A 124,339-nucleotide genomic window follows, 5' to 3' on the forward strand; every position below is an offset into this window, starting at 1 on the left:
GAAGAGTTAAAGAGATAATGACATATATACAGTCGACATGACTGACCTGACACTCCAAAACTATAAGTCAAATAATGATGTGAACTGGTAAGATTTTCAACCACATTTCTCAAAAATAACACAATATACATCAAATTACAAAAACATTATGCTATAACATCAGACCAAATAGACTGACTCATTCCCAACTGCATGTTTTCATTTATAAATGACTGGCGGTAAAGTTTAATTATTGTTCTTTCTAGCAGTTTGAGAACTTTTCTGTTCACATAAGGACTTATTTTGTTGAACAACCTCACTGATGTTTCCAAGTGCCCAATTCACACATAACTAAAGTCTTTACTTGCTAAAACATTTCCAAAGTTTTAATGGTGCAACTTGATTTTGTAAGCTAGCTAGTAGTTACTAAGAACTTAGATAAACATTGTAATAGCTTTAGGGCTAGCTGCAGCAACCAATCTAGACTGGTTTGTTCAAATATTCCAAAGTGTTTGCAAACTGTGCAATTAGTTTTTGGGCTGCAGGGAATATTTCAAAGCCTCATTCATAATGTTGACATTTTAACATCTTTGTTTGTTTTGCATGTGCATTCACCCTATTTAAACCCTTTAATTTATAAAGGCTTTTAGTGAAGTCCTATTAGTTTGTGATAAAATGATTGATGATGCAAAAAGCATGCTCGATTAAAAGTGCCCTTGAGTCCATGTCTTGTGAAGGTTAAAGAAAAGTCTGTTTTAGTACTTAAATATTTCAATTGATATTATATGTACAGAGTGCATATATCCATAAATGTATTTGAATTTAATCAAATTATAACCAAACTAAGGGGTTCTCAGGGGGACACAGTCCATTTATACCCCAGGCCCCTTTGTAGGTTGATCCGGCCCTAAGTGCAGGGGGAAAGCCCACATTTATTTCTCAGAAATACAATTCATATCAGATTGCAAATCCAATTAGCACCTCGATTGTGGTCAACAATGGAAGAGAAACAAAATGAACATCAGCGATAATATCTCAATTCACGGTTATCTCACATGCCGATTGTTGTGCGGTATCAAGTTTTACAGAATGCCAGGAAAGAACTAAATCTAAACAAATTATACCAGCTATGGAAGTGTATCAGGTTCTTTTATTTACTGAATTCATGCATTAAAAAGCTTGTTTGCTCTACTCTCACTTGAGCCTTTCTGCTTTAGTTTCTGATCTCTCCTACTCTCTTGGCTCTGCTCCTCTCCTCCTCTCAGACCTGCTGTATCTGCCCAGAGTGGGAGAGACTGCTGCAGCCAAAGGGATTACAACAACAGCTCCTTTATCCAGCAGCACCCCAAGAAGCGTGAGATAACAACCTGTATGTGTGTATCCCTGTGAGTTAATCACACCTCATCCATTAGCTCCTGGCAGATTGGAATAACGTGGACATTATGGCATAATCCTGTATCACTCTGTAATTCATGCTGAGTGGTCCAGTCATGATTTGGCTTAATATATGCAGAGAGATCTGACAAGAGACGCAACAAAAGAGCCATAAATATGGAGAGCGTAAGAGAAGGTGACAGACTGAGGGAGAGTTGTTGTAGAGGACCTGAGTCCTTTAGGCCTTCACATTCCTAAGTACTCTTGGAGTGTGCGTTTGTGACCGTGTGTGTGTGTGTGTGTGTGTGTGTGTGTGAGTGTGTGTGAAATACACTCGTCCACAGGTGCTTGCTGTAAGGGGCTTTGAACGGAGGCTTGAGTTTCCAAAACATGGGCTTACACCAATACACAAGGGAGTGTATGCATGTGTTTCTGCCAGCCATTCATCAACTTGTAAGAGTTTTACACCAGAAAAGATGTATACAGTGAGCGTGTGTGGGTGTGTGTGTGTGTGTGTGTGTGTGTGTGTGTGTGTGTGTCTGTATTTCTGTCCAAATAAAGTCAGACAAGATGGCCTTGACAGAGTGATAATATTCGGTTGAGAAGAGAAATCGTTCCAGGTTTGCTCAGCAGGCAGCAGCCACTACACACACACACACACACACACACACACACAGGTATAATACGCACACACCCACTGGGTAAACACCTCTGAGGAATTATGACTGACATCGTAAAGTGTGCCACTCTGAGAGCAAACACTCCAACTTCTCTATAATGTCTGTACATCTAATTAAAACGCTCCATTGTTGTGTTCAAAGGGTGTAATTGTTGTGACAGGATCAAGACTCGTCATCTAATGTTTCACACTGTTATCATAATGACAGACCTCTATTAGAAGACTTGAAGGTGAAAGTGGTTTGGATCAGTCATCAAACAAGTATTTGCTGTACACACAACAGTTCTTCAAGTGCAAATCTCTCTCTGTTAAATTACATTACAGAAAGGAAAAGTTACCAAGATGGAAGAAATCAACAGTTGATAAAATTGCCTGCATCATATACAGCCAGCCTGGATGAGTTACCCGCTTCCACAAACCTTACATAGGAATCAAAAAACATTTGCCGGAAAAAATGAGAGGAACTAAACTCAAGTTAAATGGACAATGCATATGAGACAGGATGGACAACATGGCCTGTCTACTGGTAAGGTTTTGGCAGGAAAAAAATGTTAAACTATTTTATAATTTATAAAAAGTTAAAGCATTTTATAATGCAGAAAATGCTGTTTTTTAGCCTCTCAAAGATGGAGATTTTCTGCTTTTCTCTGTTTTATTTCATAATAAATTGAACATCTTTGGGGGTTTGGACTGACAGCACAAAACATTTAAAGACATAATCTGCGGATTATTTGATAATAAAAATAACTGTCAGTTGCAGCCCTATAATCTATGCACTATACAAGCCTGAAACATTATTAAAACCAAACACAGGAGACATTTTGACCACTAATAATGGGAAAAAGCACCTGTGTTACTGATTCATTACATGAATGATGGCTCGGTTCCAATGAAGTATCCAGCCAACTTAACTCTGGAACTGGCACACTTAAATGGAAAACAGCCATTTTTATGTTTATAATTACATCCTGCGTTGACATGTCAAAACTTCTATGAGAACTAATGACAGCAGAAACAAACAAATGTGCTGGCATTCATCTGCCAAGTGAGGAAGCACTTTTAATCTGAGCAGCACAAAGGAGTGACAGCCAACCAACGCACAATAAACTGTCACATAACTGCCTTGACATCAAGCAAAATAAAGGGATTGTTCAGAGAAAGGCTATACTACACCTGACTGTTCAACACCGAGTCCAATAACTGTGCGAAACACTAGATTGCTTAAATGGCAAAGACTCTTGGAAAAAGACTGCAGTCTGTGAACATCAGATTTAAAACCAGTCACATCATTGGGTACAGGTCAAACTCATAGAACAGGAGTCTGTGGGCAAGGAAGCCCAGTGCAACTACATCTGACACCACAAAGCATTCGTGATCTATACAACCACATGACCCAAGTTCCACACTTAGGTCCAATAATGACACCTGAGCTAGCTCCATTAGCTGAGGAAGACAGTGAGATGAGGTTAAAAACTCCAGATAAGACAGGTGGAACTTTGAGTTGAGATTATTTTGTCATACATTTATTTCAACTTGTGGACCTTTTGAGGAACACATTTTGTTTAATGTCTAGTGACAAGAAGCCCATATTATTTCCATTCAGAGAAGAGAAAGCCAATATAACAGACGTCAAACTACTACATGCCCTCCTTATCTTCACTGAAGTGCATCCTGAGCCCCTTTGGAGATACCAGCAACACCAAAAGGAGCCTGAATATTGCTTTTATTTACCAATATTTCTACCAGGTCATGAGCACAGACTTAGTAGCCTATGTTCTAGTATGCAATTGGTTGGCAACTGTGATAAGAGATATACAGACCTAAATAATGTTTTAAAAAGCCACACCATTAAGCAGTTTACCGCTTCACATGTCCGTGTACAAGCAGATTAATTTACCTGCCTTAAATGCAAAGCTAACAAAAAGACAAACAATAACAATCTCAGACTGCATATTCATTATGAATGACCACAGTAGTTATTGTCATGCCAGAGCCACGGAGGGCATATAAATAATAGCTTTATCCTACCATGAGTGTCTTGTGGAGGAGACGCTGGTGGAGGCCCCTCGGCTTGAAGTTGAACAGATGATTTAATCCAGTGATGACAATAAAAATCCAGTTGTTCGCGTTTTGATCCATTTGTTGTAGAAAACAGCCTTTTTCTACTGCAGTTAGGCATTGAAAGTTTGGCAATGTCCCTTAGAAGTGAATTTATATTCGGGAAAACAACTTGAGGGCGAAGTAACGTTACATGCACGATAGAGGAGCAGCCATTTAGCTTATGTTTTAGCTGCTTTAGCTAGCTTCATTTAAACCAATCTTAGTTAGCCAAATTGTTGCTTATTCATGCACTTCATCCACATCCTCCACATCTTAATATACTGCTGTGGACATCTGCTTTGACATGTAAATGATGTAAATATGTTTTTATTTTATCGTAAAGTCTGAATATTTCTGAACCGGCTCCTCTAAACAGCTCATAATATGGCAAACAAATTTTTTCAAACAAACGCCTGTCAAAGGTCAGCCCCGCCCACATGGACATTCCAGACTTTTAATTGGCTGGCGACATCTCCAGAAAACCAATCATATTCACAATCGTTTAAAAAAATACAAATGTAGAAATAGCGGTGTAATCTATTTTATACAGTCTAAAGGTGGAATGTAATTTTTTTTTAAAAACTTTCTTTATTTAAAGAGGTACCCATACAATCTATGGGTATAACAGAAAATGTCATACAAAAAATAAATAAAAAGCAACTTTGAATGAGCAAGAAGAATCTAAAGGCCATTCATTTTGAATACTTTTAGAGTAAAATAAATTAATTTAAAATATTCAGTCTTAACTCTATATATAGGTCTACATCTTTGTAACTTATTTGTTTGAATTCAACTTTTAAGCAATGAAAGCAGGGTTTGGAGTCAGATCACCAATAGGTTGTAAGTATTGGGCAGAAGCCTAACTAAGTAAATTTACTCAGGTAGGCTGCAGCACTAAATTACTTTAATTAACCCCGAGGGGAAATTCAGTTAGTCTGTTAGCTCTGGAAGAATGAGTAGCAAAGGATCTTTTGAATCTCTCCGTCCTGCAACGGAGAGAGAGGAGCCGTCCACTGCTGTTTTTCGGTCCATAAAGGTTTTGTGTCGTGGATGATCTGGGTATTTCAAGACGGCCTCGAACATCTTGACAGTGCATCTCTCCACCACCTCCTCCAGTGTGTCCAACCTGGCTCCAACCACAGAACCAGCTCTTTTGACTGGTCTATCCATCCGCCTTGCATCTCTGTGTCTGATGCTGCCTCAAATACAAATTTAAAGTATCTTACAGTATCTGATAACATCAGTTACTTGACACATTCAGATTATTGTCACACAATATAAAAATTACAAATTATGATGTCATATTATGGACTGAGGTCCCTGGTAGTATATAAATAATTAAAATTAGCTCCAGCTTTACTACCTGCAACATTAAAGTGATGTACACGGTAATGCATCAATAATTAAAATCACATATATTAGTTCCAAAATGGGCCAATTATTACTTTTACTTTTGGTGCCAATACCTTTCTATTTTTACCAAATTTGGAATGCAGGATTTTTACTTGTAACAAAGTATTTCTACACTGTGGTATTTGCACCACTGAATAAAATAAATCCTTATTTGATTTGATAGGCCTGGCCAAGAATGGAGCCACGGCCTACCCTTGACTACATGTCTGACACATGCAGACACTCTTATACAAACAGAGGCACAAATGACCAGACTAAATAGTTTACTCCTCTCAGACTGCTGAGATTTGGAGCAGGCATGCTCAGTCTCCCACACACGGAGACAGACAGAAACAAAAGTGCAGATGAAACCATAAAATGAAACTCGCCAGTTTGACATCATGTGACATCCAGTTTTCACTGGTTGTGTCTCTGTATCTGTGTCACAGCATTTCTACGCACCTGCCTTTTCAACCCATACCTTCATATAAAGTCTCTCATGATGAGTTTTATTACTGGAAACACAATGGGCATGCTGTAGCGAGCTGAGCATCAGCAGAGGAAAGAGAGAAAGACACACAAATACACCATTCTAACAACATGTGATTATGACAGGCCACACATACTGTACACATGCATGCAGGAGAGTGACGAAGCGAGAGGCAGAGACGCTTCATTAACACTCCCTGTTTGAACAGGTGTCTGTCTGACAAGAATGGGTGTGTGTGTCTGTTTCTGTGTCTGATATGTGTGTGTATAGGCTGTATAGAGGCTGAGGCAGTGGAACTGTCACTCTTTACCAGGATTTGTAAAAGTGTTGCTCTGAAACTGATGCATCCACAGATTCTAACTGAAGGATGTTGGTGTCTGTTTCCAGTCTATTTATTGAAAAACCTTCAAGGCAGCCAAACTTGATAAGAAATTCATAAACCAGTAATTTACTCAGTTTAAAGCCTCTGCCTGGAGCAGTTGCCCAAACATGCTAACAGGCAGTTGACATTTCCAGACATCATTACAGAAGTCCTGTTGTATAATTTAATTTTGTACACAGATGAAAGTGATAATTCAAAAGCATTTTACTTGTTTTGGCCACAAGATATTAAAACAAGTCATTGTTATGATCATAACAGTAAGGAGTTCTTACAGTGTTTGTAAGGAAAATGTATGACTCAAACTCTTTATCCCCATAAATGTTTGCCTCTGATGCTTCCCTAATCTCACCAATCTTTCATGCTTAGTAAGTCTCAAAGCTCCTCTTTCCACTGGAGAAAGAGGTTCTCCTGATGACATGATCACTTGTCCCAAAGCTAGAAGCCTGTTAGCTCTAGATGTCATGGCAGAAAAGCATAAGTGTATTTGTTTAACTTACCTACAACCCCAATTCCAAAAAGTTGGGATGTTATTCATAATAAGCAAAAATGAATTTGTTAATCCTTGTTTCACATGTAGTCAATTGAAAACTGTACAAAGACAATATATCTTATGTTCAAAGTGACAAGTAGTCAGTTTTTTCTGCCTGTCGTTATCAAATTTAACTCTGCTGCATTCCAAAGCTTCGCTCTGCTGGATGTTTGTACGCAGGCTGTGTGTCCACAAGTTCAAGTTGTGTTTTCAGTCTTGAGGGTCAAAGTTGAAATCTGCACCTGTGTTCAAGACTAAACAACTGTACCTGCCTCAAACTAAAAATAAATACCTGAAAACACAAACTCACTGTGAGCATCAGGCAGTACAGATGTGACTTACTCCATTCTTTGGTTTTCTATTCACCAGCTACAAAGATCTTCTATACAGACCCAGACTATAATGACAATATGGACTTGTTTTTACAATGACCGGTGAATAGACAAGAACAGTGAGATCTTCACATATAAAAGTAGTCAGATACTTTCAAAGAAATCAAGAGAGCTCCCATCATTAATGAGCAGCGAGTAGATCCCCGCTGCCAAGTCTTTATTCAACGAGTGCAATTCAGTGTCAGAAATAATCAGACAACAATCAATAAGAATGACAGCTTCCATTGATGTGTACTCACTGGGGGTACAGGTACATAATGTTGTAGGATACTGAACTCCTTTTGGCCCAGTATAATGTACACAGCCTCTGCTGTCAAGCACAGATATTGAAATTCAGTAGTTCCTAAGCTGAAAACAGGCTGATCGCTACAGTTAATGCACAGAAATTAATGCTGCCCTGGTCTGCTCTGCCAAACACGTACACAAGGCATTAATGGTGTATTTGGATTATCCAATGGTGAATTAAACACATAAATGGGGGAAAAAATAAGGGAGAAAATGTAAATTGATATTTGTGTTTTCAAAATCATTAAAAATAAATTAAACAGTCATCAGAAACCACAGAGATAATGAACATTTGTATTTTCTGTCATGTTATATCATAGAGAACATTCTTGGACTTTGAAAAAGAAAAAAATATTTAATTATTCCATAATGGCAATGGCAAGAGAAAACCGAACCCCCACATCTGGTCTTTGGTCTTTCTGTTAATCTGTGAAACAATCAAACACTATTGAACTGCACTTCAAATGATACAGTTCAGTTAATCAAAATCAAACCAAAGATTGTTTTGACTTTTGCTCTCAACTTTGTGGGTTGCCAGGGTTCCATTTCATTTCTGCTTTGGATTCTAACTGGGTGAAATGCAATTAAATCGGATCAAAACAAAGCTATTTTTGATAAAGGTCTGTATGCCTGTGTGTAGCCCAGACAAGAATGTGTCTTGTCTGGGATTACTCTGTTTGTTAGGGGATGTTTTAAAAGAAGAGTGAATCATGAATCCTGAAAGGGGTCTGGATAAGAAGTCAGTTATAATTTTGATTCGCAAACTCAAGGCTTGGATGGGTGAAAATAAAATTCTGGTCCTAGGACAGCAAAGCTTATGACACTACAGAGTTAAAGTAACACTACTGCCCCCTGCTGACTACCTTTCCGATTCAAAACTTGTGCGTTCATGACATTTTTCCTCAGCTTGAAGAGACGTAGTGGTCACTAGAATGGCTTTAAAAAAAACTTGAGAATAACTAGTTCTATAATACTGTGTAAATGTCTTCTAGAGGAGAGAAAAACATAACTCAAACCATACCTAGCGTAGCAAAAATATAACTCAAACTGGCTTGAAGAGATCTTTCTTATCTGCTACGTCTGTAATGATTGGGCCACTGAGGTGGATTTCAGCCAGATTCTATGTGCGCTTTGACTTTGTCTTCTCCTCTCAGGGAAGACAGAACAATATTAGATGAGAACAAATCAAGGAAGATATTTAGATCTCTGTCTCCATGTGCTGAGCTCTCCTCTTGTTGTGCTGGTGCTTGGTGAGTCCATACTTGAAGAACTCATAGACCGACCAGCTGATGGCTGTGGAGGGCATCTGGTAGATGACCCTCGCCTGGACTCCCTTGAAGAAGCCCTTCAGGCCGCCCAGCCTGTAAACTGTCTGGAAAGCATGGGCAAGGCCTGTGATGCGTCTGTGGGCCCCTTGGCCTTGGCCCTGGCCAGGGCCTTGGCAGGAAGACAGGGAGCTGAGGGTTAGACACTCCTGGGTGTTGAGCAGGGTCTTGCAGACATCCAGGGGCGTGGTGGCCGCCGCAGCGATGGCTCCGGCCAAAGCTCCGGACAACATGTGTGATGAGGGGTTGTACTGTCTGTGAGGGTTAAGCAGCTCCTGAAGGTACTCATAGGTCATGAAGTGGAGCGCCTGGAAGGGCACGTTCATGGTGAGCTGGGTGGTGTAGCTGCGGTAGAATGCAGCAGGGCCCTCTTTGTGCCATATGGCGCGTATACAGTCCATCACGCCGCGGTATGGCGAATTATACATCTGCATGCGCTGCTTCACAACTATGGACACACGGGTAGATTTAAAGATGGAGGAGAGGGCCAAATGTCCAGGGTTGGCAGTACGGAGATGGCAAAAACAGAAAAACAAAATAATTAATTAGCCAGCTATTAACTAATGCTGTTAATCTGTTCTTAAAGCACATTGGGTTTCAATAAACACACAAAAAGATGTAGTGTGTCTCTTTAACAGTGTTTGCTCAGACAGCTGCATCCCGTCCAACAGCTGCACATGAGGACTCCGACCAGTGTCCTTCTACTAACATGTTTGGGCAGGTGGACTAGAGGCAGCTGTGAAAGGCAATATGTGAGACTGCAGGGTTAAGGCCAATGTGAAGATGGTTGGCCCGGGTGTGGCACCTGTAAGTTTCTCCACTGACATTGCTGTCTGGCAAACTTTTGTTTGAGGGAAAAAATGTCAAAGAGGGTTGGTTCAACTTTTTAAAAGATTTTTTAAGAACCCTGATCCTAAATCTAAGGTGAAAGGCAAATGGTATTGTACTTTAAATGTTGTCCTTACCTTCAGCTGGGTTCATGACTGCATCGTGAAGCAGTGTGGCCACACACCCAGCGGTTCCTGAAACAAACGCACCTCAAAAATTAGCATTGAAATAATCGTGAAGAATACAGAAGGAAATACAGGAGACTGTGGTACAGAGGCGGAAAGGAAGGAAAAGGAATTCTCACTTCAACAGTAAGAATCCTTTTGATCATGTCAGAGCCTTTAATCCCTTATTCCAAAATAAAAGGTGCAAATGTCATGCTCAAAACATTATTTCCTCATAGCACAATTAGTGCATATTCAGCAAATTACACAGGTGTAAACGAGACATCACTGGCTGACTGAATTCAGGAGGCCAAACTTGAGCAAAGAGAGGCACCTAGTGGACAAGGCAGCTCATTGCTCTTTTGAGAGATTTAAAAACCCAAAAGCTTAAAAAGACAGGACCAACAGAGAGCAGATGAGATGGGAGAAAGACGACTTACCCAGCCTCCCACTAAACTGGAAAAGGAGGAAGACAGAGAGAGTAGGGAGAACAAGGAATAAGGAAATGGTTGACATCCAGAGCAAGGTTTTCAAAATTAAATCTCAATCTTGAACTTCTGAGGTGACGTTTCTAAACTTGACCCACATAAGACAAATTGTTTAACAGCTGACCCTGGCACTTCCTTACAGCCTACAACTGGAGCTATGAAAAGACTCTATCCAATTTGATCGCTTGCCAGGGGTTTTTAGAACTGGTCAGGCCTTGTCTGCGCTACACACGGATTAAGCCGAGTCAGCGGATTCATAGAGCTCACACTGATGGTACTTGTAATTACGGTTGGAGTGCTACATGTGAACCTATCTTATAGTGATTTCAAAGTTAGGGCAGCCAAATATGTTCTATACAACTGTGGTACATGTTACTGTTAATGTGTGTATATAAGTATGTTTTGTGGTACCATTAGCCAAATGGCTGTTAGCCCCTGGATGAATGACATCACTTAGAGTCTTTTTGAGTTTCTCATAGCTGGCAAAATAGAGGGCATGGGCAGGTCCCGCCCCAACTGCTGTTGCATTCAGCCCTCTCATTGGCCGCCAGACTCCCTCTGTGGCTACAATTCGCCGAAGAGCATCCATCACGTTCCTGTAGCGGGCTGCAGGGTCGGGCTGGAGGCTCTGCATGCGCGTCTGGAAAAGAGGAAAGGTGTAATGTAGCAACGTTCAAAGTCAACACTATGCTCCCTTCCCACCCAGCACGGCTACGTATTAAGTTTACTCATATGTTCACTGAATCGGATATAAAAATAGAATGGAATTCATAATTTATGTCTCATAATATGTATGCCAAATGTTGCAAAGAATAGCACGGCAATGAAAAGGCTTCAGAGTGAATAAGGGGTCAAATGAGGGAAATGAGGTGCTCGACATTGTGTGTGGTGTACATGCATAATGAATAGAAGGAAGTATGGAGTTACAAGCTCCAAGGTCACAAGGGGACATAAGCTGACTTCCTGTAAGCCTCTTTTGCCACTGACCCTGAAGCACACCTTTCTCCCTTCCTCTTTAACACACACATGCACACCAAGATAAATGATAAGATTATCAAAACATTACCTAAATGACAAGTGCAAAGGATCAGGGTTTCAGTCATGCGCTGTTTGGTATTTCGAGAGGGTTGCCTGGGGTCGCACTTGGTGAGTGTGTCTGTCTCTGAGGAACGAGCAGCGGCATAATCTCTGAATACCAAACTTCCAGCTGAATGGACAAACTTCCACCCCACTGTGTATGTCCATGTAGTGCTCTAGCAGAGCATAAACATGGACTCATATCAGTCTATACTACAGCTGCGACTCAAACAAAGCAAGTTAACATTGACACAAGTACTGTATGTGCATCAAGCTATTTCATGAGCTCATAAACTGTTGCACATCTCTTTGCATGATGGTAAAAAAAAGAGACTGGTTTGATTACTGGCTTCCTCATTCATTTCTGCCACATACAGACCCATGCACGGCTGTCTGGCATGTAACAGCTTTAGGTCTGGTGTGTTTACCTATGGTATGTTTGCACGTCTAGAAAGCAGCGACCTTTGTGCTAAATGCAAACAAAACATCAACCACTAGAGCAAACGCTAAAGACTTCCTCTTTCCTGTCAATGAAAAATCCTAAAACAATTGAAATTCCAGTCACACGCACTGAGCAGTTTACACTCTACCTACAGATGCAGCACACTTTTTAAAATCCACAACCAATTACTGGGAGCCTATTCTAAACTATAATTACACAATCTCTTAAGTGAGAGGCTTATTGCACTGAAGGAAAAGTCTTTATTTGGTGTAGGGGGAAACCTCCAAATGGGAATCTCCTAATAAAACAAAAGAATATGTGAGCTGCAGCACAAATACGTTTTTCCTGCATATTTCTCTGCATAAATATGTGGCTGTTTATGTGCAGTTCATTTTGCTGAGTCACAATGCCCCTAATCTCTCATGGCTTGCTTGGAAGTATGCTGAGAAACAGTCTAGTGGGACACACAGTAGAATACAGGTGGAAGAGACATGTATGGAGCATGGACATATGCACAGCTATTCAGTCTGACATGGACAGCTGACGATACTAACTCATTACCACTTGCTCCATCTCTCTAACCCTGTGCCTGTGTTATACAATGACCACAGCAGCTTGCCCCCATCTAGCTGACCTCTTGGGACAAAAGGTCATGCCTCAGAGTTATGTTTGAGTTAAAAACAAAATAAACTAATGTATAACAATGAAGGCCACATGATAAGAAATCTCTTGCATGAGTCACGTGATCACAAGACTGGTGCAAACAATTAGTTAAGGGCTGTTGAGCAGGAGGACTGCTGCCACACTGTATAAAACTACTAAACTGTGTGATGGTAAAGTAGCAACAGATGTTTTACTGTGGACTGGAAGGGCAGACTGGGTAACAAACAGGGCCATGTGATCTCAAATAGGGCTGGGTGATATGGAGAAAATCATTTTTGACCAAAAATGTTGATATTGATATTGCAATGATATTGTAGAGTTGATTACAAGTGCTTTACGCAGTGAAAGTACTGATAAGAAAGCATCAGTAATGTGTGAATATAATGTTTAAAAGTGGGTAAATAAGGTTAATAATGGAACATCTAATCTCTTGAAGTCATAATATGATATATATATATATATATATATATATATATATATATATATATATGACGATATATAGTTTCATTTCACGATATAATATCTTTATATTGCCCATCCCCAGCAAAACTGCAATGCCATTCATTAATGTGTGTCTTATAATAATTATCGTGGTGTAAGAAACAACAACATTCAGTCCCTGGCTTATGTAAACAAGAGTATATCTTTGGTCACCAGAACTACTGTTGCAGCTGAAATAAATAACTTGTTCCTCTTATTAACGCTACTTAATTGCATAATGAAGTTAACCAACTTCCCATTCGCTTGCATGACATTGCATTAATTAATTACGTACTAATATATCCGTTGAGGCTTTGATAGCAGATTGATTTGGTGGTTTTTAATCGCAGTGACCAAAAGGGCTGCTGAATGTGACCCTGGTACACGCCGTCATAACTACTAGCAAGCAGCTAACGACAGTCGCACTAAGTTAATGTATTTTACATGCTAACAAGTTAGCTTGTGTGGATGTGAAACGCTCACTGAGCCGACTGACCTTGTCCTCACAGCCGTCAGCACTGCAGCGTGTTTATGTTAGCAAGCAAGCTAATGAGCTATGCTAACAAACACGCTGGCTACAAGGTAAACATACGCAGAACATAACAGGGACCAGGTTGTGAAAGCACTGAACATTCAGAAAAAGTTGTGGGTCGGCTGGTTAACCAATGAGCTATGCTACCTTGACACAGTCGATGGGGAACATGAGGCAGTGCTCCATGATCCCGGCCACAGCTCCAGCAAACATGTGGGTGCTGGTGGAGGCTCCCTGTGGCAAACCCTCATAGTCCTCTGAGTCCTCTGTTTGTGCATCTTGTGCACTACGGATAAAATCAACAGTCTGTATCTCCGATTCCCCCCCGATCCGGGGCGTCAGGCTTCCCACGATACTTTCCGAAACTCCCCAGAATCTGCCCCCCAGCCATCGAACTTCTGCCCCGGCAGATGCACCAGCAACCCCGGGATCATTGCCCGTAGTCTCCGCTGTCATCCGACGCCTCCTCACAAATCCATCTGCTTCCATGAGAAACCAGGTAAAATGTCAAGTCTTTAGGGCACGCAGACACGGCTTCTTGTGGGTGATCTCAGTCCCTAAAGTTTTACATTCCCGTGGGCTGCTATCACAGCTTCTCGCCTGCTAGCCTACACCATTCCCTCCCCGCCTCTTCACTCCCCAGCTAGAGCCAAGCAAGAAGAGAGGCCGCGGCGGACACACACACACACACACACCGAGCCCCACCACAGGCCGAGACGAGGAAATGCTCTCTGATTGGTTGCCAGGGCCATTCCTAATCACGCTATTGGCTTATAGACATGTCACTCATGATTGGATTTTGGTGAAGACTTCAAATCCTGTCATGTGGCTGTTGACATGGGATATTACCGTTACTAAACATTGGTGCATCTGTGAAAGCAATCACACCCGAAGGTCATTGCAGGTCATTCTACAACACATTTCTTTCAGGTATTCAGATCCTCTTCTTGATTAAAAGTTGCAATACCAGGCTGAAAATACTTAATTACAAGTAAAAACCTGCATTAAAAATTGTACTTAAGTAGAAGTGCACATCCAGTGTTATCTGCAAAATGTAGGCCTGCTCAAAGTATTAGAAGTGAACAAGTCAAGTCAAGTCAAGTCAAGTATAGTTTTTTTGTCCCAACTTGGGCAATTTGTTTGCAGTCTAGGTGTATAAAATACATTAAAAAAACCAATACATTCCGACACACATACATACAAAAGATCACAGCTTCATTATATGTATATTTAAAAATAAAACAAACAAAAACAATGAAGTGAATCCAGGTGAAGTGTCAACCACATAAGTCCCCAACCTCAACATCAACAACATCATCCTCATCGTCAATATCAAACTCATCGTCATCATCATCATCACCATCAACATCACCATCATCGTTCAACCAGGTTCAGTTCCCTAATGGAAGTGGGGATGAATGAATATCTGTACCTGTTCTTTTTCACCCTAGGGGCACATAAGCGCACACCAGATGGTAGCCAGACATACTCAGAGCTGAGAGGATGGGTACCGTCTGAACAGATACTCCTAGCTTCCCTCAGTACTTGCCTTTTAAATAAACAATTCAAATCAACAAACTGAGTCCCCACATTCTTGCTAGCAACCTTCACATACTCATTAAGCAAAACATGGCCTGTGTGAGTTTTTACTATAATAGATTATTATTACTGAATCAGTAATGTTTAATTTACATTTTACTGCAGTAGTTTAAAAAAAAGATGAATTTATGATGGATTATTATGATATTTTATACATTCATCATATATATTGTGCATAAAAAAAGTCTGCAAAGTAAATTAAGTTGTAGAGGAGTAAAAAGTCGCCAACAATATTTCCTCCTGCAATGTAGTATAAGTATAGTATAGTATAATTAGCCTAAAATGGAAATAGTTAAGTACAAAAGCCTCAAATTTATACTTCAATGTAGTAGTTGAGTAAATGTAGAATACAGTTACACCACATTCCTGCAGTTGCATATCTCTGATAAGTTACTTAATTTTTTGTTTACATTACTGAGTCAAAACCCAAACTCTCTCCACAAGGAAAGTGTTTTTTTTATCAGCATATTTAACTTAATTATTTAGAAATTTGAATGACCACAGACCACTGTATTATTTGCTATTGTTCTTAGCCAATTCTACAGATCACAGCCTCTTGATCAGTTGTTTGATCAAGGAATTCTTTAGCTGAGTAATGTGTAGAGCATCAAAAATAACAGCTACTGCATTGCTTCTGAAACGTATTTAATTTTCAACCTATGATTCAGCCCAATGGGTTTCACACCAAATATATCATTCTGTTTTTCTTTTTCAGTTATTTAGGGCCTAGCTTACGGCCCTACAAAACTTTAAATGTGCAGTATTTACAGACATTGGTTATAGTGGTAATAATGTGTTCAAAATAAGAAAAATGCAGTTATTGAGCTTGCACCAAAAAGTATTTTATTTACTTTACATTTTATTAAAAGATAACATTTTCTTGAGTATTTTCCCATTGGTAAAGTATAATATAATGTGGGAATAACTGACAATTATCGACACCACAATGAAAAGTAGACATTTAACCAAGTGTTTAGTTATTTGTGCTGCAAGCAAATACATTTTGTATTAAGACTTCCTAGTATTTAACATAGACACACTTTTCTTACCAGCACACTGCAGGTAAAATCAATTGTCTTTTTCGGCTCCTCAGGAAACATGACACAGTAAATTCTTTTTAAAAAATTGATTTCCCCTAGAGTTAAATGACACTCTCCCTTGACTAACATCATGGATACTAACTAAACTAACTACAGTTGACCTCCTCATTGCACTTGTGTTGTTTTTCTGCACAGTAAAAAACTTTTATGATCTTGCAATGAGACAGTCGCTTACATTTAGGCTTAATAATTAGGAATGCCTGAAGCTGCCAGATATGTCTCCAGGCTGAACATCTTCACCAGTGAACCTCTCCGCCTGGAGGATATCGGAGCAATTTTTTTCTCCAGAAAATGAGGTAATTGTGTTTTGGTGCGGCACTGTTATAACATAATTGCATTTTCTTCTTTATTGCCTGGGAGAGCCTTCAAGGGCCGTAGTGTTGAATTTCTGCCGACAAAGGGGAATGAAGTGTTAATTTCTGCTTACAAGAACAAAATCTCCTGCTTCTAAACTAGTTATGGTTGATTGGCTGTTGTCCGCAGACGTTCCTTAAAGGAAAACCAAGCAGACAGCCTATCAGGATCATTTCTCTTCCCTGAAACTAATGCTGCTCTAATACACCAAGGGAGAGGCATGTTAGGTCTAGCGGGAAACTCTAGATCACCATAACACCTCATTTCATTCCCTCCACCGAGAGAGTGCACAATCTATACAAGCCACAGGAATTATTTTACACTGTCTAAGCAAAACATAGTCAAAAATCCACATTATATAGACAAGATGAGAACATAACTTGATTCTGTTCTGCTGTGTTTGGTTGTTTTTGTACCAATTAACACCATCCCTTCCTTATAGATCTCAGGCTCTGTCTACTCCCTGGACTGCTGCTTGGGCCCTAAGATGATCTATGGCCTCTTATCTTATTAATGCACCCTAAGTGAACCACTAGGCCAATATGACATCTTCAACAGCAGCACTAAGAAACCATTCTTGTTTAAGAGCTCATCTTAAAACTCTTAAGGTAGGCCCTTACTGTGAGATGACTGTAGCCCAACCCCAAATCAGCTGAGAGAAGACATCTTGAGCTGCACTTCTTGGTTATTGTTATTATTTTTAAAATAATATATTTTGTGTGTGTATTATGTGATAAAATAACACCTTCATAGACATGCCACATATGCTCTGTGGAGCAAATTCAACATTTTGTTCACATCTTATTCTGACATCCTGTGGACATTTTTACATTGTGCATTTGTATATTCCAAAGATTCCAAAGATTCCAAATCTCCGTAGCTGTATTTTACACTCACTTTTACACTCACACACACAAATGCAAATATAATGTGACATACATTAATAAAATTTGGCTGAGCTTAATGTTGATAATACAGCTTTGAGGTTGTTGTATGAGCTGTTTGTGGAAAACCATCAAAAGGGGCTTTGGAGCTGGATTAAATGGAACAACTCTGCCACCAGGTGGACAATTGAATAATGACAAACAGACAGATGACATGTTGCATGCTACACATTATACTTATATAACTATATAGCAAGTCTGACTGTTACTTTTACCTTATTCATTTTTTTTCTTTTACAATTAATTTACTGCCTCTATAAGGTAAAAAAAATACATATTCATGTGTTGTTTTTTGTAAGGACAGCAGCAACAACAATATAGTGATAAAGTAATGTATTATATGATGTACTTGTTTCTAAAAAAGAAAAGGGAAACTGTCCCTCTAAAAATTAAACAGAAGACAGAAGTTAGAGATACACAGGACGGATATAACATAGAAAAGTGGATAGATAGATAGATAGATAGATAGATAGATAGATAGATAGATAGATAGATAGATAGATAGATAGATGCGACAAGGAAGTCTAAAAAGCTCATAATGAGCTCCAAAATTCCTTATCAGGACCTTCATATACACGGTTGCCCATAAAGTTGGAATAATTTTGTTTTCAGACACACTCCTCTGTTAATTGTGGTTTTATTTTCATTGTGATATGTTTTGAAGATATTGATTAATATTGATCTGTTACAATCATTTCATATAAAGAGGTAAACAATATTTTATTCAAACTTTATTAGCAACCGTGTATTTCACTCACCTATACGTTAACCATAAACATAATCTCCCATAACTACGATCCACTACCCGCCCCCAGACCAGCAAAGGAATGTGGGCCGATGTGGACCCCTGATCTCACAGGAAACCCGGATCTACTTCAGCTGCAGGAGAAAAGGGGAGGGATTAACGTATCCTGGCTCAGACTCCTACAGATATCTATGCAGACTCCGACCATGGCTGCAGCAGTGTGGACTGATCGAGGACGCAGGGCTGTGACGGTTGTGGGGACAGTGACGAGATCCAGGTCCAGTCACACCGCTCTAAAATCCCAGTATGACGCACTGGTCATCGGCGGAGGTGAGATCTGCAGACTGTCCGAGAAAAAAGTGCAGAAAACACTGGAACTATGTTACAGTTCAACAGCAGCTTGCGCTACACAATGCAACATTGATACAACGTTTCAGCTAAGTTTGCAAAAGTAATAAGTAAGAATTTATTTCACCCTTCTGACAGATGCTGCTCGGCTCTGTCACTTGTTATGTATTTAAGTGTATTGCAAGGTCCTATTGTGATCTAAATTATTCAACTTTGGACCATTGGACTCATTAAAGTTGACTGTAAAATACTGGAGAGCACCCTGCACAAAGTGTCTGCAACAATACTGCTTGCAGAAAGCTGAAGTGAAGCTGTTAATTAAAAAATAAATAAATAAGTATCCTTATTTTGGGGAGCATTTACATTTTTTAGAAAAATACTCTAACATCTGTTATATTTTATTGCAGGACACAATGGACTGGTGGCAGTGAGTTAAGGCTTTTGTTTCCCAACACCTATACAGCAATACATCATGGTCCAGCAACAGGGTAAAAGGTGATGTGTGTGTGTGTGTGTGTGTGTGTGTGTGTGTGTGTGTGTGTGTGTGTGTGTGTGTGCAGGCTGCCTATCTTCAGAAGGGGGGACTAAAGACAGCGGTTCTGGAGCGCAGACATGTCCTGGGAGGAGCAGCGGTTTCAGAGGAAATTTTTCCTGGTACGGTGGCCTCAGTTCTGGCTTGATGAGTCGGTTCATCCACATTTAACTATGTGAAGAAATATGGGTTTTACAACTTTATAACTTAATACACTGTGTATTAAGTGTTGTATCAAGTCATATCGTCAAAAAAGTACTTGTCCTTGTTAGAGCAATATTATTGTGTGCAGGTTTCCACTTCTCCAGATGTTCCTATTTGCTCAGTTTATTAAGACCCCACATTACAGCAGACTTGGAGCTCAAGGTAAGCAAAGCAAAGGTGTAAAATGTAATACTTCAGCTTTATTTTAGAAAGTGGTTGTCTTGTCTTGTTTCCTGCTGCTCATTACTGTGCATGTATCTTTAGAAACATGGGCTGAAGGTGTATATGAGGGACCCACATGCTTTCACCCCCATGTTGGAGGACGGGGTGAACGGTGCCCCACCGAGGTCTCTCATCCTGGGCGCAGATCTGGCCATGAATCTGAAGGAGATTGGCAAGTTCTCACAGAAGGATGCTAAGGTGATTTTAGCATTAAGATAGTAAATGGTACGGGTTTTTTTTTAGATCTTGTCAATGCAGTATGAACTGAAAAGGTTTCCCACTATCTTTCTTAACCTATTTTCTCCACCAGTATGAAGTTATTCTGGCTTTCTTCTCAAACAATCAAACATCTCTACGCTCAGTCTCATCTTCACCAATTCTTGGACATGTCCCCAGGCCTTTCCAGAATTTGTTGCACACCTTGAGAAGCTAGCAGCAGCTATCCACCCTCTTCTGGATGCTCCTCCTGTAGATGTTCCAGGTGTAACTACTGGGTCACTGAGGAAGAGGCTGGCTGCAGCTAAAACACTGATGCCTATCGTCAAATGTGGTACGTAAATTTTCAGTGCCAGAATAAGAAATTATTCAACACATCCTTCATTTGTTTTGTAGTTACTGAATTATGATATGTTTTTGAATTTTCAGGACTAAAACTGGGTAGAAACATTCCAGACTTTTATGAAATTGTAACTGCACCAATAATGAAGGTTTGCTATGGCTAACATTAAGTTCAACATTAAACGCTGTTTTCTGTTAACTGCATTGTAACTTACTTGTGTTTTATGTTGTAGATCCTCAATCGGTGGTTTGAGTCAGAGCCGCTGAGAGCAACACTGGCTACTGATGCTGTGATAGGAGCCATGACCAGCCCAAGTAATCCTGGTAGTGGGTGAGACACATAGAGTAGATACCAAAACTCATAATTAAAGGTTTAACTGCATTTAAAGGTGCTCTACAGGATACTGACAACATAAGCATAGCAGTAAACAATATTTGCTGTGTAAAGATATAGTGGACTAATGGTGTCCTGCAAAGTGAATTAAGTCATGCTCATTGTGGGTGTGTCGTAATCTGAGTTTCTCTGATCTTTGTTTTGGCTATTTAAAACTTTTGGCCTGGTCTGTGCTTGTGTCTCACTGGCTAGCTAGCTGTGCCATCCTGACCCACGGTGGCAGGACAGGTCACCCCGGTGAGTGTGAGTTAACCTCCTGTTAATACTGTGTTAACACTGTTAACACTGTTAGCTCTGTTGCCGTGGCTAGCACTGTTAGCACCGTTAGCACCACTGATTACACTGCCATCCTGATCCACGGTGACAGGTCGGTGTTTTTAGCTAGGTCACCCCGATGAGTGAGAGTTAACCCTTATTAACACTACTAGCTCTGATTTTTAGCGTTGTAAGCAAAGGATCCATGGCACTGCTCACTGCTGCAATTTTGGCTCAGCCACCTCCATGTTTGCTTGTGACATCAGAAGTGACAGCCGCGTGGAGGCGATCCCAGCTCAGATTGAATTTCGTTCTCAAAGTCACATACAGCACCTTTAAACTAATGAAACACCGACTTTGCCTTGAAGGTATGTGCTCTTGCACCACGTGATGGGAGAGCTGGAGAAGGAGAAGGGAGCATGGGGTTATGTGGAGGGAGGCATGGGAGGCGTGTCTCAGGCTATTGCTAGCTCTGCTCGGTCCTATGGCGTAGACATTTTCACTGAGAAGGTAATATGGTTTTGATTTATTCTACTGATTGTGATGGAGTTTATTTTGTGTAAATTATATTCTTGTATCTGTATTTTTGTTTATATGTATATAACATGTATCCTTGGCAGGATGTAGGGCAGGTCCTGGTTGGTTCAGATGGTGCTGCCAAGGGAGTGGTGCTAAAAGATGGTACAGAGATCCACAGTAAAGTTGTTCTATCAAATGCTACCCCATATGTTACCTTCAAGAACCTCATGCCACAGGTAATGAAAATAGTAAAGAAATAAATGCAGCATGTAACCATGATGGCTCCAGAGAAAATAATATATTCTATCTTCCTTTCATTGTAGGGGGCCCTTACTCCAGAGTTCATCAAAGCTGTAGATCAGATAGACTACACCTCACCCGTGACCAAAATCAATGGTAAATCATTCAGATTCTGTCATGCTAATTAAGCTTATGCAAAAGTTTCATTAGCCGGTGACTGAACTGTGACTGCTAAAAAATATGATACGATAAGATGAGATAGAAGACACAATAAAGAATATAAAATATAAGACATATACATATGTTCTACACACTATATTCATACATTTCTGCTATTTGGCATGTATTTTTAATAGATATATTTTGTGTTCGTTTGTTTCCCGAAAGTACTTAAATACTAGCAAGTTGTAAATAGGATGTTGCATGTAAAGTATGAACATCAATGAAAATATTTAAATATAAGTTGTATATGACATATATAATATAGAAAAAATACAGAAAGCCCAATATAGGCCTAATGTGGTCGTATGTAAACAGAGATAGTGCAAATAAAGTAGGATAGAAGACAAATTGTGACTGAGTGGATAACAAAAATACATTTTTAAAATTTGAGATATCTTATCATCACAACCCACCAGCAGTTTGATCGCACCAAAACAAAACCATGGTGTTGAAAAAAATTGCAAATTCATTCTTTGATTTAATCCAAATTTGCTGACTGTCCAAATAATATAAAATGTAAAAAAATGTGACAACAGAGACTTTTGTTCTCTTCCAAGCTGCCTTGGAGCATGTTAATGTTTACGGTCACAGTAAGCTGTAAAAAGAAACAGAATTTGAAAGCAGATGGTCACTTTGTCCACTAGCTGCAGGGCACATTGTCTTATCTCTGTGTCAGCATTGTCTCTTCAGCCACATGTTAACTATGTTTGGATGAAACCCTGCATTCTTTAGTCAAACTTAGACTATTGGTCTGTTTTTGTTTTGTGTTGAACCACTACTTACACACTTTAAAGCCGTAAAGAAGTGGGAAGCTGTGAGGCAGACTTGGCAATAAAGCACAAACAGACGCAGTGTATCAGGAGGGATCAGCTCTTAGTCATCCACTACTGAGTGCTGTATATTATTACAGTGTAAGATTAAGTCACTGCCTACACTCTTAGTACTCTAAACACAAGTTTCACAGTTGGGGGTATTATAAAACACTGTAAAGCACACACAACTAGAAGGTGTTTAGAGTTCAGCCTCCTGTGTTGTGCCATTTGTACCTTGGGCTTGTTAATTACAGTGCAGCCTGGGCTGAAGTACTTTAATGCTCAGGAAGTTTTTTCTCCCAACAGATCCGTCCTCCTGAGACTAAATAATACCTTTTACTGTTTTGTAGACTACAGTCTAGCTTTATGATGAAGAAATTTAGCAGAGTTAGTTGCAACATATTCCAACACACTTAAAAAAAACATGGAAATTACATTAAAATTGCATGTAATCTTAGAGCAAACACTCATTCCATGTCATTTTCTCTTTTGTGACCTATTCTATATAGTGGCCGTGGACAAGCTACCAAACTTCCTAGCATGCCCCACACCAGATGACAAACCTGGACCCCACCATCAGTGCTCCATTCATCTTAACTGTGAAAGCGTGGAGCTACTGGAGACTGCATACAAAGAGGCCATGAATGGACGTCCCTCAGCAAGGTACGTTTATCTTTATACTCCAAGTGAACGACTGAATACATAACCAGAATCATTACTCTTTTTTTTTTTTTTTTTATAATTTTTTTTTGAAAGAGAGAGACAGATAGAAAGGGGGTGACAGAGGGGAGGACATGCGGCAAAGGGAGCTCAGGCCGGATTCGAACCCGGCTCCACCGCAGCGAGGACTGTAGCCTCTATACATGGGGCGCCTGTGTAACCCACTACGCTACGGACTACCCCAGAATCATTACTCTTAAGATGACAACATGCAAGAGATACTACTGGGGGTAAACATTACAGGTGTATACTCAGTGATGGAGGAAGTAATCAAAACAAATATTCTGTTACAAGTTAAAGCCCTGCATTGACAGTTTCACTGAAGTAAAAGTATGTTAATACACGAGGAAAAAGCTAAACATAGTTATTGCAGAAAAATGTATCTTCATGTTATTTTTTTATTATAAAATTTGTATTATTATTACTAATGCATTAATGTAAAATTATTATTTTACTATTAGGAACTATTTTGTATCATACTGCAACTAATGATTGTCTTCATTATAGATTGATTATTATTTTACTATTAGGAACTATTTTGTATCATACTGCAACTAATGATTGTCTTCATTATAGATTGATCTATAATTTTCTCGATTAATCAGTTGATTGGTTTGTAAAAAATAAATAAATATGAATGTAGAGAGAAATGACACACTTACACAGAACACAAAGTGACACTTCCACAATGCTTGTTTTGTTAAACCAATAGTAGTTCAACATTTTTTTAAAAAGTCAAAAATAAATATAAAATGATAAAAGTGGCTCCATTGGTGAAGCTGGAACCATTTTTTTTCATGAAAACTACTGACTTAAAAGATGATCAAAGCAATTGCCAAATAATTTGCTTACTTTTTAAGCTGTATTATTCTGTAGACTCAAGTACAATTCAGGTACCTAACAATTATACTTAAGTTCAGTAAACATACTTCCATCACTGTGTATAATGCACTGTAAAAGTCATATTATGTAAACCGTATGTGATGTAAGTGATATATGCTGAAGGCAGCAGGAAATGATGACAATTTTTAAAAGGCAAACTCAAGACCTACTTGTTTAGTCTAGCTTTTAACTGAGTTTTATCTATCTGTTTATTCTCTATTAACATATATATTGTGTGAAGCACTTTGTGTTACATCTTATTTGTATGAAAAGTGCTATGCAAACAAAGTTTGATCGATTTGTCTTAAAACTATAATATTATGTGCCTTGTAGTAGATATTGGCTCCACACATGTATGTCAGTATGACTCAACAGCACACTGGGTTAAAATGTTCACATATCCTTATCTTTTAGATAACACTTAGCCTTGAATGAATTGGCTTATGTCCCTAAAATGAGTCTAGCTCCCACAGTGTAATTTAAAAAAACATTTTTCTATTCTAATTTTCATCACCCACCCTTCACTCCCCCCACCATCTTTCATAATTGCTCTGTGTTCCTGCAGACCCATGCTGGAGATGACCATCCCCTCTGTGTTGGATCCTACTCTGGCTCCCCCTGGCTGCCACGTGGTGTCACTGTTCACCCAATTCACCCCTTACCACATAGAGGGCAGAGAGTGGACGGACCAGGACAGGGAGGCCTACGCAGACACTGGTTTGACACACTTAATGATCCAGTAGTTCTCGCTTGTACATGGCAGAGTTAGAAAGGAAAATGTTTTTTCCATAATGTGACATCCACATTTTAAGGTCATGACTGTTCCCTGTTAAATGTAGAAATTCCAAAATGGATAAACAGTGTCAAAGGTGTACTGATTAACCTGTGTCGTTGATAAAGCCTGTGTTTGTCTGTCTCTTCAGCATTTGACTGGGTGGAGCGATACGCCCCTGGGTTTAAAAAGTCGGTGGTGGGCAGGGACATCCTGGTTCCAGCCGACCTGGAGAGGATCTTTGGGCTCACTGGAGGGGTACATACACTGCAGACATTGTAGCAGCAATTTGAATGCTATTTCACAGCTGATTTGCTTGACTCAATCGACTTTCCACTGGACGAGGAAGTCATTTGCATCATCTGCAGTGTTCTGTCATTCACTATCAGCTCAGGTATCAGGCCTGTTAATGGTTACAGACAGTTTTACCACAAGCCACAAGCCAGAATCAAAGTTCACATAAGCTGTGTAAAGTGACACTGTCTATAGCGTACAACTTTATGAGGCAGTCATTGAACAAATGGCAGGCTGCTTTTATCATTATAATATCTTATATCAGGTAACTGAATGAAAAGTAAACATTATGGTTTGTCTTTTACAGAATATTTTCCATGGATCAATGTCTCTGGACCAGCTCTACCTAGCACGACCTTTGCCCTCTTTGTCAGACTACCGTTCCCCAATTAGAGGGCTGTATCTGTGTGGCAGTGGCTCTCATCCAGGTTTGATTTTAAAGCTTAACCCTCCGCTGAATTTTGAATTGCAAAACAGCTGTCTGCTGTGTAAAGCGTAGTAAAATACAATAATTAATATGTTATGTTGTCTGTTAAAACAGCATGGTTAATGAACCTTTGGACTTTAAAATCTTAAAATCTTATCCAAACTGCTGATGATAAAGAAATGAAGTCACTTGATGACGTAAGGTTGCTGAGTAAACTGTTTGTGATTTCCCCACACAAGAACTGACTAATTTTTTTTTTTTAGGTGGTGGTGTGATGGGTTCACCCGGCTGGAACGCAGCGCTCACTGTCATGACCGACCTGAAACGTCACTGAAACATGTGACAGCATCAGTGTGTGCTCCACTCATAAGTGTTAAACCTTTTTTGTGTGATTTGTGAAATCAGTTTCAATACTCTGTCCAACTATCTACCTGATCATCTGTCTGTCCACCACATTATGTTTGTAAGAATATCTGAACAGAAGAAAGGCTGATTTAAGGATTAATGAGACAAGAAGAGACTTAATGAAAAGAGGCTTTCAGGCTCTTTAATAGGTCGTCCATGTCAGAAGTCCACCAGTCAATCACTCCTGGTATTAAACACCAGTGCAATACTGCCGCAGTAAATCCTGTTGCGACACCTCTTATGAAGTCATCATGCTGAGCCAACAGAAAATCACTGATACCAACACGACATTGTTGTTGAAGACAAATGCATTTTTAAAATAACTGACAGTTAATGTAATAATTGAAATGAAGCACAATGGGACTTTTTACAATTTTGTATGAATAAATCCAAATGAATTCAAGCAGATTTGTTTCATTTTCTCTAAACTAAGCATAATTATTGTTGGTATGCTTTATGATTTGATGAATTGATGTGATATTTTAGGATATCAGGGTACAAATTGTAGAGGTTTTTTTCACAGCAGATATTTTGACTTGACTTTAACTTTATTTTAACTTTGAGTGTTCCAGTTAGTATCAGGACCTGAAAACAGCTTAATGGAATCCAGTCATGTCTTATGTCTGAGCTTTCCCAACTAAGATGTGTCAAAATGTCCTCTGTGAAAAAAGCCTATTTATCCACAGCACACTGTGAAGTGTTTTTGTATAAATGTCAAACAAGTTAATGAAAGGTGACTGTTTAATTGAGTGTGGCCTAATGGGTTTTCTGCAAGTTCAGTACTTTGACAGAAAAACAAAACTTTTATTTTGCTTTCAGTAAGGGTTAGTTTAAGGATCAGTATAATTGTGTATGGGCAACCAAACTAGTTTGTCCTATGGAAGAAGAAAAAAATTCACTATTGATCTTGATCTGTCTGAAAGAACGAATTCAAGTAAATACGCATTGCAATGTAATTTATAATAGTCTGGCGTCCTGTCCAGGGTGTACCCCGCCTCTCGCCCAATGACAGCTGGGATCGGCTCCAGCCCCCGCGACCCGATTGCGGATAAGCGGTTAATGGTAATGAATGAATGTAATTTATATATATTTTTTTGCTACTTAATATTTGTATTTCTATATTTTTCTTTGGAAACCTGAATCACATTCCCAGTATGTGCACACGTACGTGGCCAAAAAAGATGATTGTGATTAAAAAAAATAGACATTACATACCTGTCGAGGTTGAAGAGGGCCAATTCAGGATTGGTTGAAATACAAATACTGCAATTCTCTCCACCTAGATCAGGGGTGTCAAACTCTGGCCCGCGGGCCAAATTTGGCCCGCAGTGTAATTTTATTTGGCCCGCGAGGCAATACCAAATTATTATATTATTATTGTACTACAAAAGCTGACCCACCGGTAAAAGGTTTATTTGATCAATGTTGGCCCGCAATTTTATTCAAGTTTTAAATTTTGGCCCCCCTGTGTATTTGAGTTTGACACCCCTGACCTAGATCGTATAGGGACATGAGTATTAAATTGAATATTAATTTGAATTCCACAACCACTTAAACCTGCTTGTAGATGCTTCAATACTAGCCCATATAATGACAACAGAATGTAGGCAACATAAATGTAATTCATAATGTCATTATTATTTTTTAAATGGACACTATTCGCATTGTTAATTAGCGATATGAGGCATATATAAATGTTTTTCTTTGTTTGTACAGTTTGTACTCCCTCACTCACTTACTTTGATAAGACCACAGACTGTATAAATAAGGATAAGACCTGAATAGTTCAAACGTCGATAGCGGTGTACTGTGCCTTTAAGACGTCGTTCAGGGTGGACCCAGCGTCGGTGTTTGACGCTCAGGAAGTGGACTAAACCACCAAAGATTCCCGCAGATTCGATATCGATTGTCCCAATGTTACAAACGTGTTTTACACTGACCTAAACATTTGTTTAAATACTTTTTATGGGATATTTGAGACGATAATGCTGGATGGTTGCACTCATGAAATTCACCAGAGATATATGCAGGCTGCTGGGACTCGGGAGCGGTAAGAAACGTCCCACTTTTTTAGAAAACTTTCTGAACTCAACCACAAGTTAAATTAATCCCGTAAGCGATAACGAAGCGCGTGTGACAGTGAAACTCCGACTTTTATCTCACACGCGGTTTAGTAAACCGATTGTTTGTGGAAGTATTTCGCAGTTGTCTCAGTCGTGAAGTTCAAATTGAGTTGTTGGGGAAACAATGAAAGTTCCTCTCTTGCCAGTTACACCCTTGCTTGCACCACTTCCAAGTTTGCGCAGTCGGTGCCATAAACTTGTTGTAATAACCTATCTAAAACACACTTTCACATACTTTAACAATCACGACGCCTGTAATAAAACTTACAAGTCTAAGTATGTTTTATATAACATGAGATGTTTGTTTAAGGCCCAAACTGATACAGTTTAGAAGCACATTCCCCGGTGCATGTTGGTATGATAACAATGCCTCAAATAGGTGGTAAAAGCTCTGCAGCTCAGAACTTGCGCAGTGGTACATCACGTTATGTGCCTTTAAATACAGTATGTCATGTGCTCACACTTTGTTCCTGATCTCGGTTCTCCATGTGTGTTTGATTTCAGGCTGTAGGGCAGGTTAGTTTACTGACTTAGTGGTAAGACCACATCAGAGGCGGCTCAACATTCATTCATGTTAATGATTACACAATTATAAAATGTGTATCTAAATCTGCGTCTTCAAATGTCCTTTTTTCCCCAGATTATTACACAATAAAGGGGTCAGGATAAATTAGGCTAAATCAAAGGGCAAACTGAATGTTTTGGTATTGCTGGGGCTGGTAGTCCATACTCAATACCTGAATAACACTGTACCAAGTGTTATCCAAACTTTTCCAGTCAAGCATGTAATACTCTTTGTACAGTCATTTAGAAAAAAAGACAATGTCTTAATGATTGATGATACTCACAGCCATTCACTACAGTGTTCTTCGATATATTGCAGTGTGAATGGCCCACAGCGAGTGATTCTGGTTGAAATGTTTCATGTAGAAATCATTTGGATGGGGAGTAGTGGTGGTGGCATTTTACACTTATGTGAATATAAAATTCAGTTTTGGGAAAAATAATAATAATGAAGTAATGCACTACTCTATCAGTATCTTTATCATTGCCCTTATTTGTATGATTTCCAACTACAAGTACAGCCCGACAGACATTGGTTGAACGATATTATCGGGTGATATAGACCTATCGAAGACCAATCGGTATCAGTGTATATGCTGTCTGATATGTGCCGCTATGAAAACCTTTTTCTACTCTATAATGTAGAAAATGTTGCTTGGCATGATTTGCTCTTTTAATTCTTTTAAAAATCCCATATCGGCCGGGCTCTGACAAAAAGTAATGCACTGGAATTTGGAATTTCCATAAAACATTTGACAGTTGAAGAAGCAACATAATTTTGAAATCCACATAGCTCACCTTTCGGGTGGATGGTATGGGTGGTGGATGGGTCAAACACCCTGCTCTTTAACCAGAAGACAGGTGTTTGTGTCCCATTGTTGGAAGTTATGTCTGAAAATTGTTTTTTTTTTTTTTTTTTTTTGCTTTTTTCAAAAGTCTGACCTTGTACCTTTTTCCTAACCTGGGATAGTGGTTGTGGTGCCTGACCTTAAGTGGTTGTGGTGGCTTAACTTAACCTAACAGTAGTTACGTGTCAGCAGTGTGTTGAACAGTACTCGTCACATGTCACATTCTGTAGGATATAATTAGAATCGTGTGCAAAAGTTTTCATATGAAATCATATGTACCCCTTCATGAGACTAAGTTGCTCTTGTAAACAACAGTTGTATCTTTCGGCAATGCACTTTTGGTAGAAAGACTGATGATTCACTGAGTCAGTTTACAAAAAAACTCAAAACCACAAACACCTGATTGGTAAAGATAGAATTATGATCTCTCTCTCTCTCTCTCTCAGTTCCTGTCCCCCCTCTATCTGTGTAATGCTGTGTAAAGACAAAACTCTGTGAAACAGATTTCCAGATTAAAGCTCCAGTCTATGATGATACACTGTTGTTTAACATTCCTGTGGAAAGAGCTCACCTTTCAACTCAACACTAATTTAAGCAGTCTCCTTGAAGGGGAGAAACAGAGACTCTTTTGTGATCTTGGATCATTTATTTGTAAAGCGTACATTCCATTATAGTTAAGATTTAACAAAAACCCTGATTCAGCTGATGGGATGGAGCTGCGCCCTAGCAGTGGATGTTTCTTGACATATGAGCAGTGAGCCAGTTCTGGACAGCTGAAATTCCTTTTACTTTCTATATATGCTTGGAGGCACTAACCCCTCACAATGGTGGATTGGCAAACTATACTGATACTAATGAGACTTGGTTCGACATATGCAAAAATAAATAGATGGTGCTGACATTAGGGCTAACAATTATTTTCCTCATCCTTATCTATTATTTCCTCAATAATCATTTTGTCTGTAAAATGCCGAGTTTCTATTTTCTGGAAGTCCACTGTGTCTGTTTTTGTCTAAAACCCAAAGATGTTCCGTTAGATTATATAAAACTGAAAGAAAGCATGAAATCTCCATATTTAAAAGTCTGAAAACAGCATTTTGTGCCATTTTATTCATGGAAAAGTACTTTAACAATTAATCGATAATGAAAATAGTGATAATTCTACTGTTTATGCACAAATTAACTAGTGGAGTAATCTTTGGGGCTCTTCCATGAATATACACGAATTTATGTTTTTTTTTTGTTGTTGCTTTTACCTGCACTGTCTCAAACAATAACCAGAGCTCTTAAACCCTAGAATACCAATATAGAGCTGAAATGAGGAAGTCCAGTTCTTTTGCACAGAAACGTAGCAGCTCAACAGTATTGAGCAGTACAGAGTTGCAATTCCCATCAAAGGCTCCCGAGTCACAACATGAGTCACAGACCAAGTATGAATTTGTCACGACTGAACAAATTGAAATCTGACACCACACTGAATCCTGCATGGTCCAGTGTTTTGCTTCCTTTTGTCTTTTCTATTTGTCTGCTGCCATTGGGCCTAAATCAGCCAACACACACACACACACACACACACACACACACACACATATCCCACATTCAGGCCAGTGGTTGTTGTCTACGTCAAGTTTCTGAGAAAAGATACCATGTTCTCAAACACCAGAGCCCGAGACTGATGTGTGTTACATGTTGGGCCTGCTGCAGTGGAAAGCTTTGAGCAAACATCTCACTCTCAAGACCAAAATTAAACAATCTGAATTAACAACGCTGTGTGCATTTTTGTCTCATGTCGAGCTTTTCTGGCTCTTTATATGAGAAAGCATTACATCACTTTTCCTGTCTCCACCCACTGTAATTTAGTGTTGTGCATTTGGTTATCAAGGTTATTGTGGACTTGAATATGAATGAGGAAGGAGGGACATGTGTATTTGATAATCATATGGCCAATATTTATTCTGGTCGTCACGGTCAGACACTTGCATAAATCATGCTGCTGGTAGATGTGCAGATGGTTAAACGTACAGTCAAATCTTGTACAGAGCAACATGATTGTACTGTTATAATTTAAGGGACAGTTTGATCAAGATTGTTTTGGTGTACGCTAGAAAGAAAATTGTTTCAACATGAAACTGCTCAAAATAAATGTCGATAATCTTAAGTAATTGGTTTGTGATTTCTAGAAAGATACATTGCTGTTGACTTTTTCAGATGTATTTTTGTGGTGCTTTGAGGACCACAAGTTGAGTGACATCTAGTTCTATTATATGCAAGAGAAGTTAGACCAATACTCAGCAATTCACACCAAAACAACCTAGATTGATTAAGAGCACTACAGAGAAGAAATATGTATTTTTGATTATGGGTTGAACTGTCTCTTTAAGACATGTGTAATTGATAGTGACGTTGCAACACATTACTATCTGATAAAACATAATGTACATAAATAAAGAGTTCTTGTTCATATCATATCAATGCAACAACAACAGCTATTTTCTTGATAACAGCTGTTTCAGCTGATATTATTCCTGATTCCTGAACATTGACTAAAATGATGACAGTTTCTAAAGAGCTGATGTGTTGTGTATTTCCCAACAGGCCCCCCTGTCCAGCAGCAGGAGGAGCAGATGGACTGTAGTGTTGCAACCCCTGATCCAGTTGATGATGCCACTTTGTCACAGGTAAACAAATAGTGTCAGACTGACAGGGCAATGTCAGGAGTGAAGGCAAAGTGTGCAATGTTAATCTGTGTGTGTTTATTTAGGATGCATTAAATGGAGAGGAGGATCTGAGTGAGGAGGAGAAGGTCAGACAGAGGGCAGAGCGACGCAAAGCCAAGAGGAAGGTTAGCACACAAATCCTAACACTGTAAACATCCTATTTGTTGCATTTTTAATAAGTAAAGGTATTTTGCTATGTACAATGGGTTAAGTCATGCATTTTCTGATGTGTCGGGTACTGCGTCTGTTTCAGCGCCGCCGAAAACGTAAGAAGCAGGAGCAGGTTAAGCAAAATGAGAATGCTGAACGGGTAATAATCATAATTTTCCTTCAAGGAATGCATTCTGCATTTCCTTTTACTGTGAATAACTGTATGGTCTTAACACATTAGGATGATGAAGATGAGGACGGAGGTGCCGAGTCTGAACTGGATGAGAGCGAGTCAGAAGCTGAAGGTGCTGCTGAAGAGGAGAAAGACGGAGTGCAAAAAGAGGAGAAAAAGGAGGTGAAGTCAGCTGCTGCACACAAGTATGTTGCCACTCCAGACATGGCTCCTTCGGGAATCAAAGGGCATCAGAAGACCCAAGCCAGGTCCGCTGAAGAGGTAGGAACTATGGTGAGCTATACTTGAGTATCATACATGAATGGATCCTCTGTTGCTGTTATTTGTAGTTATAAGCCATCAGTGCACAGGAGTTTGCAGGTTTTAGCTTCCAACAAACACCACAGTAGAATTTAATATCATTCATAGAAAAACATTTTTTAGACGCCTAAAAAACCCAATAATAATTTAAATCAAAAATGAAATGGTTATCGATGCACTCTTCAAAGCAATAGTTTTACCTTACAGAACACAGGAGATGCTGGTCTACTGCGGCCTCAACCAGTTCATTTATTTGTGTAACTGTGTGACGTTGGTGAGTCTTAACTAACCTTTTTAAGACGTCAAAGTCAAACAATAACACAAACAAACCAAGCGCTCGAGGAAGCGGTAGACCAGCAACTCCTGTTTTCTGCAAGATACAATTACGTTTTTGTCAATAGAGTCCCCCAGGTCAACATAAACAGGGCGGTCTGAAAGCAAGGCAAAGCAATACAAATATTCTAAATGTAGTCTACACTTATTTAGGGTATGCATTTTTCAGGTGGCACGTTTCAATTAGGGTAAAAAGTGGCCGCTGGGAAAGCGTCTCCATTACAAAAAAGGCCCCATAGGGATTCACGAGACTCCGGAGTTGACGTATGGTTTTCGATCTTCGCACAATCACTTAGCGACAGTTTCGACCGTATACGTGTGTGTGTGTGTGTATATATATATATATGTGTGTGTCTATGCGGGAGACACATCAGACTTAAACAATAAGAGATGGAAGCAGAGCTTGCTGTAACAGCATTCAAACAACTGCGACCACCGTCGCTATCTGTGCACAGCGTCCGCCGCTGATCATAGACAAACAACATCACTAAATGTGCACAGAACTTCCGATGCTTGTTGTAAACAGAGATCGTTATGTGAACACATACTGCTGCAGCACATACACTTACTGCCACAGAGCTAACTGTGTAGCCTATTAGCACTGTGCAACTGTGCACCTCGTTCCGGGACACTGGACTGCACTTTGAAAGGGCAAAATATCGTGCCTTCACGGGATCATTATGAACGCCCTAAGGCGAAAAGCCAGCACAGATCTTTTCAGCAATATAGCGGGACGTTTACAGGACTGCACTATGAAAGGGGCTTATGTTTCTTGTCGCTTGTGACTACTCGCTACTTCGCCGGCTTTTAGAGATGGCGCGTGTTGTTGTGGTGTCTAGTACTACGGCACATCACGCTTAGCGTTCTATCCGATCAGGAACCAGGCTTTTTTCATGAGAGAAAAATGTCCTTGCTCTTTAAAAAAGAAAATGGCTACTCGGGACGGCTCATATTCAAATTATGGGCGTTTCGGCGAGTGAGACCCGCCTCATTCCGGGTATTTGACTGTAGTGGAAACATGGCTATAGCTTAGCTTCCGTGTCTGTACATCTGTCTGCTTCTCCAATCTGGGCGCATGCTGACTATGGATAAGTACCTCATTCAACTCCACTTCAATATATCTGAACAGTCGCTTTAAAGTTGAATCTGTTGGGGTAGTATGTGTTAGATATATACGCCTGTGTGCTTGTAGGCCTGGACGGCACACAACTAAAAACCAATGTCTAACTTTCTGTTTCCCACAGGAGCCAGAGTGGGATGTGAGCAGTGCCTTCTTTGCTAATGCTGCTAGCCATATTAAGCCCAAAGGATCAAGTCGCAAGTCCAAAGAAAACAAAGAGAACGAAGCCAGGAGAGAGGTGAATGAATGCTGATAGATAATGTAGGATAGGAAGTAAGTATCAGCTCCTGTCTTAACTGTGAACTATTTTTTTTTGTGGCAGCAGTATGTTCCTCTCTCAGTTCCAAAGTCTAATGTGTGGGAAAAGTGGACTCTGGACCACAAAAGCCTTTACAGCAGTTGATATGTGTGTGTATGTGTGTTGACTTACTATATCTCAGCTGTAGGACGCAGCTTAGACCTTGGATATCTTGAATTTTTAATTGTTCTAATGCATATCTACTCTATATTAATGACAATGCAAAAAATAGACACAGTAAACTAAAACACCTTTATTATTTTAGATTTACAGCAGTTTATGCATACTTCATTTATCTGATTTGAAAAAGCAAATCAAATCAGAGCACTTCCTGTGGAGACTGTTCAGAATTTTATGATCAAGTACATTTTCACACTGATAAAAATAATATTTTTCCATCAGACAAATGGAACTGACACCATGACCAAGAAAAGCGCGTCACTGACAGGTAAACAATGGTTTTTGCATAGCAGGCTACATAAACAGCTTTTTAATGGGTTATTCGATGAAAAAGAGCCTTAGAGGAAATTATTGATTACACATTTTCTTTTTGCAAGCATGTCAGCATGCAGCACTGTGGTCAGTTGAGCTCTCAGGGTGTCGACTCACCAGAAAATTATTTTCAAGCAGTTTTTTCTTTCTTGCAGAAAAAGGCATAAAGCTGGTGCAGGAGGGGCAGTATGTACAAGCTGTCAGTATGTTTACAGAAGCCATCAAATGTGATCCAAAGGATAACAGGTACCTCATTTGTGGTCATGAGTCGTTCATTTCAATGGAAGTACATACATTTTATACAAATGTAACATTAATTTTGCATTAAATTACATTCTGTAGGTTCTTTGGGAACCGTTCGTATTGTTATTACTGCTTGGAGCAGTACCCTCAGGCCCTGGTCGATGCTGAACGTTCCATTCAGCTGGCCCCAGACTGGCCCAAAGGACACTTTCGCAAGGGCAGTGCTCTCATGGGCATGAAGGTAGGCACATGGCATATAGCATGTGATCAAAGAAATATCTGCTGAATAACTTCACACTAAGAGTATAACAAGATTAGTGTTTACTCGCTGATTTTTGGGGGTCTTTGTGTGCGTTGTAGCGGTACAGTGAGGCGGAGAAGGCCATGGAGCAGGTGCTGAAACTCGACAAAGACTGTGAGGAGGCTGTCACGGATCTCTTTAACTGCAAAGTTCTGCAGTTGATGGTAATTACACCTACACGTTACACTGTGTTTGATTGTTAATCATGAAATCTTAATTTAAAATGGATTTTTTTTGTGTGTGTTCTCTTTCATAATATTTCGTTCGATGTCTCACTATGGGATGCACGCCCCCGCTGCAGACCTCAGAAGCATTAATCTCAATACGCCAATCCTGATTGGCTGGTAAACGTGTCCGTCCGTCCGCCCGCGGTAGTCCCACCTCCTATAAGTACCGCCTGCGGACGGGAACACGTCATTCAAACACCTCTTCTCACCTGGAGCATATCTTGCGTCCAAGGCTGGCTAGCTTAACTGTCTGTAGACGGATCTTACTTAGCTTCTGTCGCCGGGCGCTAGCTAGTTTTTTGGACATTTTATTTGCTTCGTCGATCATACCAGATCGATTTCAGTGCTTCCTAGCCCCACCACGGCTTGGTCAGCACTGTCCTCGGCGCCACGCCAGGCAGCTCGTGTACCGAGTGTCGGCACACCAGCCGGTCCCTCGGTGCAATTAGCGTTAGCACACCAGCTAACCATCCTCGACTCCCTGCCTGCACACCAGCTCGCACGGAATGGAGGTGAATACCCCTCACACCAGAGGGCACGGAGACTCAGCGGCCCGCTCGTGCCGCTGTGGGAACAAGATTGCGAGCAGGGATCCACACCAGGTCTGCTCGGGCTGCCTAGGGCTGGAACACGCCCGGCTAGCTATCGACGTCCCCGGCTCGTGTCAACACTGCGCGGTGTTCACGGTCAAGAGTCTCCGCCGACGGCTAGCCCGCCAGGCTAGCTTGTCTGGGTTCGACCCCTATCTCCCATCCGACGGCGCCGCCGGAGACGGAGAGGAGACGGGGGTCGCTGCGGTGGCGGTACCGGAGGCTTGCGCCAGCTGGGGCTCCCAGGCTGACCTCGCCACGGTCTCCCCGCAGGAGGAAGACGTCCTGGAATTGGACTATGGGGACGATGATGACTGCGCCTCTGAACTCCTCATATCAGAGGATGAAGAAGAGGACGACGTCTTCATCACTCCGGCCGGGGCTACAAAGCCCGCGGTCTCCGTTGCCTTTCGGGATGGAGATGAGAGTAGCTCACCAGCCTCTCCCCTCCCCAGCTCGGACATGCTCGACGTGTGCAAACGCGCTGCTGCCCGGCTGGCCATCCCCTGGCCCGCTGTCGTAGCTGAGACCACCAGGTCCCGCTACGAGGGGAAGAAATTGCCCCTGGCCAGGAGCGCGACAAGGCAACATTGGCCTGCGATGCATTGGCTGGCGGAGATATATCGGTTGCTGTGCACCCAACCCTGGCAGCTCCCGCTGCGCAGGGACCTGCTGTCGCAAGGGGGGGGGATGGTCTTCCATCCGCACCCGGAGCGCCTGGCGCTCTGGGCTTGGCCCCTGAGTGGCTCAATCTGTCGCTGGGGGTCTCTCACAGCGAGTGATTTCCACTATTCAGAGTGCTCGAGCCGCCTCCACTAGGTCTCTGTATGACTGCAAGTGGAGGGTGTTTGAGGAGTGGTGCCACAGAAACGGCCACGTTCCTTTTCAGTGTCCGGTGGGGGTGATTTTGTCATTCTTGCGGGACCTGATTGACAATCGGAAGGCTTTCTCCACGGTTAAGGTGTACTTGGCGGCTATTGCCGCGTGCCACGTGGGGTTTGGGAAGCTAACGGTGGGCCAGCACCCGCTCGTTTGCCGTTTTATGAAGGGGGCGCGCAGGCTTCTCCCCGTGTCCAGGCCGCTGGTGCCGCCTTGGGACCTGGCTGTGGTTTTGGAGGGGCTCAAGGGCCCTCCGTTTGAACCACTGGAGGGGGCCGACTTGAAACACGTGTCTCTCAAGGCGGTGTTGTTACTGGCTCTGGCTTCGGCGAAGCGGGTTAGTGACATTCATGCGCTCTCGGTGCACCCGTCGTGCACTCAGTTCTTCCCGGGAGATGTGAGGATGACCTTGAGGCCCAACCCGGCTTTTGTGCCTAAGGTGGTGGGCTCATGTTCTCCTATTGACCTTGTGGCCTTTGCTGCCTCATCTGGTGAGCAGCGGTCGCATGCGTTATGTCCAGTCCGTGCTGTGCGCACCTATGTGGATAGGACAGGGGGGTTCAGGAGGAGCGATCAGCTGTTCGTCTCCTGGGCTAGTCCTCATAGAGGGAAGCCTATTACGAAGCAGCGCCTGTCCCACTGGGTGGTGGAGGCGATTGCTTTGGCCTATGCGGGTCAGGGTTTGCAGCCACCTGTGGGTCTGCGAGTGCACTCGACTCGGGGCGTGGCTACATCCTGGGCCTTGTTCAGGGGAGTGTCTGTTCAGGACATTTGTGCGGCGGCGAGTTGGTCCTCGCCTCTCACTTTTGTCCGCTTTTATATGTTGGACGTCTCCGCTCCGTGCGTGGCAAGCGTGGTGTTGATGTCCTGATTGGAACAGATTGTTTTCCCTGAGGGTTGGTGGACGCTGGATAAGCTTGTCTGGCAATACGGGAGCAACCATATCCCATAGTGAGACATCGAACGAAATATTATGAAAGAGAACTTTAGGTTATTTACATAACCCCGGTTCTCTGAGTAATATGAGTGAGATGTCTCACCAGACAACCCTTCTTGCTTGGGCGGGTGAGAAGAGGTGCTTATCTTGAATGACGTGTTCCCGTCCGCAGGCGGTACTTATAGGAGGTGGGACTACCGCGGGCGGACGGACGGACGGACACGTTTACCAGCCAATCAGGATTGGCGTATTGAGATTAATGCTTCTGAGGTCTGCAGCGGGGGCGTGCATCCCATAGTGAGACATCTCACTCATATAACTCAGAGAACCGGGGTTATGTAAATAACCTAAAGTTTTCATGACTGGCTATTCATTTTTCTTCATTCTTTCTACAGGACCTTGGTTTTGAAGAAATGCAAAGTGTCCTACTGCTGGAGAAATTTTCAACTGTGCAGGCTGTTCTGGCATCTTGTTCTGATGCTGCCAGAGGTGGGCCATATTTACATATTTTATAAAATCACTGGGGAACAGTGGTGTAAGCAGTAGAATTCTATGTGTTGATATCCTACAGTGTTTTTTTATATTGATGAAGCTCTTTTTGTTTTGTCAGCTGTGGGCCAAGATCCATCAGTTGTACAACCAGGGTAAGTAACCGTTTGCTTGTCCAGTAAAAGCCACGGTCGATAAGGGTTAGTCTGGTCTTTTCTGGCTAAAATGGATAATCTTTCACTCATTTGTCTTTATTGGTTGTCACACCTACATTGCTCTTTGAAGAAGTTTCGACAAATGATGTATCTGAGCTTGCAGTCACATTTTTTCTCTGTCTTTTCTTCAGAAGCCCTTGCCCATCCCTGTGGGTGGGAAATGTGACCACTGAGCTAACTGAGAAACATCTATGGGACCTTTTTAAAATGTATGACCCTAATCCAGTACAATATATAACCTAATTCATGACTTGAAATCAGTTTTTATAAAAGCAAGGTACTAATCCTGATTTACTAACTGAAAAGACACACACTTGTGTGTGTACAAAAACATGGAAATGTCATTTAAAAAAGGTGGTTATTGGCTTGTCTGTTAAGTTGGTTGATTTACATTACAGGTATGGTGAGATTGAGAGTATCCGTGTTCTGCATGAGAGATTCTGTGCCTTTGTCAACTTCAAGAATGCACTCATGGCGGCACGGGCCATGGAGAAACTCAATGTGAGGACTTATTTAGTTCCCCTCTTTCAGTCTTGTGTTTGCTTTTAAAGAACATTGTTACAGAGTTGCATATATGCTTCCTCTCACAGGGTTATTGTATTGAGAACACACGTTTAGTGGTGCGCTATCCTGACCGTCGCACTCAGAGGGTCCTTCCCATTCCACTTAAAACCTGTCTCCCTGTCACACAGCAGGCAGGGGCAGCTGTTGGGTAAGAAGTACTTCTGCCTCACTTTAGAAACTCTGTCACTCAAATCATACATTAGCTTCTTTGCATATGACGTCCAGCAGGTTTCCTAGGTATTGACTACCAACACTGCACAGATGTCTATAATTTGCACTGTTTACGGCTGTTCCACTCAATCAAATTGGAGAAAAACGTACTACTACTGTACTTTTAAGTCCCGAAAATAGTAGTACTTAACTTTACTACTTACTTTACTAAAAAAAAACACAGAGAAACGGTGGCAGAGGTAGATCAATAGCCTCCATCTGAAGTCTGGGGGAGCGGAGTCAACTGAAGTTAAGTTAAAGCATTGCACTAAACCATTTTAAGGTGGTATTGCCATGCAATTACAATGTGCTGTGATAACTTTTCCATATTTATTAGCCATGTGTTGTGTGCAGGTTGATCAAACCCTTTTATGTAGTCACTTTGCTCTATTTCCAATTTCTGCAACATATGGAATTATCACATCTTGCCCTCCAGTGGAATTTTGCACGTCACAATATTCACGTGATTGCAAACAAACTGCAGTTTTAATTACTTTATTCTTAATGTGTTTTCTCTGTGTCTTTTGTCTCTATTTATGTCATCTTTCACCCTGCCAAGACCTCGACGACGTGGCCCAGTGAACGGAGACGAGTGTTACTTCTGGAGAACCACCGGCTGCCATTTTGGGGACAAATGTCGCTACAAACACATTCCCGATCAGAAAGGCAAGGACAGGAAGCCCTGGCAGCCTTGAACTCTGTTTACTCTGCCTCAGTAGTGTGCAGGAAACTGGGATGCACAGACTGAGCCAACAGAGCTGGTACTTACTGGACCAGGTTCTCTGGGCTAAAAATATTTACTGTAGCAGACTGGACCAGAATAGTCAAAGGATCAGAGCCAGCACACTCAGGCTCTAAGGCAGGGATAATCACACGTGCTGCAAAGGGCTGGATGTATGGAGGTTTATTTCAACCAAAGACTGCACTCACTGATATTGCTCAATAGTAAAACATTAACCAGAGGGGAGCAACAACATGACCTGGTGTAGTCTTTGTTTTGAATGAAAACCTTCACATTCACAGCCCTTCATGGCACGTAGTGACCTGTTCCAGCTTTAAGGGATGCAACTCAACCTCACAGGCATAAAACATAAGGAGGAAGTGAAACTGCTTTGGTCCACTATGGGGAAAAAAGTAGAGGCTCTGTCATATTCAGCAGTAATGAAAGGACTCAATATGGATTTTTCAGGCCAAGGATCTTCCGTGATGATCCGGTGGACCTTCCTTCTTTAAATACTTCACAAATCAATAGTGTTCCTCCCTTTTCTTAAAGTACAGTAACTCGACCAATACTTTAACTTGATGTTTTTGAACCTGTCTTTGAACATATTAAGTTTCTCCATGGTCCATAACTGCTTACATCAGTCTGCGGTTTATACTTGGGCTACATTTCCCTCTCGTTGTTCCTGTTCCAACATTGCCAACCAGACCAAAGACGTACTTGTCATTTCAGTACCTCCCCTATGCAGATGGGGTTTTCTTTTAGCCAATAAGCTGGAGAGACCCAGATAGGTGCCTTTACACTATGCCATGTAGCCTTAATTTGTATTATCATAAATGGTTAAATGAATATAAGAACCACACATTTTACCTGAGGGTTTTCAAATTGTATTTATGCATGGATTAGGTGTATATTTCACTTCATCTGTTGGTTGCCTTTTTGTTTAAAGATTGAATACACACTGCATGCTGGTCAGTTCTCATCACAGCCTCATTGTCCTTGAAGGGAATGGAAGAAGTAACTTGAACACCTGACAAGATCATGCAAAACAGTAGAATAAATACTACCTTTATGAAGGCTGTAGTTTTTAGCAAGACTGTATCAGAGAGGTATTATTCCAACTCTATGGCAGTTTTAGGCCATAGCTGTTGGTTTTGTTGTATTGGATTGCATGAAATGTCAGATTCTGCAGACTTTTTCTCCCTGTTTTGGAGACTGTAGGAGAGCTAGCTGAGGCACTGATCAGTGAGCCCAATGCAAATCAACAAGCCTCATAAAATTTTATCTTAGCATTAGAATAAAGATTTGCATAGTAAACATCTCAGTGCTTTGTCTATGCAAACGAAAAGTGTTGACTTGATTGCCAGTTCTGTGTCAGACAAACAAACTGACAAACTCTGGCAGCCTGTTTCTGTAGGTTGTTAATGTCTGTGAAAAGGCAATATCATGGATAAACAAGTTCAAACTACAAGATAGTGCCTTATAAAAATGCATGTTCAGTCACGCGCACACACAACATTCTTGGCTGCACGTGTAACATGATCCACTAAGAACTTTTGAACCTTGAAAAGCAGTGTTTTTGACCTTAGGGGCCTCCATTTCAGTATTTCAGTGAACCAAAGAATGCTTCCTCTCATTGCTCTGCACTGAAAACACCCTCATTATTTCATGAGTTTCAACACTAGACTGTGCTTTAAATCCCAAATAGCATGTGTCTGTATCATCCACTAGATAACTATTACGGCTACAACACCTGGTTTAAATCCACACTACGTTCACTAGCAAACTATGCACAACATAGTGAGAGTATTTATTTTCCTATTTATACCTTTTTTTCTATTTCTTTTTTACTCATACCTTGGAAGCTAAATACAGCTTTTCATTTACTGGCCTTTTAGTATTTCTATAAGTCCCCTCTTCTGTTTCTTTCCGGCTTTAGAGGCAAGCATTAATGAGAACCATTTAGTGCAAATGTGATCACATGCTGCACTTCTGCTTTTCTTGTATTTACTTTCTGTCTTGTGGCTAAACTTGTGAAAAAGGAATTGGACACCAAACTGCACTTGTTGATTAAACAAACTTGCTCGTTTCTTTTGTGACTGGTGCTGTTATCTGTGGTTGCACAGTGAATTTAATTTCCCAGATTAATACAATGCATTGGATTTTAGCATATTTGAATATCTTAAGGGTATTTAAAAATTGACAAAAGATTCCCCAGGGTTTAATTTTAGCTATTTGGTATGTTTTTAGTCTTTTTACTTTGTTTGAAACTATTTCAGGAAAATGCATTTTAATTATGATGTTCACATTGATAACCAGAGCACTGTAATCCTGTTAATCTTCCAAATATTTTGTATTATCGTTACTGCACTGCAAAAAAGAGTCTTTTATATTTAATAAATGTATTTGAACCACCTAATTCTGAGTCTCTACCTGTGTAATGGCACGAACTGGGGATGAAATGTCTGAGGTATGCAGTTTTTCTGCTGTCATAAAACTGAATTTTCTTGTAGTAGTGTGTAGTTTTGCTGCCATCCACAAGGCGACAGTGTTGTACATGAAAGGTCTGCACTAAAATATGTCACCAACTTAACCAGCCTATGCAATGCATACACATTCATCTTTTTTGATCTCCAGGAACCAGACATTGCTTTAAGTCATTCCTGATGCTCAAAACCCTGAAGAAGTAAATCAAAGCAGGCCAGGCTGGTGTGTGTGTGGGGGGATATGGTAACCCTGTCATCACTAGTAGGAGACACTTGTGTGGTCAGCATGAAAGATGCATTAGGGAATCTGTAACCACCCAGACCAGTGGGAGATGGAGACATGACTAACACTGCTGAGAACGTGTGGGAAAAGCAGCCATTATCCCACAGATGACATTTTGAACAAGGTAACTAAAGTCTTGTGCCACCTGCAAATTCATGTCGTCCATGCAAGCGTGAGAGTGCAAGAGGCTGCAAAAGTAAAGGACTGAAATCTAAAAAATGAAATGCACATGATAATATGTTTCAGTTGACGTTGTTTTGATGGCAGAGGTTCGGCCTTGTGGATTTTATATGTTTATTTGGCTGCTTTTCCACAATCCTTTTAAGTAAAATTGTTTTTGTTGTACACTTTTATACAGTTATGAATACAGACTTTCTCTCCAGCTCCCTAGACTCTTGTGTGTGTGTGTGTGTGTGTGTGTGTGTAATTCATTTGCCCAATAAAATACAAAGCACACAATAACACAAATTTTCTATAAATAATGCAATTTCAGGCCACAATAATTTTGTGGTTAAAATCTCATTTTGGGACTGCCCTAGCATGAGGTTAAATCAAAATCAGTACTACACAGCCTATGAAAACAATTCCAAACTTCAAAATAACCCAATAATCGAAATCCTTTGATAGAATACAGGTGCTTGGTTTGAAAAAAGTGGGCATTTACTTGTGCTGCACAACTGATTTCAATTTTGTTTAATTGCAAAATAAACTTACAATACCCAAATCACAGGAGGTGCAATATTTTTTAAAGCCAATATTGTGGTGCTGCAGAGATGTTGAGGCCTACAAACTGTATTCCACAGACTTAATTAAAAAAAAAAGTTGTTTGGTAGAGATCCTCGCAAAAAACCACACCATGATCATTTTAATATATTCTTTAATTAAAATGAAATGAATGATGCAAAACTGATAATTTCCTCCAATATTGTGAAACGATATTGAAATTGCAATATCAGTCAAAATAATCGCAGTTAGATCTCCATTTTCAAATTGTGCAGCCCCAGCACAGTGATGTTATTGAGTTGCATTATGAAGTGTTACTGGAGCTTGATTCATAGAGACAAGAATAAGGATATGGCAGAATATGGTGCTATGATTTTAGCTTTTCTTCTTTTAATTCCCTGTCTATGTTAAAGTGCAATACTAAATTGGTGGAGTACCCCTTTAAAATTGCATGCATTTCCTTCAAATCAAAGAAAAATGTATACCCACTAAGGATGTTCAACCATTATATTTGAGTTTTAAGTGGGTTTGTGGAGGTATACATTGCTAACAAAAAATTCTAACCCAATGCAATACATTTTTTACTTCAATGTCGAGTTTTAGCACACCTTGGTGTTTTGGAAAAGATGGCCTATGATGTTAGATCTCTCTGCACTATCAGCCCTATAACCTGCAACAGCATATCCTCTATTCAGTATGTGCCTACATGCTCCAAGTAAAAGCGTTATGAAAGCCTGGAGAGACGGCAGTGGGGGTGAGCATGAGGAGGTGCTGTCGTTTGAAAAGGCACTTGTTTATTGTTGGAGAGCATGTATTTATTTCATGCCTCCACAGATTGTGGGTAAGGGCAGAGCCGACTCGGTCGGCGTAATTAGAGAGGTGGAGAGAGAGAGAGAGCGTTCTGCCACAGAGAGCTGCTTCGCCTAGATACTCCTAGCCCTGTGAGCCCTCCGAGAGCCCTGTAATGCACTCTCACTAGCACACACACACACACACCCACTGAGCTGTTAAGTATTGGCACACGGGCAGGGACACCTGTCTGGTCTAGTTTAATTAGTCTGATATGCATCAGTACATCATAAGTTATAATAGAAGAATGTCACACACAGCAACGATAGTTATATTTTTAACCTTAACACCCTCCTTTCCTTTCGCTCGCTTTCCTCTCCATGTCGGCCTTGGAGATCCCTCTGATTTGGCCCCGCTAATAGGGGGTCTGCTCTTCCTGTTCGGGTTTACCAGTCAGGGAGGGACCACCATCCTGCCACCCAGTTGCACCATCAGTAGCACACACAAACATCTCAATTACAGCTTCAAAGTTTACACGTCTGCACACAAATACACATATATGTAACTTATGACTTTTTTTTTCACCCTGTAAGAACCCTGCACACAAGTAAGTGTTTTTACGGTCTTGGTTGATGTTTCGTTTCCTACCTCCCCTGTCATGATTGTAATTCTTCATGTCTATGAATAAACCTTGCTGCCTGAAAAAAGGTGCCCACAGAAGTTTTCTCGAACACTGGAATACAGTTTTATCAACACAACACCCTGAGGCCAAAAATTTCCATGTTGCTATATTTGTCCCAAATCCTCCCGAAATTACTCAAAAAATAAATAAACAAGTTTCTAACATGGAGAAAGGCCTTAGTAGGAAGAAAGCTAAATCGGATCAGGACTGAGCACTGAAGTGACCCCGGATAGGAAGCCATAAACAGGATTTTTACCTCATTTTTTTAATCTGGATCTTCACTGAGGAGTCACATCTTTATACTTGCTATACCATGATGATAGGTTAGACTATAGTAACATACTCCTGGGCAGAGGTGGTATGGCATTTTCTCATCAGTCACATGCACCATGGCTTCTACGGTGAGGCTGCGCCTATTTTAGAGCCGGTGGTTTGCGGCCATCTCAACAAGGAAATATCTACCCTGTGGTATAGGGAGCTTCTTTAAGACACTTGGAGCTTGATGTTTGAAACTATTCTGGAACCAGAGTTCTTCCTGTTGGTTACATTTACACACGTTCACCCTAAGGTTTGGTAACTATCTGCGCCGTGCAGTTGTGTAAAAGCATCTTCAGCCTATGAAAAAAAGAGGTGTGTAAAGAGGCCAGATCAGAGAAAAGCAATTGATTTAAACGCTGGAAAATTAGTTTGATAATGTATTAAGTCAATTTTTGCAAAGGTACTAAACACTCCATCCTGAAACTGATGAGTCTTGTGGTTGCAGGAGACTAATTTCTTAAACATTCACCGTCAGATTAATTTATCTGAGAGGAGCAACTGCCCTATGTTTAATCTCAGAGCTCATTCAGCAATGCTTAAAAGTATTCACAAGCAATTACATAAATGTCAGCAAAGAAATAAGTTAAAATGACAAATTCGCCATCAGTGGGGGAAACCTTCTACTTTTAAAAAAAATAAAATAAAATTTACTTTTTTTTAATTTCTTTGGAAAAGTGCAGACAATTAGGTTGCAATCTAATAAACCAGCTTTACATTTTAGCACTACGTCAACACTTCTACAGTATATGGGAGAAAGATACCTAGTGGGAAAGAGAGCACAGGAGGAGGGAGGGAGGGAGGAAGGGAGGGATATAGGGAGAAGGAGGGCAGAAGGGAGGATTGACTAAGGAGAGCATTTAGTAGACACACTCCTTCACTCAGTCACTCTCCCCTAGCCAGTGACGTCCGCCACACATTTGCTGCGTGCCAGGTGAGTGAACTTTCACCTTATCCTCTTATATTTTTATTTAATTGGTAAAGAATCTTATTTTTTATTTTCACTTGATTTAACAGTTGTTTTCATTCACTGTTTTATTCATCTTTAATAGATGTGCATCGGAGTGCAAGTGTAACAGGTGTTTTAAGGGCTGAGATGCTTTGTCCTCTCTGGATTCTTCAGTTTAACTTCATTAATTAAATTAAAACTAGCTTGCTTTAATTGTGCCAAGGTTCAAACAACATTTGCTAATTCTAAATGTGTTTATACACTCAATTATGCAACAGCAAGAGACATACAGTTTAAGGATTTATACAAAATGAGCTGTTTTTTCCACTATGATTTACGGCCAGTCTTCAAAGTATGTTTGTTTGTTGTTGGTTTGTGCCTTTATAATTTTATTGTCACTGTAGACAAACAGATTTTGTGTATTTTGTGCTCAGTGTTGCTCTGTGGCGTGCAGTGATTTAATGTTTTAGTGTCTGCCTCCACATCTGCGTTCTTGTTTGCCTGTGACACTTGTTAACCTCCAGTTAAAACTTGCCTTGTGTTTCTGTCTGGTTAGTTAGCCTTGGGGGATGTTTATTCACGTAAATTGTAATACAAAAGTGCTTTAGTGTCTCTAATTATACGCCTGTGTTTGACATGAGTGAAAAGTATTCATTTTATGCGTTTTGGCATTGCGTCACTACAAAATTGATGCTGCACTAGTGAGTTAAATCAAATGTGGGACTGCAAAACAAGTCAAGTTTTATCTCTCAGACTGTCTCAGCACATAATTCATTTCTTGGCTATATTCTTCCATTAAATGGACTACCTGAAGTATTTTGCCCAGAGGATGTCACCGTTGGACCATTAAATAGCCAGGCCTCTTAGGGTCCTTACTGGCTGTTTGACTTGAAGGGATTAACTCAGTCTTTATGCGCGGTAGTTTAAGTTTCAGGACTAAAAGTGATGATAAATGTTTGTAATTAAAGGGAAATTAGCTTGTAGCTTTACATTGATAAGACAATTAAATGACTCCACTGGTCAATTGAACATAAATTAATCGTCTATTTAAACAAAAGTAAACAACGCAGTGTGTCATGTCTTACCTGCAGACCCCCTCCTCTCACTCACGATGACCCGCACCCTCTGCTTGAGCGTCCTCCTGCTGCTGCTGCTGTCCCTGTCCTGTCCCGCTGGTGCTGAACCTCGTAGGACCACGTCCCCTCAGCGCAGGATGACTCGCGAGCCAGCAGCCAAGGTGCGTTTGGCGGGCAACTATGCGCGCGAGGCTCATGAAGGGCGCGTGGAGGTGCTGCACAACAACACCTGGGGGACAGTCTGCGATGATGAAGTGGACATCAAGCTGGCCAACGTGGTGTGCAGAGAGCTGGGCTTCAAGAGCGGCGTAACGTGGGCACACAGCGCCAAGTATGGAGAAGGAGCCGGTGAGAGCACCTCCTGTAACACATTAGGCCTAATTGTTGGTTAGAAATGTTACTGAAGACATTTAGATATCAATGTCTTAGGCCAAAGCCAGCTGACTGTACGTGAGTGATAAAACATGCTAGGCCTTGACATGTTGCCATGTCATAGCAGGTTAACCACAGGTGAATATAGAATGGCTGCAGTCCATTTAGCTTTAAGAGCACTGCCACTGTGCATGTTGGCTCACTGACAAGGCTAAGTCACTTAAAGGACTAGTGTGTAGGATTTAGGGCTTCTATTGGCAGAAATTTAATACCGGTATATTTAGTTTTCATTACCTGAACTACCCTATTAAGATCTGTTTTATTTTTGTTAGCTTAAAATGAGCACTTAATATCTAGGCCTACATATGGAGTGGGTCCTACTCAAGGAAATAATGTTTTTTGGGGAAAAACACACACACTGGGTTGCAGTTTTAAACAAAAATCTAACATGAATTCAAACAAAGAGCTACTTGGTTAGATACGAGCATTACAAATAGTTGGATAAGTTTGGGTTGCTTAATTAGATAATTCAAGTTAGGAAAAAGATCAGGGTTAGGGTTAAATTATATGACTGCTGGATGCATTTTCAATAAAGATTAAAAAGCAACAACTTACTGGATGCAATTACATAGTTTAATTTGCAGGTTAATTTAAAACTTAACAGAACTTAAAATAGCAGAAACGTACAATGCCAACACAAAGTCCTTAACCTTTAATTGGAAGAGAGACATCATTCATGGTATTAATTACAGCTATGCTTTCCCTGCTTTGACAGGTCAAATTGTCTGTTCTAAAAAAGGCCCATAAGATTATCATCATAATTTATTAGATTAAAGATTTCTCTCAATGGCAAGTGGCCACATTGGACCATTTTATCGCAACCTGTCTCTTCAAAACGTCCCTGTTACAGTGTTCTTCCCCCCAAAAAGCACTAAATGTATGGCTTCATGAAAAGACCACCAATTAAGACATCCAAAATAACTAACATCATAAAGTGACAAAGATAACTTGTTGTGGGATTGGAGTCTACATCTCGTTAAGGTCGCCTGGCAGGCTGGCAGCAAATGTATGGGCCAAAAAAGGGCATTTGTTTTAGAATAATGACAGCATTCGCTTGCCAGAGTTGTGCAACACTTGCTGTGGTTTATGGACATTCTTTACTGTGGCTTTTAAATCCAAATTAAAGAGAAGGTTGAGTGGATTCAAGGAACAGGATCTACAGCACCCTGTCTTGTAAAATACTGTGTATCTACCGCTAAACACGCCGCTAAGGTGCAACCCTAAATCAGCGTGCCAGTAAAAGTCAAGTGTTAGGTGTTTAGGAACGGATTCGGGCCCTTGCGTAGATGCAATGCCCAGTTTGTCTCTTGAACAATCAATGAAAGTCACAATGAATGAAGTCATGAATTGTTTATTCTCTCACAAGGCCCAATATGGATGGATAATGTACGCTGTGACGGCTCGGAGAAGACCTTGAAGGACTGCAAACACAACGGTTGGGGCGTGAATGACTGTAAACACTCTGAAGATTTGGGAGTGGTGTGCACCACCGAGCGCAGGCTGGATCAGACAGCCAGTAGAGGCTACACCCCCGCAGCCAGGCCCAGTGGCAGCACCGCATCTCAGTGGCAGGGACCTGTGGTCACCCGCAGGCATCCAGGTTATGGCTACTACGGAAACGGACATCAAGAGATCCCCAGGTTCCATAGACTCAACCAGGTACATCGGTTCACTTCTGATACATTTCTATGTTAACTAAAGACATGTAACTAATAACATGATGTGCATCTTCCCCAAGGGTCGCAGCAAGGTGCAAATCGAGGAGGTACGTCTTCGTCCCATTCTCATGGCTACAAAGAAAAAGAGCCTGATGACAGAGGGTGTGGTGGAAGTGAAGCATGCTGGGAGATGGAGGCAGGTTTGTGACCTGGGCTGGAGTCTCAACAGCAGCAGAGTTGTGTGCGGGATGCTTGGCTTTCCAGAGGCTACTCAGCACAATGTCAAAACATACAAGTGAGTATGAATCTTTCCTTCTAGCTGCACTGAGAGCGACACATTTCACCTTAATGAACTCAGGTGATTGGATTCCATTACACTGGGCTGTTGGCTGTAGTTCAGAAGGGCAACATGCTATCATGCAATGCCATTCATCCCATTGTTAGGTGAATAAAAACTCATCCTGAAGAATAAAAAAACAACAGTGGCATCCCGTTTAGAGTCACTTTGAGTAAAGGCCTTTTGTTGGGCTTATCTTCCTTCCCCAGCCACTTCTGCCCTGTGTACCCGTTTACTCCCCCCTCCTTTCCTCAGCCTCAGGATGATGATAAAGGAATCCCTGTCCCCTCTCTACTGCCCTTTCTCTACACCCCTCTCTAGGCAAATCACCTCTGCTCACCTCATTGCCTCTTTCTCTCACTCTCTCTCTCTGATGCTATCTTGAGTTTGCAGCTCTCAGACAAACAGCAGCACTTTAACTTTTAGATTCCCATGCTGAGGTGTAATATCACTGCTGATTGTGCTTTAACTGTCCCATCGATACCACGTGTGGGACAGAGGTGGCTATTGGAGAGCAGGATGAGGGTCTTTGTGGAGCGACTTGTCTTACTGGCATGCTCAGCATCAGCAGGCTGACTCAGCTGTGCATCTCTTTACTTTTACATCCCACTTCAACAGTGTGTGACATGCTGCCAGTGTGTGTGTGTGTGTGTGCGTGTGTGTATGTGTGTGTGTGTGTGTGTGTGTGTGTGTGTGTGTGTGTGTCTAAGTATACTAGGGTTGGGTATCATATGAAATTGTTTTTGATACTGTCGGCAATATAATACTTAAGTCCTGCTACCAATACCAAAACATACTTCTTTCAATATTTTACTTCAGGAAACATAGAAATTAGTTAAATGTGTGTTTTACAAAATAAGCCAAAGAAAGCCTAATTCACAAGTGTTAAATTGGACCTTAACATAAGGTAACCAAAAGATAACTAAAAGGTATCAAGCACCCAGCCCTACAAGTTTTGGGACTTTTAGCACATTTTAATTTGCCACTTAAGAGAATAGTTTAGTATTTTAGAAAATACGCTTATTTTTTTCCTCACAAAGATTTGAATGAGAAGGTTCTACTCAGTAAATGTATAGCTAGATCCAGCAGCAGTTAGCTAATTCTAGCATGAAGACTGGAAAGAGGAGGATAACCTGGCTCTGTCCAAATCTGACAAAATCCACCAACCAAACCTGTGAAGCTCACAAATGAACATATTATATTTTGACATCTGTCTTCTTGTCTAACTTTCAAAAGAATTGTAAATTGCCCAAAATGTTAAACTGTTGAGGCTCGATACCCAGACCCAGCATTTATACATTGAACCACTGTTCCAATGAGACTAAATGCACTGTATTTAGGTGTCTCCTTCTGCTCCTTTGACACTGATCTACATTCCCTCTCCTCCTACTGAAAGAAGAAACACTGACAGTGGTTTTTGGGAATGTTCTGCTTTTAAACCACAGGAGGACCACACATCAGTAGAGAATTACTCCATTGCTATTATAAGAATGAACAGGGTCTGACCATTTGCCGTCCTCTGTGGAATGGGGACCCAGTTGGATCTGGTTCCTGGAGAGCTGCCAGCTCTAGGTGATTCACAGTTTAGCTATTCCTTTCCTCTCTTGGCCGAGGTTATTCTGACTCAACTGGCGAAAGACTGCAACATCTGCTCTGTACTGTAGGTGCTAGATTTCCCTTCCAACTGAAAGGCTGTAACTTTTGAGGGGGCAACTAATTTGTTTTATAGACTTTTCTAAGTTTTTATTGGCTTTACAAACATCCCTTTTGGAGTACAGTGACTCACGGAAAGACTTCTGCATTGCCCTTGACTTGAGCTATCTCCGCTGAACTCTGTTATTGGGAACTCAGTGACGCTATAACTGGATTCTATTGTAGGAGGAGGGCATCATCAGGCATCATATCTTCAGTAATAAAAAGGTCCCTAGAATGAGCAGTCGTCAAACAGCCCGGCCTGACTCTGTACACGATCTGTACAGGATCATTTATTAGAGCACAGCTTCCCCGCATTGCAGATGTGATGCTTTTCATGCCTACCTTCGATTTTCTATCAGAGTACAGATTCGCCACTTAATGCAAAGAATCAGAGATGAGAATTACAAGATATAGTTGAGTGTGGTATTAGATGAGTAGATTTGTATGGCTGCAACATAAGAAATTTGGCTGCTCACCAAGAAGAGAGTTATGACAGAGGAGGACAGGGCTGCTGTAGCTTGAAGGGCTTGGACTGAAGCCTGCAGGGAATCTGCGCACTGGCTGTTTCAGGGTATTGTTTTTAAATATCCCTCTGAGGTCAAGGGAAAAGAAACTTGAACAATAGCACTCCATGGGCTCTTTTGGCCTTTGAGCTAAACCACAACTAAGTGGATGATACTGCTTATTCAACATATCTGCTTTTAAATGTACAGTAAAATGTTTGGGCAGATGTACGCCATTAAGTTGATTTCTTTTTTTATTGTGCATGTAAATTATAAGGCTCTGGCATGGAAGCGGTCATGACTTGATGCATCTTGGTCTGCCTGTCCTGGGTATGACCTGGTATTTTGCTGTCAGGCGCTATGCTGGTTTGAACCGCGATGATGTGTTTGTTTCCAAATCTGTACCTGTTTTTTATCTGCACAGATGGATATTTATTCTCTCTCACTTTGTTTTTCACTTCAAACTGGATCAAAGTGCATTATATTACACATTACATGTGCATTATAGCTGCCAGTGATATTTTAGTGATAGTGATATCCTCAAGCTGTTTTATATTATGAAACCTTATCTTTGTTATTGTATTGGGATGTTTATATACAACCAGAAGAGTACTTGAAATACAGGTAATGCTGCTTCAGCCTTTAGTTATGGGTAATTGTATGGATTGCTCTCTGACTGTAATTATAATCACTATACAGACTCACTTAGAAACAATTGGGTGCAAGACAATATGATGTTCAGTTTTCATGTAATGTCTTCCACTTGGCAGAAAGGCTTGTATTGCACAGTTTGACCAAATTTAGCCAGTGACACTCCCCCCTGTTTCTCCACCTTGCTCCAAGTCCATTCTTAGAAATCCCGGACCATGCCATGTCTCCCGGCTGCCTGTGTCTCTTGGATGAGACTCTGAAGATGCTGTAATTACAGGTTGGTCGGGACCAAGGCTCTCCGGGGTTTCTGCTGAGAGTGAAAAAAAACACCCCCAATTATAGCTGTGTGTGAGAGAGAGTAAGACATAGTTGGCGAAGGAGGAGGAAGAGAGTAACAAGAGAAAGAGGGGATGGAGAGAAAGTACCGGGGCAGCAGTCAGACGAGCCAGATTTTCGCTTGCTCGTGTGAAATATGTCCAATTACAGCTGCAGTTTGAAGTGCGGCCCGCTGTGTCAGCAGCTGTCTGTCTTCTCCTGTCACCATAGTGATTTGGGGACTTAACTGGCATTTTATTTTTAATTATGTTCCAGCTGAAATTTTCTTAAGATGAGGGTATCATTTTCAGGCTTTTGTGTGACATTTTGGGTGACCGAGTCTGGCTTTCCTGTCTGATGTCTGTGTGATCTTCTTCAATGACCTCCTCTCTAATTTATTTTACCATCTTTTAATTTCTGTACGCATGCCATGTCTATTTTTGTCATCTGGAACATGCTGAAAGCCGGCTTTGAAAATGTAGTTGTAACATAGTAATTTCTATCAGCACAATCTGGTGGATGGAAATATTTAGCAACTATTTGACATGCAAGATCCTTCTCATAGATACTTTAAGTAGGTTTAAATTAAATTAAATCTTCTTAAATATTTTATAATTGCTCTGTACAAGAAATAATCCGTTTCATATTGGCCCTCTTTCATTTTTATTTAGCTGAGTGTAGGTCCTATATTTTCAAGTGTTTTAATGCTACCGAATGAGCTGAATAAGCATCCTGTACAGCAAAGAACTTCTTAATTCTTAGTACTTCTAGTATAGGGGATACAGATACCAAGCTGTTAAAAGTACATTTGTATGGATGCTCTGTGATTAACCTAGTCATTTTCTTTTTCTCACAGCTCATCTGAATTACTTTCTCCATGTTTACGCACATGTCAAAGTTTAGTTAAGCATTTACATTATGCTATATGCTAAGGGATCGTATCAAATTCTACTAGTTTTTTCTCCAATATCTTATCCAGTGACTGACCAGTATCAGATTAGCACATCCCTAGTAGTGTCTACTGCACGAAGCTCAACAAATTGTTAAAAAATGTGTGTTTGTAATGCAAACAGCATTATTTAAATCTGACTTTTCACCCTGATTTTTTTTAAGATACACTTGTTGTTTTTTTCACTTACTTTTTAACACTTAAACCCAATGACCCAGAAATACAGCCAGGGAGCAGTGTGAGGGTGATGAAACCCAAGCAGTGGTGTAATGCTTGTCTTTTAACAGGCGGGTGGGACTCCCTATCATTAGCTTCTGTTCTCTTGGCTCCACAACAAGTACTGGATACACTGTTTGCAAGGCTGATGAATGCTATGGAAGTTGAAAACAAACCAGTACTGACTCTGTGTGTTCTTGTAGTTGTTTTAGCACACAGCATGTAGAAAAACGCTGCCATACAGCTCATTCTATCTTTTATAATTACATTGATCCATATAGAATTAGTTCATAACTAAAAGTAAGGCCTCATTGTTAATTATTTAACTTTACATTTAAAAAGTGACATTTATAACTTCTATCTCCTTTGAACATTAACAACAAGTACTGTAGTTCAGTCAAATGAAAGACCCGAAGGTATCATTTATAGCCTGTGTAGTAGTCCTGTTGGTCTGCGAAGAGGGGAAAATGGTTAGCTGATTGGTCTGTGGTGAGGTCACAAACAAGTCACAGACATGTTTGCCTCATGGGAAAAAGTGTGTGTATGTGTGTGTGCATGCTCCTTACTGTCTATCCCTGATGGCATGTTACTGCAGAGCCACATGGTAGACACATTTGAGATATTTTACAAGTGTAATTCAAGACACTGTAAAGAATAAGTGTTAAATTCTATACAATGTGTCAGCTGCAGTTTACAGCAGGTCTCGTGACCTCACACACAGCTTTATTTTAGAGCCCTGCACGTGATTTAAAAATAGGGTACATTTCTGCCTCATTAAGTCAAATGTTTGATATAGCATGCAATGCTATGTTAAGATTTACAGATGTTCATAATTTAAACTCCTCAGAGCAGCATTTGTACTTCAAATAGGACCTAAAGTCCATTTGAAGAATGTTGGGCAAAAATAGCATCTGTAATTTGAAAAACACCTCTATTTGCTAAATGGTTGCTGACATGAAAGGGCACACATTTTTTTAAAGTATTTTTTGATGCAAAAAGCAAATATTTTTGATGAGAGGTCCCATCTGGCCCCATTGACGACTTACAGCATCAGGAAACAGGTTGTTATATGATTTTGGAAAGTGTTCAGTCAGCAGTCCATGATTTCACCCATCCATCCACATAACATCATGTCAAAGACAATGCCTCTCTTGATTCCAACATCCTCAGTTTGTTTTTAAGGGTTCTTTACCTTTATGGGAATGCCAAGAGTTCATGTCAGAAATTCAAATATTTATCTACCTGTACCTTCACACAAATATGCTTAGACATGTTTGTTTATTTAAAGGGAATGTCACTAACACCAGCACTGGAGTATTTTTTAATGAAGGTTTTTTTAAATCCTGGCAGCAGCCACAAAACAATGAAAACCTTTTAAGCCTCCCACACATGTGATGCCATGATGATATACAGCTTCACACAGATTAAACTTGAAAAGGTGTGTGCGCTTCGCTGAACAAGGTATTTAATGGAAACCTAGAGCCCAGTGAATACTGTAGTATAGACTACATATTCTGGACAGTGGGTGGACAATATGGCAGGGGTTGTCCTCTGATCACTTGCAAGACACAGAAATTGCTCATACTTATCTGGGGCTGCCATAGTGACCCTCTGAGATCAGCTGCCTAAACAACAGCCTTTACAGTGTGATTAGGGTTCAAACAGTAGGCCTACACAGAAGTCAAGGTTTGGCTCGTACCTTGGTTTTGTAGTCACAGTTCAGTTTGAGGTTGGTACAGCTGAAACCACCCCAGAAAACACAATGACACGTTTCTTTTCATTTAAAGAAACGTATCATTTAAAACAGACAGACAAAATCCTCTTCTTGGGTACTGACACAGAAAAATGAAAATTGTGCATCAGTAGGAGTGCTCTCGGTCTTCGAGATCCGGCATATAATTTTCGTCCACCATACTGTGACTGACTTATATCAGTCTACATTCCATGTATTCCGCATTCAGCTGCATGTACAGTAACGTGACCCTCGTACTGCCCTACAATGTATATAACAGTGTTAGTCTCTAAAATTACCTAATGCATCATGACCTTGTATTTTTTCTGACCATATCATCAGCAGAATATCTGTGTTGTACCAATGTTTGCTGATAATGGGCTCTTCAAAATATGAGACAGGCTGTAGCATGTTTCATTGTAATTGATGTGAATTTCTGTAATGGTACATGCACTTTGCAGTGGTTTGAGGATGTCCTGGCATGGTCTGTATGGCATGTCTGCTCTGCGTGTCTGCCAAGAGAACAGAAGGCTTTCCTCTCCACCGCTCTCCCGAGTCAGCCAGCCTACTTGGTGCATAAACTCTATTCAGTTCGGTATTTCTCGGACGTGCAGCGCAGCGTACTGCCAGAGTCTTTGTTTGTATATCGTGCTTGGTCAAACCCTGTTTTCCCAGAAATGTTGTACATCACTGATGTTGAATGTCATGACTTTTTTGGACTGCATGTGGCTTTGGAGGTAACGACAGTTCAAAAATATCATGTGTTTTTTTTCATCCTTTTATAGTTCTTACATCCTGTAGTTATGTACAAATCTCTGCTATAGTGCAACAAGGAATGCTAAAGTCTTATATTCAAAGAAGGCTATGTTAGTTTAAATGGCAAGTAAATGTTATTTAATTTAAAGTTGGGTAATTTAAATTAAACTTTCCCAGCGGAACATTCCTGTTGAACACTTATCCACATGTTGGTGACAGGAAGTACTGTTGCCTTAAAGCTTAGGAACATATGATACACTGGCCACTTACACCAAACATAAACACAGTAAACAGCAAGCAGCCCACATTCCAGACCGATATATGCTACTGGACCTATAAAGCAAGAAAGAGACGGGAAGTTAAGTTGCAGAAAGAGAGCAAGAACTTTGCATTCTTCCTTGAACTCTGCATCAGTATATCCAAATTTACAGTCACCACAAAGCCGCCGGCATTGCTCATTCTGGTTTTATGTACAGACATATGGCGTTGTATGATTCATGCTTTTGATAAGGTCGTGTCTGAGCTGTAACTATTTTAAGTCATCACCAAGTACCCCAGTACTTGGTTTGTGCTGCTACTCACTGTGGCAGAAATCCCTCCTGTGTGGCCAGGCTACATATAAAACAAACAGCAGAAGTTACAGTATATTCCACAGTCACTACCTATTTGGATAAGAAATCTTTGACCCAGGTCACCTCACAGGGTGATGTGTGTGTGTGTATGTTGGTAACCTCAGCAAATATACAGACCGGATATAACTAACATCAGTTCTTTGGTTCTGTTGCAGGAAAATATGGGACACCAAGGTTTCAGATCCTTCAACAAGGTAATAAAAAGACAAGCATTCCGCTGAAAACCTTTTTCCTCACTCAACTTCTTACTAGGAGGGATAAATGAACACAACATTCTGTGCACCAATCAGAGTTTGGCAAAATTCAAATTAAGTTGTGAGGAAAGTTGTAGGATTATTTTCCTACAGTATGTAGCCAGTATAGTCAATCAAATCTGATTACACCAAACCCAGTGCTGATTAAGTGTGTTAGTATTAAGTAGCTTCTTAATTGTTAAACCCTTTAACTTGTCATGAATGGTTCGTATGATAGCTTAGGGAATGGGACTGTACCATTTTACATCGTGAACAGTTTCACAATCACTGTTTTAAGCATGTGATTAACATTGTTAAGCAGAAGTACTTGGTTATGGTTAGAAAAAAGAGCAGGGTTCGGTGAACTCAACTGCAGTTCTTCCTAAACTTGAACTTTGATTGTCGCTAATAATGTCTTAAATCTTTAATGTTTTAAGAATATGTTACCAAAACATTGTCTTCTTTCTAGATTAAGCTTCATGTCAAAGAAGAAGGGATTCTGGGTAGAAAAAGTTCACTGTCTGGGCACTGAGAACAGCCTGTCGGAGTGCCTTGCTCAGCTGTCAATCCCCCGTAGTCCCACTCCTTGTAAGAACGGGAGACATGCAGTGGTCAAATGTGTGCCAGGACCTCAGTTTGCTCGCATCTCTTCAGGAAGACCCCAGGCCCCCTATCCAGTTGTGGTAAGATTAAGTTACGCCTACACTGGCACATTCATACAGTGTGATTATGAACTATACGCTGAGCTGTATTCCTTCTTCTGCCCTGTACAGCCCGTGCGTCTGAAGGCTGGCCCCAGGCTGGGAGAGGGTCGTGTGGAGGTTCTCCGAGAAGGAAAATGGGGAACCATCGTGGACCACTTATGGGAAAGAACTGCAGCCAGTGTGGTGTGCAGAGAACTGGGCTTTGGTTCTGCCAAGGATGCCTTGCATGGAGCCTTTATGGGTCAAGGTAAGGGCCAGAGCAAAGGCTTTCACTTAACTCAGACTGTAAATTCTGGAAAAATTCCACATTTAATCGAGTTGTTTTGAGTCTGCAATTTGGGTGTTTGAATGTTTATCATGCGTCATGGTATTCCAGAGAAGACAGGGAGACTTTTTCAGCTTTTTGCTTATCTTAGACGCCGCACCCGTCTGCCCTGACTGATCAGATAATGCATGGGCATGTGTGTTTGTCTGTCTGCGTGTGTATGTTACCGTGTGAAGCTGCGAATGTGTTGATTGCAGTATCTCCAGCTGTGATTAAATGAGTCCTGTGCCAGGGCTACCAGCTGCCCAAACACCATGCACATGTGCACACAGTCACACACACACAAAATGAAATACTATAAGCCATGGTGGTTTACGTTGGCATTTGCTAACTAAGGCCACAGACATAATCTTGGGAGCTTCAAGAAAGCTTTTCATTCACTCACTGAGTACTGTGGTCTTTTTCCTTCGATTACAATTTTACGGATTTAGTGATGCCCAGATTCAGTCACTATCCAGCTGCGCCAGTGGTGTCCCCACCCTTACGAGATGTGAGAACAACTTCCCCATGCCTCAGGCTAGGGTGTAGTCTATAATCGTGCTGATCGAGATGAAATGTGGGATGACAGTCTGCGGGTTTAGCTCTTCACTTGATCATACATTGGGTGTTTTTGCAAGTGTTGGGTTAGCCCCTTTTACCTTTTATCCTCTTAAATTGAGTATTCTGTCGATGATGTCATTTATGCTACCTTTCTTTTTGTTGAGGCTAACAGAACTTAAATCTGGTTTAGTTTGCTCCTCGGAGGATACTTATTTTGCACCAGGCTTCACAAACCTTGTCGTCTGGTTTCAATCACCACCTTTAGATGTAAGGCCAGAATTTAGGTTCATTGTGGTTTCAGCAGTCTGATGCAGAGGTGTTTAATTGTCAGGAAGGGCCAAAAAGCTCTCAATTTTCTACCTAAAATAGGTTTTCTCTGATCTAACCATGAAGTTACATGTGCTTATGTCCAGTGTGAGCATGTGTTTCTTGTGTAGTTGTGAGTATGTAATAAAAATCAGTCTCAAAATTATAACACTAAGATGTAGCTCTGCTTTGACAATTGGCAGGTTTACTCTCTACTTTTACATCATATTACTCCTGTCTCGCTTCTGGAAATGCAGGTATTACTTTAGCATGTTTCCTGAGATGGTGATTCACTCACATTACCCTCAGGAGCAGGCAGCGCTCTGACTGTTTGGTATTTTCTTGAACTTGAAATTGGCTCTGTCAATCTGTGTGGTATTCTGTTGCCCAGTGCAGAGCCTGCGGTGCGCGGGGGGGAGGAGAGGCACGAAAAGGAGTACAAAGCAAGATATTGGTGTTTTGGTGGAAAATGTGTTGCAGGGAATAAACATTTCAGAAAGATGTTAGTTTCTGGCGCAAACTCACTCAACTGTGGTTAAAAATCCAAATAAACAATATTAATTTAACAAACAGTAGATGCATTTAAATCTGCATCAAAAATATAATTTAATGTTGATAAAGCAGGAACATCAGCATATATCTAGTATCTGTTTGTTGTCCACTGGTGCTTCATACCGTATATAAAGCTTCTTTTTCCTTTTAGTTAATTAAATCCCTGCAGTCATCTAAGGGCACCACGACAGACATGTTGATGAATCTGCAACATTCTTTGAAGGTACTGCGCCAGAACACAGTCCCATTACAAACAGCATCCACTGTGTTTACTTTGATAAAATTATATGCAGCAGCAGGCTGCTACAGAATAACCATACACACCTCATCACACATCAGACTGGTCAGCTTTAACTCAGTATAATTACTGAAGCTCATCACAGCCTCCTTTCAAACTTTATATAGATTTTACAATGTGAAATACAGTTGAATTATAGCTGAAATAGCCAAAAAAAAAACAATCTGTCTGTGGCTGCAGGTTTGTGGTGCTCAATGTAATGCCACTTTGCAACTTTCAGACAACAATATGATTTCCTGGAGAAGCATTTTTCCATGTGTTGAGCTATTGTTCTCATGCATCACTGTGACTGGCTCAGCTTCTTCAGAGTGAGGAGATGAGTGATATGACTGGCTGAAATTATATTTCATAATCACCACACCCTCTGATCTGTACTCCCCCTCGCGCAACCCGTTTAAAATTTGCACTGCTGGACATACATAAACTATAATAGCAGGTGTGCTTTGAAGACGCCCACACAGTCAAACCCAAGACCTACCACTTCGTCGCGCGATTGAAATAGGCCCCATAAAACACACTTACGTACATATACTGTACGTACATCCTCTTTCCTCTCAGGCACCCACACACATGTGCGCACACACACGCACACACACGCACGCACGCACGCACACACACACACACACACACACACACACACACACACACACACACACACAGCTCAGTACTCTCACTTTTCGTCTGTGTCTCGCACTTACATATACACTGCCATTGCAGGATTATTGGACTTCAAAGACTCTCACAGCTTCCTTTCTATAACATGCAGCCTTCTAGACATTTTACTGTGACATATAATTTTCCATGTGCTTGATGGTCACATAAACACTTTGCTATATGTTGATGAAAAAGGCCTAAATTAGACTCTTTGATAGAACAAACCCTCATTGAGAAAGATTTCCTGAAAGACTGAATTGTTTAAAAAAATAATTTTGTATGAAAGGTTTTAAGTTGTGCATCCAGTTAATTTTTCTTTAAAATCATCTCAAAAAGCATACATTATGAAAGTGATGATAATGCATTTTTCACATAGCACGTCATTAAACTCAAATACACTTTCTGTCTTTAAGAAGTCAGCAGACTGTAGCAACTAGACCTCACAGGATTATTTATGATGACCAAATGAGATAATGTGATAAAGCTTATGGTCGACAATCTCAGTCAGAGATTCTGGCTTTGAATGTGGTCTCACTTATCAGATTTGTTGAAACACTTGCACTTAGGCACTTACCTGCAGCATACAGGTGGTATACTAGCACACACACAATCCACACAGAATCCACCTCTTGGAGAAGTAGAGTTTTATCTTTACCACTTGTTACCCTGCTTTGAAATCCTGTTGACAAAAGAAAAGTAAACATTATTTTGATGCTGGTTGGTTTCTACCATCTAAAAGCCTGCCTGTGGGCAAATCTATTTACAAACTTACATGATTTTGGCACTTGGCACTAAGAAACAGATCTTACTGATGACAGAACATTTTTGTTAGAGGCACAGAAGGAGACGTTCAGTGGAAAGAAAAACTACACACACTACATTAATGTGCCTAAAACAGAGTATAATTTCAGAGAGGAAAAGAACAGGGTTTCCCTTGTAACCACTAACCAACTATTTATGCTATTCTCAACAAGAATGCTACCCTGTTTCCATCCCTGAAAGTCAATTTTCTAATCTGTCCAAATGATCTGTGGCATCTGCCAATTTAAATTACATGGTAATCAAGCTCAACTTGTCTCTTGTAAATACTAAATTTAAGCTACCACATTTATATTATGCCTAAATGTTGCTCTTATAGCTGTATTTGATGTCAAACTTTGACATTTTATTTTGAAGCTGGTTTGATCATTTGTGAAATTGATTTCAGGGAAAATGAAAGTGAAGAACAAATTAAGACTCAAGCTGCCAGCTCTCTAACTCCCATCATCATTACATTTATCGTCACCATCAGTGAGCTAAATTACAGGGACAATGTTTCTATTTATTTTCTTGACCAACATTGTTATTTCACTGTGTAATTTTGTACATATAGAGTACATAAGAGAGTAAAACACCGTGACAGCCTGTATGTGTATGTTTGCATGTAAAGTGTGTGTGGCTGGTTTCTTGGAATTTTTTTTCGGGTTTTTGCTGATTTCCCAAACTAAGGGTTAAATACAGCATGTCACAGTTCATTTTGAGGATCCCTCGCCTGTTTTTCTTGATAACTTAAACAGTGGGAGTTTGGATCCAGTTTTTGGCCTTTACGATGCAGATAGAGGTGGAAGTGGTTTAAAATGTGTCTTTTTCATACGTATGAACCCACGCATGGTGACCAGTATGGAAGCAGGCCTACAATCTACTAAAACCAACACAGAGACAGATTGGGTTAGGCTGAAATTTGGTCCCTACCATTTCAGTCATCTTCCTTCTCGCCCTTCTTTCTTGGCTTTTCTCTCTTTCCCCCGGTTTTTGTGGGTTTGGTTTTGTTTATTTCAATGCTGCCTCATTTGCAGTTTTGCAGTTTGTGCCTTTTGTTTTAAGAAAACACTGCAGCCATAGTTTGTTCTGTGTTTTCATATACTGCCATCATTATGGCAGCAGTTGTTTGCTTTCACAAAAACCTAATCTGATGATTGTTTTTTTCGACCTCCATCTTCCATGTTGTTTAGAGATTATCTGGTTTGAAACGACAAAAGTATTCTTGTGAAAGTTTGATTTTGTTACCACTGATTTTGCCTTGTTTGCTCACCCAGGGGGGTGGACTGCACACAATGTTATTGTTGTTGTGCCTAAAGCAACAGAATGGTGGTAATGAGGTGTGACAGATCCCTAGATGTTGGTGCCACTGCTGCTTGGTTTGCCGGAGCATTTTGTCATGACAGATTGGAATTTTTCATTGTTGGTTTGATGCTGAAATAGTGAAAATACATTCATGTGAAAGAAGCAAAGAGCCTTGCATGTGTGTGTGCTTCTTTGCTAGACATCTTTTAATGCCTTTGTGTCTATCAATCTTACAACCCATCAGCAATCCATCTAACAATTTAGTCTCTGGGGGAAGGTTGACCGATTTGCAGATGTAAAGTTTAAGAAAAGATCATGGTTTGGGTTAAACAAAATACATTAACCACAGGGCATTATCTTTAACATTTTTGTCATCATCGTCTTTAAATCCATCTCCTCCTCTCTTTTCAGGCACAGGACCTATCCATATGAACAGTGTCCAGTGTATGGGGTCAGAGCGCTCCATCCTGGACTGCTACTTCCAGGAAGTCCAACCGTGGACATTTAAACACAGCCAGGATGCCTCAGTACGCTGTAATGTCCCCAAGACTGGTATAGAAAAAACGGTATGAAATCAACTCCATCAGAAGTCTTGTCAGCTTTCACTGATAGAGAATTACCCAACCAATTCCTTTAATCCAATGGTTTTTCAGGTGCGACTTGTTGGTGGTAGAGTCCCATCAGAAGGTCGTGTGGAGGTGTTGATGGAGGTTGGGGGTCGTAAGCGTTGGGGCTCCGTCTGTAGTGAGAACTGGAGCATCAATGAGGCCATGGTGTTATGCAGACAGCTCGGCCTGGGCTTCGCTGCCAGTGCTCATCAGGTAACAACCTCCCTGACTAACACTACATCCATAACTGACAGGGTGGCAGCAAGCATGTCATTTTGATCCCTGATTGTAGTGCCACCCCTTAATCTGGGTCATTTTGAAAAACTTTTGTCAAAGTCTGATTATCAGCATCTGAAAGGATGGGCATAATGTCCTGAATGGACGAACAATGTAACACTCCCATCTCTAAAACAATCAGTATCATTTTTAAAATGTCAGACTTGAGTTTTCAGAGGCATCATTCCTCCATGATTTGTCAAATTCCCATCAGCAGTGTCTGACGTATTGATGAAAGAACAAATGTTAAAAAAACAAGTAAACATAGAGGCCAATCCATAGTCACAGCCCCTGGTGGACAATGAGCTATGATACTGCTCACTGATTGAAAACCTGACAAAATATCTACCTCCTGTGACACCATCGCTACGCCCTTCCTTTGACAGGAGACCTGGTACTGGCCCGGTGACTCAAGTGCAGCTGATGTGATTCTTAGTGGAACTCACTGTGTGGGCACAGAGCTTTCAATTCAACAGTGTCGCCGCAACAACCATGTCCATTGTCCTCGAGGAGGTGGAACTAAGGCAGCTGGGGTCAGCTGTTCAGACAGTAAGTCAAGCCATCTTCTCCTCCCAACTGCCATATTATTTTAGTAACGTTAACTTGTACATGACACAATGCAATTGATAACTGACATTTCTTTTCCTGCACGGAATATGATACAATCAAATAACACATTCAACTTTGATCATAACATATTTATTCCTTGGTTAACTCATAATGTTAGCATTTTTGTCATTAACTTATTGAGGTTGCAACAATCTTGTACATCACAGTTCAAAACTAACATTAAGCGGGACCACTCACCAGTAGCCCCAAGTTGTATCTTTTATCCAGTAGTTCAAAATCGCTGAGATGACATACATACAGATGGTTTTTGATTCCTGCAGCTTTACCAAAAGTCTCTCTTTCCAAACTCCAAAACCTAACCATTTTACCTTAATCACCTCACTCAACACAACAAGGACAAAGCTGGTCCAGTGAGTTTACTGCTGATACTAGGCACTGCAAGGCACGTTGTTATGGATGCACATACTGTTAGGGATCATTTTGAAAGCATGGCAAACTGACCAAACTTCATCAAACACCTGACAAATAAGGACTGACAGACATGACTAACCAACACCAAACAAACATCAGTGTTTTTCTGTGCTTGTTGAAAAATGTTTGATTGATGGGCTTTACATAACGTCTTATATCTGATCTACTTCAGCGGCACCTGACCTCGTACTGGATGCCCAGCTGGTCCAGGAGACAGCCTACTTGGAAGACCGACCCCTCCACCTGCTGACCTGTGCCAATGAGGAGAACTGTCTGTCTTCCTCTGCTGCCAGGATGAACTGGCCTTACGGCCACCGACGCCTGCTGCGCTTCTCCTCCCGCATCATGAACCTGGGTCGGTCCGATTTCAGACCCAAAGCAACAAGAGAGAGCTGGACCTGGCACCAGTGTCACAGGTAGAGCACATCTCTGGAGTTCATCGAGGTGTTACATGTTCTTTGGTCGTTGCAATGGAAAGAGCTGTTTAAATACTTACTATATGTGGGATGTAGTAGTTCACCTTGTGGTATTTCTAAGTGTTTTTTTGGGAAAACTGTGGTTTCAGAGTGTCCTGGATACAGGTGAGGTTTGTGTGGTTTTTAGAGGCTGTCAGAAATATTCTGACAAACACCTGTTCCTCGTACCAAATTGCTTTTACGTGCCTTAAATACATATTTCCCTCCATGTTGAGTAATTTCAGTTATATTTAATTTAATTGCATGCAATTGCTACCAGGAAAGAAAACATGCTGAAGTGTGATCTCTGTGCCAGTGCACGTATGGTTTGATGAGGGGGGCTACAGGGAGCGTGCAACACAGGTATTACACACAAAGAGCCTTTGTCCGTCCCCGGGCCTCAGCTGCATTTTGTCCGTTAGTTGTAAATAGGCGAAATATTGTCCTTGGGTCTACTTTTAACAAATTCCACTCTACCTCTCACTTTGCTCCCCTCAGTAAGTTAGATTCTTGTCAGATGACGAGAGCACTTTCAGGCCTGTCGTCATGAGAGAAGAAGGAGCCATTTGAAGCTCACAGTATTGGCTGTGTGACATATCTCCCAGTTAGTTATGGGTGGCCTGAAACAGTGTTGTCATCTCTCCAGATTCATTAGCCGCCCTGCAGCACGTGTCTGTGGAAATGATGGCTGAACCAATCCAGTTACCACAGGTCGGGTGTAATACAAAGGACAGGGTAGCCCACGTATGGTCAGGTCCGTTTTAGTTTGTTACAACAACAAATCAGAGCTATGGATGTGTGTTTCAAAGCCCTCCATTCACTCAGAATGAGTAAACAGCTCAACCAAGCTGGCACTAAAACAAGCTTCTGTGAGAGGTGTTACGGTGACACCCTCGCTCATGTTCAAGCAGTGAGGTCATTAGGCTACAAGCCATAGGGAGCCAGTGTTCAGTTAGTTTAAATGCACACACTCATAGACGTACACACACACACTCTCACCTGGACTTTCCCCTCTGTCGTCCCAGGCACTACCACAGTATCGAGGTGTTCACACATTACGACCTGCTGACTCTGAATGGCACGAGGATTGCAGAGGGACACAAGGCCAGTTTCTGTCTGGAGGACACGTATTGCCCTGACGGTAATGTTCACCACTATTCATGAGCCCCAGTGAAATACTGTTCCCCCATTAGTGACAGGAAATTAATATCCATATTTCCAGCTACAGCTATTTAGATTTTTACTTTGTGGTTAATGTGTTAGATCACTGCTGTTGTTGTTCCTTCACTCTCCATTTACTTGTTATATCATGAATGAAATGGCTCATATGAAAAAGCGGAGTTCATATGTAGTCTGACGCAATTCGGGAAGCTAAAGGCTCTTAAAAATATCAGGGAGTGCCGAGCATTAAATGAGCTTTGATGTTGTGATTGATAATGCTGTTGGTTCGTGTGTATGTGTGTTAGGACTCCAGAAGCGATTCTCCTGCTATAACATGGGCGATCAGGGTATCTCTGTGGGCTGCTGGGATACATATCGGCATGACATCGACTGCCAGTGGATCGACGTGACAGATGTACGGCCTGGAGACTACATCTTCCAGGTCAGAAGTCATTTTATAGTTTTTACTCCCCATCCCTTTTGAAGTTTGGGTACATTTCAACACAATTTTGTCATGTTACAAAAATCAAACATGACTGACTTTGTGATAAGTGATAAAAGGACTAGTTTGACATTTTGAGAAATATGAGTTAGATAAGCAGATTGATGCCACTCTTTAGTCTATATAGTAAATATGATGCTACTCCCAGAACCAAGTTAGCTTAGCTTAGCTTAGCACTACAACTTCTTAGCAGTTTAGTTGCAGGTAACACATTTTCACTTCCTATTCGTCACACACAAAATGCTTGGTCAGGAGCTCATGGTGTAACTTTTTTTGCACAGGGTACCCCTTTACATAGCTTATCTGTGCTACTTGTGACACATCTGTCTTTATGGCATGTTTCTCAACATTTAGTTAAGAATTTACATTATTAGTATGAGATGAGTAGAAGTATCAGATCTGCACATCTTTTTTGAAACACTGGGGTCGGCAGTTTGGCATGATTGGGTAAAAAGTCCATATTAATTGACTGTACTTCTGCACCTTCTCTTGGCTCTGTTTTCAGGCTTCAGGAAAATCTTTGGCCAATCACAGGTCATTTCAGGGAGAGGGTATTCCTATTGGCTTTAGTTTTAGATACAGATGCGTATGCATGTCCCTTCAGATGGTGAAAGCCAAGAATAAATGGTAGAAAATCCTGCGGAAAAATTGCTATAGCAGCACGGGCAACAACTGCTGACAATGTAGAGCAACCCAAAAAAAGGAAGGCGGATTTATCAAGAAGAGAGTCTTAGGAGAGTCTAACAATCAATGCAATGAAACACGTATCAATATTTGTGAAGCATTTTGGCAGTGAAGAGAAATTGTTGCTAATAGTTTGGCCTTCTGCTAACCAGGCTAACCAAAGGCTAATGGCTGCGGCTAATTCAAGTTCATGTAATGTAGCTAGAGACTCAAATCACAGTATATCATCTCGAAATACTTTAAAGGCTCACAAGTTTGCAAAGAAAATGGGATGGTAATCCTCATAAAATTGCAGCTATATAATGGCATCTGCATTATATTAACAATCAGGATGATTGGAATGAATGACGATTCCTTTTAAAAAATGGCAGGGGGTTTTGTTGCATTTTCCAGCTTTGAGGCCAGAAATTTAGTTAATGAGAAAGAGGTTCACAGGATCTTAAGGTGTACTTCCTCATGACTGGTTAGGGTTTCTGTCTATTTCAGTAAACCCTCTCGACCTCCCTCATCACAGTCATCACCTCAACCATTCCTCTGTCTGTCATTACTTTGACCCGGGTCAATCAGTCGAGTCATTGTGGCTACTAGACTAAAACACATCAAGGCCTCCTACTCCCATTATCGTCCATTTCCAGTTCAGACTACTGATCCCACCATGTACGCAGCAGTCCTCAGATCTCACGCTGCCAATTACCTCGCAGCTGTGGCAGATTGGTTACAGTGTAACTCACTGTTTGATAATTACTGCTGTCACCCAGTTTGTCTGAGAGGTCACTCTCAATCTTAGTAATTACACTCCCCTGTTCCCTATTGATGATGGATTTATTTAATTTACTCGCAATGGACGTGACATACATTTATATATAAACGCATGTGCTGACTGGATGTATTTTAAGCATGTTGAGCGGGATATAATTATAAAGTCGAGCATTGCTGCAGCACAATGTGGAGGCGGAAAAGAAGGAATGAATGATAGAGGACAGAAATGGAGTTAAGATAAATGGGAGAATTAAATTGAAAGAACTACTGAAGGTGAAAAGGTCGGGGTCATTTGAGGAGGAAAAAACAAATGAGAAGAAGAGAGAAAAAGAGAAAGCTCATAGTATACCAAGTAGGGAGTAAGTTACCCACCAAGGCTGCAGAAGTGAAAGCAAATCTCTTTTATAGCAGCTCTCCTTCTATACTGTGCTCTTTCATTTATCTAGTAAAGTGCAGATGATGCCTGACTTTTCTGATGCTGGGCTTTACACAAAGATTCAGCAGGCCTACCCTTGAACCACCCACCGCTAATGAAACACACCAATTACCCAAATTAACTATTGCCTCCTTTTAGTCAAACAGCAGCTAGTCCCCCCTTCCATTAGGAACGGCTAATTTGCCACCAAGGAATTCCTCCTGCCCTGTTTTTATTTTTATTGCCACTTTCTCACTGAGCAACACATTCTGCCAGTGAACCGGCCCCTTCAAAAGCCTCGTACACTCAGGTCCAACACTGTAATTTACCCTGAAAAATTAAGAGACAGTTTTGTGCATTCACTATGTTTTTTAAAGTTTTCTGCCTTTTTTAGTGTAGTTTGCGTCCGTTCCCCCTGTAGCTGTTTGTAACATGTACTTAAAGTGGGTGTAGCAGTTTACAGAGCAGCTATTAGAGTAAATGGCTTCTCAGGATTATCACCAGACCAGATTAAGAGAAAGGTTGTATCAGCAGTTATGGAGCTGCTCTGCAAATGACAGACTATTAGTACAGTGTATGGCAGCACTCAGAGTAAGACCGATTCCAGACATACAAACATGCTTATGCATAACTACGCTATTGCAACAAACTTCAATTTTAGGCTAATTCAGTCCTTATTATTGCATACCTATGTTGTTGTGAGGAGCAACCACATTCCATGAACTGAAGCTGTAAAGTTGCATAACCTTTCATGCAGTGACTCATCATGTTTTTTGTGGGAAGAAGTGTCTATTTTACATGTTTTCTAACAAGTTATAAACTATTTTACGATGAGCTTTCCTTAAAGATCTACCAGTGTGTTTCATGCTTTGCACAACACATTATAAAAAGCAAGCGTTTTACCGCCACATGTTATTCAGTCCATATGTTTAGCTGTAGGCTAACAAGTGAACATCATTCAACATTAGGTCCATGAGAAAGTAGCGTATAGTATATTTATCTCTCCACATACTGTATGGAAAAGTCATCCAGCTTTTTATAGATGAGAACGGGATTGACTATAAAAACAATACCAGCCACGAGTGTTGTTAAAAAACAGGCCCTCTAACAATTTTACATCCAACTGCTCTTTATTTCAAATGGCTTTCTCAGTGTGTAGTGGGAGGAGACTTATTCCCTGTTTGACCAACTGCCTGGCCAGCTGGAGATACAGTATTAGATGAAAGTGAGAACAACAAAGTGATAAATTCTCCCAGTTTCCCAATAAATGTTTTTGCAATGATGAAGTATGCAGCCGCAAGTTATAAGGTCACAAAACATTGTGATATTGAACTGTTGTTAACAGAGGATGTGTGTGATTGTGTTGCAGGTGGAAGTCAACCCATCAATGGACATGGCTGAGTCCGACTTCATGAACAATGTCATGAGATGTCGTTGCAAATATGATGGCCACAGAGCGTACATGTATGGATGTCATGCAGGTGAGGACAGAAAGGCCTTTTTCTCTTTTTTCACTTTGTCTTCGGCACACTCCACACGTACACAGTTATTTTTACAACAAAGTCTTTGCTTAGCACACTGCTAACTCATAGTTCACTGATATAGACCTTATAATAATAGAGGATGTAGTCACTGGGATGTCACCCATTGGTTTGTGGACTGCGCTTTCGAAGCTTTAAGTTCGGCTTTTGGCCGTCTGAATCTTGGTTAGGTGGTAAGAGTAATCTCAATTAGCGGCTGTAGTGGTGGCAGCACAGTGTCTCTTAATTTCCTCCTTTGCTGTGCACATGTAGGCGCAAGTAGTCAGTCCAAAAAGGCTACAAAGTCTGGGGATATGCATTAAACATTCAGGGCTCTTGCCTCAGATGCCCGGGCCTACTGACGCCACTGAAAAGAGACATCAAAATGCATGCCCATTGTATGCAACTTGTACTAATTTATTTGGTATTGAAAGATTAAAGCAAAACTTTTTGGGAGAGTGGAGGGAGAAAACCATCAATCCTCTGTCACTGATTGTTGTGTTGTTTTCCTTATAGGTGATGCGTACAGTGCAGAGATCGAGGACCTGTTTGAGCACCAGAGGCAAATCACCAACAACTTTGTGTAGCCCATCCCACGGCCCAAAGCAAAGGCCTTCCAGTGGGGCCCAGAGACTACTCAGGGTGGGCTGAGGTCCATGGACCCAGGTCCTTCAGACCTTAGGACCCCCAATAAAAGACAATACACAAAATGGTGCCTGTTCATCTCCTTGGCAGATGTGGAAGAAATATTCATAAGCGCATCCTATCACAGCAGCGACCATCGTCCCTCCAATGACAACAAAAGTGGAACAGGTGCCGGATGGCTCTACATGTTTTTTATACTCTATTTAAATAAGAATATATTGGATATTCAATCTATACAGATGTTTGTGAATGTGGACGACTAGTAACTTAAGTTAGTTATTCAAAACATATACGCATGAAAGACCTTAATGTCGCTACAACTAATCTGTCACTCAGACAACAGGGAAGCCAGTGCTGTTGGGAAATGTCATTCCCAATCTAGAAGATTTGAAAATCAAAGGAAAAAATAATAATATTGTGTGTTTGTGTCATTTCTGTTGCAAAAGGCTGATTTAATGCACATGTAGCAAAAGTACTATAATTTGCTGTTGGCATTATTTTAACCATATTCTTTTATTATTGAATTTTGTAACTCTTTTTTTACATTAGTTCAATATTGGTGCTTGTTAACAATACTGTATGTCGTCATATTAACCTCAGTACGTTTCAGGTGAACAGTGTTGTAAAATGCATTTTGGGTAGTTTTCTCTCAAAGTTGATTTGGTATTTTATCATTGCTTTGGTTTTAACAAAATCCTTGTTTTCTAAAAGTATAGTACAGCGTTTTGCTTTTCATTTAGAATAGGTCAAAAGATTTTTTTTATGGAACAAAGCACTTTATCTTTTAAACATCAGTATTCAAGTTTTGCCCCCATACCTTTTTTAATTAGCCACCAAATTTACTTTTAAGGGTGTTTCTAAAAAAAAACAACAATTGTGTTTTTACATGTCAGAAAGTGAAATATAAGGTTTATGTTTACTTTTCATATACAATGTACTATTTATGCTTTGACTTTATTTATTCATGAATTTCACACATACACAGCATGCTCAGTTAAGAGTTTGTCAGCTTGCGCTTAATTAACTGAATATAGTAAAAAAAAATACTGAATATTTTTTGTTTTTCTGACGTAATTAACAAGGGAGGAAAAATGATTTCATACAGGAAGAAGTATTAGAACGTTCCCATGATGCATATGCGTAATTGTTGATTTATTTTATTTTAGTTATTAAAACAACTGTAACTGTACAGATTTTCTCCTCCAGCCTCTGATGGGAGGGAAGCCCGGTCTGACAAAACCACAGTATTGTGGCAGGCAGGCAGGCTCGGTTTCGAGAGCATATAAAAAACCTTTTAATTAGGTCTGTTTGGGTTAGACATAAGGTTACGGTTAAGGTTAGGGCTATAGCATGTGCTTTATAAAGAAACACTATGGAATTGTAACTTATGGAATCACGGAAGGAATGAGAATCTGAATTTCGTTACACAAATCTACAAGATTCTGAGAGATTTAGTGAGGGTGATGGTGATTGAAAGAAAGTTCGAGAAAGTAAGACAGAAAGAGCAAAGGGGATGAAGTTTGGAGAAAGACTTATGCAGACATACAGTTTTTACTACCAGAGCTGCCTTTTTGTAGGCAGCCATACAGAGACCACAAGCTGGCATTTTCAGCTCCCCAACGAGAACAACATGTTTGTCTGGGAGAAAAAATAAACTCCTCAATTTACGCTTGAACACTGTAAACAGTGGCCCTTTTTACTAAAGCTGTGCCTTCTGAAATATATCTCTACACTTTCTTTGCTAACGTTTTAGCTGCAAACCAAACAATGATGCAACTCCATTTTCTTTACAACATGGAACTTGTGTTAATCATGTTGTTTTACTCCATTAATGTGTTTGATGTGTTTGGCTTAATGTCTTAGTGGTTAAACCTGTTAACATGGTTTTCTAATGGCCAGCTTCCAGGACACATTGTGGAAAAGACAAGTCCCTCATAAAGACACTTGTAGACTTAATTTCTTTAGCACATTGTCTTCCTCCTCACTGCTGGGCCTTTGTGATTTTCACTCCATGAAGAAGGCCGTAGCTTTGTAGAATATTCTTTATAATAATGCACACCTGGTCAAACATAACCAGCCCTATTACTAAAACTGATATGCAAATGTTAGAAGATAGACCTGAAAGTCTAAAATATGTGTTTGCAGATATGCTTTTCTGTTGTTTTTTGCTTGTGTACAGTTGCTGTTGACATATTATGGTCTGTTCTGTGTGTTATTTAAAATTATATGCCATTCCATATCTTAAGTTGGTTCATATTCACCACTCTCATGATATTACTGTATTGTACCCATGCTATCGCCTTAGCACTGGGACATTGTTTTCCATGGCCAGTTATGCTTTTATTTTATCTTTAAAGCTGAGAGTGTGAGCTACGTGGTGCTTATCTACAATCATATTCATAGAAAGCTGTGCTCTCAGGGACTTTAACCTCATCTAAACAGAAAAAATAAATGTTTCATGTGATGTGATTTAGGTTACTTTTAGCTGTGATGCATACACTCTTACAAAAAGTAATCTGTGCCTGCATGTTCCTGGAGGAAAGTTAGGATAACTGTGGATAGACACTGGCTGAGTCAGAGGCAAATTTCAAACAAAGACCGAATCACAATCCATTCATTCATCATTACTGTGAATCAATAAAACTTCATCACATACTAAGCTGTCCTCTGTTTCCTGCCTCTTTCTTGCTGCTGATACATGACGCTGCAGAATATTTATTGATTGGCTCGAACTGTATGTTTTCTTTCCATCAAGAGTTAGTTACATATAGCATTTTTCCTTCATCATAGAAATATAATATAGAACAGACTAAATAGATAGAGCAAGCCCCAGAGGAAGAGCGACAGGTTTGCAGACAATTTTTATACTGGCCAAATGGTGGAATTACAACTTCTGGGTGCCATGTGCGGCCATTGGGCCTAAAAGGACATCTCCATACATTTTGGAGTGCAATGGGAAAAAGACATATACACACACCAGCAGATACATTTTTGAAACGTCACAACCTCCAAGAAATTACTTTTTACGATCAAAATTTGATCATTTGGTCCAAACATATTTGAAAACATATTTTAACAGTTTTGAATTAGCAGAGTGCTAAACCAGAGGAAGCCAAGTCTCTAGTAGGGAAAACAATCTTTTTGGCTTCATGCACCACTGAGCAACTTTCACCAAAAGTAATTAGGTTTTGCAGTAAGGACCAAACTAGCATTAAAGTAGAGTGAAACATTTAGAAACAGTCGCTAAATTAATTAAATTTACAACTTAATGCTTTATCAACACACTTTTCGAAGCCAGACAACTTTGTGTGACTCATTTTCTGTGTAGCATCACAACACGGCCAAACTAAATAGCCAGCCGCCCATCACATAGTTTGCTAGCTTGCTGATTCCACCATGCTTTAGTGCTACACTGGTTAAAGAAAATTAGCCGAACAGTGGGCTGGTGGCCAGCGGAAGCACTGGATCTAACTTCCATCCGGCATTGTCCCTGCTGCTATGACACTACCTCACCAGGAAGAGAGTGGACGGCAGAGCTACTGTAACAAGCTAACTAGCCAGCTGTCACACTTTATGACCTCACTGACGTTTTGCCACGTACCATTCAAATGACCACAGCGAACATTACAATGTTCATTCTACTGCTTCTCCTACTTCTATGGCTCTGATACGCGAGTTATCTTGTCGGTCTGATCTGTCCAAACTGATAACTCAAGCACTCTGTCTCTTCAACACTTAAAGGCTGGTGGAATACTGGAACTTTATTTTACAAGGTTTCCCCTAAAACGACTGGGCTGACCAAAGACAACCCTCGAGAAATCGCCTAACTATTTTAGCAACAAAAATACACAAAAGTGTCCAGGAATTAATGACTAAATTCAAACATATCAAATCTGGTACAAGTGGGTGGTGTAATCACCTATGTCTGGAAAGGAAATTTACTCTTAACAAAAGTCTGATTTGATCACAGCTGACAAGTCCACCCAGAAAGAAAACAGCAGAGCTGTGAAGTGGTCGCATGCTGGGATGAATCAGCTGCTGGGCAAACAGGAAAGGAATACTTGAAAGCAGAGCACCTGGGTTCACAAAGTGTACTCGCACACATTCAGCATTGTTTCATGCACTTTCAGCATACTGTAAACATGCAAGTGCACACATACTGTTTTAAGCAAGTATAATGGACTTCACAGAGTATTGAACGAATATTAAAATCGTTATATTATGTTGAACTTTTAAACCACAGAAAATGCAGGTTAGAGATAAATCCACTTGTCTTTTTGCAGGTAGTTGTTCTGTGGAAACATGTCACTACCTTGGAGAGAGCTCAAATTATCTCATCACACTGGCAGACACTAGATACTAGTGTCTAGGACACTAGACTTTGAAAGAATGTGATTTTGTCCGTCCGAACTTGATTACATCTCCAGCACAGTGTGGGTGTGTGTTGACCATCGAAAACAAACTGAATGACTCGATCAAAATGAATCAGAATAGGAGAAAGAAAGCAATTTGAGGAGAAAAAAGAGGGACGTATGACCAAACTCCATTCATAAACGGTCGACCACGCAGTTCTCGTTTTATCCTTACAGGCCCACTTCCTGTTTGCTGCACGTGTTTTTATTCGGGAGGCCACCTTTGCCACCCCACCCTGACCCGAAGGGGACCACAGACTGCTCCACAATGCAGACTGTGTGCGCTCCCTGAATGACAGACCTGTCCATACAAGCTACAAGGAACCCCCCACCCCTTCACACACACACATACAAACAACTGGAGTGCATAACAGGTTTTGCCGTCATCTCTTTTGGAAGCAGTGTTCCATGTATTATGATGCAGACAGACATGGCGTGGGATTTAAGTGATCAAACTTCAGATTGTTGAGCAGGAATTTCATCTCTGAAAGCCACATGACTACCCTGATTGTTAGAACTGTCTGGCTTTGTGCTGCTTTCATGATGATATCCTTTTTATCACGTTAGGGGGTGATGAGCTGAGCCTATGAGGAGGCTTATCAGTGTTTTCTTCCACTTATAATTGATTATTTTGTATGTGTACAGTATGTAAGTGAAGCATCAGAAGCAGACCAGCAGACAGACGTGGGCCCTAACTCATCACCTGGGATTGTTAGTATTTACTGATAAGTGGGTGCTTTACTGACTAATGAGAGCATTTGCATAATTGTCCCATTGTGTTGAGTGAAAAACACATTATGAGACACATTCAATTTCTATGTCAGGCCCATTGAGAGAGTAAATGAATAGTCAGTGAGATATAATGACTTACAGAAGCAAAGAGAACACTTGCAAATTAGTACAATGTCTTTTCTTAGGTGCTTGTAAAATTTTATCGACTTCTCTATGTGCTTAGTGTTTTGCTTGTGCATTGAAGTGAATGTGTCTTTGTGTGTGTGTGTGTGTGCATGAGCTTGCGCACGTACTTACCCCCCACCACCCCAATCCTCTCCTCTGCACTATGAGATTTATTGCAAAACAGCCCTGTGAGAGAGTACACATGCTCTGCCCAGTCTCCGTACTGCACCCTGACAATTACTGCTATATATACCGCTCCAAATGAGAGCCATGAACCGGCGTGATTATAGGGTGGAGCAGAGGCAAAGAGGGAGAGGGGGGAAAACGAAAAAAGTGAGGCGAGTTTAGAGAGAAGGGGAGAGAGAGTGAGAGGGAGAGAAGAAGGGCGACAGGCAATACAAGTGGAAGTGACTGAAGTCTGCTGTAAATTGCATTGTGCACTTTTCATAAATCACCGTGTATATGACACACAGTGTTTTAGTCTGAATAGCTTCCTTTTTGAAATAGTGAAGTGGGAGAAATGGGATTAAAGGGATGAGAAGCATGCAGGGAATGAGCAGACACTTCTTGACTTTGAAGTTGATGACCTCTGTCTGCATACTTCTCCTCAATAAATTACACAGGAGGGCTTCAGATGCCAGAAGACTCTATATGGCACACGTTACAATAACATTTGGTAAAGAAGTGCTGCCCTCTTCTGGAAGTATGTGAATGAAAAATAAGAAAAAAACTGACAACAAGATATTTTCCTCACTGAAGGAGTTAAAGGGACAGTTCACACCAAAATCAAAAATACCAATTTTACCTCTTAACTGTAGTGCTGTTCATCAATCCAGATTGTTTTGGTGTGAGTTGTCGAGTGTTGGAGATGTCAGCCATAGAGATGTTTGCCTCCTCTCACATATAATGGAACTAGATGACACTCAGCTTGTGGTGTTCAAAGCACAAAAAATACATTTCAAAAACTCAACAGCATGTCTCTATTCAGAAACTATTCAACAAATAAAACAAATGTTCCTACATTAAACTGCTCACTGAGCATGTGACAATATGCAAATTTCATGCCACAATAATTCTGGCATTATTCTTGAAATTAAGATTCAAGATATTAAAATATGCTTTGAACTTAAGTCGCTTTACCTCACATTTTGTGGAAACAATTTTTTATTGCATCACAGATTTCGTAAACCTTTTTAGTGACAATCCTAAATAAATGTCATCATAAACCATAAGGTCCCTCTTATTAAAAATCTCATTAAAAGGATATTTCTGATTATCCCAATAATGGAAATTTCCTATGAAACACCTTATTGAGAGTGTTTTTATATTTTAAATCACAATCCATGATAATAAAAAAAAGTTTATATAATATACATAAAAAGTTTATATCAGCCAACCACTACTGCTCACAAAAGATCTGTGGATTATAGATCAAAGAGACATAGCTGTTGAGTTTTTCAAATTAAATTTTTAGGAGATTTGAGGAGAACAAGGAAAGGGCTATATGTTTCCATTATATCTGAGTAAAGGCAGTCATCTCTATGGCCGATATCTCCAACACTCTGCAACTTACACCACGACATTTAAGATTGATAAACAGCACTACAGCTAGTTGAAAAAAAAAGTATTTTGTATTTGATGTTGAACTGTGCTTTTTAAGATTGAACTAAATGTGTGGATCCTTTTCCTGTCTTCTTTGCAAATTGAGATAACAGAGCAAAAAGAGAAACAAATCTGGAAGCCTGGCAAAACAAAATAGGCAAAAAAAGAAGAGAATAATGTTTGACAGAAACATCCTGGTAGGTGTAGCAGCTTCCACCGGCTATAAACAGTCAGTCTCCCTACCTCTCCCACATCCATCTCTCACTGTCCCGGGGGCTGTCCAACACTGAGCTTGTCAGTTGAGTGACAGCTGCTGTCAGTCACTAGGCCGCCCTGAGTGTGCGGTCACCTCCGCCCGGCTGTCTGCTGACAGGAAGCTGCCTAAAAAGAGGCATCTAAAGAAAGATTGATAACACATGAACTGATGTCACAGCGAAAATCCCCACATATGATGTATGGAAGTGCTGGGTTTAATAGATGCAGGTTGTTGCAGAGCTCAGGTCCCGCTGATGAGCCATTTACTAAATGGACCTGATGGGGTCATGAGACTGTGGGAAAAGTGGTGAACTGGGAAGTGTTGAGTAGAGAATTGGCTGTTCTTTCAGCCCCCCCTCCCTCCATGAGCAGAAACCATCCCTGTGGGGGGAAAGCAGCAGGATCACATTACCCATGGACCAGTTTTCATCGTACAGAAACCCACGCTCTGCCTCACTCCAGCGGCTCGCATAATTGGAAGCATCTTGGCATGAAGATAGAGTCAAGGTGGCATATCAATGGGTGCGTACTCCAAGGGCATGCAGATAAGAAAAGGCTGCTTCTCTTAACAGGTCGTGTCCATGATAGGGTCACTGGCCCTCCCTAAAGAGACAGCGGGCTGGGTGTTGACTCACATACAAATAGCTATAGCTGATCAGTGGTGTGGAGCCTTGTTGTACAATTCACTCCCAGTGTCGCTCATCCCTAACGCCAACAAGAAACTGTTTTGTTACCAAGCCTTGTCTCATTATGTATGCATGTATAGCAGCACAGAATTCCTGCAGCTCAGGATAAAGAAACCATGCAATGATATTTTTACTGCGACTCCATGCAACATGGCTGGAAATTAATTCTCACGGACTATAATTTTCTCCAAAACTTTACTGCTGTTTACTGTTGCATATCACCAACAAGAAACTGTCATTTGTACGTGCAGGATATCTTAATGTCCACTTTTACCAGGGTTAGGCACCAGGGTTAAGTAAGAGGTGGAGCTGGGACCTCATCACATACTGCCAGCACCTGAGCAGGCAGGACTCTAAAGTTGATGAAGACCAGACATTCAACAGCCTGTCTCGTGCTTACTTTGCTGACACATTGATTGACACATCCTATTGTATTGTTTTGGATATTTTATGCTTACTTTGCTTAATTTAACATATTTTATATATTTTCAAGATTGTGTGGTCTCTCTCTTTTGTCAGCCAGTTTGTGACAAGAGTTGAATTCTGTAAAATTTGGACTTGCAATGGAGAGACTTTTAAACCATGATCAAAACTGATGCAGCAAAGACAAATATATTCTTGCTATTGATTTGAAAAGCACTGGATCCTGTGTGTCCCATAATGCCACTCAACAGCATCTTTCCTTAGATCCTCCCTGTCAGGAAAATGTCCACACCTTTTAAACTCCAAATCGCCTGTTTGTATGTCTGTAAAAGAGGACTACTGTTAAAACTTCCAAACCGAGACAACCTTAATGATATCACAATCAGGATTATTTTCTCAGACTCGACAAAACTCTGTTTTCACAACAGGAACAGTTGTTCCACCCCTTTTAAAGGTCGGTCCATTGAATGTAATTTCCAAAAGTTCAGCAGAAGTTTCATGCCGTTGTGCTTTTCCAGAAAGATTTTCTCAACTTCAGCCATACTTCCTTGTGGTCTTCTTTTTGATGAAACTTTCTTGTGAATCTTTTCCAAACATTTTCAATGCAACATTTTCAAATTTGGTGATATTGTAGTGCAGAGTCAACCTCAGCAGCTAGCTTGTTGTACTAGTAAGCATTACCTTAAGATGGAAATCTTGGCCATCAGCCATCTCTTCTGGTGAAAATTTTTACTTTAAAGCTGCCAAATACAACATAATTCAATACTCTCGATTACTGGCAAGCTAGTGTTTATATGTACATTTTGTATATTTTTTAATATAATATGGCAAATGTATTTAAAATCTTCCAAACTGGTGATGCACGTGATATTCCACGTCAAGTCAGATTCAACTTATCAAACATGAAAATAAATCTTTAACAACCAATTGTTGTTAGTTTGTGATGACAGTTCCTTTTGTAAAAGGCAATAATATATTATTATAACTTACACTAGCTCTCAGTCATACATCCATTCAGCCCTGTGTGGCTTTTCTCATTGGGAATGTAATAAAACTGGTCAGTTCCTCTTTCTCCCGCCTGTTTGTTCTGTGTCAGCTAAGCATCCTCCATCGCCCCACTGCTCCCATTCTGCAACAGTGTCCACTCCGCTCTACGCCTCTCCAGAAGCGGGACTTCTCCGCCTCTGCACAAATAAAACTGTGTGCCAAGCCGCATTAACTCTGCATCCTTATCGTCTTTCTGACTTGAGACATTTTATGAGCGGGAGCCTTCAGCCCCCTCACACTCCAACAACAAGAAGAGGCATGCTTTATGCACTGCTGCATCACCGGCACCTCTGTTTACTAGACACCATTATCATTTAACTGCATGTATACTATGAAAGGTCACAGCTTGGACTTCAATTTATCACATCTAATTATATGATATGTTTATAATGTAGCTGTTTCCGAGCTGAGGGCAGGTAGGACTGAGCAAAGTTGTGGTGAAGTTGCACATAAACACAGCTCTGTGTACACACCTAGCTGAAGCTGAGGACCTGCTGTGGCCTCTGCTGCCGGCCTAAACCATCTCTCTTAAAGTCTCTGCCCACACAAACACTGACCGCACTGGCCTTCGCTGACTCTGAAATAGGTGTTTATGCTTACTGAGAAAAATGACTCAATACTGTGCTGGGAATGTGTGCATATTTCCACAAATATCTCATAAAAAGTGTGAAATAATGTGAAAGCATCTCATTTTGATTCCAAATAATCCAAATAATTTTTGCTTTTCAGTATGCACTCACTGTTGCCTGGATCAACTTGTTTAAATTTTAGCAACATGGCTCCGACTTACACTCCACTACAGCATTAGTATATGCAAAACCTCCTAATCATGCTGTGGCTTTGGCCCCTTGTGGTTTCTACAGCAGTGACTTAATTCTGCTCCACTAATCATAATAATTATAGATATTACAGTATCCTTGGTAATTACTGAAGAGCACTGGCTCCTATCTTTTAATGGATGCTTAAACAAACAGATTTCAGATAAGTTTGGGAAGAAAACTAATCTATGGCCTCTGAGGGGAGATCAATCAGGTGAAGGGGTTGGGGTTGGGAGGGTGTAATGGGGTGGGGTTTGGTAATTAATACAGAATGCAGTAAGAGATGGAACCTGGCTCTTCCTCTTTTTCTTTTTTTTTCAATTTGCGTCCCTTTCATCCCTACATCCCTCCTTCTCCCCGTGCCTTTGCCACATTATTTATCTCCGCTGTCACACCATTGTTGTGATTATGGATGTCATGCAGCCGTAAAGCGCTCCACGATCAATAGGCCTGAAATTAAACCAAAAAATGAATTTCCGCAGTGTCGGCCACATGCACTCTTGAGCAGGAATTACCTTGCAGGAGAATGGCTGATTATCCCACTGAAGAGACAGCGACAGAAACACAGGAGGAGGGATAGCGTTGACTGCAACTGGCAGCAAGTGCAAGAGCAGTTTCACAGCTTTTTTTTTTTTTTTTACAGCTAAAACCCACAGAACACATCACATGTATGTTGAAACTTTGTTTACCCAAGCCCTCAAACACCAATAAAAAAACAAAACATCCGAGTTCTCGCACAGGGAAAAAGTTGACCTCATATGACTGTGGGTCTAACAGGGAGGATCCAATATCCCATATTTCTGCTTGAAAAGTTTTGAGCAGTATTTAGCTCTGAATGTCTGTAATGTAATGAGTGTGGGTTGTTCATGATGAAACAGGCCAACTAAAGAGAAGATGTAGTCATTTCTTCCAGGCTGAGATCAATACACTATTAGGCATGATGAGATGAAAAAGTGCTCATACAATCATCAGGTTATTTGGAGAATTCTGCAAACCAGGAGACTTTGGTCAAAAGGCAAGACCTCCAGTGGGGAAAAACACAACAACACAATAATTAAATAAAAACATAAGATTTAGGAGAAAACTAATAATAACCATAAAAGGGAGAGTGGTGTAGAACAGAGAAAGGTGAGCAGAATTTGGAATAAACTCTGGGTTTATCTGGATAGTATTAGACTGAATTTATGAAACAGGGTATTCTTGCATAGCCAGACCCATCGCCACAGTACTGTTTCAACACTGAAGAAATGTCTGGCTGCATCCATTATCATAGTGGGATAACAGAAAAAAGCCATAGAGTGTATGAAGTCACCCATTGTTTTTTGGATTCCGCTTCTAAAGCTTTGAGTTCTGCACTTAGGCCGTCGCCATCTTGGTTTATGGGTGTCGCCATGCTGTTTTTTTGCAACCAGCACATGCGCAGAACAGATCAGGAGCTGGATGTACAATATGTTGTCAGAAAGTGCTAATGCTAGCTAGTTGTCTTGGTTAGTATCAGTTATTCAAAATGAACAATCAACTCTTTAGAGTATCTTTTAGCACAACCGAACACTGAACAGGACATTTTAAGCCACCAAAATACTGCAATTAACTTTGAGGAACTGAAAGTACTGTGAGAGCCCTAAACGGTCAAAGCCCAAACACATTAATTTTCTGCATCCTGTGAAGTTAAGTTACACTCAGTTATTCGCCAAGTTGCTTGACAGTTGCAGTCTTTTTTAGAAAGCAACAAGCACAATAAGAAACCTTTAGCTCTCTTTGTTTTGTGGACTGTCTCTGTGCCCACTTTCACTTTGCTATCTGTCTTGTCCACACCAGCACTTGCTATTTATCCTTAGCAAGTGACACAGAGCTCGAGAGAGAGGAGACAGGGATGTCAGAGGAAGTGCTTTCATGCTTTTAAAATACTTTGTGGAGCTCTCTTAAACCAGCCTTCCTCCCAGCGTCGTCGCCTCTGCACATCCCTCCGCCGGAGATGGACGCATCCTTTTGTTTCTCACTCGTTTCCCTTGTCCCTCATTTAAAATCGATTTGCTATTAATGCCAGAGCATCACAGAGGGAGGGTGACAGGGGTCGAGGTGGCTGCAGCTGCTTGACAGGCTTCTTCATCTCCGAACAGGAAGTTTGGTTTACATCAGCCACGGGGCGGGAACTGTCATCAGGAGACCTCAGGGCTAATGGGCTGGATTTATGCTTTCCTCTCCTCCTCTCGGTGTGGACCAAGTTGGAAGAAGTCACTGATATAAGCTCTATGCAGTTTTTTCTTCAGTGGCTTGGAGGCAGAAAACTGGTGCAAATCTGCTCCAGAGAATTTGAAAAAATATATATGATTTGTTCCCATGATAAACTGTGAGTTAAATTCTAAAAACGGCAATGCTTTTACATAACATACTCACCTAAAGTAATTCCTTTCCCCTAACTTGACATGTCAAGACGCATCTCATTCATCTCTCCTCCAAGAAGCCTTGTGCTGGGCAATAACCACCGTTTGGTATTCAAATCAATTTGACAAATCATCTGAGAATTGTAAAACAGTCTTAGAGCAAATAATGGCCCTGACATTGCGCATTAGCACAAAAGATGTGACTTAAGACTGACATGGAGTCATGTGGCTCCTGGGTTTACAAATAAACATCATGTTCTGTCACTCATGATGTTTTGGTAAGATGTCAATAAAGGTTAGCATTTTGAACACACAAAGGACGTCGATACCTGGAAGCAAAGTGTATTATAGCTCAATGCAAGTGATGGAAACATAAAGTGACTTGTGCCCTGGTTTCACAATTCGACTTAAAGGATAAAAGTGAAAAGGTAATGTTAGTAATTCTTTCTGTGTAGCTGTAACTGTCTGTTTTACCTCAAACATGATTGTATTTACATAAATGTCCTTATATTTCATGCTGATGCATGATCATTCTTTTACCATTTCTTTCTATTCCTGTTCTTTCCTCCTCACTCTGTCTCTCTTTCAACCTCGTGAGCATCGCAGTGACTGAACTCATTCTCAACTATTTATTTGCTTTATTTCCTGAGATCAGCTATAAAGAACAAACACTATTAAGCCAGCCAATCAATAAGGGAGCATCAGCGCTCTTACCCTCCCCCCATTCTCTCTCTCTTTCTCTCCGCAAAATAGATTTATATCTTCTGCCTGAGCAACATAAATCACATATTCATACATTAAATTAAAAATGTGATTGATAGCAACGCAGAGAGTGTGTACAAAACCTCATGATGTAAAAAAACAAATATTAGTTGGGGAATGCGGAGGGTGAAAGAAAACATTGTTTTTCAAGTGTAATTCTTCACAGTCCTTTGAGGACGTCCGAGTCCAGGAGATGAGGAAAAAGGCGAACTGACACTTGGTGAAACTGTAGCTACAGAAGCAGATCACGTTAATAATTATCAGCATCAAATCCAAATTCAGCACTACTGCACAGTTTCACAATAAGCTAAAAGGTGAACTCAGTCCAAGAGACATTTATTCTGACTTTAAAGGAGCTGGTGAGCTTCCAGCTTCTTCCCTCTACATGCTATTCTGCAAGGAGAACATGTGAAGAAACAGGTTCATTCACAAAGTGACACTTAATGGGATATATACAGATTGTGTCATGCATTACAGGGCCCAGTGGTTATGGGAGCATTCCAGAAGAGAGAGGCAGAGAAATATGGCAGCATCCATCAGAGGCTCGGCCAGAGAGGAAAAGGTTCAGGAACAGAGAGGGGACCGGAGCTGGGGGTTGGGGGGCTGCCAAGGACATTTAAGAGAGCTGTCAGGGGAGGCTGATCTATGGAGGACCCTGTTGGCTAAACCTATATCCCAGCATGTGAGTGTGTGTATGTGGGTGCGAGGAAGAGTGCAGTCACACCAAAGCGGGCTGTAACACATGCACTCACACCCTGGAGGATGAGTATAGTAGAGTAGTCTCAGTGCACAGGTTCAAAGATCAGAGCTGCAGCTCATCCACACAGAAAATCTAAAGTTTTCAAATGTGTGCTCTGAGCATGAGATGAAACAGAGTATGAAAACTGTAGGAGGGTAAACCACAAGAGTTAAACAGTTTGACTGAAAAAAACAACTGTATTTGTAAAAGAACATTTAGTTTTAAAGGTATACTATGCATGAATTTCCTTAAAAAATGTGTGTATAGGTTCAAAAGCAAGTCTGTCAATCAATTACATTATTTAATAATTACTAAATCTACTACTAAATCATTACTTTTGAATGTGGTGTTGTCTGTATCTGCAGAGACTGCCCTCTGCCTGTGTTTTCTCGTTGTTTTATCACACAAAGCTACAAAAATAGCAAACACAGCACAGAAAAAGCGAATTTAGCCAGGCAAAAACTTCAAGAGGACAAATCTTGTTTGTCTTTGTCTTGTGTTGAGTGAATCAGGGGTCAGGGAGGCGGGGCTAAGTTTGAATCTTGTGTCTACAAACAGAAAGCGACAAGGCCTCAAGCCTTTAAGCTATATTTATCATTATTATAAATGACATGCCTACTCTATGGCAAAAGTCCAACCTATCAGTTATAAGTTACATAACTGGATGTCCACAACAAAACTCTCTTATTACTTATAAAGCATAATCATAACCATCAAAGCTATCTAAAACATCCATCTGGGCTGCTTTTTAGACAAAGTTGATACTTAATACAATAAAAAAAATGGGATTCATTTTCTGCTTTCCCCACAGTAAACAGCTCACACTTTTTTCCTCCACTATATTTTTCAAACTGCCAACCTCAAATAACTAGAGAGAGCAAACCTGCTTTTTAAAAGTGCTTACAAGGATCTTTGGTTACAGTTAAAAAGGCACTTCACAGATTTCACATGTCAGATTCATACAGACACAGGACACGTCTGGTCAAAATTGTACTCATGACACCTACGTTTATAGTCAAGGAGCTATCATCCCTTACTGAAATCACCATTAGACCATCTTTAACGTAATCTAAAAGTCAATCAATCATTAATAATCTTTTTAACTTCCTCCTTTCTTTTAAAAGACTGAAAAGTATCAGAACCAGGACGGACAGGTTTTTCAACAGCACTGTCGTATATACTGTTAAAGTGCTAATTAATGTGCTGCTGTTATTCCTGTCTGTGAGACACTGTGAGGGTATGTATGTATTTTTAAAAAATGGTTGAAAAAAAAATAATATAAAAGGAAAAATGTCCTGCAGTAAAAAGTACAAGTGTTGAAACTGAAATAGAAAAAAAATGCTTTTCTTTGTGGATAATTAAAGCTTCACATATGAAGATTATCTTCTGGATCCAGCAGCTTCACTAAACATTGCCCCTGGAAGCTGACTGTTCCTCAGCTGTATGTGAGGTCTGCAGGTAGCCAGCAGGCCTGTTAGCCAGAGGAGTGAACGCCAGGCAACCCTGCCAGAGGGGACGCAGCATTGGGACCATTACTAAAGCTTAATGATATGAGAAGTGTTCTCCTATCCACCGCGGAGGGGATTCATCATGATGCTGTAGCACTATACATCTTTCAACGGCCCTTAAAGAGGAAAGGGGACATTTCTTTATGCTGTAGTAAAAACCCCTCCCTTCCCCATTCTTCCCTCGAGCTTTCTACATTCCTCATCTTCACTTAAAGACGCTCTATTTTAAGATCATCGCGTCTAAAGAGGGAGGGGTTGCACGACCTTGGCGACGGGTGAGGGTGAAATAAGGTGGTGAGAAGCGCTGGATGAGGGTGTGTGGAGAGCCACAAACCACAACATCTTGTCTGGGATTTGTCCCAGCGTACCCCGGGGGAAGGAATACAATTCACTCTCCGCCTCAAAGTCACACTATACACTGTCACTGGCTTCAGCTGAGTGCTGATAGATGTCTCTTTGTCCCCTCATAAATAAAAACACTCTGGTCTCTGCTGTGAGAGAGACTGTAGATCAGGGTGTAAATAGCTGAAGGTATCATGCGCTGCAGTATGTCAAGCCCCGCAGGATTTTCTCTTTCTCTAACCCTTCACATTTTGCGAGCATGTCAGAGAACTCTGCAACCTGTAAATCCAGGTGATAAACCGCAACACAAGAGCAATCAAAACACGTAGAAGCAGTGTTGACTTTGGGTCTTTAACTTAATTTTATAACCCGCAGCCAATATGCAGTAATCACAGCACGAGACGCTAAACATTTCTGTCGTAGTATTTGCATTGTTTGAGTCACAGCCACCTGCCTGTGGATTTACACCAGTAGATCACAGACAATAACAGTAAAGACAGAAGTGCACTGGTTTATGACTTCAGCACTTTCAGTTTGAAGTCTTCCAGCACCAGTGAGTTTAAATTATGGTGGGAGACGTCCTTGGGATGTGAACATCTCATTTCACCAGGCTGTGCGCAGCCACACACACACCAATTCTCTCTCTCTCTCTCTCTCTCTCTCTCTCTCTCTCTCTCTCTCTCTCACACACACACACACACACACACACACACACACACACACACACACAACTCATTTCATTGGGGGTCTCTGGGAGGCTGGACTCAGTGGAGCATGACATAAGAATTATACATCTGGCAGCAGTAAACCTGCAAACTCACACACACACACACACACTCTCTCTGTCACACACACATTCACACCCGCACTTGTGACTGTTATGAGACAGAACACTAACTTTTTTTGCTCATCACTTTAACAAAGAATTACCTATTATTTTTGAGGATGGTTGCTATTGATGCTTGTTTCTCTTCTCTATGCAAATGTGATGCTGTTTTCTTCCTTTTCGCTGAAACAGCTCTCTGGTTTCAGGAGTTTCAGTGTCCTGTTAATTACTTTAATTACTTCTTTGGTCAGGTTATTGAAACATCAAACCTTAAAGGGCCAATAAGTTGTTTTTTTATCCATATAAACAAGTATAATCACAAAAAAAATTCAAGACCTGAGCATGAAACATGATTTTTTTAACATAAAGATAAACAACTAGTGTTCATGAATGACTAAAAATATAATAATTATTTGTTTAATGCTTTGTTTACAAGTTGCAGTGTTTGCAGGACCGTGCCATAGCTCAGCTGATATGAGTGTATGTTATGAAGTGACTAACAACTAGTATTGATATAAACAAGACAGATTGCAAAATGTCAGTGATCCCCTAAAACCAGGTTTACACCTCACAACTTTTATTTCTCGGGGTTTAAAAAAATATATTTTTCAACCTTGTTTAATTAAGTGCTATACAAAAAAAGTTAATAATAATAATAATAATAATAATAATAATAATAATAATAATAAGTTATTATTACATATGCATCAATATTTTACCCCAGAAAACCTAAATTACTTTTGATCTGATAGTTGTTTCTGAGCAATTTAGCGCAAAAGGTGATCTTAATTCTTCTCAAAAACTGTTAGTTATGTAATTAACCGCCCTGACCCATGTTGCAGGTCAAATTGACCCATTTCAAACTTTATAAATCTTTAGAAAATAATTGAAACTATTTAAAAAAAAAAAAAAGTAAAATAATTTTTTTTAAAAATCAATGTCATGTAAAATCATTTCATCTTTCCAATGTATATAAAAAGGTTTTAACAGGCATTTTTTTAAATGAACAACAAGTGAATAATTCTCATTGAACCATGATCTGTGATAGGTAAAGAACACCACTGCACTAAATATTGATGGTTAGTCATGGAGTTATTAATGAAATATAAACAACATTTATTGGGATTTTTTAGTTTCTGACACTTTTGGATAATTAAACATGCCCCGGGTCAAATTGACCCACAAACATTATTGCTGTTCCTGAGAAACAAACATAACATGAGGGTTAATGAAATCTGGGGGGGGGGGGGGAAATCATATTATTTTAATATAATACAAAATTATATAATTTTCTTTCATACAAATTGCTGCTTTTATATCAAGAACAATCTATGCCAGTTCTGAAAAGCTGGTTTACTACAGTTTTATGAGGAATTATTTATTCATTTTAAGTAATCATTAACTTAATAAACAGATGTATTAAAATTGCACAGGTGTTGTTGGGTGCTTTTGAGTTGGGCCCCTCAGGAAGAAACTGGATTAAAAGTAATGAGAAATGGGTCTGATAGAATAAAGCACCCGTGAGACACAACAAAAAGTACCTCTGGGGTTTGCGGGTACCCCAGTCGGGAGGATGAAACTACAGTAACCAGGGCACATGTACATTATAGGGAAAAAAAATGCATGATCACATGTGGATGGAGCAAGAGTCAGAGCATCCCAACTGAACCGAGGAGGCTCCGCATCCCCATCCCAGCTGCGTCCCTCTGCCATCATAATGAGCACCTGGGGACACGCCCACCCGCTGCTTCCCAGCTCCGTCATTGGCTCAAGGTTTAAATATTTCACAGGCTGTCCGGCGATTGGCTCAAATACCACACAAGTGATTTCATAAAGCAAATCTTTTGGAAGTTGTGTAAAGGGAATAAGTGGGAAAAACCCTTGAGATAACTGCGGCATCCACCGCACAATTAACTGCCTGTATCACCTTGTCTTTCTCTCTCTCTCCTGGCTGTCAATCGCTGGAGGATTTGTCGGAGTTTTCCGAGCGTCTCTGCATCTGTGAGTACCTGAGTTTGTTTGCTGCTGGAGCTGCTGCTGCCTTCCTCTGGGTTCAGGATGACTGTAGCTCCGCTGGGATCTGCTGCAGAGATACAGGAGAAAGTTGATCTCAGATCAGAGCAAACGATAACTCCAGATTTAGACGCTCGCTTATCAGTATTCAGTCAGATAGCTCGCAATATTGTTTCATCATCACCTGCAGTAGCTGCCACGGACTAAGTGCTGCTTCACACACAGTGGATCCTACAAAAAAAAAAAGGAAAAAAAATGCCGATGAGCAGATAGTAATATGAAAGACGACCGCAGGTTTTGCTTTGTTATATATTGGTAGAAAAAAGCCTTTTTTTTAATTTTCTGTCTTTTTTAAATGAAATTTAATTTATTTTTTAGCAGTTATCCATAGTGTTATATATATATATATATATATATATATATATATATATATATATATGAGCTGCTTTTTTAAAACTTATATTCATTAAGTTGTGAGATTTACATAATTTAATGATCTTTTAAAAACACAGAAAAGTAAGATAGTTTGATGGATAGATATATTATAATAAATGTAAAACTTCAGAAGTATGTATACTATTGGTATACCTTTTTATATTAAAAAACCTCCTAAAACTATCTAAATTGTTTACATGATATCGTTCACATGATGGTGTTATGTTCATGGCATATAAAATGTGTTAGAAGATATGACTAGTGTTTGGTTTTGGAGCAGAAGAGGTGTTATAGTGAGTTGTTGCACTGTGTCTTTGCTGGGATGAGGTGTTTTATTATCTGATATCCTATGTGGTAAATGATCGAAACTTAACAGGTTAACATTAATGGCAATTGTTGACTGCTCAGAGTGACTAGGACTGGTACAGCACTTTGTGTGTGTGTGTGTGTGTGTGTGTGTGTGTGCGTTCTGCAGCGAGGGTGTCCTTCACAGAGAAGAGCTCTGGAAAACGTGTGTTTGAAACTGAAGATGTTGCTGGCTCTTTGTCGCAGTGTTATCAGGATCAGAGCTGGGCTTGAACGCTCCAGGAAGCACATGCTGATGTTGCATGCCGTGGTAATGGCCTCTTAATGCCAACATAAATAACCAAATCGAAAACATTTCTCTGCTTCAAATGACAAATTTTTTCAAGGGCTATTTCATGGCTGTTTTGCTACAAATTACATTATTCCACGCGTCCTATTCTTATAGTGTTGTTGACCCTTCAGATGTTACATCCTCAAACCCCAATGAGAGCATCAATTGTTGAAAAGTCACATTGCAACTTTATTTGACGACCTAAGTGGGGTTGTGAGTGTTTTTTTGCTGCGGTGAATGTGGGGCAAAGCGACTGCATGTCCTTGACTGGATAATGTAATACCCCACCATTTTATCAGGCCGCTCCCCAATGGTTTCAATCTTTTCTTTTCCTACATCCCTCTTCTGTCTAGTTATTACTCATTGAATTATTGGAAATAATTTACTTTTCTATATCAGATTGGTGTTAAACTGAAATATGCTGCAGTAGCATGGGAATAAAGTCTTGTATTTGTAAGGATATTAAAGTTAAGCTGTCTATCTGTGACTTTATTATCTAAAAGCAGTTGTTTTGTCTTCTAATTGTCTATTTTAAAAGATTATCCATGTGAAAAAATACTTCAAAAAAGTCTTTCCTTTCCTATTACCCTTTTCTTTTACTTTTCAGGTTCTCCTTTTAATTTATAGCCCACAGCCCCTATCTAACACGGAGTATATGAGCGAGTCTGTAAAGCTGCCTTGTGTAGTGTGGAACTGCACAACCCATTTGTCATTACATCCTGCTCTAATGGGGAGAAACTGCCTCATCCTGAGCTCCCAGTGTTGTTAATTAACCCTTGTTGCTAACAGCCACAGTCTACATTGCTACCAGCTCTCCAGCCGGCGTTATCACCGCACCGCCTGCCAGGGGAGCTAGCATTAGCCGGGGCCATATTTCTGCAGGTGTCAGCGGAGGTGCTTCCTCTCCCTGCCGATGTGCTTTTGAGAGTATTACTCAAACGGCAATGCGGTTTTATCTTAAATTGAATTGTTGAGGGAGATGTTAAAGAGCCATACATCACCTGGACACTATGAGAAGAAAGGGAGACTCTGCAGGAAGCAGAGATGGGAACAGTTCAGTGGCATTACAGATGGAATGAGCACTATGACGAGGGCTGCGTGCATAAATCTGCGGGCAGAGCAAATCAAGTTGTCAGCTTGTAAACACCATTTAGTGTGTGTGTGTGTGTGTGTGTGTGTGTGCTGTTCATGATGAGTGTTTTATTTTAACCTTAATGAGGTGACCTTTCTCTTCCCTCTTTCTCCCCTCAGTCGTGTTTCTTTTCTCTTTTCAGTTTGAGCTTCCCACTTCTACCTGTCTGCACTTTACAAGTCGATGGGATCAATTCCTCTATGTTCACCTTTTATCTACTGACCACTAAAAGGACACTTACTACATCACAAAGCTCTTTTATTCCAAAAAAAGCTTTCCCAATTTAGAGTGTGTCCCTGTCTCTGAGGAAACAGTGCCTCAGGTCTGTTATATCAGGTCATATTGGCTTCCTCTGTGTTCACTTGGCCTCTGGCTAATGCCCTGCTCCACGTATGGATTTTCTGTCCTGTAATTCCTCAGGCCGTCTGTCTGTGATGGGTTGTTCAGATCTAACCCTGCAGTACGCTGTTGATTGCGGTGGTATATCTTCATCTTTATGTCGGAGTATAGGAGGAAAGCCCTGCCAATGATCCGCTGATATTTGCCACGCGATGGATTTGGAGAATTAGCAACAAGGGCGTGTGCTGCAGTTTGCAAGTGCATGACTTACAGTTTTTATTTGATTCTTATTTGGCTCTGGACAAGTGTGCTGTGTGCAAGTGTACAAGTTCAGTCGGAGAGTGTTGTGTGGGGATTTATAGGAAAGGAATTGCACATTGCTTACGAGTGCACAGACTGTGTGCTTTTCTACAGCAGCTTTGTTCTACTTTTTAGTTGTTATTTCTGCACTTTTGCTCTTCGGAAAATGTATTTTAGTAAAAGTGGCAAAGATTTTAAAAGCAGTAAAAAAGACAAATAGCATGAGAGCAGCTTTTGTCACGTTCAGCTGTTGGAAACTGTGTGTTTTTCCCTTTAGGTGAGGATGTTGTTGTGGCTGGTTTTGTTCCTGCCTGTCATCTCCTCGGCTCAGCGATCAGAGCCCATGTTCTCAGCTGTAACCAAGACCGTCCTTCCTCCTGACTATGACAACAACCCAACCCAGCTCAACTACGGCGTGGCCGTCACTGATGTGGACGGAGACGGCGACCTGGAGATGTTTGTAGCCGGGTGAGAAAGGGAGAGGGAAGGTTGTGTAAAACACCCTTAAAGTGCCTTATATCCCCTTGCTCTTCTCACAGAATTTCAAGACCAATTCTCTTTCCATCATTCACAATTAGAGCTGTTGAGTGATATATAACTCTAAATCAGAGACTTAAATAAAAGTACACTGTCATTTTCTAAGCTAAAGGTTGAAGACAAAGGCAAAAGACTAAAAGACGAGAGATGGTAAGGGTGCCCCGAGGCTCACTCAGCTGATGAAAATAGATGTGATTGGATTGAGCGCCATTGACGGGAACAGTTTGGCAAGCATGCCTCTATCCAGTGAAGCAGCAATGAATTTCCCAATGCTTAACAGAATATAGATGGACTAAAATGACCCTGCTTAATAAATGTCATATAGCCAAGATACCCTATTCAGCAGGTATTCTGGACAGGAGGGCATCACAAAAGCTCAAAGAGGACATATTTCATTGGAAGAGTATTAGGATTTAGTGTTTTAGTTCATTTTACACTGACCATCTGTATTTAAGTGTAGCATGGTAAAAAAAAATGTTCCAGTTACACTATTACTAACAATAGATGAAGGTGGGACAAGTCACTGGTTCCACTTTTTTCCACTCAAAATGAGACCGTATGGTCATTTTAATCCAGAACACAAATAAGTGACTGATCAGGATCTCCTCGTTGCCTCTTCTCTGTGTCACTTTAATTATTATTAACAGATTTTATCAAAATTATTTCCCAGGGGAGACTTTCCAAAGCTTTTGTATCCAAATGTGTATTTCAAAGATTTTTGCAACCTGAATATTTAGCCAAAATATTATTTTGGCTGCAAGTTGTCCCCTGGTACAGTAAAGGGATGGTGGATTGATCTAGGATCAGTTGTCAAATTTAGTTATAGCTATGCCCATAATCTTCAACTAACTCTATGAACACATGTGTATTTAATTGACAGATATTTATTACTGTTGCCAGACAACTGTCAGCAAAATCTAAACTATCTAAACCACACTCACTATGTAGCAGATGAGCATAGTCTTAATAAATAATACTATTGTGATTTAGGTTGTTGCAGATTTAATCATGAATATGAGAAATATTTGAAGATATTATTTAGAAGTTTCAGAAAGTCCTTGTTATTGTCTGTTAAGTGAACTGCAGTCAGCATTCTGTTGCTCACCGTCGCACTTCTTTCACCCCCTGGGAATCACAAGACTGAACGTGATTTACTGGCAACATGTTGATAGAATGATGGAAAATAAATTACAATAATATTATATTTATTTGGATCATTGGTTCCATATTAACTAGCTCGTGCAAATGACTTATTCAGCTAATATTAAGCAGCAACCAACGCCAGAAGCATGCAGCATTGCTAAGTTACAGATAGCTTGCTAACCTTAGCTTAGCTAAGGCTACAGTTAGCTCGATGGCTGGTGAAGTAATTTGGCAAGTTAGCCAACTAGCATATTCACTCAGACAGTATTTTACTAGCCATAACACTCGCAAGCAAGTATTATTGTTACACACACTGATGTTGTAGGGGAGCATGCATATACATCCTTTGGCTTTTCCCAGGAAACCATCTCATATTGTACATATAAATTAGTCTGTAGGTTGTTGTAGGAAAATGATGACTAGGGGAAGGTCTCAGTTTTAAGATGTTACAATCCATTCACACATTGGGAATACAAAACGATTAAAACATGTAAATTGACACACATAATACCCTTAAAAGAGTAGGTGACTTCAAATCAGTGGAGCTGATCTTTTAAAGGTACTATAGGAAGCAATTTATATGAATTGCACTCCTATAACATTGTCTGGCTAATGTTAGAAAACTTTGAAGCATGAAAACTGGTGCAGCAGAACCAGACATATGCATAATGCATAATGCATAATGAGTTCCCCATTAAGAAACCAAGTTGTCAGGGTCTTTAAAAACCCACTTGACAAAATCTTGCACAAGCACAATCTTAAGGAAGCTCATCTACAAATGAAGAAACATAAACACAGTTTTCAGGATTTTTAGGCAACATCATTAGTAACTACTTATGAATTGTAGAACAAAAAAAAGGCACTCCATGATTTAGGCTGCAAAAATTCCTGCTGACAGTCCCATGTAATGAAGATGTAACAGCTTGCCACTGGTGCCTGTTGACAGCTACAACGGCCCAAACCTGGTGCTAAAGTATGACAAGCAGAAGAAAAGGCTTGTCAACATCGCCGTTGACAACCGTAGCTCCCCCTTCTACGCCCTGAGAGACCGCCAAGGCAACGCCATCGGAGTGACAGCGTGTGACATCGACGGAGACGGTCGGGAGGAGATTTATGTCCTCAACACCAATAATGCCTTCTCTGGTACAGTACATGCTTTTACACACAAGGATACACTTTCACAGAAGCACATTTACAATGCATTTTTGCACACACTCACACAGGGGCTGTGCCTCTTTTCTTGTACAGAGACAAAGCAGGAGAATCTGTATGCAGATATTAAGCTTATCTCATCTGAGTCCTCATCAGATAACAGATAAGCTTTGTGCTGCTATTAATCAATCTGAGAGCTGCAGAGCGCACACTGCCAAAACTACAACACCTAACTCTATCATTTTTATAAAAATGATCGAGGTCACTGTCAGCCACAACAACCTCTTGTGTTTCCAATCACCCACGGTTCTTGTATTGCATAACGCCTCTTTACTCTCTGCACAATCTTTGCCTCTGCTGAACTCTGCTTCTCTCCCGCATCAAGGTCGGGCAACATATTCTGACAAGCTGTTTAAGTTCCGTAATGGACGCTTTGAAGATCTGCTGAACGATGACATTAACGAACACAGAGATGTGGCCAACCGTATGGCTGGGCGCTCAGTGGCCTGTGTGGACAGAAAGGTACTACACACAAACACACACAAAGTAGAGTATATGCAGATCCACAGCACACACACAAACTCCCCAGAGTGTCTTCAGCGTACATGCATGGGTGCTTCTGTTTGTTTACCAGTGATAACTCATGCCCTGCCTACGCCGCCCTTCTCAGCATGTGCTATGACAGTTCATTTGGGGGAATGGTGTGCCATTTTCTCTCTTCTGTCCATCGCACCAGTGTAATTACAGAAGCCAGGGCTCGTTTGTTTTATAGAACATCGTTCGAGGGGAGGAGTGATGACTGCACACTACTCCTTTCTGCCCGTAGCATTTTCTCTCCTTCACTCAGTCCGTTTCCCTATTGTTTTCCTCCCTCTTTCCACCTCCTTTACTCCCTTTTTTCTCTCTCTGACAGACACGCTCATACTCTTTCTTTGTCTCTTATCTCACACATACGCTTACAGTTCTCACTTCCAATCAGGGGACGGGATAAAGAAAGTAATAGTGGGAAGAGGACAGTAGGGATTACAAAAGATTTTTTTAACCACAGTCCCATCTCAGTGCACACTGATAGGTTGTGTGCCTGCCAAACCGATTGGAAAGATATCTGCTTTTAATGGCATAATGCTTTTAGAGGAAGCCAAAACCCTGATGTGTATTCTTCCATGCTAGTTCCAGCAGACTGACAGAGAGAGAGAGAATACATTTTCCTATTGCTGAACAAGTTTTATTAAAACAGATTTGGAACCACGACAGAAGGTTACATAGGCCAAAACCCAAGCGTGTTGTATAGTCGGCTAGGTAGCTAATGTCTTTGCTCTTGTTTACTCATAAATAAAGTGTTATCATTCAGGAAAAAAGAGGGGTAATTAGTCATTCAACAGTTTCATCCCTCCCAGTCTCCTTGAAAGTGACGTCCCATCATTAGTCTTATACAAACTGATGAAGGTGACATATTGAGGGTTTTCACGTAGAGCTGATGGATTGGTTCACTTTCCTGGCAGGCAGGATGGAGCTTTTGAAAATAAGTGGATTTTAAAGCCAGAGTAATTGAAATGTGATTAATAAAAAGCACCCTTGAAAGCAACAAGAAAAGAATAAAAGGCTACATTAGAGGTGGAAGCTTCTCAGTGATAGCTGTAAAGACTGATGTAAAGGGCATGCAGTCTTAAATCCCTGCACCAGCATGCACTTTGCAGGCATGCACCATTCACAATGCCAATTCCAGTGACAGAAATTAGCCTTGGGTGAAGACTTATTGAAAAATCATTGACTTTTAAGTTTGTTAAGTAACTGCCAGTGGCCTTCAGGTCTTTCATTGTAGTTCATTCTCCTTTTGTGTCAAGTGTGTGTTTTCTCAAGTGTGTTTGTGTGTGTGTGTGTGTGTGCGTACAACCCACTCCTCCCACCTCAACAGAGCATAATGTGACGCTTCATGACATTTACATCAACTAGACTCATTTACTTCTCTTGTCTTAAAAATATAGTAACACAAATGGTGAAATGGCGTGTATGTGTGTGTTTTCATATGTGCATGTGTTTGTATTGATTGAAATATGTTAGGCCTGGTGGGAAAGCTCATTGAAATCCAGTGTGTAGTCTATTAGTGTGGTTCCGTCTGTGAGTTTGTGTCTGCAGGGACTCTGACTGATAATGGAGTGTGAAATTAATCTCCAAAGGGAGGCGGAGGAAGGAGTAGGCTGAGAGGCAAAGAGAGAGGGTGTAAAGGGTAGGAAACCGGGTGAAGGGAGATAAAGGGGAAAGAAAAAAATGGGAGAAGGTGAAACTATGCACAATATTCACCAAGATGGCAAAAAAATAATAGATAAAAGAAGGTTAAAGGATAAATCTGATCAAAAACAACCTATTTCATCCTGTTTATTTTGCTAACACGCCCAACCTTTTATTTAAAGCTGCTATAATTTATTTTGAGGATCACGTGAGGAAATATTAATTGAATCAGCATCCCCCTTAGCTTTACAGAGCTATTAGCAAGTTTCAACTAATTGTTTATCAGTCTGGCCCGCAATTTTACAGTTTTGGTTCAATCTCGCCGCTTGCATAACATCTTATTCGGCTGAGGCAGGCAGCTATTTTGAGTATAAAAGCACTTAATCCACTGTTAACTACCTGCTTGTGAACATATTGAACCTTTTGCAGCTTTAGCAAATGACGTGTATTTTCCTCAGAAGGTGGAGACCAAAAACAGAGCTAAAAGACTTAATATATTGGCACAAACATAAGTCCAAATTTTTTTTTTAACAATATTTTGTATTAGTTTTCAAGTTTTACAATAAAATTCAAACAAACAAAAGTAAATGATAACATACATAATGAATGCAGAGCAGAACCCAAACCTTCATACACACACCCATTCACACCAGGTAGATTTGCACGAATTTATATAGGCCTATGTATACATACAAGCACACATACACACACACACATGTATGCATTGCACACGTATGCATATCTAAACAACATGTACATACATATATTCTTATAAACACAACCATATACATACTTATACATACATGTAAACATATACACATAATAATAATAAAGATAATTTAAATTTTATGACCCTATTTTCCAGATGCTATAATGTTCAGATATGGTTCCCACAATTACAAATTCCTTCAGCTTTCCTTTGGTAATGTAAGTCAATCTTTCTAATCCGATGCACTCTGATAGTTCTTTTTTCCATTGTTTTATAGAAGGAGCCTCCATGCTCTTCCAGTTCAAGGCAATAGCTCTCCTGGCATGCAAAAGTCCGAAGTACAACACTTTAGTCTGTTTCTTTGTGTGTTTAAAATCCTTGGGATAAATTCCCAGTATACAAAGTTTTGCACAGAAGGGAATCCTGACTCTAAACACCTCAGACATACAATTGATAACCTCATTCCAGAATCTTTGTATCTTTGAACATTCCCACAGACAATGAATAAGAGTACCTTTATTATATTGGCATTTAGCACATGTATCTGGAATATGATTTGACATACGATTAAGTTTTTCAGGGGTTATATAAAACCTTGTTAACCATTTAAATTGTATTAACTTGAGCGGCGTATTTATAGTTTGTCTTTGGGCTTTTAGACAGGCCTCACTCCAGTCACATAAGTCCAAATTAATGATAATGTTGCTCTGTAACTGCCGAATTGGTTCAATATATTGACTTAAAAGTTTATAACTTTTCCACCATTTCCACTGCCCCCAAGTGGCTAAAAAATCTGTTATAGCAGCCTTTACATTAAGTAATTATATGCATGGCCAGATTCACTTATTCAGGAACTAACAGGCTTGAGAGCCACAGACAACATATTTTTTAGGTCCATTTTGAAGTATTGCATTAGAAAAGCTGTGTGTTAATGACAATTCCATCATGTTTTTTCAAAAAAGGTTTTTAGTCTTGCTTGTTTTTTTTTTTTTGCTTTCTCGAAAAAAAAAATTTGATGTGCTCAATGTGAAGTGGAAAGGCTTTGCTGAATAAGTTATGTTCCAGCAATGAAAAAACAGTATACTGATAAGTGTAAATCATATTTCTTTTCCCCCCAGGGTTCAGGCCGTTATGCCATCTACATAGCCAACTATGCTAGTGGCAATGTGGGTCCTCACGCTCTCATTGAAATGGATGAGGCAGCGAGTGATCTTTCACAGGGCGTCATTGCCCTGTCCAACGTGGCAGAGCAGGCCGGAGTCAACAAGTTCACTGGTAGGTATGAAGAAATGACTGTGTGTGTGATGTAGATCATTATCCAGCATGACTGGACCTTCAGCCTGATTTACACAGACGTCTGCAGAGGAACATGTGCCTGTTGTACCCATGGAGTCTGAAATATAGGACTTCAGTACAGAGATGGGAGGCGAGTAAGGGAGAGCTGGAGAGGTGCCAGGTGAGAAAAAATGGAAAAAGCAATAGATGAAAGAGAACATGATGAATGTAAGTGTGAGAGAAGAAAGAGAGAGAAAGTAGTGTTAGTGAGCTCTTTTGGCCCCGTCAGCTGTTTACTCCAGTCAAAGTCACGGGGAAGCGAAGGCGAAGGGCGACACACACGCACATATATCAGACCAGCTCAACAGCCCAGAGATGGCATCTATCACAGCCTGCTGTGGTTCCCCCAGACTTCTGAAGGTGTGAGTACAGGTACGTCACCACAGCACAGTGCGGTTTCTATGCAATTAGCCTAGTCAGTATGATCAAAGTGTTACTGTAGATGCCCAAAGGGAAACAGAAACTGTATATTCTGCAGAGGTTAAAGGTGTACAATGCAGGAATTGTTCATTCAAAATTGGCCCCTCCTCCCCAGCTGAACAAAAGTGAAAGCAAATGTAAGATTCACTCACATTTTAGAATGAGCTTAGCCCGCTTGGCATGTAACCCTCACCATATATTTGGTGGGTTTTCGGCACTGTGTCCCCAAATTTCGTAGAATCCTGTGCAAAAAGTTGCTCAAAAGTCATGATTGAGAGGGGTTATTTTTGTATCTTAAGTGTTGTTTGGAATCCTGAATAGTACACCTTTAAATGTTCTTTTTATGTTGACAGGACATTACAGTTGTTATTTTACACATCTGTCATAGAATCACTCCTGAACCTGCTACTAATGGTTTGTAAGGGGATCGAAGTCGTTGAAGTTGTGAGAAACAGCTTACCTTGTTACCCAAATAGCTAAATCCATCTCAGCAATTTCACACGATCCTCTCTTTAAGGAAGATGCAGTCTTCTGTAAATTAAGTGTAACTGTTTAATTTATCATAAACTGCTTCTTACATCCCATCAAAGCTCAGCACTGTATCTTATTCTTATTTGTTGGAGTCTTTTTTTTTTTAAATCTCCCATTTTTTAAATTTTTATTGTGTGCATTGTGTTCACTGTTACAATGCCTCCAATTGTCTCATACGTTGAATGGGTTTTTATTGTTTTCCTTTCAGCTACCTTGCTGCAAAAGCTCTTGCTCACACGGGAAAATAAAGATCAGAACTGCCATTTTAAATGCATTTGAAACTGAATGGATGACCTTGAAATAGATTTTAAGCACAGAAATTCATCACCACATCTCAGCTCACTTCCCTGGCTTGGATCAACACTTCAGTTAACCCTGTGATGGATTCCTGTTTTGGTATGGAGGAGAAGAACAATAAATGCCAAAATGAATGATTTCACCGTGATTTGTTTCTTTGATAATAGCGCTGCCTTTATGATACTTCATTGTAACCATTGAAAAGTCCTTGACGCTGAAGTAAGTTTTGGAAATGGGAGACGACTTTGTATTTGAGCATAACAGAATCAATCTTCATCATCTGTGGATCTTTTTACATGTAGGGTGTCATCGAAGCCACCAGAGGGGCAGGGTGAGCCGGCCCAGAATGGCCGTGAATGATGTACGGTGGATGGCTTTGTCATCAAACTGCCGTTAATCAGAGCGGAGGGACAGGCAGTGAAGTTGTATATCTAATGGTTACATATCTCCGGAGAGACATTAGTGGTTTATGGCCATAGGGGGCGAGTGATATTTGTCTGGGCTGATGGAGCGGGCCAGTAAATCAGGAGCGAGTCCTGACTCACAGGACTGACTCTGCATACTGGAAGGGCAATCAAAGCCCTTTCAACTCCATAATTAGACTCTGCTGGTCTCAGATGAGACACTTTAGTGAGACACTTCACTTTATAGAATGTCATTGGAAAATCCTGCAGTGATAGTGGGAGCGTATTGAACAGCCACAAAGATCTTTTCATAAGGAAATTACTGTTAGCTTTTGGTTAACGCAAAAGATTCTCAGCGTGTGTCCTTGTGATTTTGTATTTATTTGTGCTTGTGCCTAAATGTGTTTATCAGTGTGTTTGTGTGTGTGTAGCCCATCAGAGTCAGTGTCTGTGTCAGCAGAAAGACCTGGCCTGCTTAGAGGAAATGGCCTGGAAAGACAGTAATGATCTCTCGTTCACTTCTGTTATGGCACTGATCTCTTTCCCTCTGTTCTCTCCGTTGTTTCACCTTTCCTGCTTCATTTTTTTTTGCTGTTCACACTCTTTTTAACTGACTGATTTTCTCTTACCGTTGACCTTCAACTCTTTGTCTCCGTTTGTGCAGGAGGGCGAGGCGTCGTGGTGGGGCCCATTGTCAGTCAAACCCTATCCGATGTGTTTTGCGACAACGAGTATGGACCCAACTTCCTTTTTAGGAACAACGGAGATGGAACTTTTACTGATGTGGCGCAGCAGGCTGGTAAGAGGAACCTGCAATGTTAGTTAATTATAGACACATCCTGCCAAAGCAATACGGTTTGCTTTGTTGTATGATATGTATATATATGAGTGTATTTCCATGTACCTGCAGGTGTGGAGGACCCCATGCAGCATGGTAGAGGGGTTGCTCTGGCAGACTTCAACCGTGACGGCAAGACGGACATCGTCTATGGGAACTGGAACGGACCTCATCGTCTGTACATGCAGCTTAACAACCGCAAACAGAAGTTTAAGGTGAGTCCAAATGTGTTTTCCTGGGTATTCAACAACTGTTGAATGCACATAAATGTCAAATGGTGCACAAAACTGTCTTGAATCAATGTCGCCTTTAAGGTTTCCTTATTTTTGAAACAAGTCCACTCAAAGATGAGGTGAAAAGGCTACCATCGTAGAGAGACAAAAGAGAAAATGAATGGGTTTATTGACATAACACTTTTGGTTGTAAAGAAAATACAAAACATAAAAGAGTGCTATTACCTCTGATGTCAATCAACCAGTAGACAAAAAGTTGACCCCATGAATGGGAGCCACTTTATTTGCACAATGAAGAAAAAAATGCATCAAATAAATGTACATAGAAAATAATAATAATAATAATAATAATAATAATAATAATAATAACAACAACAATAATAATAATAATAGTAATACAGCAAAGTTTGGGGAACTTTATAGGGGGAAAATTCAAAGGGAAAAATTAAATACATTAATATATGTATAATTAAATACATTTAAAAATGAATAACTATATTACAATATTTAAATAAATAATAGATACATTCTAAAATGTTGATGAAAATTAAATAGGAAAGTAAATAAATAAATGAATAGGGGAATTAATACAAAGGTAAATAAATTAGGAAGCAAAATAAAAGTACAAATATCAATTGATCTTACATTTATTTCAATTAATTGATGCCTGCACATGTTTAATATAACATGTGGCACATTTAACAGCATTTAAATTTTTATCTTTATTTTTTTATGGAGCCATGTGTTACATGTATTACTACTGTCTTTGTGTTGAGTGATTCCCCCATCAGGATATCAGGCGCTGCAAATGATGTAGAGGAATTTTGGAGTGAGGTTGTGGTTCCCTCCTTTTCTTCTTCTTTTTCTTCTTCTTCTCTCTCCAGAATCAATGTCTAATGAGCAAACGGCACAAAGACAGCAAGTCTCACCTATTAACTCTATGAATCACAAGAGATATCAATGCTAAAGGACGGCAAGTGAATGAGCACGAGTCAGCGCCGTCCCACTTTAGGATTAAGTGGGATTTAAAGACCAACGGGCGGTGATTTATTCAATCAACGACTATGGAAAACTCCCGTGAGACAGCCAGCAGTGTGCCTGTGTCTGTGTAGTGAGGTGAACAGCGGCAGGGGCAGAGATGGGCTCTCCTGCGTGTAAATCTGCGGAGGTTTGGTGCTCGCTGATCTATTTGTCAGCACCTGCGACTGCATCTTTTACCAAAGAGATAAACGTCAGAGGAGACATCTTTATAGGGGTCAAATAAGGGGTTAATGTGTGATGCTTAGCCCAGAGACAATTCCATCAGTGTGACACACACACACACACACACACACACACACACATACACACACACACACAGAAGACAAATTGAATTAGCTAGCCGATGTTTTTTTAAACTAAGATTGTTAAATCACAAGCCCACAACACATTTAAGACCCCTTTTCCCCACACAAGCTGACACTCCTACTAGCCGTGTTGACCTTTGGCATGTATAATGAAGCTGTTGTATCACTCCAGTAAACCGCTAATTAAATTGGGCTGAAACAGCAGCTTGCCTGGGCAGTGGAAAATGCCGATTAGGCCTGTTTGTGCTTTAATTAAAATCTATTGCCGAGGTTTTCCTTGCAGTAGTTTTAACACACACACACACACACACACACACACACACACACAAAAAAAACAAAAACAAACCCACACGTATAGAATATGTATTAAGTGATGGAAAATATCACAACTACAATTTTTTATTTTAATTTCTCAGGTATTGTGAACCAAATTCAGAGCAGGAATAATCTATTTACATGATTCTTCCAACTTATCAAACAGCGTAATGAAGTACGATATAAGTACACAATTAAAAATGCACCCATTTATGATATTATTTAGAATAATAGTTTCAGATAAAAGAAAATCCTTGTTGGATGAAAACCATGAAGTTATTAATAGTTATCATATATTTCTTCCCAAACTTTCTCTTTCTTTTGTTTTCCCTATAGAACATCTATTCATCCACCTGGTAATACAGTAAATGTAGAACTGTCCCTCCCTCCCTTGTGGCCCTCAGTTGGCCATCCCCTCTCCTTCACCTGAGAATCAGAAGGTCATTGTGAGCCCTCCCCACCCCCGGCTTTATGAGCCTTATAATTAAAACAGGGAGTAAATACTGGAGGGAGTGAAGGGCTGCTCTATAACTCTTCCCCGACTTATCACCGTGTCACTGAAGCGGGGCGATATCTGTTACTTTCTCGTGCAAAAACTCCTCTGCTGAGGAGACTTTTTTGGGCAGGAGAGCTGCAGTCCACTTTTCTGATGCCAGAGGATGTAAAAAGAAAAGAACGGCCTTTGTTCTTATCTTTGGGCTTTGGATGACACTCTTAGCCAGGGTGACTTACAGTGAGTGAGTGAGCAGATGACAGATGAGCACCTAACTCAAGGACTGGACACTGATAATTGATGGACTTGTTGAGGAAAATGAACTTGTGACCTTCAGGTTATGGAATAATCTCTCTAGGCACTGACTCCAATCGCATCACCTGTTTATACCTTGGAATGAATACATAAGATGGGAATAATGACAACAGGTTTCAGAGAAAGGTCTGTGATATTTTTCCACTGTGCCTCTCAAAGATCATGTGGCATTTTTCTGCAAAAATGTCCTATAGGACACGTAATGCCTGACTACTGTGTGGAGTTGAGCAACAGATCAGATCAGACCAAAAAAACTTTGTGTAACCACCTTGTCTCTCTCAGTAAGGACCAATCTTAAAATTGTGTTTCATAGAATCTTAGAACATGCTGTCATCAGCATACCTGTCCAGGGTGTACCAGGCCTCTTGCCCAATGTCAGCTGGGATTGGCTCCAGTCAGTGGATAAGGAAAATGAATGAATGTCATCAGCATATAACGTTACTTTGTATATATGACAGTGATTATTATTATTAAATAATCCAAAAACCTTGCTCTAACCGTAGGCTGTTACAAATGGATGTAGGCAATGTGGAAGTGCCTTAAACCTGCATTCTTTTTAATGGCCATCAGGGGGCATCTCCACTGGCTGCAACCAGAAGTTTAATTGTGTAGAATTCCATGAGGAAATTACTTCTCACTATCTTCTCACAATACAGCATGATGTTAATTGTGTAAATTAGGGTTCCATTTAAAGAAAAATAGGGGATAAATCTGAGTATGCTTTAGGGTGTGGCTACCCTGTGATTGACAGGTCACTAACACAGTGACAGTCAATTTGGATCGATGGGAAGCAATATTTTTGTGTATTGTCCGTATTTTCATCTTTGACCATTTCACAGTGTGCTTTCGGTTATACAGTACGGAAAGATTGTAGTTGTAATTTTTTTCGGTAAGTATATTTTGTTTTAAGCCAAAATAAAAATCCCAATTATTATCACAATTCACATGAATTACAGCTGCACCATGCTAACCTTGCTTGCGAGCTAGTGCTAGCATTAGCTGGTAACTTAGCGTTTGCTACCCCGCGCTTCTAAACAGATCCACCATCTCATCCAAAGTCACATATGGCTCCAAGAAAAAAAAAGACAAAACCAATGGATGACATCATCGCGGCTAAAACTCTCTGGCTCAAACCCAAAAGCAATGATGATAAGTAATTAAATTATAACAGAATATATTCAGACAGGGGAAAAAAGCTGAATAATACACAGTAGGAGAAACCAAGCACTTTAGGTGTGACGTAAATGTCCCAATGCATAGATAAAGAAGCATTTTATAATTTATGCGGCTGTAGTACAGGTCAAGTCTGTGATCACAATTTGGTTATAAAAGGGCATTTTTAGCATCTCCCCCCAGAAAAAATGTTCTGCATGTGTTTGGCTTCTGTTCATGTATGCATGTGTGTGTTTGTGTGTGTGTGTTTCACTGATGTGCCACGTGTCTGCCTTTATTTTTCCTCAGGATATAGCATCCCAGAAGTTTTCAATGCCATCCCCGGTTCGCACTGTCATGGTTGGTGACTTTGACAATGACAACGAGCTGGAGGTCTTCTTCAATAACATCGCCTACAGGGGGCCCTCTGCCAACAGACTCTTTAGGTACTCACACACAAAGACACAAACACATGCACACACATGCATACATACACACGTTATACAAGTGTAACAGTAAGTTTTAATAGCACTTTGATCATAAGTTTAATGGACTACTCTTGTGTCTTGATTTAATATTCTAAAACTGGGCTCGGAAGCTGAGAAGAATTTAAAATTCCCAGCCAAGGATACTTATCTAGTCTGGCATCCCGCCTCCTCCTCCACACATGAATGAATCTTTCATTAAGACAGTTTTAGGTCTCTTTTTGGCTCACGGTTTGGCTTCCTCTCTAGATAATATTAATGAACTCAGCCCTCAAAATGCAATATATGATACATATCAATTGTTAGAACTTAATAGTAGAATAAACCCATCCTGTCTGAATAAAAATCTGATCTGGCATATTTTTCTCAACAGGATGCACAAGTAATGATGAATGTTGCCATGAGCTGGTGGGTCAATTCATACTGAATATCAATAATCAGTGTAAGCCCCAGAGGCTTCCTGGATCTGAGTATTCCCGCAGGCCAGGTCATTGGAAGAGAATTTGTCTTTCTGGACACGATGATGTCCGACAGAGGTCACTGCTCTGCAGCCTGTGGCCCTGCCATTGTCTAGTGTGAAGATGAATCAGCTAATTTAAATCTGCTCTCTGGCACTGAAAAAAAAAATCAAGCTTAAACTTTTGTGCCCAAGCTAATTAATTCAATACCACTAATCAATATTTAGCTGAGCTGAGGCGTTTAACAGCCAGGATCAGCACATTAGTGCACTGTGAAATGAAATTATAACTGGAGGAAATGCTTTGTCACTAAAGGTAAAGGCAGTAAAGGTAATGTGCAGGATTTCTTCCAACGAATGTCTTTTTAAAGGCAGTCGACTCAAGGGCATAGTTAAAAACAACAGCTTTGGACCAGATTGCTTTACAGGAAGATGTTGATTACAGTCAGATAAAACCACAAAAACGGTAATGAAAATCAATTAGAAAAAAAATAATATAAATAAATGAAAAACAATAATTATTCGATTTTAGAAGGCTTATTGTAGTGTATTGCATTATTATTACTGATGCATAAACATTAGGCAACATTTTAGTGTTGTAGCTCATCAAGGTTAGCAAATTTTATCTACTTTTTGTACTACTTTATAACAGTTTAGCATATTTTATAAACTGATCACATGTTTTGTATGTCCAATCATAATATGTAGAGAAACTTAAGTTGATAAATATACGCAGTGGACTAAAAAGGAACGTTTCTCTAAAGTGTTAAGTAGCATAAAATGGACATACTCAAGTAAAATCAAGTACAGAACTTGAGTAAATGAAATTAACTACTTTCCAACACTGCTTATATATTTATAGTGGAATTATTATTAATGACCAAAGCTTTTATTATTTATCTTTCCATAACATAGAACACAATAAATGACAGAAAACAGTTTATAAGCCCAGAACAAGGTATTCAATCAAAAAAGGATGAACATGACAAATGAATAAATAAATAAATAAATAAATAAATAAATAAATAAATAAAGATAGAAAGAAAGAAAGAAAGAAAGAAAGAAAGAAAGAAAGAAAGAAAGAAAGAAAGAAAACATCAGAGTTGGTATTAATGATTTACAGTGTTTTGATGTGTGTTTGCTGTGATGTTGACAGGGTGAGCAGGAGAGAGCATGGAGACCCCCAGATAGAGGAGCTGAATATTGGGGATGCATCAGAGCCTGACGGACGAGGAACCGGTGAGTGAAGCAGAAAAGACAGATGTCTGACAGCCATGAACAGCCTCTTATCTGCTCTTACAACATGTGACCATTAGATGGCACCAGAGCTCCACTGGGGCTTCCTCATGTGCCTTATAAAAAAAGAAAAAAAGACTTGTTCCACATAATTAGCTCTATGACTGTTGAAAAATTATGTTTCCCTGCATGATGATAATAAAGGCCACTTCCTGAAGTGTTTACTTGCATCATTACAGGAGCTGTAGCCACAGACTTTGATGGTGATGGGCGTCTGGAACTGCTTATATCTCATGGTGAAAGTGCAGCACAGCCGCTCTCGGTCTACAAAGTCAACCAGGTGAGTGTTTGTGAGACATCTTAAAAGCCTCAACATCACTTTGACACTCAGTGGAGTGTAATCCTAACCCAAACCCTCCTTTATTCTCCTTCTGTCTGTGTCTCAGGGGGCCACTAACGCCTGGCTGCGAGTGATTCCCCGGACCAAGTTTGGTGCATTTGCCAGAGGAGCTAAAGTGGTGTTGTACACCAAAAAGGGCGGCCCACACACACGGATCATTGACGGTGGCTCAGGGTACCTGTGTGAGATGGAGCCTGTTGCCCACTTTGGCCTCGGTGAGTTTTTATCTCAACAATTAAAAGACAAATAAAAAGTGTTGTGGGAATTGAACCTGTAACTGCTTAGTAACAACTTTAGATGCCATGTTTTAATTCAGATCTACAGTATGCTGCCCGCACATTTTTTTGTTTTCAAGCTCAAAGTCTTTAGCCTCCTTCTGGTAGTGAGAAATACAAAAAGCTTTTGTATGCTGATGACTGGTCTGACACAACCAGCTCTCCACAGTTCCAAACATGTTGCAGCCAAATTTGAAATAGGGAGAAACTGATGACATATTGAGAATCTAAGTGGTTACTTTTTTTTGCCTTAAAGGCTTTTTGAAACTTTAGAAACAGCTTTTTGGCAAGAAAAGAATGATGAATTTAGTTAATTAGCAAGTAATTACGATTCCACTCTAAAACAGAAGAAAAACTGAAACTGAAGCAAATGTTTGCCACGTTTACTTCCTTAATTAAGACACATTTTCTCAACAGTGCTCCTTGCTATAGTCGTTTGACAGATAAAGACAAATGCACGGAAAGAGAAGCACTCAGAAGGAAAGTTGAAGCTCCATGTGGAAACCATTGTTTTAATACCGAAGGGAGACTCCATTGTCTGTGGGAGGGAGCTGGGTGGACAAAAGAGATGGCAGACAGGTGCTGCAGCTGGAAAACAGCCTGGTTTGTAAGAGACCAGCTTCTTTTTTTGCTTCAGCCCCCTCAGGAGTGTCAGCTGGTGGTCATCTAGGCATGGTAGCTCACCCTCTGCTGCTTCCTGTCTCTGGTCTGTGTCAGGACTGACCAAGCACAGATCAAATCAATGCCTGCTTACTCAAAACACGCTCAGAGAGCAAACCTACCACACCATCATGTCTTCAGGAGGACCGAGCTCCATCACTAGACATGTGAGACAGCACTAAATGAGAGGGTGTCGTACGGGCGCAGAACAGGTGAAATATTCTTTGGCTCTCAGGCAGCACACCTGCTGAGTAGATTACTGTCTGGCAAGATAACTCAAGATCTGTTTACATTAGAAATGTCACTTTAATTAAGGGCTGCAGAGGCCCTCTGGAGAGGGGCTTTCTGTATGCCTGATTAAAATAGTTAATGGAAAGAGAAGAGGAGGGTGCCGCGCTGTCTCTCGCCTAGTTTGTGTCTGTGGAAGCTTTATGAGCCCTAAAGAGTCACTAAAGGACATATGAATGTTGCTGTGTGTGTGTGTTTGTGTCTGTGCTGTTTGTCTGACCAGGTAAGGACGTTGCCACCAATGTCGAGGTGTACTGGCCAGACGGTCGTTCAGCGGCCCGACCCCTGGAGCCTTCAGACATCAACACAGTGATGGAGATCCACTATCCAGTAGATGAGGAGGAAGTCACTCCTACTGTGGAGATAGAGGTACAGAAGTGCTTCATAGTCCTCCTTAAAGATTGAGGCTGCTAACTGCAGAAGTGGTTTGATGGTGTCAAAAAAGTGGTTTAAGCATTGCATCGAGATGACTCAAAGAAACATATAGACTCCAGGTTTAATGTCGGTCCTGGTTTGTTCCAATTGAATTGAAAATGTATTTGAGATCTGAAGCACTGCCATGACAAATGCTTTATGACCTTATCTTGTGTTGAAGCGAACACCTGAAACAAAGTCTTGTTGATAGACCTTTATTATTTAAGTTTTTTGCTTATATGTTTTATATTTTACAATAAATTTGTGTTTTTCTTATCCTAATTCTAACTGTAAAAACTACTTGAGGTCAGGTAGTATTTAAGCATAGGAAGACTGTAAACCTGAAAAAGAAAAACATGGGGTTAATGGGTGATCAGCAGCTCATGTGTTACCCTAACTAGGTTAACCTTGCCATGTACAGACGCATTTTCACTGGGATCGTCTAGATACAAAAGCATATGCCATAATAGCTTAACGATGCTACTGGTGTGTGCCAAATTAAAGGAACATAAAGTGGCTTAGTAAGGTCTCTACAAGACCCTGAAAGAGTGTTTATTGGCATCGAAGTCTCACAAAGTTTACTGGAGAGATAAAATGTATTCATCCAAATAATATTCCATCATTTTTTTATTATGATTAAGCTGCATAAATCAGCAATTATCCTTCACTTTAAGAGCACAAGTGGTTCCAATCCTATGTCAGCAAAATGCCTCCCATCTGCATTAGTTATGTTTTTCCATTCACTGTATCAGGTTTTTTGTCATATTTGTCACCTGTCTGAACATTCAAAGGATTCTTTCTATTGAAATTCACTGTTGTTTCTAATGAGTCTGACTGTGTCTTGCAGTGTGGTCATGGGTTTGCTCTGAATGAGAATGGCCGCTGCACAGGTACGTTACAAATATGTTCCTGTTGACTACTCTATGCTTGTTTTTTCTTGTTTTAAAATCAAGAAAAAAAGTGTCTTTCCTTCCCTGGCCTCCCCCTCCCTCAGATAAAGATGAGTGTACCCAGTTTCCCACTGTGTGCCCCTCTGACCGCCCTGTCTGCACCAACACCTATGGCAGCTATAAGTGCCGCGCCAAGAGGAGATGCAACCAGGGCTTTGAGCCCAACGATGATGGCTCAGCCTGTGTGGGTGAGTGGTCCTGGCAGAGTCAGGGTAGACTTAGCTGGATTACCAAGAACAGGAGAACAAAGGAAGCACTGCCAGAGAACGAGATGCCTTAAGCTGCCTTAATTACTCTGGTTTGGAGTAAAGGCTTAGAGGTGCTAACATTCCTCTGACCGTGTCCCCTCTCTGCACCCCGCTGTCTTGCATGACTAACTCCCCCATGTGAATGAGCTCTCTTTCAGCCATAAAGACGCAGATGTTGGCTAACTTTTCCCTGCCCTCTGTTTCGCCTCTTTCTCTGCAGCCCAGGTGGCTTACTTTGGGGGGACGCGGTCTTCTGGGGAACGCAAGCGCTCGGGCCTTTCTTTCTGGATGCTGCCCGTCTCTGTGCTACCACTCGTCTCTTCCCATCTTCAGACTGGACTACTGTAGCCGTCACTATCCTCTACCCCTCTTAACTCTCTCCACCGCTAAATGGGGATGTACAGAAACTCTCTGAGCAAACTTTTCACTGAACATCTACTTGTCCTTCTCCTCTGTGGATCTCTGCTATCTTTTTCCATCAGTTATTTACAGCCTTGCCACCTCCTCGCTGCTGCTATGTGTCACCTCTTGGCTCCCGGCCCCCTCTGGACTATAAAGAAACACACAGGGAGCATGCTCGCTGGGAGCTACGGGGTTCAGAACTAACTGTGTCACACCCGCAGAGCCCTCACGTCATCACCTGGCACTTATCTTAGTGGGACCTGAACTGAGGCCAAGTCAATAAGTGGAGCTGCAGTGTATAAACCACTGCACATACAGTATTGCACACAGATCTTCTGGCTCTGCAACCCACATTCATTAGAGACACGCTGAGACCCCATCTGTATCTCCACAATGCCACAATGTTAATCCTAATACAATGTCACTCTCACTCTTATTATGGGCTGACTGGGATGCTGAGGAACACCAGGTCTCCAAGCTTTACGTTCTGTGAGTGTGTATGAGTGTGTGCGTGAGTGTGCTGTGCCCAAAGAGGCAGTCGGTTAGAGGAACATATGCCAGACCATCTGTCCACGGTGGTAGGTTACATTTTGTTAGCTCTGAAAAATACACAGTGAAGAATATAAAGACACGTGTATGTGTGTGTGAGCACAACAAAAGACACGAACAAATGAAGTTTTTTTAAGCACAGCAGCCAGAGGGTGTTTTTGAAACATAATCTAATGAACAATTTTTAAATAATTTACCACATGATGTAGAGCTGTACATTTTAAATGAGCATCAGCTTATAGTTACTGCTAATATCAACCCTAACTTTTTTATTTATTGCTTATTTCCCCCATTTCAATAAAATAATTGGCAGGTTACAAGAACATAAAGACAAAAGGAGGAGGATGTGGATTTTAATGGACCAAGATTTATTCTGAAATAAATTTATGTTCTTAAAAACATCTAGAACAAAACTCCCCAGTTCATTTAATGTATTGCTGGTGATGTTTGTTCATGTTAAAGCACAGTAGCTGGAACGAGTACTTGAATTGTTAACTATTTATTTAACAAGTTTCTAAACAATCTAAATAATTCAAAAGGCTGGTGATATACAATACAAGTTTCTGTTATTTGCAACAGAGCACATTGAAAAGACAAAATCAATAATTCAGTCAGTCTTGTTTACTTCTTAATAAATAATTCCCTTAAACAGCTGGGTACTGTAGTTTTTAGCAAAATGTCAATTGTGTTTTTTGGGGGAAAGATTTGTTTCACTATTTACGGCAGCATGATTGTGTATGTGAAATAAACTACAGGACCCAAATTCATTATAATGGGGGAACTTGTCACTGTTTACACAACAGTGTTGGTGTCTAGAGTGTGTGAACCAATCCACAACGCCCAAAAAAGTTGGGACATTGTCTAAAACGCAAATAAAACAATATTTTGCTAATCCTTATTGTCAACTGATTAACTTTTTTTTTTTGTTAATATAAACTCTGAATTCTGAATTTGATGTATTCTGTTGTTATATATGTTTTACACTTTGTCCCAACTTTTTTGGAATAGGGGTTGTTTCCTTTATATGGGGAATATTAAAACATCATCAATTTTTAATATAAATTATAACCTTATCCATTTGAATGAAAATTTTAAGGAGCAAAGATGAAAGAAATGAGGTGATATCTGAATCAAATAAAAAAAAACCTCTCACTCATTTCATTACTGTAATGACGTGAGGTAATTTTGTATGTTTTTGTTTCACCTAACATTCATAATGAAGCACTAAATAGCGCATTAAATTGCATAAAACACATGGAACCTTTCATTTTTTATTCAACACTACATACATCATTTCTGTCTCGTTGCCACGTGTTTCTTGAAACTTTTCAGGAAATTAATAAATATTTTGGCAGGAAAAATGACCAAAAAGTGAAAACATTGTCCTTACAAGCTGATGACAGCATGTTGACTGACAGATTTATTTCCACATTATTCTGCAGGGGAGAGAGTCAGCTCTCCTCTCAACAATCCCACTGCAAAAAACACAACACAGCCATCTTATCCCGAGTTAGAGTGCGATCACTGTCACAGCAGAGGATAGATTCATCAAGTGTTGGCAAGTACAGTCCTCCAGAGAAGTGATTGTGTGAGTGTGTGTCTGATTCATGGAGTTCTCCCTATTCACTTGCTGAGGCAAGTGTTATATTTTTTGGAAATATTTGGCCAAAAACCTCACACATTCCATTTAAATAGCCCCTTGACATCGGTCTCCGAGCCTGCTAATGAGCTGGACCCAAACCACAGATGCCACCTGTAAATATCAAACATTTCAGCTGAGATTTAGAGACTCAACTTATTTCTCTCTGAGACATTTTTAATGAAAGCTAAGAGGCACCAGAGCATGAAAAACTAATAAACAAACAATGATGGATGTGTTGAAGCAATTAAAATAACTCACCACGGATCTGTGTTGGATCGACGATGTTGTCATGCTCCCTGTGTAAGCCAAAGACTCTGTGGAGGACAGAGAGACCGAGGGTTCAGCAAGATCGCGTCCGCTCGAGTATCTGAATGTTTGCTCGGAAATGTTCGCTAACAAATATGAAGTTCAACTGAGGTTGCTGTAAAGATGTTGTTGTAAGGACTGAAGAATGGAAACTTTTTTTGTAGTTTGAATCACACTCTTGGGTCAGACTTTGAACTGATGTAAGCTCACAGTTTGCATGAACAATAAGATCCACAAGTTTCAAAATTGCACGCTTTGAAAGGTGTTTTTGACATTATTGCTCACATTCTTCTACTTAATCTCATCAAACATACTAACAATGTAGACATCTGTTGTCAAAGACTGTGTGAATCCAGTTTGTATCTTTTCCTACATGTGTTGAAATATGTTGTGGCATTTCAGCTGATTCTGATGTTTGTAAACAGAGAAGGGATACCGCTATTGGCTATATGACAACCCATAACGATATGTACATGCAACATGCCATCAAACGTATCATTTACAGTATTTGCTGTCTCTACTCTGCCTATTAAAACAAGCAAGGGGGCTCTGAAATCACAGGTCGTTATACAAGACTCAGTTCAAGATCTGAAGCTTCTCTGTCCAGTGAAACTGGAGTTTATTCCAAATATGAGGCAATGTTGAAGAAAATAAATGAAAACACAATATTCACAGTGATGGATTACTTCACTCAACAACTTTAGACTAGAGCCTGACCGAAATGGGATTTTTGAGGTCGATCCTGATATTAGAGAAGGAAAATTCCCCCATTTCCAATAATGGCGGCCGATGAAGTGAATTTTTGAGCTTGAATGAAAAAAGACCTTTTCTATTTGGATTTGGAACCAATTTTGCACAAATAAGACAGAGGAAATCAGAAGGCTGCTTTCTTATTAAAGAATATTTAACATTATTATACATACAATATACTTCATTGTCAACCAACTCTAGAAAAAGAGTAAAGAAGAAAAAAGATAAATAGCTAAATAAACATCAGTACTGAATAATTATTATCAGTCATTTGATGATGATTTAAATAAAGTATAAATAAAAAAATAAATATTTAAAAAACACCATTTCTACATCACCCCAAGCATCATTCTCTGCATTATATGTTCTGTAAAAAAAGCACATATCAAACAACATATAGGCCAATAAAATAGGCCAAACAATAAATCGGCCGAACTCTACTTTAGACATAACAAGAACACATGTTTTGGGATAAAGTGGAAGTACATGACCACAGAAAAATAGAGAAATTACACATTTATCAGTAACTACAATAACAGAATAAACCCCACTAAGAGCGAGGTAAGCTTTTCCCTCTGTGGTTCTCAAACTGTGTAATGTACCTTAACAGTGTCACTGAATGATGTCTAACGACCTGCAGGATGGATGATTTGCGTGTGTGTGTGTGTGTGTATGTGTGCGTGTGTTTGTGTTATGGTCACTGCCAGGGCATTGTTTGCGTCCCAGAGGCTCCAGCTGTGTTTCTTTCTGCTGAAATGAACTGCAAGTGGAGATGTCCCTGTTAAAAAATAAAACCTGGAACACAATGCTCAATGTGTGTGTTTCAGGGGAGTTTGGACCAGTCTGTGTGCAGCCTGTGTGTGTGTGGGCATGTTCTCCATGTGGAAAAATAATCCAAATGCCTTTTTTTTCATGCTGCAGACCACTAATCACATAATGTCCCACAAACAGGAGTTGCACAAGGTACACACGCCACCGAAAATGACAGAAGTTCAGATATACATGAGAAGGATATGTTAAGAAAATATTTGTACTGTACGGAAATGAGCAGGGAAAAAAGGAGCGGAAGGAGACAAGAAGAAAAAGCTGCATAAATGTGGATGTATATACTGTAGTGGCCATTTCTTTTTAGCTGCAGCCAGAGAGTATGTGTATTTAATTTTCTCTTTAGTAAAAACAAGCGTATTCCTACTGCAAACAACTGTCAAGTCAACAAGTCCTTCCAAAGCTTCATGAATGGAGTGGTGCAGTGTGTCTTCAGGCCAATGCAGGCCTAATTCTAATAATGCTCTGCGGCTCGCTGCAGCCTGTGGTCAAATTAATGCTTCATCATCCCTGCCTATAATTGCCTGAGCACATCTCAAGTCATTTGATTTCCATTTATTTGACTAATTCCACCATGCCCGCACAGTAAAACAAGTCAATGACATTGCAGATTAAGCTACTTCAACAACCATTTGAGCATGAATGCCATCACACACAAAGGCTAGCTGATGAGTGGGTTGTCGGTTATTGTAACTGCAGCTAATTTTAAGTGATTTTTTTTCCCAACATGTCAAAGATAATTACATGAGTGCATTATTAAATGTACTGTCATTTATTCCTTTTCTCTACCCATAGGGTCTGGAATGTAGGTGGTGTGTAGTTCAGGGACAATACAGCTCATTTTCTTTTTTAGTGTTTGCAGTGGTGGAAGAAGTATTCAGATCTCTTACTCAAGTAAAATTACTTATACCACACTGCAGAATTACTCCACTACAAGTAAAAGTCCTGCATTCAAAACTTAAATAAAAGTACAAAAGTATCAGCATCAAAATGTACTTAAAGTATCAAAAGTAAAAGTGCTCATTATGCAGAAAGGCCCCACTCAGATTGTTACATATCTTCCCAATTTATTATTGTATTATTACTTTTTATGCATTTATGTAAGCAGCATTCTACTATTGTCCAGTTAGGGCTCATTTTATCTTCTCAATATGCTTTTACATGGTTTAATTTATAAACATGCATAATCATTTTAAATTGATCATGTTTTTATGTTAAATTTTGACCTGAAAGGTAACTAAAGCTGGCAACGAAATGTAGTGGAGTAAAAAGTACAATAGTGAAGTAGAAATATAATGTTACATAAAATAGAAATATTAAAATAAAGTACCTCAAAATTGTACTTGAGTACATGTACTTAGTTACATTCCACCACTTGAGTGTTTGCAATTAACATTGAAGTCAAAACAGTAACTGCTGAAACCTGGAGCATTACCACATTGCTGCAGTCTGCAAGTCTGAAAGAGCTGGAAACACAAGCCAACGGTTTTATCTAAACCTTCCAAAATCTTGCACAGAAAAACAGCGTGGCAAATAGAGCAGGTCAGGATATGATCCTGTTGCTTCTTAGCGCTCTGCAGGATCTCATCCTTGCTTTAGTTCAACTTATTAAAGCAGTGTGGAGACTGCAGCACCATTTATTTTCCTTAAGCAACAGATCTAAGAACAATGGCACACAATAACTTCTGTTTCACAATCAACCAAGGTGATCAGAAGTGACATTTTAACTGGAAACACACATTCAACATTGTGTTTTTATGCAGCATTCTGGGCCACACTTGGGGGAGGTCCAGTGGCAAACACAACACAAGGGCTGTCAATCACACAGAGGTTAAATAAACTGAGCGGATATTCATGCCAAAGCCAACAGGCAGGGCAGCGGTATAGTCAGGGAAAAAAATCGATTTAAAAGCAGTCTTCAAAAGTGGAGCACAATAAATCAAGTGTGGCCAAAACACAGAGAGACAAAACCTGCAGTTTGCACCATGTTTTACCTCTTCGTCTTTTCAAAGAGCAACTCAGCGCTGCGGTTTTCACAGCAGAATTTCAAAGCAAGTGTTGAAAATCAGATAAAACATCCACACACTGGTTCAAAGGATCTGTGTGTGGGTGGGGTTTTGTGTACAGAATGTTTGAATGGAGCTATAGCACTTAATCTCACTGCTTGTTGCATCACAGTGGTTTAATGCACAATCATAACTCACCGTGATCTTGAATTTGGGCAGATGTGGAAAAATGTTTGGTGGGCCTGAGCGAGCAGTGTTGAGTCAGTTTTGATGCCTCATGAGACTCTGCAGTTAACAAATTATTCTATTTGACTGAATTGCTGTTGTTTTGTTGAGTTGACTGATCTAAATGTGTATTTATGTGTGATTGTAGTCACAGATGAGCAGCAAGAGCAGAAACAGGAGTGTACATCTTCCTGTAATGTCACTACAGGCCTGACTCTCTAATGCCGAGTGCTTCTCCTGAGGGGCTTCATGTTTGATGCATTACATGCAAGCACACAATTGTAAACTTCACGATAATGACCGCTCTGTGTTTGCCAGGCACCACTGCCAGTCAAAATATATCTGGAACACCGAGGCAGTGGTGGGATACTGATTTTTCTGTCATTTGCAGGAATAAACATTTTAAGCAATCAATACCAGAAAGTGACTTTTTTTCCCTCTGGGCGTCCGTGACTCAGACTGAAAAGAAACTGTGGAAAAGGTAAAGCGGGCCACGTTTTTCCTGTTTAGAGAACAAGGAATGAAAGAGCAGGAAGGGAGTGGAGGAAGTAGAATGGACAGAGAAAGTGTCGTGCAGCCAAAGAACGAGGAATTTTAAAACTTGGAAACTCAAAACAATTGCAGCAACAACCTGTAGCAGAAGGTGGGGGGAAAAGATTTTAAGCAACAAAGGAGGTCTGTGTAGAGGGAGAGCGTAGCTTGTTAGCGTGAGAGTGACCTTTCCATACAGGTGTTGAGATGTTGCTTCACTCCTCTGCTGTCTGAGAAAATATCAGTTCACTCTCAGTGCTCCTCCACTCCTGTGATCAACACTAAGCCTCAATATCTGCCAGAACGTTATCGCTCATTTTTGGCCTTATGAGCAGGCTATGATGGATCTACTGTACGCCTCTTGTACACACACACGCACACACACGCACACGCACACACGCACACACACACACACACACACACACACACACACACACAATTACAAAAGGCAGTTTGGATGGTCACCACTGCAGAAAATGAAAACAAGTCAGGTTAACTTTAATCTACAATAAATTATTTGTTGGCCACGTGGGGGCAGCTGTAAACAAAGCATGGATATATTACCACCTTCTAAAGTGGATATATTGATGGTGTTAGCAGTAGGTTGCCCATTTATACATCTAGCAAACACACGGACATTATTAATGATGCATACTTGTATATCGGTCCACCTGAGGGATGTTCAACATTGCAAGGATTTCCTTGCATTAGCTGACTTCACAAAACCGACAGCAATAATATTAAGATGGCATTTCTTACATATCTTTATTAGGGTAGATTATCTTCATCAGATTTTGTGCATGTTTTCATGAAAAAGGGGTGTTTGGCACATAATTTGAGTCTTCTATTGGAATAAGGAGGGACATGTCATTATAATGGAAAGCCGAGTATAAAAATGTAACAGCAAAATTAAACTTTGTGCTGCAAATGAGACAAAAGTGTGAAATGCTGACAGAAACTATAAGTGACAAGGATAAATCCTCATTATCCACATCTTAATGTTCTCCTGTGAGTTCATTGAAACTCCTGCAGACAGCACAGTGTCCTCATACTGAACTAACAAAAACAATGGATGAAGATGGGTTGATTAGTTGTGGACAATTTTGTATTAGTCATGCACCCAATGGAAAATCTTTGGTCAGTGGAGTCATGTGGTTTCAAGAAATTGGTCCAATTGTGTAGTTAAGTTTGGTTTTGTTGGTAACTGATTTAAAACAAAAACAGTTATTTTAAACGCAAACTCTGGAAATGTTTAAGGCAAATCTAAACTTAAATGAAGTTAGTCAGTATAAGAGTGTTTGAGTCCAAGCAGGCAAGTTTCAGTTTTGAGTTTTAGTGATACTGACTCCTTTGGGAGTAATATGAAAATGTCAGTGTTGTGTCTTCCTTGTGTGAACTTCCTACACTGCCCCCAAGTGGCCAATTCATCTAGTCATTTTATCCCACATGTAGATTTTCTTCACTTGCTGAACAATTATCAGATTTTAAGACTTTACATTAATATGTGGCAAAATCACTTTACAGACTCAGACAGACCGACAGAAAACAAGTTTAAGTTAGTGCAGTTGTACGAGAGTCCAGTCTCATCTGTCAGACAGAGGCTAAGTGTTATACAGTTTTATTGCGGTCCTTGTGACAGCAAATAATATTGAATAATATTACTTATTAATAGTATTCATCCCAGACAAGGCTCTTTTGACTGAGCAGAACAACCAAAGTGTTGGACTAAAACTACTTTAAGTTCTGCAGTCAAAATCTTCCAAAACTTACAAGTACTGAATATTTCCACTCGTTATATCGACCAGCCTAATTTTGAATAACATACCACTGGATTATAATTATGATGCATTAATGTTTACATTACTAATGTTGGCGCAGTTAAAGGTGGGGCTACTACATACAGTCTTCATATCCTACTGGTAGCATAATCCACAATTATAAAACATAATTCATTGGTTGATCTATGTTAATCTGAATCAACAAAGTAACTTATAGCTAAATAAATGTAGTGAAGAAGTGTAAAGTACCTTAAAACGTATCTGCAGCAGCTGAAGTGTTCGGACCAGTTGGAGATGTTGACCTCACCTGACATGACTTAGGGTTGTTCGTTCTGCAGCACAGATGGAGTTTCTCAAAGACACAATGAACTGAAGCAGTTAGATACAATCAGCTGCCTGCAGACACAATAATTCTCACTCCATCAACTTCATCACACTTTATTCATCTCTTGAAGTTGAAACTCATCTCCACAATCTTTGAATAATAATCAGCTTTGAGAAAAAAAATACATGAATCCATTTCAATTAATAAGTAAATAATCTGATGTAAACACATAAATAGCTTCAAGATAAGATATAAATTCCTCTTTCTTTGCAGCACAAACGAGGGACTTTGTTGATCGGGGATTTCACTTCTTGTTATCTGGTACTCGCTTTGTTTACACACACATCATGCAGCATTAAACATCAATGCAGTTTTAGTCTCCCACAGGACTCAAAGCAACTCAAAGAGGCTGGTACCAAAACTCTACACATCATCTTTTACATTTTAAGGAAGACATCATATCGCAGCACTTATAATCTCTCACTTGTAACAGCATAACATACGTACATAGTGACGACTCCACGTCTGAACAAACTTGCTGCACTCTCAAATACAGTACAAGATAAATATATGACATGTGGGAATTTAAATACAGAAATGGACTATACATCATCACTCGGCCCACAAGAATTATATCTCCGCTACTCCTCCGAAGACAAGTGTTGGCACAGAGGTTATCTTGATAGTCAGAATGATAGAGGATCAAGGACCCAAAGTTTAATCGTCTCTGTGATAAAGTACTCATCTCAATCTCAATGCAAATCTTTTTTATGAGAATGCATTTTAAACCATATCTTAATCTTCATTCCCTTGCTTGTCATTCCTGATGGAACAAGCTACATATCGCCTTAGAATTTGGCACACAGTGCTTCTTTTTCACCTCAGCCTTAAAGGTTAGGATCAGATTTTTTCAGAGTTTACCTTAAAAGGATAGTTTGGATGTTCTGAAGTGGAGTTGTATGAGGTCAGTGTATTAACTACAGTAGATGGCAGTCGTCACGCCCACAGTTTTGAGGAACAGGCAGGAGTATCAGCACATAAGCTTAGGAAAGCTAAGGAATGTAGCATGGAGGATGGGGGTAGCAACAAAATGCAAAAAAACCCAAATCAACATCACTGTAAGTTATATTCAAAATATTTTTACTGCTTTACCTTGCCATAAGACAACCCTTTCCAACATTGAACTGAAGGAACACACTGATTATGGATAAATTGCTCATACAACCTTGCATCAATAAATCAGAACTATCCCTTTAATACACTACTTACACACACATGTATTCATTAAAAAGTTATTGGTTCTTTAAACATTCCTCTCTTAATTGTTTCTGCTCTATTTATGTTTATATGTCATGGGTAATAAAAACAAGAGTCAGAAATATTCCTTCATCAATTTTCATGGCAATCCATCCAATATTTGTTGACATATTTTAGAATTAGTCTAGAAAGGAGTGGACCAACCGACTAGAGCTTTTGGCATGGCTAAAAATGTGAACTTATCCTTTAAGAACTTTAGTCTTTGAATTTGGCACATATCAGTCTTCCCCCTGAGGATCATCACTATCACCAACCCTCTGTTTACCTCCACAATAATAACTGACATTGTTATTATTACTAACAACATCATAAGCTACATGATCAACACATTTTTGGACAAAACTTGATTTTACAAAAGCTACAACACAGCAGCTCACAGCTGTACAGACATATGCTTTTTATAGCTGCTCTGTCACTTGATGCCCAAATTAGAGAGGATATCAAAACATAAAAAAAGTATTGAGAGACTAATACTGGGCAACTTTGGAATTAAATAGCATTATGGTATTTCCATCCACTTTTTTTACACTTCACAAACTCAGCATGGATGATCGCTGACAAACATGTACAGTGCAGTTCTTTGCCTGTGCATTTCATACAAACTCATTGTTTTTTTTCTTTATACATTGTCCAATGAGCTGCTTTATTCGCTTATTGGCAGTGTTGAGTCAGTTTTTAATTGGTCAGTCCATCAGCCCCAGGTCGGGTATCCATTCCACTGGGATGAAACATGAAGGCATCAAAAAGAACAGGAGGCTGAACACAAGCACAGCTGAACTCAACTGCTGTAATAAATGTAGGTTGTAGGTTCATCTAACTCATCCAGGTTGTAAAAAGTCAAGTTGAAATTAAACTATCCACTGAGACAGAAAAGGTCTTAAATATTACAAAGACTTTCCAGCGAGCAGTTTAACTTCAACTTGACTCTGCTCTGGTTAAAGGCTGGGTGCTGCTGCTGCTGCTGCTGTGGCTAAAGAAGAGGCGAAGGGCTACACTCCCACAGTCGATTTAAAGATCATGTTATGATAGTTAGGTGAGTTTCCAGAAAACAAAACTAAAAATGGTAAAATAAAGAAGAAAACAGAAATGGTGGGAACAGAAATAAAATATGCATGACAGTGAAACAGGGCTTGCTGTCATTTTTTTCAGGTCTTGTCTTGTGTTAGACGCTGTGTGGGCGTGCTGTCTACTGGCATCAACATTTTTTGCTACATAATGATCATCTTTTGTCTCACCAACCTCCCCACACACACACGCACACGCAGACGCACACACACACACACACACACACACACTCTCTCTCCTAAGCCAGACAGGATGCACTATTTCCCACAAAGAGACAGAATTCATGCTCCTCAGGCTGCACTGTCTCGTGTTCTTAAAATATTGTACTAGGAAGGAACCTGCAGGGCAGTGCAGTAGTGTGAATAAGCAGTCTGAGATTAACATTAGGTTTCATTATGGAGCAAGTAGTCATTAGAATCATACTATATTTGCTTTTCTACTCAATCTTTTTATTTCGGAGGTGCAGAACTTCCTCAGTCTGACTCTAGAGGGAGCTACAGCTGTGTTTCACTGACAACATGACATAAAAACTGACCCCTACATATCTGATAATACCTGAATGACAGATGGAACCTA

The 124,339-nt window shown here is 40.3% G+C and overlaps 5 protein-coding genes across 6 annotated transcripts; 4 read left to right on the forward strand and 1 right to left on the reverse strand.

Annotated features, from left to right (window-relative positions):
* Positions 1–7,433: 7,433 nt before the first annotated feature.
* On the reverse strand, positions 7,434–14,247 carry slc25a28 (solute carrier family 25 member 28). Its single transcript, XM_059359568.1, has 4 exons — positions 13,749–14,247; positions 10,819–11,047; positions 9,893–9,949; positions 7,434–9,375 (listed from the first exon to the last, which is right to left on the reverse strand). The coding sequence occupies exons 1-4, from the start codon at positions 14,088–14,090 to the stop codon at positions 8,801–8,803; spliced, it is 1,203 nt and encodes a 400-aa protein (XP_059215551.1). The 5' UTR covers positions 14,091–14,247; the 3' UTR covers positions 7,434–8,800.
* Positions 14,248–18,534: 4,287 nt separating this feature from the next.
* Positions 18,535–26,546, forward strand: pyroxd2 (pyridine nucleotide-disulphide oxidoreductase domain 2). The gene is made up of 16 exons (XM_059358767.1): positions 18,535–18,673; positions 19,099–19,118; positions 19,252–19,345; positions 19,516–19,589; positions 19,692–19,847; positions 20,046–20,199; positions 20,295–20,356; positions 20,441–20,538; positions 21,225–21,366; positions 21,477–21,611; positions 21,699–21,771; positions 23,159–23,312; positions 24,817–24,968; positions 25,175–25,281; positions 25,625–25,745; positions 26,008–26,546. The coding sequence occupies exons 1-16, from the start codon at positions 18,535–18,537 to the stop codon at positions 26,076–26,078; spliced, it is 1,752 nt and encodes a 583-aa protein (XP_059214750.1). The 3' UTR covers positions 26,079–26,546.
* A 1,439-nt stretch (positions 26,547–27,985) lies between these two features.
* zgc:123010 (uncharacterized protein LOC641500 homolog) lies at positions 27,986–43,082 on the forward strand. 2 transcript variants are annotated; one of them, XM_059359527.1, is made up of 16 exons: positions 27,986–28,199; positions 32,280–32,362; positions 32,446–32,526; positions 32,655–32,711; positions 32,793–33,017; positions 34,622–34,735; positions 35,198–35,243; positions 35,443–35,533; positions 35,630–35,771; positions 35,891–35,995; positions 38,860–38,953; positions 39,075–39,108; positions 39,300–39,377; positions 39,567–39,669; positions 39,759–39,880; positions 40,502–43,082. In XM_059359527.1, the coding sequence occupies exons 1-16, from the start codon at positions 28,142–28,144 to the stop codon at positions 40,635–40,637; spliced, it is 1,569 nt and encodes a 522-aa protein (XP_059215510.1). In that variant the 5' UTR covers positions 27,986–28,141; the 3' UTR covers positions 40,638–43,082. The 2 variants fall into 2 exon arrangements, with proteins under 2 accessions (XP_059215510.1, XP_059215511.1); XM_059359528.1 differs by having other exon boundaries at positions 32,793–33,005.
* A 14,874-nt stretch (positions 43,083–57,956) lies between these two features.
* Positions 57,957–74,247, forward strand: loxl4 (lysyl oxidase-like 4). The gene is given in 10 exon segments (XM_059359028.1): positions 57,957–58,036; positions 58,545–58,758; positions 58,849–59,026; positions 63,969–64,378; positions 64,828–64,990; positions 65,655–65,898; positions 66,963–67,078; positions 67,404–67,540; positions 70,828–70,939; positions 71,495–74,247. Coding segments are annotated over 9 exon segments (1,635 nt in total). The 5' UTR covers positions 57,957–58,036; positions 58,545–58,554; the 3' UTR covers positions 71,566–74,247.
* Positions 74,248–90,249: 16,002 nt separating this feature from the next.
* On the forward strand, positions 90,250–116,351 carry crtac1b (cartilage acidic protein 1b). Its single transcript, XM_059359027.1, has 15 exons — positions 90,250–90,325; positions 93,458–93,648; positions 95,807–96,003; positions 96,398–96,534; positions 100,069–100,225; positions 102,602–102,736; positions 102,848–102,990; positions 106,939–107,075; positions 108,728–108,810; positions 109,047–109,147; positions 109,254–109,422; positions 110,654–110,799; positions 111,692–111,734; positions 111,839–111,982; positions 112,263–116,351. Exons 2-15 carry the CDS (start codon positions 93,464–93,466, stop codon positions 112,388–112,390), a joined length of 1,905 nt encoding a protein of 634 aa, XP_059215010.1. The 5' UTR covers positions 90,250–90,325; positions 93,458–93,463; the 3' UTR covers positions 112,391–116,351.
* Positions 116,352–124,339: the final 7,988 nt, after the last annotated feature.

Source organism: Centropristis striata, chromosome 20 (genome assembly GCF_030273125.1).
Source record: "Centropristis striata isolate RG_2023a ecotype Rhode Island chromosome 20, C.striata_1.0, whole genome shotgun sequence".
In the NCBI taxonomy this organism is placed as follows: domain Eukaryota; kingdom Metazoa; phylum Chordata; class Actinopteri; order Perciformes; family Serranidae; genus Centropristis; species Centropristis striata.

Coding starts and splice junctions, on each gene's coding strand:
- pyroxd2 (XM_059358767.1), top strand. CDS start 18,535: ATGCAGACTCCGACCATGGCTGCAGCAGTGTGGACTGATCGAGGACGC. Junction 20,357..20,440: donor TAACTGCACCAATAATGAAG/GTTTGCTATGGC, acceptor TTTATGTTGTAG/ATCCTCAATCGGTGGTTTGA. Junction 24,969..25,174: donor GGAGGCCTACGCAGACACTG/GTTTGACACACT, acceptor CTGTCTCTTCAG/CATTTGACTGGGTGGAGCGA.
- crtac1b (XM_059359027.1), top strand. CDS start 93,464: ATGTTGTTGTGGCTGGTTTTGTTCCTGCCTGTCATCTCCTCGGCTCAG. Junction 96,535..100,068: donor TGGCCTGTGTGGACAGAAAG/GTACTACACACA, acceptor TTTTCCCCCCAG/GGTTCAGGCCGTTATGCCAT. Junction 111,735..111,838: donor TGAGAATGGCCGCTGCACAG/GTACGTTACAAA, acceptor CCCCTCCCTCAG/ATAAAGATGAGTGTACCCAG.
- slc25a28 (XM_059359568.1), bottom strand. CDS start 14,090: ATGGAAGCAGATGGATTTGTGAGGAGGCGTCGGATGACAGCGGAGACT. Junction 9,950..10,818: donor TAACAGCCATTTGGCTAATG/GTACCACAAAAC, acceptor CGTTTGTTTCAG/GAACCGCTGGGTGTGTGGCC. Junction 9,376..9,892: donor AGTCATGAACCCAGCTGAAG/GTAAGGACAACA, acceptor GTGTGTCCATAG/TTGTGAAGCAGCGCATGCAG.
- zgc:123010 (XM_059359527.1), top strand. CDS start 28,142: ATGGTTGCACTCATGAAATTCACCAGAGATATATGCAGGCTGCTGGGA. Junction 28,200..32,279: donor GCTGCTGGGACTCGGGAGCG/GTAAGAAACGTC, acceptor ATTTCCCAACAG/GCCCCCCTGTCCAGCAGCAG. Junction 39,109..39,299: donor CCATCAGTTGTACAACCAGG/GTAAGTAACCGT, acceptor TCTTTTCTTCAG/AAGCCCTTGCCCATCCCTGT.